This window comes from Eumetopias jubatus, unplaced genomic scaffold, assembly GCF_037043125.1.
Source record: "Eumetopias jubatus isolate StellerSeaLion01/CBP00866 unplaced genomic scaffold, mEumJub1_p1.0 scaffold_5, whole genome shotgun sequence".
Lineage (NCBI taxonomy): Eukaryota > Metazoa > Chordata > Mammalia > Carnivora > Otariidae > Eumetopias > Eumetopias jubatus.
Window position 1 is genome coordinate 21,674,463 of NW_028274811.1, and position 144,179 is coordinate 21,818,641.

Genomic DNA, 144,179 nt, shown 5'->3' on the forward strand with positions numbered 1-144,179 from the left:
CAATGGTGTACAAAACCCTTTGTGCTATGCCCCTGTCTCTTTCTCAGCTGAATTAATTTGAGCTCCCCAAAGTGTGCCTGACCTTCCCTCCCCTCTGGTTCTGCCTGCATGGAACATTCTCTTTCCTCTTGTATCTGCTTTGCGGGCCTCTTTTGCAAATAAGCTGCTGTTTGTTTTTCCGTTGTGTTCATTCTTCCTCTCAAGAACACCAGGTTGGTTTTCTCTAACACCGACCTCTAAACAGCCTTACACCTTTTTCTGTACACCTATGAACAAACCTCTGTAAGATGGCTGGTTTTGTTTCTGTTGAGCAGACAGGGAAACGGAAGCACTAAATATAAGAAATGTATGTCATGATTATTAAATTATAGGCATCTTAATGGCCAGGGACAGAAACTGTGTCTGTATTTGATGTCCAGTTTTTGCACGGTGCCTAGGATAGAGCAGACCTAGCAGACGTTCCATGGCCATTGAGTGAATTATTGAATGAATCTCAGTTTGAGCCTGAGGTGCCTCTCTCTTGAGTCAATGGAGCTTCTGTTTCATCGTTTACCCTCCAGGACAAATGAGGCCAGATTCCTCTGTGAGCCCTCTTCTTCCAGAAGGGAAATATGCCTGGTGAGAGAATCTGGAAGTCTGTGTTGCTCTGAGTTGTTCGGGTAGATTCCTTTAATGTCGGCTGGCCTGGATGAGAAGGGCTTTTGTTGTGGTGGCAATTAATGATGATTTGCACATTTTAGTAATTTACAAAATGGTGATCACCCTGCACAACACAAGAAATACCTCTCTCTTGGACCATGAAATCTGGTGACCCGTCTATTTAAACACATGGCTTGTTATGCGTGGTTCAGCCCTACTGACAACTGGTCCCAAATGGTTGTTGTACTGAAAAGAATTCTGTTTGGGTCATTTTAATGCTTCTCTAATTTGGATTTTTGTTTTCTTGTAGGTTGTTCTTCCGAAAAAAATGGTTATCTCTTTGAACTCATGCCTGAGCTTTATCTGTTTCTCGTTATGCCTCTGGAGCAGAACAGCATCATCCCTGAATCTTGAAGACCCTAATGTGTGCAGCCACTGGGAAAGGTAATCATTTTGAGAGTAGTCTGAAAAGTAGTTTCTGATGGTTTTTTTAATATATTATCATTATCAGCCTGATATATAAAATTAGACTTTGAGAAGAGATTATGAAATTACTTTTATGTAGAAACCAGTGGTTATATTAATAAATTAGTACTCTTCACCTTGGTCTTATAGAATATAAAGTGAAAAAACTCTGGTCTATTGATTCTAACACAGGAGCAATCATATCCTGCAGGGAAAATATTACTAGCTCCATTCATATGATCTCCCAAACATCTTCTCCCTGCTCTCAGTCTATTTTGCAGTAATCTGGGGGAGCTGGACTTGTGCATGGGAACCAATGGGTGAGCGGCGAAGGACAATATGGAATAATGTACTGAAGGGTGGCCAAGTATGGTACAAAAAAATTGGGCTGTATGTGGCCTGAAAAGGGCGATGTGATTTCTGGAGGCACTGGAGAGGGTACATGGACATAGTGTCAGCTGAGATGCTCTCAAAGACCTGAATAAGACGAGTGGATAGCAGTGATTGAGTAGAGTTCTAGGCATGGAAGGTGGCTTGAAACCAGTGCCATGCAGACCGCTGAGGGTCTTGAGCAGCAAAACTAGAGTCAGTACGGTCCTGAAGGAGGGCAAGATTGACTAGATTACACCAAAGCAGAAGATGTATACAGATTAGGGCAATGTACAGTAGGAGATGCAGAGGAAGGGACAACACAACAGGTCATTGTCAGAGAGCTTAGAGTCCTTTTTGGAACACAAAAATAGTACAAACCATCTAGTGCTACAGCGGAATAGTCAAATGTAGTCTACACCACTCTACTGTGCTACTTGCATTTCTACAAAAGCATCTTTAGCTACAAGTCACATTGCGAGTGTCAGCTTTCCAGAGAGAAGGTGACACCCTTCTAGTCCGCTCAAGCACTCCAGAGTAATAGGTCATTTTGATAACTGTAGGCGCTATTTCATTGAACTCTCCGTCGTTTTTCCCTGTTCTCAGCACCCAGCACCATGAGTAGCACATGACGGGGGACACATCCAGCCACGACTGTCAGCACAGGTCAAAATGAGCACAGCTCGAGCCCTTCAGGCACAGCAGCTGTGTTACTGTGGGGGCACCCTGGTCTCTCACTCACAGCATTATTTTTTTCAGTGAGGGCTTCCCCATGTCTATGCGCGGTATTACAATCAGGGTAACAGAAACGTACTGCCCTGGTCAATCCATGGAGTTATGTATCATTATGAAACTTTAAGCTGTAGAGGAAATATGTGTATGTAATCAAGTTCTATGTATCTGTGTTATTAACTGTATTATATAGAATTAAAGGGGAAGGACCTCCTGTTAATTATCTTTATAATCGTCACAGCACCTCCCATAAACGTTTCAGCTACAAAGCGCATAATAAATATCCATTAAAGCCATAAAGATGAATCAGTGAATACAAGAATGGGTACATATCACATCGGAAAGAGGGAGAAGCCACTGGTGGTTGAACTTGTGGGAGCATGAGAGCTTTGGAATGGAAGGAAAAAATCAAATTCGTAAGATACTGTGAAATAAGAATCAACACATCTTGGTCATACATGGATTGTAGGATTTGCAGGAGGCAGCGAAGGTGAGATTTAGAACCTGCTCTGTGAAAGCGTTGGAGGTGTCATTGCACCTATGAAAAAGAAAAGGAAGAGAATTGATTTGAGAGGGAAGAGATTAGTGTGGTTACCCCATCGTGTTCCTAAGATCAGTTTGAGAAATGGGCCTGGTGGTGTTTGGGAGCGCAGAATCAGGAGTCTCCAGCATGACGAGACGTGAAGAGGTGAACTCTCTGAGGGAAAGGCTGTAAAGAGAAAAGAAACCAGCCTTCAGGTAACCCAGCACCCTCTCATACATGTACATTTTGTCCTGATTCTTTCCTTATTATTTGATGAAACTTGGCAACACATAATTGTGTGTTTTGTTCGCTATGGATAATTCCCAGGGTCTAAAACCCTGCCTTGCTTAGGGCATGTGCTGGATAAATGACTGTTGATTGAGTACACTCACCTGACAGGAAATGAAATGGCTAAATACGGACATCAGTGAGGGAGCGGGGAGAGCGGACGGAGGGACAGGCACAGGGCACGTTTGTCTCTAAACCTAATGCAGTTCAGCTGCTGCAGAAGTGATGAGAGCAGGGCGCCTGGGTGGCTCAGTGGTTGAGCGACTGCCTCCGGATACCGGAGTCCTAGGATCGAGTCCCGCCTCGGGCTCCCTGCTCAGCAGGAAGCCTGCTTCTTCCTCTCCCACTCTGCCTGCTGGTGTTCCCTCTCTCGCTGTGTGTCTCTCTGTCAAATGTCTTTAAAAAAATAAATAAAACAGGGCGCCTGGGTGGCTCAGTTGGTTAAGCGACTGCCTTCGGCTCAGGTCATGGTCCTGGCATCCTGGGATCAAGTCCCGCCTTGGGCTTCCTGCTCAGCGGGGGGTCTGCTTCTCCCTCTGGCCCTCTTCTCTCTCTCTCTCTCTCTCTCTCTCTCTCTCTCTCTCATTCTCTCTCTCTCAAATAAACAAATAAACTCTTTAAAAAAAAAGAGAAGTGATTAGAGTAACCTCTAAAAGACTTGCTAATGAGGAGGGAAAAGGAGAGGGAAAGAGAAGGAACATGACGGGGAATTTTTTTCTCCCAACTGTATATTTTTTTTTCCCATGACCTTCTAGAAAGAAGGATTGACAGCCATAATCTTCTTATTGGTACATTCCGAGTTTTAACGCCAGATAATGATTCTTGGAGGAAAGGTAAAAGAAAGTGCAATAGTTGTGACAAGAACAGAGAAAGGAATATAAACTAAAGTGATCCAACAAGGGTGCAGGTGACACGTTCTGTATTTTCAAAACCTGCCTGAATGGAAATGGGGAGAGGAACATGAGTGTCAAGGACAGAATTCCTGGTGGTAAGGCTGAGTAGGGCTCATTGGAGTCTTGCCTTATCTCAACCCCACCTGTACCAAATGGACTCAGCCGGAGCCTTGTGTCTCACAGTGGCAGTCTGTGGGGCTGTGACTTGAGCCCTGGCCTGGGCACCTGCCAGAAATGCAGACTCTCAGGCCCTGCCCCAGGCCTGCTGAATCATTAGTTTTCAAATAAAAGGAGGCCTCATTTTAATGCAGCCATTGTGCTTCTGAGAAGTCATACAGAAAATAAAATTAAGGAAAATGAAATCATTTAAAATACACAAGGGGTGCTTGCTATTAAAGGAATCCCGTGCATCAACCTTTTGGAAAAGGATAATTCCATGAATTATCTGTTCCTTCTTCATATCACCTTTCCCTGGTCTGTGAGTTTACATGTTGGCTTCTGCTGGGAATTCTGCTAAAGAGGACACCAAGGAAGAGAAGCCATTCTTTGCCCATCCCCTTGGGGTGGAACACAGAAGTGGTAGTAATTGAAGCAGCGAGTCCTGAAGTGAGCAGAGATAAGGAATGATGATTATTATCATATCTGATTAAAGTAACAAGATCATTTTGGCAGATAGAATATAATGAACCACTTTGGAATGTGTCCAAGTGATGATGGCTTCCCCACCCCACCCCCCATTCTTTGACCTTAAATTAAATCTTGCTGGGATTTCTCCCTGGATGATATTTAATAGGTTAAAGTCCCGGTGATGATATGTTTTCAGTGTCTTTGAGAAGATTAAACACACAAGCAGGAGGTGAAGAGTTACGCATCTCTGTGGTGAAAATAGTGTAGAATTGAGATCAGATTCCCTTTATACCACAGTTTGGCACCCGTTGTCTGCTTTAGAAGCTTTAGATGTTCTAATGACATCTGAGAGGTGGCATGGGACAGGATGGTGTCTGGGGGCCCCAGGGTTAGTGCTGGCTCTAGGCTGACCCCTAGCACAGGGAGCTCAGTGTTGCTCATTTGTGATAAAAACAGGATTGGACGAGGCAGTCAAGGAGGTTCCTTCCTGCTCTGACTTAAGAGCAGCTGCTGAGGAACATGGAGGTGTGAACAGTTAGCAGAGGCCTGGAAGCGGGGATACAGACCCAGGGGATGGGTTAGCCTGGTGATGGGCATTAAAGAGGGCACATTCTGCGTGGAGCACTGGGTGTTATGCACAAACAATGAATCATGGATCACTGCATCAAAAACTAATGATGTACTGTATGGTGACTAACATAACATAATAAAATAAAATTAAAAAAAAAAAAAAAGACCCAGAGGAGGCTGGCCTGTTCTCAGAGATCTTTCCCTTTGTGATGCAAGCACACAGCCTCCACAAAGTGGGCTCTTGAAAAGTGAACAAGTTATTTCTTCAACCATAGGTGGGTATTGAGCAAATTAGGTATTGTCAGTTACGGAGTATTTGGCTGTCGTAATTTGAAGAATATTCACGATTTACTAACCTGCTTATGATACATTCAAGTTTAAAAGTAATTTTCAGAATTATGTGTGTAGTGTGATTATATTATAAGAAAGCCAAAAAACTAAACTAACACAAAAAGCTAAAAAACCCCTGAGGACTGTAAAAAGTCAGCCAAATGCTATTGGTGGTTGTGTAAGAGTTAGAGAATTCTCATTAATGTTAATGTTTTCCAAATTTTGTCGTGTGATTAGAATACCATTAAAAATGGGGGGGAACATCAGGCTCAGGAAGGAGTCTGGTAAAGTTTCTCTCTCCCTCTCCTTCTGCCCTTCCCCATGCTCTCTCTCTCTCTCAAATTTATAAATAAAACTTTTTTGAAAAAATAAAAAAAATGGGGGGGAGAGAAGAGCAAGATTGTATGGAAAAGAAAAAGAATGTATAAAAACCAACAGAAAGGAAACTTGGTGTGAAGAGGCTTAGAGCCCTTCTCCCATAGACTTCACCAGAAGCCTATTTGTGATCAGTGTGCAAAGTAATTTGTTTTCAGTCACTTCTGAACTGAATTTGAGGCTCTGAATAATTTTAATCAGAAGAGTCAAGGTGGAAGAGGGCATAGTACCTTTTGTGTCCGTGTTTCCCCACAACTGTACATATTTCTCCGTTAGAGCCCTGTTGTGTTATTTCTAGCATCACATGCTGGCCCCTCTTGAGAGCTCTTTGGGGGCAGAAATTGCAGAGATGTTCAAATAACTGTTTGTTGAATTGGAATCCTAAATGGTTTGATTACCAAGAGCCTTTTTTCTATCCGAAAGCCAGAGAAGCGTCCCTCAAATGTGTGCTATTGGCGAACGGCAAGTGGCAAGAGAGAAAATTCATATACTTGAGCACTTTCTCTCATTTAAGCAATCCTCCAGACTGCTAGAAATTAGTGAAAACATTTCTCGTGTTTGCCGATGGAATCTGTTCTCCCATCCACATTAAATGGGATGTGTTTGGCCGGGATCCCTTCATTGATTATCTCTTCTGCTCACCAAGGCAGACAGACCTTAACCATCATAACATGGCCTTTGAAATTTTATGGCAATGATGCATCAAGTTTAGTTCCAACGAACCAATTTAGTTCTGTTAAATTAGTGCTGTAGAGCCTTGTAGAGCATTTTTGTCATCCACAATCGGCCTTGATTTAGAGTGGTTTCTTTTTTACTCCTCTAGCACGTGTGGGCAATAGCTGTGTTTTGCTCATGGGTAATACAGGACTGCACCTATAAGCAGAAGACATTCATTTGCTTTGCTCTGCACTGAAAATGGAATAGAGAAATAATGCTGCAGGCCTCAAGGTTCAGCTATTTACAAGCAGCTGGATAGGCGGGGAAAAAATTGCTGAGGAAGTCTTAGAATTTGCGTTAACCTGAACCTCAGAACAGTGCTAGAGGTCAGAAGACATTAATACCTTATTGTGATATTTCATCCCAAGAATCTTTATATTTTAACAGTGGCCTCTTTTCCCTTAAAGGAGTTATATCACAGACGTGGGGGTTTGCATCCCCTACACTCATCTGAACCTGCTCTTGTGGGTAGCCTCCGGTGGCATACAATAGAGAAGGAAATAGTCACCTAACATGTATGTAAGAAATTCAGAATGCCAAGTGGGAAGGAATCTTCAAGACCATCCATGATTCTTTGGTTTTAAAATGTTATACTCAAAACCGAGGGAAGGAAGATTATCTGCTAATGACCGTCTAGTTTCTCAGCGTCGGATCAGGATAACCCTGTCTTCTGCTAATCAGTGATCTTTTCAGTAGGGCCTATTGCATCTGCCTAAGATTTGTGGAGGATCACTAAAAATACCTAGGAATCAAGTTGCAATGACCCAAAGAATGAGATACACAACAGTGTGAACAGTTTGATTATTTTATAGATTTCCTATTGAAGCCAAGGCACATAATAGCTAATAGAGGCTACTTGGAGAAAGAAATCCCACTGTTGGGGAGCCCAACACCACATAGCTTTTCAAATGAGAAGGTTCTACCCTATTTCTAACCTGAATTCTTCATGCTGACATTTCAGCCTCATTCCTTCTGTACCTTCTCTAGTCGATAGTTCCTAATAATGAAGTTGGTCTATTGATTTGCTGCAAGTGAGTCCATAATTGTGGCCTGTTTTGTTTGCTAGTGTGAATTAAAGATTTTAGTGAAAATCTTTGAGATTGTTAAAGAGAAGAAGATTAACTTGTTCCGCCACGAGGATTCTCCGGGTTTTCCTGTAGGTAGGAACTCTAAGCTCTTGAGCATGTAATGGATGCTTTAAAATGAAGAACTATGACATTGAACATTGAATGCTCTTTATGTTTTATGGATGTTTTCCACCTACATTCTCAGGCCCTTAGGATTGCATACTTTTACTTTAACAAGAAGCTGTTAGTGAAAATGTATTGGAAACCAGGCTAAGCAGCAGCAGGCTCTGGATATGTATATTTCAGGCTAATTGTTTCAGCGATATGTTTAGAGACTTTGTAGTTTTTATTTAGAGCTTGTATATATCCTCCCAGTGCCTGAGAAGTAGGGCAGGCGCACAAAACCAAATTAATTCAAGTTCCAACCTGAGAAATATGTTCTTTCTGATTTTCCAGAATCTGTACCAAAATGTACTGTTATGAATATTCACATGGTCTCTGTACTTATTATTTGCATACAGATTTAGATCGAAAACTTCTTGTGAAAGGTCTGAGTTAACCCTGCACCCCTGAGATGAGGGGATGGAATTAAATACAGAGCAGTATATGGTGATCATGTTTGTAAATTTAGGATTATCAGAATTTATGGTGAATGGTAAAGAGAATTCTTTTATGAAATTCAGAACATGAACTCTTGTCTTTTAAACGTATTATTAATGTTGGTCCTTTTGGTGCTCTGGGTCATATAAAAACATGGAGATTCTCTATTAAAAGTCAGCATGGAGTTGCCAATGAAGATAATTTAGCCTCTGATTTTTTTTATATACGTGGTATATCATGAACGTAAGAATCAGAAATATTGATTCCTTATCCTTCTTCTTTTTCAGCTACTCAGTGACTGTGCAAGAGTCATACCCACATCCCTTTGATCAAATCTACTACACCAGCTGCACTGACATTCTGAACTGGTTTAAATGCACACGGCACAGGTAATCGAAGCTCAGATATATTTATGAGTTTGGCTAACTGGGAAGTCCTTTAATGCAGAGACATTAAACATTTGAGAAGATGCATCCATTCATCTCATGAGTAGTTACTGAGTGCTTGCTATCATCCTAGCCTTGTTCCAAACCATAGGAGATACGGAAGAGCAAAACTGCTGCCTGTGCCCTTGAGGAGCTTACAGAGAAAGGGTCTACTCGTTACCATCATTTGGTTAGCAAGAATTCATGCAACTTGTGTGTGGTGCATAAACTGGGGAGACGCTCTTGAATATGGACATCACTAGGTATCGAGAGACTCATATTCCAGCGTATGTTTCTACTTGAATATCTGACTCAATTTAGACTAACTTAATTTTTTTTTTTTTTTTTAGAGTGAGAGAGCACATACACGCACGTGCACAGGGTCAGAGGGGTGGGGGCAGAGGGAAAAGGGAGAGGGAGAGAGAGAATCTTTTTTTTTATTATTATTTTTTATTTTTTTATTTTTTTAAAAGATTTTATTTATTTATTTATTTGACAGAGACAGCGAGAGAGGGAACACAAGCAGGGGGAGTGGGAGAGGGAGAAACAGGCTTCCCGCTGTGCAGGGAACCCGATGCGGGGCTTGATCCCAGGACCCTTACATATGTAAGGGTCACCAACTGAGCCACCCAGGCGCCCGGGAGAGAGAGAATCTTAAGCAGGCTCCACATCCAGTGCAGAGCCTGATGTGGGGCTTGATCTCATGACCCCGAGATCATGACCTGAGCCAAAATCAAGTATTAATGGAGTTACCCAGGCACCCCTAGACTAACTTAAATTTGACCTCAACTTAAGACACATATTTTTTTTCCTATAAATGTGAAAACAGAAAAGAAAAATATCTTAAATATTAACGTTAATATGGAAGGGAACCTTGATACCTTACTTTTATTTGTAAAATATTTATAGTGGTGTGAGTGATGGGTCTAAATGTGACATCTGTTGATTTATGCTGCACTAAATGTTATGCTCAATATTGTTTCTTCAGACAAGCTTTCATTGTCCACTCCATCTAATCAATAAACTGTCACACTCTCTTCCCTTACTCCGGCCTTATTTTTCATTACAACATATAATCGTTACCAGTAATTATATGACATATTTATTCGTTTAATGTGGATCTGTACTTAAATTCTATAGGTCTGTCTTCCCCAGTAGAATATACATTTCTTGAGGGCAAGGCTTTATATTGTTTTGCTCACTGTGAGTTGTTTTCCCAATGCTTAAAGCGGTGCCTGGAATATAGTAAGTGCTCAGTAAACATGTGTTGTATAAATCAATCAATCAATGAATGAAGCTTTAGTTAAATGAGGGTCATTTGTCTATATATAACCTATTTTATAGTGGGATGAGACTGTATTGTCATAGGTTTTTCAAGGAATTCTCTGAATTCTTCTTTTAAAACATGTAAGTAAATGATAATTAGATCAGTGTCATATCTGAAAACTTTTTAAAAGATTTTATTTATTTGAGAGAGACAGAACGAGAGCATGAGCAGGAGGGGGAGTGGGAGAGGGAGAAGCAGAAGGAGCCCCTCATATCTGAAATTAATTGATACTTCCCGAGGTATCTCAAGATAAGTGAAATAGGAAAGTCATGAAACTTCTGATCCCTTGCAATAAAGTATAGGTTGGCCTAAATGGGCAATTTTAATATATTCTTAAGCAAAGGGGCACCTGGGTGGCTCAGTTGTTAAGCGTCTGTCTTTGGCTCAGGTCATGATCCCAGGGTCCTCAAATCAAGCCCCGCATCGGGCTCCCTGCTCAGCGGGAAGCCTGCTTCTCCCTCTCCCACTCCCCTCTGCTGTGTTCCCTCTCTCACTGTGTTTCTCTCTGTCAAATAAATAAATAAAATCTTTAAAAAAAATAAACTACCCCTTTAAAAAATATACATATATATATATTCTTAAGCAAGAAGATAAGAGTTAGCATAATATTGTTCAAAACTGAAACAAATAATACATTATATATATAAAAAAAGACATATAGTCCATGTTCCTTCTCACCTATTTTAGAGTACTTTGCTTTTCATACCTTTATTAAATATAATAAAGGTATGAAAATAAAATAAATATCAAAATATAAATTCTTTATTTCTGATCAAATTGCCAGTCAAAAGAAGTAACAATGTGACTTTTCCTTCTGTGCAGAATCAGTTATCGGACAGCCTATCGGCATGGGGAGAAGACTATGTATAGGCGCAAATCCCAGTGTTGTCCTGGATTTTATGAAAGCAGGGAAATGTGTGTCCGTAAGTAAGACCTCCATCCCTTTGTGGGCCGCTTGTGTTTCCCAGCGCTGGTTTGCACGTGTGAATGGCAGCCGAGATGGAGGCCCAGGGAGGTGGGGCAGCTTGGACCATTCCCTGTCACCCTGGGCTGCTGCTTTCCTGGTCTGTGGAATGATGGAAGTGTTGCTCTGTCCCTGTGTCCTATCAAAAATCTCCACATGAATGTCACTTGAGGAGAAAACAGATGTTATAGAAGGATAATTTAAGGCCGGATGTGGCAGTGTTAATTACCGTTTTGCAATAAATGTCTCTTTGGAAACTGGTCAAGGAGTCACTAGACCCAGGTCACAGAAGAGAACAGAGGCAGGACTTTTCCGCCGCAGCTGACCAGAGTCCCGAGGCAGCCTCTGAGAGGCCAGTGTGTTCTTTCCTGGTGCACAGAAGGATGAGGCTTGCAAAACGCAAAGGAGTTTTCACACTGAGAAACCACTCTAAGCCTGGGTCACAAAGCACACCTTCTTTGTCACTTTCTGTCTCCCCTCCCCATCTCACCAATTCATTCTGAAATGTCTCAAGGGAAGCTGGATATTTTACAATTCACTTTGGAAAATTTTGGAGTATCATGTGCGATTAAGTTTGCAGTTGAGGTTTCTGACTACTGTGTTGAGGACGTAGAGAAGAGAGATCATTAAAAAGGGGGTGTATTCAACTATTTTGGCTCTACACACAGCTAAGAGGGGCAACATTGCTTTCCGAGCTGAGACACTGGTGTTGAGTAGCATCGAGAGAGACAAGGTTCTGCTCTAAACTGAAGGCATTAGAAATGACTGGACACACGCTGGCTTAAGGATCTGCAGGGCTGGGTAATAGCACTGGGTGACCTCGGAGAAGCCTTATACCTCTTTGAGTCTCCTTTGATCTCAAGTGGAGAAAGGACTTAAATGGATATAATGGATATTGTATGTGTCCTCTTCCAATGACTGGATTCTTTTTTTTTTTTTTTTTAAGATTTATTTATTTTAGAGAGAGCGAGAGAGACCGGGGGGGAGGGGCAGAGGGAGAGAGAATCCTCAAGCAGACTCCCCGCTGAGCGTGGAGCCTAATGCAGGGCTCAACTCTGGGCTTGATCCCAGGACCCTGAGATAATGAGCCCAGCTGAAATCAAGAGTTGGCCCCTTAACTGGCTGAGCCACCCAGGAGCCCCTGGGTTCTATTCTTTATAGGAACAGGGGGCAGTTCCTCGACTTTGATTCAGAACTAGGGCTATATGTAGTAATAAATGTTCGTTGAAAAAATTAGAAAATGTAACAAAAGAAAAGGACACGAAAGAAAAGAAAGGAAAGGAAAGGAAAAGAAAAGAAAAATACAGTGTGAATATCTTTCCTGGTTAGTAAATGTACTTTTGTAACATACTACAAATGTAAGTGTGTTGTTGCATTATAGATATTTAACAAATTTCAGCTGTTGAATATATACGTGATTTCCATGTTTTACCTATTATGAACTGCTGTAGAAGACATCATTGTGGTTAAATCTTTGTTCATCCCCTTAATTAGTAGGTAAGGATAAATTCCTGGAAGTAAAATTGTTGGGTCAGAGGTTTACACGTATTTTTCAGATGTTTGATGTGTTTCCACTTTATGCTCCCACCTGCAGTATGTGGGAATGCTTTTTTGCTTATACCCTGTGCCAATTTTCCCTTTACTAATTTTTTTCTTAATTTGAATGTCTTTGATTAATAAGGATGCCAAATAAGAAAAATTACATGTTTATAATCAAACATCTTAGAGGATAATCACCAACTGATCTCTGTGGCCCAGGCTGATGGGAATTTTCCAAGGAAAGCCCTGAGTGCACACAGGGGCAGAGGGATGGGGGTGGACCCCGGCTGTCTGGGCCAGCCACTTCCCAGAAGCTTCAGGGTAACATTATCTTGGTGACCATGCTAGGGAGGGCTCACACTTACAGGAACAATGGTCAGTACGGTAAGGGAGTGGTGTTATCTCCCAAGGTTCATTTCTATTACCCAAGTGACAGAAATTATATATAAAGTCACGATGCTATTTCATGAGGTGACACAGAGCCTGGAGGGCTATCTTCTGGTCATACCTTCTCTCCTTGAAGGCCTTGCACATGGGAAGCTAGATTTTACTGGCAAGCTGGTGTGAGGACTGTGGATCCAAGCAGGGTCAGTCGGTGTTTAGTTCTTCATGGTCCCAGCCTTCCAGAACCCAGCACCTCTGTCATTTCATTCAGTACTGTGGCCCATCTCAGGATGCTGGGCAATCCCACGACCCCATCATACCTGAATATTATAATGGGAAAAATAACTTTGCCTTGATTTTACACTAGACAGGTTGCAAGTTGTCCCCCTGACTTCTTGGATGGGTATCTCTAGCATTTGCCTCTAAAATTCTCCTTTTTCTAAGCCTTCCATCTGACCAACTGCCCTTAGAGACTGAAACATTTTTCCTTTAGATATGTTAATAGATTTAATCAGCTCTCTGTCTGGTCTCAGAGGCCTGGGAGCTATTTGGTCTCTTTAAGGGTATTTTGCATCTCTCCACTCTGATGTGTTGATTTCATAGCTTAACCCCAGAGAACAATCAAGCTTCCCTTACTTCCTTGTTCTTGGAGATGCCTCCAAGTCAATCTTCTCTGCCCTCCCCAGCCGGCACCAGTGAGGCACCCCTGTGGATAGGGAAGGAAGAGAGAACACGTGATTCTTGGTTCTGCTTTCAGAATCTCTTTTTTCAATTAGGTTTTGCTGCCAGGCACCTAGCATAGTCACCATTGTTAACTGTTTCCAGTTACCAGAAGGAATGGAAACACAGGAATCAGTTATAATTTTAGTTTAATTTTTGGTAGTGAGTTTTCCTAGAAGGCAAAAAAGGGCGATTTCATGCACATACATACCTGTATTTGAAAAAAAGTTCCCTTCAGGTAGCTGGAGTAGCTCCTTCTGGAGAGCAAGCTCCATCCTCCCATCTCCACCTACCCCTGCTTCATCGTGCCAATGATGATGCATTTCTCCTAGACTCAGACTGTGCAGAAGCTGCTGGTCCATAGAGCACAAGCTGAGTGGCCAGGCTCTATGTCCAGAAGACAGATTATGTCATCAGACAGGAAGAACCAAAACGGAAAATACAGGGTATGGCATTGGAATCTGGGTAGGGAAAAAAAGAATGGTTGGAAAATTTTCCATAAGGAAAATATTATTACACCTGAAGATGTCTATGATTTCTTGATGAGGTTTTCACCTGTTCCTAAAAATAATTAAACTTTTACATTTATTCATCTTTCAGGGTTACTATTCTTGCCTAATCTTGTGTCTAATTACTTTTGATTTGGAGAAATTAAAATATTAATGAAGAAACGCCCGGAGGAATGAAATGGATTTAGTGTGTGTGTGTGTGTACATTTGTATGTGTATACATGATTTTTTTTTTTTAGTTATTAACATTTTTTTTTCATTTGAGTATAGTTGACACACAGTGTTATGTTACTTTCAGGGGTGATTCACATAGTGATTCAACTTCTCTATATGTAATGCTCTGCTCACCACAAGCATAGCCACCATCTGTCACCATAGAATGCTATTCTGGTATCATTGGCTACATTTCCTATGCTGCGCCTTTTGTTCCTGTGGCTGATTCATTCCATAACTGGCAGCCTGTGTGTCTCTCTCCCCTTTGCCGCTTTGCCCGTCTTTCCCCCCCACTTCCCTTTGGCAACCATCAGTTTGTTCTCGGTATTTATAGGTCTAATTCTGCTTTTTTGTTGTTTATTCACTCATTTTGTTTTTTAGATACCACACGTGAGTGAAATCACATGGCATTTGTCTTTCTCTGACTTATTTCACTGAGCGTAGTACTCTGGAGGGCCATCCATGTTGTCATAAATGGCAAAATCTCATCCTTTCCTTTGGCTGTATGATATTCCATTGTGTGTGTGTGTGTGTGTGTGTGTGTGTGCATGTGTACACACACATGCACGCGCACATCTTCTTTATCCATTCTTTTTGTTAAGATTTCATTCTTTTTATGGCTCAGTAATATTCCATTGTGTACATATACCACATTTCTTTTATCCACTTATCCATCGGTGGACACTAGGTTGTTTCTGTCTCCTGGCTTTTATAAAATATGCTGCTATATACATAGGGATGTAGATACCTTTACGAGGTAATGTTTTTGTTGCCTTCAGATAAATACCCAGAAGTGGAATTGCTGAATCATATTGGTAGTTCTATTTTTAATTTTGTGAGGAACCTCCATGCTGTTTTTCCCAGTGCCTGTACCAGCTTGCATTCCCACCAACAGTACACTGGCTTCCCTTTTCTCCACATCCTTGCCAACACTTGTTATTTCTTGTCTTTTGCATAATAGCTGTTTTAACAGGTGGAGATGATATCTTTTTGTGGTTTTGATATGTGTTTCCCCACTGATTAGTGATGATGAGCGCTTTTTCGTATACCTATTGGCCATCTGTATGTCTTCTTTGGAAAAATGTCTATTCAGATCCTCTGCCCACTTTTTAATTAGATTTTTTTTTTTTTTTTGCTATTGAGTTGTATGAGTTTTTTATATACTTGGGATATTAACCCCTTATCAGATATGTGATTTGCAATGATTTGCAAATGTTTTCTTTTATATTGGTAGGTTGCTTTTCATTTTCTTGATGATTTCCTTTATAGTGCAGAGGCTTTTTAGTTTGATGGAGTCCCACTTGTTTATTTTAATTTTTGTTGCCTTTGTTTTTGGTGTCATAGCCGTAAACTTATCACTAAGATTGATGTTAAGAAGCTTACTGCCTATGTTTTCCTCTGGGAGTTTTATGCTTTCAGGTCTTGTGGTCAAATCTTTAATCCATTTTGAGTTCGTTTTTGTGTGTGGTAAAAGACAGTTGTCTAGTTTCATTCTTTTGCATGTGACTGTCCAGTGTTCCCAACACTGTTTATTGAAGACAATGTCTTTTCCTCATTGTACATTTGTGGCTCCTTTGTCATAAATTAATTGACCGTGTATGCCTGGGTTTATTTCTGGGCTCTCTATTCTGTTCCATTGATCTCTGTGTCTGTTTTTATGCCAGTGCCCTACTGATTTGATTACTCTAGTTTGAAATCAGGAATCATACTGACTCCAGCTTTGTTCTTATTTCTCAAGCTTGCTTTGGCTGTTTGGGGTTTTTTGTGGTTTCACACAAATTTCAGGATTGTTCTGTTTCCGTGAAAAATGTCATTGGAATTTTGATAGGGATTGTGTTGAATCTGTAGGTGGCATTGGGTGGTATGGGCTTTTTAACAATATTAATTTTTCTAATCCATAGTGTGGGATATCTGATATATTGAAGTTAGGAATATAAAAACCTGGTGTTTCTTATGCCAAATTCAGCTTATAGATGTTTCATTCATCGGTCTAACAAACTCTACTAAACACCTTGAAGGGTTTCTAACTAATGTTTTACAAATTTAAACACCATCAAGTTTTTAAAATGGAATTTATGCTTTTAAAATGGAATAAACATTATAGAGTTTGATTGTCTCGCACATTTCCATATTAAATTCAAAATTTTCACAAGGCTGAAAGATAGTTACCCTGTAAGAAAATAATTATGTCATCTCATGTTTTTGCTTTACTGTAAAAAAAAATTTGGTGTATCTTTTCAGTTTGCTGAAGTTTTTAATTAATTAATTTGTTTCTTTTGATTGTAGTAAAAAAATACATGGCATGAAATTTCCCATCTTCCTAATTTTTAAGTGTATTATTCAGTGGTATTAAGTGTATTCACTTTGTTGTGCAACCGATCCCTAGAACTTTTTCATCTTTTAAAACTGGAACTCTATACTTATTAAATCTTAATTCCCCTTCTTCCCTTACCCCAGCCCTTGGCCATCACCTTTTAACTTCTTCTTTCTGTTTCTGGGGTTTTGCTACTTTAGAGACTTTATGTGAGTGAAATCATATAGTCTTTGTCCTTTTATGACAGACTTATTTCGCTTAGTATCATGTCCTCGAGCTTCATCCACGTTATACCCTTTGCTAGAAATTCTTTTCTTAAGCCTACATAATATTCCTTTGTATTGTTTTCTGATGTTTTTAAAATAGCAGGCAACATGGTCCTTGATTACTACCTTAATGGAAGATACTGAGCCCATTGTCTACTGTAGATGTTGTATTCCATATTCCTGAAATTTGAGACCTATCCTGTCTTAGTCCTATTTTTCAGGTTAGGTTAGAACCATCAACCCGGTTAGTGTCCCTGTTTGATTCAATCTGACATAACTTTTAGTCATTAAAATATATAAATGTATTTTTTTTGCCTAACTTTACTGTGGTAATTGCTACAATTATGATTTCTTTTCATGTAATTCTTATATTTTATGACCCACATCTCTTGTAAATATTAAAATGATATCTGATTGCCTCTTGCAAATCTCACGGCTGTGTTCAAATGTGAAATCATAACCTCTACGGTCATCTTGTTAATGCTCTTCCACCTTGCCTTGATGCTGGTCCCGTGTATTGTCTGAAGCTTGCAAGAGTGACAGGTGTGTGGCTCTTCCTCCAATGTATTAATTTTCTCTATAGGATCAGCAGTCTCCAGATACTTCGCATCTTCCATCTTCTCAAACACCCCACCCCATAAATATATATATTCCATACAGTTCCCTAATTTAGGATTTTGATCTTGTTCCTCAAATGAAAAGATGCGTAACACAAATTGGCCTAAATGTACTGTGTTCCAAGATTATATATTAACATCCATTTCTCCCTCATTGTTTTGCCTCCCTCACTGATCCTTCCTCCCTTCCTTCCTAACAACCTACCTGCCAATTCACTCATCCAATTATTAGACACTTGAATAGTTTAGTGGATGCATGAGCATCATTTTGTATCTCACTTTGTGCATATGAGTGATTCATAAGATAAATTAGATGGGATTCTGGGACGAAGGGCATGCCTGCTGTATCATGAAGGATCAGTTTCAGCTATGAGATAAAAGTTTGTTTCTTTCTCACATTGGAGCCAAGAGTTGGGTAACCCAGTAGGGGACCCAGACAATTTCTACCTTTCGCTCCACCGCCTCTAAGGTGCAGCCTTCATCTTCATATACCATTATGGATCTCCACATATCAATCCTGGTCCCAAGAAATGGTTGGAAGAGGTGGGAGAAAGAGGCAAATGGCAATGCCAGGTGTCTTTTTTTTTATTTATTTAAGATTTTATTTACTTGAGAGAGAGAATGAGTGGGGGGAGGGGCAGAGGGAGAGGGAGAAGCAGATGCCCCTGCTGAGCAGGAAACCGAACGCGGAGCTCAATCCAAGGACCCTGGAATCATGACCTGAGCTGAAGGCAGATGCTTAATGGACTGAGCCACCCACTGCCCCCGGCTGTCTTCTAAAGAAAGTTCTTTTATTTTTTTTAATTTTAATTTTTTTTAAAGATTTTTATTTATTTATTTGACAGAAAGAGAGACAGCAAGAGAGGGAACACAAGCAGGGGGAGAGGGTGAAGGAGAAGCAGGCTTCCTGCTGAGCAGGGAGCCCGATGCAGGGCTCGATCCCAGGACCCTGGGACCATGACCTGAGCTGAAGGCAGACGTTTACCGACTGAGGCACCCAGGCGCCCCTAAAGAAAGTTCTTTTAAATGGAAGTGATCACATTCCATTTCCACTTGGCCTGAACTTAGTCACAGGACTCCCTAACCTGCAAGAGCATCTGAATTCTGAATGGTCAAGGGCCCAGTAAAAATATATTTTTTATGGGAAGGAAATAATGGATATGAGGAGACAGGAGCCCTCTGAGCCACATTTTAAGATTTTTTTGATACAAATTGCCAAATTGCTGTCCAAACAGGTTGTAACAACTTGCTTGTCCACTAAAAGTATATGAGGGTTCCCACTTCTCCATATCTTCACCAACACTAAGTATTACTATTGCTTTCAACCTATGCGGGAAAAGGGTACCTGCCTTACTATGCGTTCCCTTAATTACTAGTGAAGATATTCTCTCCAAAAACATACATTTATTAGCCTTGGTTCCAAGGATGAGGATAGTCTGGGGGGTACAGTGAGACTGCTTTGTTCTTCAGAGAGTCACGGAAATGCTGACTAGGAGGAAGAGGCGACAGTGGAGAAGAAAAGGGAGACAGTCTGGCACTGGGACTTGAATAACAAATGCGAAGGTCAAAGGCCGAAGGCCCAGGCCCTTCAGAGCCTCTGACCTTCAACTGTGTTGCTGGGGTCCGTTCCCTCCTCACTGCAGAGTTTCCCAGGTCCCCCTCTCCCAAGACCTCAAATGTTTGCAGCTCTGGGGATGGTGCGGAGCCAGGGCAGCCTCTTACCTTCTCCCACAGCTTCCTCCATGAGCACTGAGGAGAGAGGAATAGTCTCTGGTCCCCTGGTAGGGAGCGCAGTTTGAAGCCGTTCAAGCTGAAACACAAAGGTGCCCTGGTCCATGGAAAGGAGCTGAGACCATGATCATTATGGCGCTGCAGTTGTGGAGTATATGAGTGTTTGAGGCAGCTCTGAGTGGCCTCACCATTATCTACAAGATCAGAACTTCAGAAAGATGTGTTCAGAGTACACACAGCTGATTTCCAAACACATACTTGAAACCGACTTCTTAGCAAGTAGGAATCTCCTATAGATTTGCATTCACAGGACTAGGAAAAGCTCACAGGAAAAGCAGCTGTGGAGTGGGAAGTTGGCGCCTCTCCCTCTGTGGGAAGGACTGGTTAATCCTGGGACAAGGCTGGCCATATGTTCTCACTCCCATGTCCTAGGTCTCACCTTGGCTGATGGACAGGGACTACAGACGTAAGCCGGGCTGCTTGGGGCAGCATCAGAATGGACAAAAGACGCAGCCGGGGGCTCCTTCTCCAGGCTGGCTCCCATCATTTTGCCCCAGATGCTCAGTCTCCGGCTGGATGCTGCTGCACAGGAAGGGACCATTCTGAGAAATGTTTCCTTTGTGGTGGACTTAACTCTGCCTCCCTGTTTTTGTTAGATGGGGAAGGTCAAGTGCTTATTTCAAATTAAAGCTGTAAGGGGGGGCATTGCAGGCAGTGTGGCTTGCGAGGAAGGTATAGGAAGAGGTTTGGGGTCTGGGTCACCCACTCTATTGCCTTGTAGGGCAGCCGCAATGACGGAAGATCAGTTCCCATGGATGTGCCCTGCCTGTCTTTGGCATTCATTAAGAGAATTCTGGAACTGTAAACAAGAAGTCTTAGCTCCCACACACTGAACAATATATGATTTCCTGTTCTTAGCAGAGACGAGTGTGACAATTGATTACCGTAGCAGTGAATGAATATTCACAGCTGATTTATAACTTGGCCAATTTTTTGAAAAACAGAACTGGTCATAGGGAAATAAGGAGCTAGAACTGGGGTTGCTGTTTATATAAAAAATAATTATTGCACAGGCACTTTATTCTTGTTTGAATGTCATGCTTCGGTAAGCGATGGTTTTTAAACCCAGATATTGGGTTAAGGGCTTAAAGACATCTGTAGCTCACTTACGCAGGACTATTTTTCTTCCAAGAGGCAGATAGACCACATAGATGGCACTTTAAGGGGACACTATTTATTTATCTATCTATCTATCTATCTATCTATTTATTTATTTTGTACTAGAATATTATGTGATGCTAAACTGGAATTAACAAAAAGCTTCTTTTTGGGGAGAGAGAGCACCATCCTTTAGAAGCAGTGACCTGGCACCTTGTGTTTAGAAGGATTCTGAGGGGGGTGCTTGGGTGGCTCAGTCAGTGAAGCATCCAACTCTTGGTTTCAGCTCAGGGCATGATCTCAGAGTTGTGAGATCAAACCCCACGTGGGCTCTGAGCTCAGCAAGGAGTCGGCTTGAGATTCTCTCTCCCTCTGCCCCTCCCCCCCACCTCTCTCTCTAAAATAAATAAATAAATAAATCTTTAAAAAACCAGGAGGAGGGCCGCCTGGGTGGCTCAGTCGTTAGGTGTCTGCCTTCGGCTCAGGTCACGATCCCAGGGTCCTGGGATCAAGCCCCGCATCGGGCTCCCTGCTCAGCTGGGAGCCTGCTTCTCCCTCTCCCACTCCCCCTGCTTATGTTCCCTCTCTCTGTGTGTGTGTCTCTCTCTCTGTCAAATAAATAAATACGATCTTACAAAAAACAAAAAACAACCAGAAGGATTCCGAGGCCATGGGTGTGCTAAGAGAGAGAACAGAGTGACTTATCAGTGATGTCTGTCATTGTCATTGGGGTGGCCTGAGTGCCGTACTTGCCATCCCTGTAGGAGACTCTAGGAGGCGTCCTGTAGCATTTTGGACCTCTTGAGTCAGGGAGATATCATTTGTGGTTCCTGAATCATGCAGCTGGTCAACCCCTGTTATACCCACCTTCCCCCTTTAACCGTGAAGTCATATGCCCTTGTTTCTGCTATTGTCCCCAGGAAAATCGAGCTCTCTCTTCGTGAGCTGGAATATCTGCCAAACTAACTCAGGATTATATTGTCAGCAATTTAATTTAGGGAATTGAAAAAGAGACGTCGTCAACAGCCACATTTTGCCTGGTGTCAGCCGTGGGAGGGTCTGGGAGGAGTGAGAGTGCAGGCTCGGGCAAATTGTCCTAATGGGCAAGCCTTTTGGGAAGAACTGCCCTGCAGATACTCATTTCCTTCACCTGGAGTTTATGGACGAACACAGGAAATTCTTTAGTCAGGTTTCGTGTCATTTTGGTCTTTTGCTGCGGCAAAGTTTTGGGCTCAGATTTTTCAAGATGAGAAGAGCTGGAGCACAGGGCAAAATGCCTCGTTCAGGCTGTGAAGTTTCCACCTTTGGCAGAAGGCTGTTTATTGCTGAGCTGGATGTCTCTGGGGGAACTTAGGGAGGCAGAATGAGACCTTAAGGAGAGAGGAGCATCTCCCTGAAGCTGAAGGCAATCTGAGCCTTCTGCTCTGGATTTGCTTGACTCTCACAGGCTCAGTTAATAATAAAGTTGTGATCTTGTCAAGTATTTCCCAACAACTGTGGCCGGTAGACTCTTTTGAGTCCAGATAAAAGCGAGACAATCCTGTTAGGCTAGCCCAAGAGACCTTGAACTGACAGCAGTCAGATGGTATGTTTCTAAGTATACCTACTCATGATGCCCTTTCTGCCACTGGCAGTGGATTTTTTCATGTTTCCATAGGGACCCTGTATTCCGTTGCTATGGAGCCCGACTTGGTGCAGAGGAACCTATCACTAAATACTGGGAAAGGCCCTTTGTCCCCATACTTCACCAGCAGAAATTCCAATTTTCCCACACATCTATTGGGACCTAAACTTCAGTTTTCCAGTTTTGCTCTTTGGTCTCAGCTAGTAGTAAGATAGCAAACCTGATAAACAATGCCCAGAAATCTTTGTTGATTTACTGATGGTCAGTGTTTGCTCACCAGTTAGGATTTCATAAATAGGTACCATGGATTTAATAATAACAGTAATAGTAATAATAAACCATGAATTCAGGATAGCCTTAGTCCAAACAGATGGAAATCATGTCTACTGCCTGTTTTTTTTTTGCTTAAGAAAGCCTGACTTTAGAGTCCCATGGAGGCAGGGCCAAAGGGAAGCAATGAAAAATCCTTGCCTTATCTCCTGAAAATGAGTTCCTGCAATTTTAGCCTTTGCAGGACAGGTGGAATTCTCACAGGTCTAACAATTTATGCAGTCTCCTTACAGGGATAGATAATAGTTAATAGAAAAAGCTCAGAACTGAGAAGCAATTTTTATTGTACTATGGCTCAGATCTTTTTACAGTGAAGTCATTTTAAAATAATGGGGAAAACACATTTTGATTTTAATGACCAACCACAAAACATTGACCTGGCCAGGTGATGACAGAACTTGCATTTTTTGTCGTCTAGGATGGTGACCATCAGCACTTTCACAGATAATCCAGTGGTAAATCCTAATACATCCCTGTGGGCCACACACAGAGCTGCAAAAGGAGGGGGGAGTCATGTAGTAATATCAGCAGGGTTGCATGGACACTATTCTTCCCATAAGCTGCAGCAATATCCCAAGTTCCAGAGGTGGTTTTTGTCTTGATGAATAATTCTAAAAGGGTTGAAAGAAATCAGCTAGAGCTCCAAGAGAACCACTCTGTAGAGAAGCAGCCTTCTTAGGCAGACCACAGAGGACACCATGATTTGAAGTGGACCTCCCTGGCCACCTGGGCACATTGGAGGGGCAGTGGTTGTGGCGGCAAGTCTAAAAACACAGCCCCCAAACTGATGTTTAAGCTCAAAAACAACTGGGTTGATCTATTGTACTTAGCGTGTAACTGGGGGACAAAAAAGAACTCTGCCACCCCAAATGAAATCTATCTGTTGATCCAAGGAGGAGAGTAGTTTTCTAGAAACTTGGACCCTGGGCATTATCTATAGTTATATGCCCTTCGTGGGAGCTACTGAATACCCATCCTAGGGAATTCACTGTTGCATTATCCAGTGAGATTGGGAAATGCCTTGTGCTTGGTCCCCTTTCTCGAAGATTTATGGCTGTCTTGTAAAGGCTCTGGAAATGCTTGGAGTAAGGGTGTGTCTCAAATTTATTTGGCCCTGAAATTCTGCTCCCACTTTTCTTCCCCAAGAGCATGATAGAACTGATAGTTCTCAGAATCTACTTATTGGGAAACAATGCTGTAAGGGATTTGGTGTTCTTTTATAGAAACTTAAGACTGGTAATTATAAATATTTAACTTATCAGGGACTCTTTGGATCTTTAATTTCTTGGGTTTTCTTCCCAGCTCCCCATAATTGACATATGACATGCAAGTTTAAGGTGTACAACATTTTAATTTGACACATTTACATGTACTGCAAAATGATTATAATAGGGTTAGTTAACACCTCCATCATCTTACAGAATTACCATTTCTTGTTTGTGGTGAGAACATTTTTTTAAATATTTATTAATTTGCGAGAGAGTGAGAGAGTGCAGGGGGAAGAGAGAAAAAGTCCCCAGCAGACGCGGCGCTAAGCACGGAGCTGATGTGGGGCTTGGTCTCACGACCCTGAGATCACAACTTGAGCACATGGTGAGAACATTGAAGACCTACTTTTCTTAGCAAGTTTCTGTGTATAATATAGTATTATTAACTCTAGTTGACATGCTGTACATGAGAGCCCCAGAACTTATTACTGCGAGTTTGTACCCTTTGGATTGTTTGGTTTTTGCTATTGAGTTGTTTGAGTTCTTAAATATTTTGGATATTAACCCCTTATCAGACATAAGATTTGCAAATATTTTCTTTCACACTGTAGGTTGACCTTTCATTTTGTTGGTTGTTTCTTTTGCTGTGCAGAAGCATTTTACTTCAGTATAATCCCACTTACTTATTTTTGCTTTCATTGTTTGTGCTTTTGGCATCCTATCAAAAAAATCACGGCACTCTTTCCCTATGCTTTCTTCTAGGAGTTTTATGGTTTCAGGTTTTATATTTAAGTCTTTAATCCATTTTGAGTTAATTTTTGTAAGTAGTGTAAGAGAGGGGTAATTTCATTCTTCTGCATGTGATTATCTACCTTTCTTAACACCATTTATTTAAGAGACTCTCCTCTCCCCATTGAGTATTCTTGGCTCTCTCATCAAATATTAGTTGATCATTTATGCCCGGGGTTTATTTATAGCTCTCGAATCTGTTGCAATGGTCTATGTGTCAGTGCCATACTGTTTTCATTATGATAGCTATGGAATATATAGGTTGAAATCAGCAAGAATGATGCCTCCAGATTTGTGTTTATTTCTTAAGATTACATTGGCTATTCAGGGGGTGGTTTGTGTTTTTATAAGAATTTTGGGATTGTTGTTTCTATTTCTGTGAAAAATGCTATTAAAATCCCAAAGCTATTGGAAATCTATAGGGATGGCTTTGAATAGGCTTTGGGAACTATGGACATTTTAACAATATTAATCCTTCCAATCCATGAACACGACATCTTTCCATTTACTTGTGTCTTTTTAAATTATTTTCATCAAAGTTTTGTAGTTTTCAGCATACAAAAGTTTCACCTCCTTGGTTAAATTTATTCTTAAGTACTTTATTGTTTTTGATGCTATTGTGAACAAAACTGTTTCATTTCTTTTTCATATATTTTGTCATTACTGTATAGAATTGAAACTGATTTTTGTATGTTGATTTTTGTATCCTGTAGCTTTACCAAATTTGTTGATTAGCTCTAACTGTTTTTGATGGAGTCTTCAGGATTTTCTCTATATAAGGTTATATTATGTACAGAGAAAATTTTACTTCTTCCTTTCTAATACTGATGCCTTTTTTTCTTTTCCTTACCTGATTGCTCTGGATGGGACTTCCAGGACTAAGTTGAATAGAAGTGGTAAGAGTGGGTGCCCTTGTCTCGTTCCAGATCTTAGAGGAAAAGCTTTCACTTTTTACCATTGAGCATGATGCTTAGCCGTGGGCTTTCTTAAGTTGACCTACATTCCTTACATGCCCAATTGTTTGAGAGTTCACATCATGAAAGGATGACTTTATTTTGGCAAATGCTCTTTCTGCACCTATTGAGATGATCATTCAACTTATCTTTGATTAGATTAATGTGGTGTATCACATTTTATGTTGAACCATCTTTGCATCCCAAGGATAAATCCCTCTTGCATAGTGTATGTGATCCTTGTAGTGTGCTCCTGAATTTGTTTGCTAATATTTTGCTGAGAATTTTTATTTCTATATTCATCAAGGATATTGATAGATAATTTACTTTTCTTGGAGTGTCCTTACTGGTTTTGATATCAGGATAATGCTGGCTTTGTAAAATGAGTTTGGGAGTGTTTTCTTCAGTTTTGGGGAAGAGTTTGAGAAAAATTGGCATGAATTCTTCTTTAAAGGTCTTGTAAATTCACCAGGGCAACATTTTGGTCCTGGGTTTTTCTTTGTTGGAAAGTTTTCTATCTCCTTACTCCTTATGGCTTTGTTGAGATTTTCTATTTCTTCATGATTCACTTTTGGTAGGTTTTATGTTTCTAGAAATTTATCCATTTCTTCTCAGTTCTCCAACTGGTTGATCTCTAAGTGTTCATAATAGTGTCCTACAATATTTTTTATTTCAGTGTTACCAGTTGTAACATCTCCTCTTTCATTTCTAACTTTATTTGTTTAGTCCTCTCTCTTTTTTTCCATAGGTAGTCTAGCTAAAGATTTGTCAATTTTGATAATCTTTTCAAAAAACCAGCTCTTAGCTTTGTTGGTCTATTTTACTGTGTTTCAGTCTCTATTTCTTTTATTTCTGCTCTTTGTCATTTCCTTCCTTGTGTTAACTTTGAGCTTAGTTGGTTCTTTTTGTTGTTGTTTTGTTTTGTTTTGTTTTTTCTGGTTCCCTAGTTCCTTGATGTGTAGAGTTAGGTTGTTTTTTGAGATATTCTATTAATGTCTGCGTTTATTACTATGAACTTACCTTTTAGAACACCCTTTGCTATATCCCATAAGTGTTGGTGTGTTTTGTTCCCTCTTTTGTTTGTAATTTTTTAAAATTTCTTTGACCCAGGGGCACCTGGGTGGCTCAGTCGTTAAAATTTCTTTGACCCATTTGTTGTTCAGAACTGTATTGTGATACTTCCATATATTTGTCAATTTTCTACTTTTTCTCCTGTTAGTGATTTCCAGTTTCAACCCACTGTAGTTGGAAAAGATACTTGATATGATCCCAGTCTTCTTAAATTTGCTAAGATTTGTTTTGTAATCCTATCACATGATATCCTGAAGAATGTTCCATATGCAGTTGAGAAGAACATGTATTCTGCTGCTTTTGGACCAAATATGTCTTATATGTCTGTTTGAAGTCCGCTTGCTCTAAAGTAAAGTTCAAGTCCAGCATTTCCTTATTGATTTTCAGGGTGAATGATCTATCCACCAGTGAAAGTAGGATATTAAAGTCCTCTACTATTATGCTATTATTGTCTACTTCTTCCTTCAGATCTGTTGGCATATGATTGATATATTTAATTGCTCCTATTTTGGGTGCATATATACTTAACAATTGTATATTCTCTTGAAGAACTGACCCCTTTGACATTATATAGTAATCTTCTTTCTCTCTTACTACCCTTTTTGGCTTACAGTCTCTTTTCTCAGAGAGAAGTATAGGTAGGTACCCCTATTTTGTTTTGGTTTCCATTTGGCTGGAATATCTTTTTTCATCCCTTCTCTTTGAGCCCGTGTGTATGCATAAAGCTGAAGTGAGTCTGTTCTGGGCAGCATATAGTTTGATCTTGCTTTTTTATGAAATCAATCCAGCTACTCTGTGCCTTTTGATTGGAGAATTCATCCATTACATTTGGAGTACCTTTCCGTAGGTGAGGACTTAATAATGCCATCTTGTTGTTTTCTGACTGTTTGGTAGCTCCGCTTCCCTTTGGCCCTCTGTTGCTGCCTTCCTTTGTGAATTGATGATTTTTCATAGTGGTATCCTTTGATTCTGTCCTCCTTTGTGTATCTACTGTTGGTTTTTGCTCTGTGATTACCATAAGGCTTATATAAAACATATTATAGGTCTAATCATCTTTTTATGTCCTCTTGCATTTTTCATTTCATTCATTGTATTCTTTAGAGTCAGAATTTCTATTTGGTTCTTTTCAATTATTTTTTGTAAAACTCATTTTGTTCGTATATCGTTTTCCTAATCTTAGTGAATTGTTCTTCTTTTTTTGTGGAGCTCATTGAGCTTCCTTTACAGATATTTTGAATTCTTTATTGGGTAAGTCACAGCTCTTCGTGTCTTTGAGGTTGGTTACTGGAAGATTCCTGCATTCCCTTGGTGGCGTCATGTTCCCTTGATATTTAATGTTCCTTGGAGTCTTTTGTTGCTGTTAGATCTTCCCATTTGTAATAACAGACACCTTCTCCAGTCTTTACTCACTGACTTTAGAAGCCAAACACCTTCTGTCAGCTCTGCTAGGGATTCTGAGGCTTTCTCAGATCCTCTGTTGATTTGTTTCTCGCTTCTTGCTCCCTCTTGTGGCAGAATTCTTAAACTTGCATGCCTTCTATTCTGGAACACAGCAGGCCCGGTGCTGTGCTGACAGCCTCCCCTTTGCTTTCCCAAGGGCAGAGCTAAAGCTTGAGCTTGCAGTCTCTCCTTGGCCCACAGATCTGGGCTAACTTCCTGGACATGTTTACTAAGCAGCTGCCAAAGCTCATTCTTACCACCGTTGGGAGCATGCACAGAGAGCTGGACACAGAGTTTGTGTGGGGGGTGGTTTAAGGAACATGAAATACTGGGAGTGTTCATGGGCCAGTTAGGAGAATCCACAGGCTGGACATTCCCAGTGGCTCATGGGTGGACTTCTTGGTGCACTCTGAACCGCAGATAGGATCCACATTCCTTTAATGCCCTCCAAGATTCCTATCTGCCACTCTCCCAGCCTCTTCCCTTTTCCCAGTCATGTAGCTCCCAACTCTATAATCTGGATGTGACAAGAGAGAAATGAGCCTCTCTGACAAAGTTCTACACATTTGGGGGAAATGCGCGCTCACTCCCACACTCTCTCTTTCCCTGGCATGAGAAATCACAGGCAGAGAAGGGCTCTCTTGGCACTGAGCTGTGCTGCCCTGGGGGAGGGAGCATGCGTAAAATACAACTGTTCCTCCTAGCCTCCCCAGTGTGTCTACACTTACATTTTTTTTGCTCCAGTGATGTGCTGGAGCTTCTCCACTGGAAACCTGGTCTCGCACAAAGGCTCTCTCGTCCACGGGTGATTGTTTAAGACAGTTCTTCAGGGGCTCCTGGACCATGGCCAAGATGGACCGGAGGCAGTTCATGGGCCACTGCAGGGTCCGTAGCTGGGGCTGAGGTCTGTGTGTCTACTCCCTGATGCGTGGGTAGGCAAGACTCCTGGGCCATTTGGAGCATGGCGCCGAATCCCACAGCTCCCATAAAGACACTTTTTATGTCCATGGGGAGATGCCGAATGGTTGTTGAGGGGGAGTACAATCATAATATCTGTTTTAACAACTCAAGAAAGGGAAATACTTAGTTGAGTCATGAGAGGATATGGCAGACCTTCTACCCTTCACCATGGCATAGAAGCTGTACCTATTTACTGGCTTTACCACCTGGGCCAGCATTGGTGGCGCCTCTCCTCCAGGCTTTGAAGATTATTAACAGAGATATTTCATGGCAAACAGTTGTTCACCAAACATAAAGTCATCAGTGAGTATGCCTATGAAGCTGATCTTGATATTAAATTCAAAATAGCTATGTAAATGATAGATTTGACTCAAGGGCAAAAACAAAAACTAAGAAAAAAGGACAGTTAAGTTAAAAATGCCATCTCTTAGAGAACTTAAAAGTTGTTTATTCTGAACACTTTTAGGACCAGCACTGATCTTTTCATAAAGCAAGTCAGTAGTCTATGCCAGAGGTGGCAGACTAACAGGCTAGATGACTTGATGTATAATCATGTTTGATTTGGTCCACGGAGTGTTTTACTTTTTTTTTTTTTAATTTAACGTAAAACTTAGGACTTTCCTCTTCCATGGAAAAACCAGGCAATTGGTAACATTGGCTTGATATTATTATGTGGCAGGAGACTAGAGGCATTGAAGGGGAGCTGTCCCTTCTATTTATTTATTTGTAATTGAGATATAATTGACATATAACATTATATTAGTTTCAGGCATACAACACCACAATTCAATATATGTATATGTTGTGAAATGATCCCCACAGTAAGTCTAGTTAACATCCATCACCACACATAGTTGCAAAATATTTTTTTCCTAGTGATGAGAACTTCTAAGATCTACTCTTAGCAACCTTCAAACATGCAATACAGTATTATTAGTATGACCATGCTGTCACTTACTTATTTTATAATGGGAAGTTTGTTCCTTTTGACCTCCTGGAGCTGTCCCTTTTACATGAGCAAATGCTCTCTGCGTTTTCTCAGGCCTTCTTTGACCTGCCTACTCTCCTCATTGATCTCATGTGGCTTCTGGAGGCATTGAGTTCGTGTTCCCTGGTTTGTGTGGCGCATTCTAGTAGCAAAGGTCCGGTTGCTGGTTTTCTCTTGGACCCTTGATTTTCCCCTCTTTGAAGTTCTACCACTTAATTTATATATTTGGCTTAAGTCTTCGATCCTAAAATGCAAGTATGTCCCTGACAAGGAGATAACCTTGGCTGTTATTATTAATCATGGGCCCTTGGCTATGAGGACTCCATTTATTGTCAAGCTGGTGGAGACAGGGCTGTAGAAGGAACATGAGGGCACCAGAGTCCGAAAGGAAGTATCCAGGGACTGCCACCAAGGAGGGAGGAGGGGTGAAGACACTGAATGGGAGAAAGGGTAACCATAACTCAGACACCCACTGCCCTCTTAACTGCCTCGAGCTGGCCTTTACTGGGAATGTGTGATTCGGATGTATGAGCTAGCTGGAAGCAAAGTGTCTGGAACCAAGTGTCATTGAGATGAAATAGGGCAGACTGGGGGAAATGCCATGTGGTGGAAAACATGCTGTGGGAAAGAGTATTTGTGCAAGAATTCCATGGCTCCACAGAGAGCGGTTGAAGCAAGAGGAATGCCTTTCTAAAAACAGAAGAGCCTGGTATGGCACTTCCTGTAGAATCATCTTGCTCTCCTCGCAGACATCAACATGACAGGACCAGGAGGGAAATGATTGATCACAAACGAAGGGGCTTTCCTTCTGGTTTCTTCTCTAAACTGTATGCTGATGATTTTGAAAGCCTTCTCAAACTGAACCAGTTTGGAGTTGTCTCATCAGACTGGTTATAGGCTGGGTTGTGATAAATTCGTGCTTTGGAAAATTAGGGTTTATTCCAGTGCTTATTAACTTTTTGAAAGTATGATCCATTAGGATCATGTTACTTATGCGACTTAAATCTGATTTAACCTAAAGAGACAATGGGAGAGTCCATGGCCAAAATAGATAAGGCCTGTATATGTGTGGAATTAAGCTAAAAACTCTTTCCATTTTCAAACAAATGAATAGGATTATGTGCTCCACAGATGGTGTTTCAGTCCCTTGTGTGGGATCCATTACAATAGTGAATTTCAACACAAACTTTTTTTTTTTTCCTGTAGAAGTTATTCACATTGTAGAGGAACAGTTTAGTAGAATATTACATTATGAGTTTTTAGTATAAGCAGTTCCCCAAATATTTATTTCTTGGGAGCTTCTAAGCCAGTACCTTCATAAGTATTTGCAGACCATAGATTCTTATGGAAATTGCCAAACGTGTACACTATTTTAGTGTTCCTTCAGACTTTTAAAAATCTGTTCTCTTCTAGAGAGGTCTTTTTGTCCTTCTTCGGTAGCTCTCCTCGCTCTCTAGTTTTGTTGTTGTTTTTAACAGCTTTACTGAGGTAAAATTGACAGAAAATAACTACAAGCTGAAGCGTATGTATGATAGATTTCGGCATGCATTTCACGTCTACAACCGTGAAACCATCCATCTCAGTTCTGATAGTGAACATATGCATCACATACAAACATTTCCTCACGTGCCTTGGTAATTCCTTCCATCCACTTCTGCCCATCCCCCACTGCCTTAGGTACCCACTGATCTGCTTTCTGTCACCCGAGATTAGTTTGTATTTTCTAGCGATTTATATAAATAGAATCATACGGTATGTTTTGTCTTATGTCTAGTCTCTTACACTCAGCATAATCACATTGGGACTCATCCATATTGTCTTGTGTATCGTTAGTTCATTCCTTCTTATTGCTGAGTAAGTATTGTACTGTGTGGATGTACCACCATTTATGTATTCTTTCATGTATTTATGGACCATTTTGGGCAATTACAAAGAACACAAGTTCTTGGTATGGGTGGACATAGGCCTTTATTTCTCTTGTCTTAAACCTAGGAGTGGAGTGGGTGCATCATTTTGTTCTTATACACAAGTGTTCAGAGATGCTTTATTTGTAATAGCCGAACACTGCAAACAATCCAAACAGCCATATAAACATTTTAAGGAACTGCCAGACTTTTCCAGAGTGGTTGTCCATTTTACATTCTCACTAGCAATGTAGGCAAGTTGTAGTTCTTCCACCTCTGTGCCATCTGTTAACACAGTCCTCTTAATTTCAGTCATTTGAATAGCTACGCAGTATTATCTTATCATTTTAATTTGCGCTGTTCTGGTGATTAATGATAATGAGCATCTTTTCATGAGCTTATTTGCCATTAGTACATCTTCTGTGAGGAAGTGTTCAAATCTTTTGCCTATTTATTTATTTGTAATTGCACTGATTATTTTCCTAGTACTCTTTGTGTATTCTGGATACAAGTTCTTTATCGGAAAATATTTTTTGGAAAAATTAGTTTCATCCTGTGACTTATCTTTTCATTCTCATAATGCTTTTTTGAAGAGCAAAAATTTTAATTTTGTTGGACAAATTCATGAATCTGTTCTTTTGCAAATTGTGTTTTTGGTGTTGTATCTGAGAACCCTTTGTCCAGCTCAAGGTCACCAAGGTTTTCTCCTCTGTTTCCTTCTATAGGTTTTATACTTTTAGGTTTTAGGTTTAGGTCTATGATTGATTTTGAGTTAATTTTTGTATACGGTGTGCAATTTCCCACATTAATTTATTTGTATATGGATATTCAATTTTTCCAGCGTTGTTTATTTCTTCAATAAGGCCTTTTTTAAAAGGCCTTTGTACCTCTGTAAAAGGATAATTGTCCATACATGTGTAAATTAATTTCTGGACCCTCTTTTCCATTCCACTGATCTATTTGTCTATATTTACACCAACATCACATGTCTTTGTAAGCATTGTAGGTCTTTAAAGCAAGTAGTATTTGTATTTCTTTTTCAAAGTTGTTTTGGCCCTTGTAGGCACTTTGCATTAACATATAAATTTTAAATCAGCTTGTCAATATTTATAGGAAAAACTGCCGGGATTTTGACTGTGTTGAATCTGTGATCTATTTGGAAGAGAACTGATATCTTAACAATATTGAATCATCTGACTTATAAACAAGGTCTATCTCTGTTTGGAGAGGGTATATATGTTCTGCTGTGGCATGGAATGAGTTCTGTACGTGTCAAATAAGTCAAATTGATTGATAGTTTTGTTCAATTCTTTACTTTCAGAGTGATGTTAATTCTTAGTGTATATGTCTTTCACAGTTTTGGTCAGACTCACCCTTTTTTTGATGCTATTGTAGTTGGCTTTTAAAATTTCAGTGTTTGGGGGCGCCTGGGTGGCTCAGTCGTTAAGTGTCTGCCTTCGGCTCAGGTCATGATCCCAGGGTCCTGGGATCGAGCCCCACATCGGGCTTTCTGCTCCACGGGAAGCCTGCTTCTTCCTCTCCCATGCCCCCTGCTTGTGTTCCCTCTCTTGCTGTGTCTCTCTCTGTCAAATAAATAAATAAAATCTTAAAATAAATAAATAAATCAAATCAAATCAAATCAAATTTCAGTGTCTGCTGCACTACTGGGTATTTACCACAAAGATACAAATGTAGGGATCCGAAGGGGTACGTGCACCCCAATGTTTATAGCAGCAATGTCCACAATAGCCAAACTGTGGAAAGAGCCAAGATGTCCATCGACAGATGACTGGATAAAGAAGATGTGGTATATATACACAATCGAGTATTATGCAGCCATCAAAAAGAATGAGATCTTGCCATTTGCAACGACGTGGAAGGAACTGGAGGGTGTTATGCTGCATGAAATAAGTCAGTCAGAGAAAGACATGTATCATATGACCTCACTGATATGAGGAATTCTTAATCTCAGGAAACAAACTGAGGGTTGCTGGAGTGGGGGTGTGGTGGGAGGGATGGGGTGGCTGGGTGATAGACATTGGGGAGGGTATGTGCTATGGTGAGCGCTGTGAATTGTGTACGACTGTTGAATCATAGATCTGTACCTCTGAAACAAATAATGCAACATATGTTAAGAAAAAAAAAAAGAAGAAGAAGATAGGGGAAGAATGAAAGGGAGTAAGTCGGAGGGGGAGACGAACCATTAGAGACGATGGACTCTGAGAAACAAACTGAGGGTTCTAGAGGGGAGGGGGGTGGGGGGATGGGTTAGCCTGGTGATGGGTATTAAAGAGGGTGCATTCTGCGTGGAGCACCGGGTGTTATGCACAAACAATGAATCATGGAACACTACATCAAAAACTAATGATGTAATGTATGGTGATTAACATAACAATAAAAATTATTAAAAAAATAAAATAAAATAAAATTTCAGTGTCTGCTTGTCCATTGCTAGTATATAGAAATGTATTTTTTGTATATTGGTTTTTTTATCTGCAACTTTGTAAAACTCTTATTATTTTTAGTAGCTTTTTTGTAGATTCCATCAAATATTCTATATACATAGATATATTTATGTAATCAATAAATAAAGGCAGATTTACCTCTCTCTTCCCAGTCTGGATATCTTTTATTTCTTTTATTATTGTGTTATTATACTTGCTAGAGTCTCTAGTGTAATGCTGAATAGAAATTGTAAGAGCAGTCTTCCTTGTCTTCTTAATCTTGTGGATGTGTGTGGGGGGTAGAACATTCATTCTTTTACTATTATTTTACTGTATTAGTAGTAGGTTTTTCATATTTGCCTTTTATCAGGTTGAGAAGGCACCTTTTTCGTTCCTAGTTCACAGAAAATTTTTATCAGAAATGGATAGTGGATTTTGCCAAATGCTTTCTCAGCTTTTTTTGAGATAATCATTTTCTTCTCTTATTTTATTTTTTTTAATTGAGGAACTGACTCACTTGACAGATCTCCCAAAAGGGCAGTTTTAGTTAGGGATCATGTTTGGCTACAATAAATAGGTACTTGAAAAACAGAAACATGTACAGGGGTTTATTGTCGTTATGTAACGAGAAGTCTGGAAGTGGTTGATTCGTGGCATGCATTCATCCATATAAGGAATCTGGAGCAAAGGGTTCCATGATTCTCTGGGCCCTTCCTTCAAAGTCATGATAGTATTTGCAGACTCAACCATTTTGTCAACACACCAGACATCAGAACGGAGAAAGAGAAGGGGAATGACTCTAATTAAGTCTGTCCCCTATACTGTCTTCCACCTGGACGCTTCAATCCAGAAAGAGGGCTGGGAAATGTAGTTAATTACTGGTCACATTATTGTCCCTGGTGAAAGTGGGATGGAAGGAAGAATAGACATTAGGTATACAACTTTAGATGTTTGCCAAAGACACTACTAGTAGGCACTCTTTGTCCTTGTCCTTAAGAGCCATGAAAGTGGGAGCCTGGCTGGCTCAGTTGGTTAAGCAACTGCCTTCGGCTTAGGTCATGATCCTGGAGCCCCGGGATCGAGTCCCGCATCAGGCTCCCTGCTCAGCAGGGAGTCTGCTTCTCCCTCTGACTCCCCCCTCTCGTGCTTTCTCTCTATCTCATTCTCTCTCTCAAGTAAATAAATAAAATCTTTAAAAAAAAAAAAAGAGCCATGAAACCTCTATTAGGAATGTAGGGAAAAGGAATTTGAGATAAATATTTTTTTAATGACGTTTATTAAAAGCAGATTTCTAGGCTCCCCATGTTCTCTCACCTTCCATGACTGATCGGCCATCTCTGCAGGTCATCTATGGACCACTGGTGACTGGTGGGGGGCAAGAGCCCTGACCCCAAATGGTGGGTTTTGCAACTTTGGGAATGGGATGGAAGGAGAAAGGAGTATGAAACTCAGCTGTTGGCCACTCTTTCCTGCAACTCTATTACAAACGTGTCCACTTCCTCCGTTCAGATGTTCTTTTCATGAGAACCTCCTTGATCTCACTTCAGTTGCAATTAACTGCTCTTTCCTGCAGCCCTCGCAGTATTTTTTGACAGCTTTATTGAGATATAATTCTCATACCTTACAATTCATCCCTTGAAAGTATACAATTTAGTGGTTCTTAGTATATTCACAGAGTTGTGCAACTATCACACAATCAATTTCTGTTCTAAAGATTTTATTTATTTGAGAGAGAGAATGAGATAGAGAGAAAGCACAAGAGGGGGGAGTTTTTATCCCCTCAGAAAAACCCTGTAACCATTAACCACATCCACACCTAGTCCCTCCAAGTCCTAGATGACTGATGCACTGTCTGTCTTTATAGATTCACCTTTTGGACATTTCATGGGAATGGAATTGTTGAATATGCTCTCACAGTATTTTGTTCATACCCCTGCATTCTGCTCTGGGTCCGTTGAATTTGAGGAGCTTGTATTTGACTTTCTGTGAAGAGGGAGAATTCCTGGTCTGCTGTCTCTGTATCCACAGTAGTGCCTAACAATGTGTCTGCTAACATCAGTAAACGTTACGTTGAAGGAAAGAGAATTCCCTTCCCCTTTCTAAAGAAACACAGTGGGGTAAGCTGCAGTGTAATATAGGTATAGGAAAACAAGATTATTCCTGTCTGCACCTGAACACTGTAATAGCAATTAGAATTTTGTAATGACTATATAGTTGGCCCCAAACAAAAGTATGGTGTGGATACAGTTTATCTTAGAAGTCAACTCTCTGCTTTCTCTCTCTTCCTCGTTTGAATCGTCTAACTTATGACTCCTAGCCATCTAGTTCACCTACCCTAGTATGGGACCCAGCATCACCTCTACCATCCTTTTCACCCTGCCCCCCACCTCTCTTAAAACCCATCGTAAGTTTTGGCCTACTGCGAGTCAGGTGCTAGAGTTTAATCCTACGTTTGCCTCTAACACCAGCTATGAGTGTTGGGAAAACCATCCCATGTACCTACCCTCGGTTTCCTTGTCTGAAAAAAATGTGGCAATTATGTTCAGTAAAGGCACCTTTAACTCTAAAAATAGATATTCCTCTATAGCAACTCAGCATAAAGAGTGAAAACAAGATTTGTGACCTATGCTATTCACTTATAATATCAGAATAAAAGGAATTTCTGAGGAAAGATGGGTTAGCAGGAAGGTTTGTATTTCTTCTGGATAGTTATTTTCAAGAGATACTTGGATCATGGAAACATTTTTCAAATTAAGTGAATTGATTAAAGTATGTCCATTAGAATAACAGTAAGTACTGTATTAGGAGATATAATTGGTTTATAAAGGAATCTTTAGTCTGCCCACTCTCTTTTTTTTTTTTCCCATACCCTAGGTGTAAATCCAAAGTGAAATGTATGTGGCAGAAGAGAAAACTATTGAGTATAGTTAGTGGCTCTTGGTATTAAAGCCAAGTATTTACAAGTGAACGGAATGAGGTCCATGACACTGGTAAATGGGATTTAAATGGATTTAGGAACTAAGGCTGAAATAGGATCCTAATTAGAGAAGATCCTAGGGTCATCATGTCAGTCTTCACCTGTCTGTCGGGCAGACAGACTGTCCACAGCTTTCACTTCAAAGATGTGGCATGTTCTTCTCATCAGTGTCTCTTGCCTGCCAGTTCTTGAGGTGGAAGATGCCTTGGCTGCCCCTCACAAGTCATGAGTCTGCACCAGTGCATTTAGTGGGGTGCAGAGATCCAGCTTACATCTGGTCTCTAAAAAAGACAACTAAAACCTCAGACAATGAAATGTGATGATTTTCTTAAAGGGAGGTGTGAAAAATAAATCATTGAATAGATCATCTTTGCTAGCATTTTCCTGATTGTAATTGCCCTTCTAAAAAAAGAAGAAAGGACCTGAATAGGGAATAAAATGACTGTTTTCCATTGTTGCAAGAGCCACACTTATGGTGGGTCTTTTGTACCTATTCTTTTTTTTTTTTTTTTTTTTGGTACCTATTCTTGAAATCTAAGGGGGACCTCTGTTCCTTTTCTCTTTCTAGTTCACTTTGGGATTTTCTACAGGACAAATCGATGTCTTTATCTTACTTTGGTTTCTCACGTGGAGTTTGTTAGTTATGGAAGCTTGGTTTCCAGAGTAGGTGGCATCTGAAGCTAAATGAGGAAAGATGAGACTAGGGTAGGGATCGAGCTCCGCTGATGTCCTTGGGGGAGGGTCTGTGTTTGTCCATACATATGCCATAGTGAATGTTCCTGCCATTTGGCAAATTGGGACGTTTGAGGACACAGAGTTTTATGGCTTACTCTCTTTTCTTCTGATGTCTCCCTTTGCTCCTGCTGGGCTAGCTGTTACTGTGTGAAGTTTCTTGCTAGATGTGGGGGTCCAAGCTAGTGGGTTAAGGAAGGACATGGAACACACATGGCACTGTGTGACAGAGTCTAATGCTGTGGGAAGATCCTGCACTATGGCTATAGAATTTGTGTTCTTTCCATTTGGAATCTATGCCCAACAATATTTCCCATTACTTAGTTAATTACTTGACTTGAGGCTTCAATGCTCAGAGGCGATTCCATTGGCTTTAGCTTTAATTAAGAAAAAAAAAATCATTAGGAATGCAGAGTCCCCCTTCCAGTTTCTCATTAATTTACAGATGAATTTGTTTGCTGCTAACTATCTATTGACAGTTTGCTCCAGACTTTAGCCAAATGTTAGTTCGAGGCTTCTATAAAAGTGATCTGGATTTTTCAATTACCATCGCAGGATTTTTGTTTTATCTATTCTAACTGACTGGACTTCTTGGTGTTCATTTCATAAAACACCAAGTTTGTCCCATCAGGAATCAAACATGAGAGCATTCGTATGATTACTCAGCGATCTCAAAAATTTGAAATTTGAGGCGATGGGTGACACATTTTTTTCTTCAACTGCCATAGCCAATTTCTGTGTTTTCTTTTCTTTTCTTTTTTTTAAAGATTTTATTTATTTTTGACAGAGAGAGTGTACAAGCAGGGGGAGGGGCAGAGCCAGAGGGAGAAGCAGGCTCCCTGCTCAACAGGGAGCCCGATGTGGGACTCGATCCCAGGACCCCAGGATCGTGACCTGAGCCTAAGGCAGACGCTTAACCGTCTGAGCCACCCAGGCGCCCTGCGTTTTCTTTTAAATGCACAATACCAGACAACGCTTCTTTCATAGTAGAGGTGCCTAGTATCAGATCTTTAAAACTTCTCGAGACTTGCAAACGGAGTTTTAAATAGTTTTAGTACCTTAAATGAGGAGAAATTGGTAAATTTGGGTCTGAAGACTGATGTTTGCAATTATGTTGCGAACAGAGATGTCAAGGGAGACAAAGCACTTTCATATTTACATATTACGGTGGGCTCCAGTGTTCCCGGTAAGGTGGGAGTGTCCTGGGGTGCACGTGCTACCATAGCACATAGTGTGATCCGGAATATGCCCACGGCACGGTTAGACCTGAGCTTTATGTGGCATTTAATTGACCCTTCCATACTCCAATTATGGTAGTTTGCTGGCTTGTATATGCATAGCTACACTTTATTTTTTAATTTTTATTTTTTTAAAGATTTTATTTATTTATTTGACAGAGAGAGAGAGATAGCGAGAGCAGGAACACAAGCAGGGGGAGTGGGAGAGGGAGAAGCAGGCTTCCCGCCGAGCAGGGATCCCGATGTGGGACTCGATCCCAGGACCCTGGGATCATGACCTGAGCTGAAGGCAGACGCTTAACAACTGAGCTACCCAGGCGCCCCACATAGCTACACTTTAAAGAACAGTATGGAGCTATGACCTTACAAAGGAGTGGCACATCTACAATATCAAACATGGGCATGGAAATGGGAAGGGACAGAGGACCCTGAGGTTGGCATCTATTGACTTAACCTGGCAGCATGTGTGTTCATATGTTACAAGCTGATCTTACTTTTACTTACAATCCGATATATGATTGTCTGAATCAAGTGTTGGGGAGTTGCTAAGCATCTCCTTGGAATGCTAGTGTCAATATCTCTACTCTGGCCCAAGGTCCCAAGTTCCCTTGGCCTGGCATCCCTCCCCAGTGGCCTGGGGGCTAAATAATTATTCTGGTGAAGGAAGTGAGCCTTTAGTTCCTTAAGTTTATGGTCACTGTATTCCCTTGTGATATCCTCTACCTGATTGTTTGTTATAATAATTCTGTACATTTCATTAGAGTATTCCCAGTTAATTCTCAGAATAAAGTCCTAACAACACCTTAGTTTGGTTTTCAAAGTCTGTATCTTTCCAAAGCTTTTGCTCCTGACATTGCACCCAAGCAGATCTTCTCATTTCCATTTGACTTCTTTCTACCCCTTCCTTTTGCTTTCTTTTCATCTCAAATGCCTTCCCCTATATCTCCGCATGTCTAAATTTTTTTGATAAATACCTTAGAAGTGGTTGTTTTTGGTCCAGAAAATATAATAAAATAATATATAAAATACACACACACACACACACACACATATATATATACACATGTAAATATATATACAATATATATGTATATATATCATGGTATATACACTATATATACAGTATATATGCACAATATAAATTATCACACAACACTGCTTAAATCACATAAAATAATATTTAATGACGTGGAAAGATTTTTACCATTATATTGAGTGGAAAGGAAAATTGAAAAATATTATGATCCTTTTTTTTTTCCTTGAGGAGAGAAAAATATAGGGAAAATTTCCTGAAAGGATCTACATAAACACAAATGTTATGAGTTGATGGGACCAGAGATAGGTTTATTTTGCTTTTTGGTATTTCACATGTAGACAGTAAATCTGTTTTACTTTTGTAATAAGATATGCATTAATAAAACTTATCTGTAAAGCATAGGATAGCTTATCCCATCCTTACATAAAATTTTAGAATATCTGAACCCCCAACTATGCCATGTGGTTCTCACAATTACTCATATTTCAAGGTACTTTAAAGAATGTTTAATCAAAGTGAGTGGCGCTACCGTTGAAGGCAATGTTAACATTTAGCACAGTATATATTTGATGTTCCTTTCTATGGGGCCATGGGCCTTCGCTTTAGAAATCCTCAGACGACCCATCCACTCATGTTTGCAATGATAACCCTGACTTCCACGGAGTGGGTCACACCTGAGGTATTCACTAATGAAAGAGGAACCGGGATTGACTACTTCCTAAAGACCTGGATGACAGTTTTTGAATATTTTTGTCAATAGAAAAAGAGCGCCTGTTTCTGCTGTGTCATAGTTGTGAATGACATGTGCCCAAAGAAATTTGACTTTTGTTTCCGGTGAAGGTATCATGTGAGGGGAACACCCCTCCCTCTACTCTGCCAGTTCAGAGTCCTCATATCTTGCTTTGGGTTTGGTTTGGTCCCTGTATCCACACATGCTCTTCCTGAAACAAAGAGTTCAGGTAGTCATTGACAATTGACTCTTGGGTAGTCATTGATCTTTTTTTTTTTTTTTTTTTTTTAAATGTGGGCTGGGCAGTTTTCCTTGAAACTTCTTTCCTAATTTGGCATGAAGTAGAATTAAATAGTAGAAATGAAGGAATTTATTTGGAGATCTCAAAATAAGAAGGGGAATTGTTCGGTCACACAGCAGAGCATAAGAGGGCCAAGGAATGGACTGAAGGAAATTATCAAGCACGCATGTTGTTTTTAAGTGATACTTGACACTGGGATGTGAAACAGCTGTGTTGTTGGTTTGTTGTTTGTTTTTTTTTTTTTCTTGTGCCAACTTTCCTTATTTGATTGATTTTCTCTCTGACAGCCCACTGTGCTGATAAATGTGTCCACGGTCGCTGCATTGCTCCAAACACCTGTCAGTGTGAGCCTGGCTGGGGTGGGATCAACTGCTCCAGTGGTAAGTTTCCACCTGCTCTTGTCTGTCTTGGCGTGTTTTTGCTGTATGGGCTCCCTTGTCTGCAGATTATCCTGAACCCCTGGTTTCCCTCTTGTTCTCTATACAGAATATGGTGTGGATTCCCAGTCCAGCTCAGGAATACAGTTTGTTTTAAATCAGTATATGTGTTATATACAGAACTGTTGTTAATTGAGGATAAAGAAAAGTACTTGGAAAGAAGGAGATTTCAATAATCTGATGCTGATACATCTGTAGATATGAATATGATTTCCAGAGTAGGGTCCAGGATTGAGGTTCTTTAGTTCAGTAAAGCAGTTTTCTGGTTACGTAACTATTCTATCCTAACTGCTGTGTTTACAGGTTGATTTATCTCGCATTCTTCCTTGGTGATTAAAATGTATCACCTGTTGGCTTTAAGTCAGAAGTAAAATTGATATTTTCAATGCTTAATATATTTATTTACCTTTGAATTCTGAGATGCAAGTAATGAGTACTCATTCAGAAAACATGGGGGATAAATATTGGTAATAACTGAAAATTTATGAACATTTTGGTATTAAGTCAAATTGTAATATGGTATATAATTTGTCCCCATTATGTTAGAATTTATATAATTCTAACATAATGATATTTTGGACTGTAAACAGCTTGCACTTAAAACCTCGTATTCTTTATTAAGAGGATTAAGCAGTGGAATGTCATGTAATACAGTTGCTTTTCTAAATTTCACAGTTAAAACTTTCAGTTTTCTGGCTAACTTGTTGCTGCACGTGTAATTGTGGATACTTCCTGCTTCTTTGTACTGCTTTTTTGCTTTGAAAAATGTGAGGGGGAGTCCAAGTGCAACTGAATTCTAATGCATGAAATTTTACATTGAGAGAAAGGAAATCATAGTTTTAAAAATCAGCAGGATCTCATGACAACACAAATTCGTCCTCATTTCTACTGCACAATTTTCTGCAACTAGTCCAAAGGGATTTCAAGCCGACTAGATAAACCGGCCTTAAGAATTCTTTCTTGCTTGTATTTGGAATTGGGGAGATTACTGTGTATCTTGTAAAAACTGCTTGTTTTAGGCTTGTGATCTCTTGGCTGTCCCTGAAACAGCATCTCCAGGGGTAGTCCTTGTGCTGCCTGTGCACAGAACATTCTGTGTGAAAGAGCCTTTTTATTGTGTCTTAAACAGGGAGTGTGTGTGTGTGTGTGTGTGTGTGTGTGTGTGTGTGTGTGTGTGTTTCTGCCCCTGAAAAGCTTCCAATTCCAATGGATAACTGTCTTGCAGGGTTTTGTTTTGCTTCTGCTGGAGATCAGGAGGAGAGTGGGCATTTTGTTCACATGCCGCAGAGGCAAAATGTTTGGGATGTGGGATTTGGCTCACAGCCATTTTTCTTGCCCACTGACCTCAAATGCAATGTTGTTTTCATTAACTTTTCCAGCTTAAAAATCAGTTGTGCCTACACATTTTGCAGAAAAATAACATTATTCTATCAAGTAGCAGGAATGAAATGAGTGGATGTATTCTTCTTTTGAAAAGTGAGGTTTGTTCCTAATTCCAGGGCAAGTATGCTATGGGATAGAATAGTTGCAGCCGTATTCAGAGTTAGTGTCCTAAGGAGCCCACAGCCTGCCTCCAGCTGAGAGATCAGACTGATGAGTGTTTGTGTGAAGAAAACAAAAGGCTACATGAGTTTCAGGCTCTCCAGAACTGATTCAGGCCTTCTAGAAAACAAACTGTTGCTTTATTTTGGAGTTTAGGCTTTCTAGAAAATAACTTGTTGCTTGCTTTTGGAGTTTACTGATTTTTGAATGAAGCCTCTAGAATTCTGAGGACACGTATTCTTTCCATCCTAGAATATGATATTGATGCAATCTTTAGTCTCTTCTTTACAACTTCTGTTTTGGCTCTATAATGACCAAAAGCATAAATAAACACTGGTACATAGCTGATGTCTTTAAAGATGCTCTGAGAAAAACATTTCTGACCCTTTGTTTAAACACCTGAGCAAATGCTGTTCTGAGCTGGAGCACTGGGTGTGGTTTACCTGGGCTTTGTCTGCAGCAGTTCCTCCAATATCACTCGTTAGAAAGTGTGTCATTTAATTATTCTAAGCCAAGTAATTCTTGAAACAAAATGCAGGTTTGAGTAATCTACTAGGTAGCACAGTTTAAATGACCTCATTTTGGGGGCCTGGGTGGCTCAGTCCATTAAGCATCTGACTCTTGATTTCGGCTCAGGTCATGATCTCGGGTCTTGGGATCCAGCTGGGCATCAGACTCTACGCTCAGTGGGGAGTCTGCCTGAGATTCTCTCTCTCTCTCTCTCTCCCTCTGCCCCTTGCCCCACTCATGTGCACTCTCTCTCTCTCAAATAAATAAATCTTTTAAAAAAATAAACGACCTCATTTCCAAGGATTCTATTTCCCTGTTCCCTCCCTCTCTGGTTATGGTTATGAATACATTGGATGATGTTTGTTAGGTCCATAGAATGATTGCCTTGATAATCAGACTGGATGCTTGCATCAGTCAGGGTCCCATCAGGAGACAGAAACCACAATAAATTTTTTTAAGGCAAACCTTTTATTTTGGGACCATTTTAGATTTACAGAAGAGTTGCAAGGATAGCAGAGAGTTACCATGTACCTGCATCCAGTTTTCCCCTTGTTAACATCTTACCATTAGTTTGTCAAATTGAGAAACTGACCATTGGTACATTACTATTAATTAAACTTCAGACTTTGGATTTCATTGTTTTTTCTATTAATGTCCTTTATCTGTTCCAGGATCCGATCCAGGGCACCAATTGCATTTCATTCTCATGTCTGCCCGGTCTCCTATGGTCTATGACAATTGCCATCTTTGGCTTTTCCTAACCTTGACTATCTTGAAGAGTGCTGGCCATGTATCCTATGGACTGTCCCCTGGTCTATGTTTATCTAGTGTTTTTTTCTCATGATTAGACTAGGGTTATGGGTTTTGAAAAGAATACCCCAGAGCTGAAATACCCTGCTCATCACATCGTATCAGGGGTATCATAAGGTTCATGTGACATCACTGATGATGTCATCACTTGGTTAAACTTCATCATTTGCTGATGCATAGGGTACACCATGTTTCTCCACATAAAGTTACTATTTTCCCTTTTCCTAGTCTTTGGAAATGAGTCTAAGTCTAGGCTACCCTCAAGGGTGAAGGGCAGGGATTACGTTCATGTCTTTGAGGGGGAGTCCCTATATATGTTCTTTGGAATTCTTCTGTCAGGAAGATTTGTCTTTCTCCCACTTATTCAACCTTTGTGTCAATATGGACTCTAGATATTTATATGGAGTTTTGGTTTATAAGCCAATATTATGTGATTTTGTTGTTCAAATTGTTCCTGCTTTGGAGATTGGGAGTTATTTCAGGTCACTCCCATGTCCTTTTGATGTGCCCCTATCCTTTTTTTGTCTGTTTGGTTTTTGTTTTGTTTGTTGAGCACTTCCTTCCTTACTGGTACTATAGGATACTCCAAGGCCATGTTGTATTTTTCTGCCTCAGCCCTCGACTGCCATTGGAATATGGCATTTGGAAAGGAGAATCTTGCCAGATATGCTCATTGCTTCTGGGACACAGAGTAACTTGGACAGGAAAAGTTGATGAACAATTATTAACTGTACCGGGGATTGGAGTAATGAAGACTTGGGTAGTAGAATTCGTAGCACTTGGAAGAACAGAGGAAGAGCAGATTTAAGGAGCAGGGTACTTCTAGGGCTGAGACAGGATGCCCAAAAGGAATCCCCACTGGGGCTGTGATCCAGACTTCATTAGAGAAGGCACACCACAGCTCACTGAACGGTGAGAGGCTGCATAGTACTATTCTAACAGAACTTGATGGACATCTGCCCTCTGAAACTTGCTAGAAATCTGCCCTATAGGGTGTTTGGGAAATCTCTTCATGGAGAAGTGTCTGATTAGAAGTACTGTGCTACAGAAAAGCCCCAGAGGGTTGCCAGGGGAAGCTGCTGGCTGATGGGTGCTGCTAGGCACTACTGTTCTGCTTTCCTGGTGCTGAGAAGCTTTCCATGCTACAAGAGCCTGGAGCTGGGATGGAGAAGCTGGTTCTGTTGCAGGAATTAGGCACCATGCAAGGTGGAGGTGCTCCGTAGCCAGGTGCTGGAGAGGCCCCTCCCTCTGTGCTTGCAGGGCAGGAAGCTGAGGCTGGAGAAGCCACCTGCCCTGCAGCAGTCACTTCGGCTGGCACTGGAACCATGGAAAACCTTGCTGCAACTTTGTTGTCTGTTGACCTTTATTTCTGGGCATGGAAGTACTTCTTAGAAACCCACAGAGGCTCTTGGCTTTCAGACATAGTTCTCCTTTTTTCTGTTGTGTAGTAGCAGCCCAGTTTCTGCCTGATAATCAGGACCATTCACTCCAGCCAGAAGAGTAACTCCTTTTATTTACATTAAGAACCTAAAATGAGCAGATGGCAATAAATCGTTAACTGTCACACACAGCTATCTCTCTGTTTGTTTGTTTTTCTTCTTTCCTAATATACATGGGAGAAAAATGGACTAACAGGTCCCTTCATGTGTACAGGGTTACAAAGACTTCCCTTGGAGATTTGATCTGACTGTTTGCCTTGTCCATGGAGGGAGGGATTCCTGTGTTTGATATACAGTCAGTCTTCCTGGGTCTCAATGTATTCTCTGTATAAAAAAAACAGGTGTGTGTCAGAGGACTGTACAAAGTTTGTTCCCCTGGAGTGAAATCATGATTTATTTCTCTAAACTCAGACATATTGCTTCTTTTTAAATTTGATTAAATGATTTTTTTAAAAACACACACTCATATTTTACTTTTATTGGCAGCCTAATGCATACCCTAGCCTATATGCCATTAATCTAGCCTACCTCCATCTCTCTCTTCCCTTCTCTTCCCTGCTCTCTCTCTTCCTCCCCCCATCAATCTCTCCGTCCCTCCATCAATCCCCCATTCCTCTTCCTTCTTCAGGGGATGATAAACCACTCGTGGAAGGCAGGAGCTTTGTGTTATTAATCTCGTTAGCCTCCATTGTGGCTGGCATGTGGTTGGAGCAGAATAAATGCTTGCTCCATTTAATTAGATTGAATGAGCTGTATGATTCCGTGAAGGTCATTCACATGTTCATGGTGTGAACTTTCACTGAGTAATGACTGGATGCCAAGAACGGGATTGGATGCTGGCAATAAGGAAACGTGTAAGGAGCCGTGGCTGGCCTCACAGAACTCACAGCTTGGAGACAGGTAGACAGAAGTACAAATGTCTCATCCTGAGGAAGAGAACAGTCTCGGCAGAAGAGGTGGTTGGAGAAAGCCAAAAATGGAGCTGGGCATGGGAGTGAGAATTGGATATAGCAGGAGGAGGAAAGAGTGGCCAGCAGGATGCCAAGAAGTTTCTAGTATCGGGGAGCTAGTGGGCAAAGGCAAGGAGAACTCGAGGAGGTTCATATCTGATGACCTTTCTTCTCTTGGTAAACTGGGAGCAGAGACAGTGTGCTGAGCTGAAGGGGGGCAGGAGTTGGGTCCTGTTGATGATGACGATGACAATAATAGTTCTGCTCAGATGAGCTCTTAGTACGTGCCTAGCATCACTGTAAGAGTTTGATAGAGGTTACATTTAATACTCCCGGCACACAGTGAGATGGTTGTAAATCTTGATCCGATTTTATTGTTGAGGAAAGAGAGGTGCAGAACAATTATATGACTTGCCTGAATTTCAACATCTACTGAATGGTGGAGACACACCCACATCCCCTTCATAGCCAGTCATTTTAACCATGAAGGTATGGTGCCTCCTGCAATAGGAAAGGATGTTTGGTGAAAGGGGCCAGGGTCCATGGTCCTGAGGGGGATAAGAGCAAGAGACAGGGGCTGAGAGCCCCAGACAAATGTTAGAATGACTATCCTGAGAGATATCGAGGACATGCCCTCAGAAATGATGAATTTTAAATGGCACCAATTGGGATGGACTCATTTGTAGTTAATTTCCTCATTTGTACTATGAAGACTGTCGGGCAGATTATATTTGCAATCCCTTTCCACCCTGTGAGTCTATGTGTGGTTTACTCTAGTGGGTACATACATGCAAGCCCTGAGACCTTTCTTTGTGTTGGAAACCCTTTAAATCTTCTGTATGAGTAGCAGTAACACATTTGTTCTCTCAACCTATATAATCCTGTTTATGATTTTCTAAACGTCTATAAAGAAATGTATTCCTCCTCTGGCTATAGGGCACTTGCAGAATGCAAGGGGGAGTCCTGAATCAACCAGAGCCAGCAAATAGCTTTCAATAACATGTCCTGCAGGCTTTTGACTTTAGTACCAAGTAGAGGCAAACATGGAAATTAATTTTGGTTTAAAAAAACTCCAAACTGGGGCTTCTTTAGTCACCAGTAGCATTTCTGGTTAAATGTACTTGGAGGGAGTAAAAATATGCCTGGGAGGCAAGACAAGTTGAAACATTTTCAGGTACAACATTAGGAGCACTGATAACCTTTTATATAAAGCAGGCACGCTGTGCAGCACCAAGTAAGTAATAAGACTTTGCCTGCGGGATATTCCAATCAGGGAATCCATTTGAAGGATATTACAAGCCAGAAATCATAAGACACAAAAAGCTGACTTATTCCCTGGCAAGGTCTGCTGTGAATCTCTATTGACTGGACACAATAGTCGGATCGATGGTGTCTGGCAAGAGAAGACACTCAGAACCCAGTCCTCACAGCGAATCATTAACATACCCGTTGCGCTGTCAGAATTACTTGAGAAATCAGGTTGATGAAGCAGCAAGAATAAGAGTAAAATCATTCGGGGTCCCTGGCGGGGGGGTGGGCAGGGCATTGATAGGTGGGAAGGACTGAGCTGGGGATGGTTCATCACACCTGCCTGAAGGCAATTTCACTGATGGACTGCCCAAATATTTTGATAGAGGTCGCAAACACAAGCTGCTGATGTTGCCTTTCTGAAGGAGTCTGAAATCTGGGCTGTGCTTGGTTTCTCTCTGGAGGGCCAGAGAACCTTCTCCACCTGCTTCCTCCAAAAGCCAGGCTGGAACTGAATTGCAAGGGTCCTGGCTGCAATCCTTTCTGTGCTCTTCTTGGGTCTCATTGTCCTCCTGCTTCAGTAAGGATAAGAGTATCTAACTTCATATGCTCATGAGGATCGTGAAGTGCTCAGCATCGTGCCTGGCTCAGTAAATGGTCCTTCCTCGCAGTTCCTTGTGTGACAAACGTGGCTTCCCCCAGACTTCTTCAAGTCAGTGCGGTGTTTGGACCGGACAGCGGATGGGAAGGTTCATTGTGGACATCTTGTTTAGTCCTGGGGGCCACCCCCTTCTTTAGCAGAAGCCCCCCTCTGTCCACAGTTGCTTGGCAGGAGGTTCCCCAGACAGAGCCCTGGTGTAGTTTTCTGCATTATTCCCAACCTCCGACCCTGGATGTCCTTCCCAGATGGATTCATGTCTGGTTTATGTTGCTTCTGGCACAGCGAGAACACTATCGGCGTTTCGGTTCCTTGCGCCTGTCAGTTCTCGGGCAGTGGCTGCAAACACCAGGCTGGGCTGTCACGTCATTAACTCCGTTCCACATCATTTATTCATTTGTCTGCTTTCCTTTTTCTTCTGTCACTGCGTGTAATATCCGCCTGCATCTATTTATCAGAAAAATCTTGGTTCAACCTCAAAATAGAACAAAATCTAAGCTTTTTTCACCATCTCTGCTGCTCCCTCTCCAAGCCCCATCACAACTCGCTTTTAGTCGGTGATCGCAAGAGTCTCCTTGCTGCTACATCTCACTGGACCGCACTGGGATCCGTTCTCTGCAGTGAGACCAGAGGGACCCTCGAAAACCGTAAACACTGCTCCCTTTTCCAAACGCCCCAGTATTTCCCATGATAGAATAATCTCCAAAGCCCTTTTTGACTTGGCCCGTCCTATCTCCCCGATGCTGTCATCCCACTCCTGTTCCGGGTATCACACTGCCCACCTTCCTCCTTCCTCCTTCCTCCTTCCTCTCATGGGACATGTTGGTTTCATGTCTGTCTTTGCACTTTATCTTTCTGCAGCCTGAAATACTCTTCTCCCTAGATCTTGGCATGGCTGGCTTCTCTAGGTCACTCAAGTCTCAGCTTAACCACCACCACCATGAGAGGTTCTTGCTCTAAGCTTTATATATAAAGAGTATTCTCCATTATTCTGGACAGCATTTCTTTTTTAAGCTCTTTTTGGCACTATATGAAAATATTTTGGTTTTTTTCTTTTGCTTTTGCTCTGTCTTTCCTTCTAGGATGTAGTGCCCATAAAATTTTGTCTGTGCTTTTTTTTTTTTTCACTGCTATCTAGCTAATTTATTCACTTAATGTCCAGCGCGGTGCTGGGCACACCATAATGCTCAATACATACTTGTGGAAGGAAAGAATGAAGACATCAATGTTTCAGGAACAGTTGTGGATATAAAAATGAGACATGAGAGATGAATAAGATTCTGCCTCTTTGGTCAAGGAGCTTTCTTTTGAACAGAGGGGTTGGGAGTATGTGCACAAACATAGAAGGAAAGTGTCCAGAGAAGTGGAGGAAGTAGTCATAGATTTTCTAGAGAAAGGGTATGCCCTAAAGTCTTTCCTTCAGTGGCCTTGAGGTAGCTCAGTCTCATGTGGCTCCCCGATTGACCTTAGCCATGTGTACTGGGGGCCCGTTCTTCCTTGGTGACTTAGCACAAGATTCTTCATCCATAAATGGGCAGCTGCAATGAAATTGTTAGAAGTCAGGTGAGCTATGTTAGATAGGGTTTTCCATGAACTATGAGGAAATGTGGATGTGGCAGCTCCTTACCCTCAAGAGAGGGAAAGTTATAGTAATAAAATACAAGGTTATTGTAGAAGGATGAAGCTTCTGACATGGTGGCCCCAAGACTAAGAAAGGTGTTTGAAAGTCAACCCTCATTTGAATGGGGAATGCTTAATGGTTCTGCCATCTGAACTTCTACATATTCCTTCTCAAGGCGGAAATTTTATATGACAATGTAGAACTTAGCTGTTAAATTTGTATCAGAGAGGAGTATGAGCAGTAAGAAATTAGGCAAAGAAATTCAGACTATAAATTATTCCAAATCACATAGCAACCATTTTCTGACCGCAAAAATGTGTTTCCTGGCTGTTCTGCTTAGAGTGAAATAATGATATATATTAGGTGGTCCTGGAGGCTCATTTGTTATCTGATCTGTAAAATCGGGTAGGCTAATACCTGATTTTAGTAGAGCTACAGACATTTCATCATATGTTGTTAATTGGATGAAATTAAGTGGGATGTTATATTATATAGTCCGGTATCTTTCACAATTATATCTGATTTCTTATGTTTGTGATTGTATCAGAGAATTTTTTAAAACACTTGAAAGTTTCTTCAGGGCACACAAGAGAAAGGGCTAATCACTGTTTTTCCTTCTTTGGTCAAAATATCTTTTAATTTGTTAACAACCTCAGTGATTTTTATTATTATTTTTTTCTTCTTTCAAAGGTTTTATTTATTTGAGAGAGAGAGAGAGTAGGAGCAGGGGGAGGGGCAGAGGAAGAAGCAGGCTCCCCACTGAGCAGAGAGCCTGACGTGGGGTTCATTCCCAGGACCCTGGGATCCTGACCTGAGCTGAAGTCAGACGCTTAACCAACTGAGCCACCCAGGTATCTGAACAACCTCAGTGATTTTTAAAATTTCAAATCCCTATTTGTACCTGTATACTGGAGCGAATTAATCATGTTTGCCATGTATAAAACTAAAAAAATGTAGAAAGTAATAAAATGATAAAGACTATTCCAATAGAATGAGGTTGCAAGAGCCTAGCTCTTGGACCATAAATGAGGGGATCATCTTAAAATTCCATGAAAACCTAACGTTTCAACTCACTACTGTTACACAGAGCTAGTGGAAGTAACTGCCAAAGTTTAAATTTTAACGAAACTGATTTGAACTGGATGTTGGTATATAACTGTGGAGTTTTGTTCATTAAAGAAAAGCAGCCACTTAAAAAAAAAGAACTTTATGTTATAAAATTAATATTATGTAAATCAGATTTATCCATTATTATAAATCAGTGCTTAAAATAATTAGATCACATCAAAGTTAAAAACTTCAAGACAGAAGATATTGTAAGTCAAGTTAAAAGAGAAACAAGAATGGGAAAAGATTTTTGCGATATATAAAACAAATGATTAGTATATAGAATTCATAAAGAATTTCCACAAATCAATAAGAAAAAAAACCTCTCAACTTTAGAATAGGCAAAGGATGCAGTAGGGCAAGGAAACCTGATTGATAAGCATATGAGAAAATACTTCTCTTTGTAATAATCAGTGACATGCATACTGAATGAACAAGATGTCATTTTTTGCCATCACACTGGCAAAAGTTAAGAACTCTGACAATCCCACGTATTGGCAAGGATGTGAAAGGAAGATTCCATACACTGCTCTCATGAGGGTAAATTGGCGGAGTAACATCAGAGAGCAATTTGCCTGTCTCTAGAGTAAAATTTTAATTTGCATACACCATGTGATCCAGTAATTTTTCTCCTACTTCTTTATAATTTGTCCATATACCTTGCAGAAACCTTTGCTTTCAGGTACTGGGGGATATATTGTTTGCATCTTTGTACAAGTGGAAATTTGGCAACAACTGAAGATGGCCAGGAATAAGGGAAAAGATAAATTTATTAGAGACTGTTTAAAATATAGAGGAATGCTGGGTAGCCATTCATTCCTATAAATTGATATATAGCATTCCACTATATTAGCAGATGTAGCAATAGTAATAGATCTCAATATCATAATATTGGGTGGAAAAGCAAGATGCACAGTGATATACACATTTTATATTAAACTAATGAATACGTAAAATGATACACTGGCTAGCAGGATGCACATTAAAATCATGACGGTGGTTACCTCTGAGGAAGGAGTAAGGGAAAGAGCTGGGAGCCAGGCACAAGAAGACAAAGGGGACTTGTCTGTCATGTTTTATTTCTTGCATCAAATGATGAAGCAAAGGTGATGCAGTGTTCACAACATTTAGCTCTAGGTTGTGTGTACATGGGCTTTCGTTATGGTATTACTTGTAGTTTTCTATAGTTAAAAATTTTTTTTTCAAGAAACCTCTATTCAATTTTTCAGACCATCCAAGTAGCATTGAGGGTTTGGGGGCCTAGGTTCTTTACTGTGGGATTTTAAGCAAACATTTAAGGTTTCCGCCCTTTGGCCCCCCAAGTCCAGAATGAAGATAATTAGTTGCACAGTGGTGGTCCCAAGTACTTAGCTTGCGATGCTCACCTGAAGCCACACCTCACCTTCTCCCCATCCCTTCTCTCCTCTGCCCAAAGGTGCAGTGCACTTAACAGAGACCCTCTGTGTTCCTTGAGCATCCTGTGTCTTGCAACACTTAGCATGGTGCTTTGTGATACGTCTCACCATGGAGCAGTCTCTCCTGGGAGAGAAAGAAATCTGGCTGTAGGTCATGTGAGGCAGGAGCAAGTAGTACATGCTCAACAAACTGAACTTAGTAATCATAGAATACTTAATACATTCTTAATGAAAAAATACATGAGCAAAAGAACAAAAACATGACAAGGCTTGATAAAGCAAGACACCCTGCAGTGGCTCCCGGTTCTTATTATTCTTTTGACATCAGTGAATAAATGTAGTCCCCCCAAATCCTTTACTTAATCTCAGCCTACAATGTATATCCTTGAGATTTTCCCGCACTGTGAATAGGGTCATCAATAGGCTCTCATTGAGAGACGTCAACATTTATATTTAGACACATTAAAGAATAAACATTTCACGCCCTTTTTTCTGCTTCATAATTTGAGATAAGCATACACTGAGGTTCTAAAATGACATTTCATGCTTTGAAAATTCATTTAACAAACTTTTTTTAAAAAGAAGAATAAAGGTTTTCTCTCAGCCACTGAATAATATTACTATCAACAGCGCTGGGTGGTTGTCCACAGTGACTGTTGGCACTCTGTCAACTCTCCAGTGGGGTTTTTGACATGTGAAGGACATGAGGTTTTAGTGCTTTCAGAGGATCTGGAAAATACATTTTTATTGTTCTTCTTCATGGATGGAGAAGCTTTACAAAGTTGTTTTATTTTTAAAGCACTTGATGTTTTGAATGAGGATCTTTTCTTCTACATTGACAAAGGGAATGACACACCAACCCCTTGTCAGCCTGAAGCGCAAGGAATGAAATCACAGGGAGATAAAAGACCCCGAGGGCACCAAAGCATAGGAAGAAAGGGTGTATATTTCAAGAAGAACCATGTTTTTCTATCCTTTGAGACTGTGGAAGATTATTTTGGTCCCTTCTGAAAGATACTCATTCTGTAGAGAGATCTTCCTGAAAGTGACTTACTTATGCTTTGTCTGTATTTTAGAATATGAAGGGCTGAATTTTCCTTCCTATTAATTTCTCTCGTGGTCCCAAATTTTCCTATGTTTAAAGCCAATGGCGAACATTACAGCAAAATGGCACATAAAAATCTATTTTCAAGTCAGTGTGGCTGACTGCTGTATCCTAACAGGTACTTGACATTTAAATGTTAAGGACACTTAAAGAGTCTTAGTTACTTTGAACAGCAACCCTGGTGAGGGTAGTTATGTATTATAAGCTGACATCACTTTCCCTCTGATAAAGCTGAGTTCCAAGATTCAGTGCTATCCTGCTGTAAGTGTTTGGTAGACATGTATCCGCAAGCTTCTGGAACCCCATGTAATTCTAGAGTTTGACTCCTCAGATGCTAGAGATATTAAACCAAGACCAACAAAACCAAAATAAAATGACAACCAAACACGGACTGCTCATTTCATCTAGGATTTCTTTAGACCTAACATAAGTACAACAGAATTGGCCACTTTTGTGGTTCTCTGTAATTTAGAGCCAGTTGCTTTAGAAAAGCACCTTAAAGTTCAAAGTGCATTTGAAGGCTGCTTCTGTTGTCTTAGTGGGCATAGATAAGCTGAAGCAAAATCAAATTTGTGGGGTGGGTGCCTACTAATATGGCAAGATACTCCAGATTTTATTTATGACCACCTATTTCTTCATGCTAACGGGAGGATTACTAAAGAGTTCACGTGTTTTTTCCCAAATTCCTCCTTTTACATTTCTGGGCTCCGTGTGCAAGCCTACTCCTCTGGACACATTGATCATCTGCAAGCAGGGGAAATTTCTAAATCCAGTTCTTGGTTGGCAATTAAGAATAGGATGTGACATAACAACTGGGGTTCACTGTGGGCCTGAGCTTTTTCCAGTTGGCTTTATGGAAACGGTTGAAAGGGATGATACCAGAGCTTGTTTTTTACTTTATGGAGTTAGTGGGCAATTTGTTTTTGAAAATCACATTGTGAGAACCAAAGTGTCCTTTTTGTCATGAATGATTCATGCAAGACAAACAAATAATACAAACCAGCAACAGGCCTGTCATTCTTGCTTTATGTACAGCTGAAGGATGTTTTTCTAGGGTGTTCTTTTTTCCTGGGGTGGGATGTTCTACTGTGCCAGAATAAAATTTCTGGTACACCTGATATGTGCTGTGTCACACATACGAACAAGTACTTTTTGTGTGATTAGTATGTTCTACCATTCCTTTGTGGCAAAGAGAAAATTAAGTGTAACCAAGGTTGGGGACTTGCTCAAGGTTCTATGGCTATGAAGTGACAGGTCAGCTAGGGTCCAGGTCTGTCTGATGCCAAATGATTATACCCTTCCTTGAGCCAGCTAGTGATTGATGACTTTTATAACAAGGTGAACTTAATGGTAAACGTTACTCCTTAATCTAAGGGAAAAATGACTTCATCCTTTCCTTTTTGTTGTTGCTGTTGAGGAGTGTTTAGGTTGAGGCAATGTATTAATGTGCCCTTGTTCTTTCCTCCAGAGCATCTCTCAGTTTGGCATTTCTGTTTATCTCTCATTGCGCTCCTTTTCTTATTCTTACTCTACACAAAGACACAAGATTTACTAAACTAACTGCCATTTGTTCAAAGAATGTTCCAATGCCTTGTTTTTGTCAGTGCGTGTGTCTGTGGACATGTGGAGACATTTCATATCAAAACCATTCTGATGACGCTGCTATTAACACTTTAAAGCCTGAGAAATACCACTTTTAGGCAAGAAAAAAATATTTTTCAAACACCTGTGATATTTTTATCTTAGAATGGTCTCCTTTGAAAATCAGGGAGAGGCAGTGAATGTGCACTGATACCGGATTTTGTAATTGAAGGGCATCAGTTGCTTGGGATGGTCTACCATGGTGTGGGGGCAAGATCACAGCTTTAGAGGCATTAACAGGTTTGGGTGATTCACTTGCATTTGCCACTTGAATGATAAGTGACTTAGCAAATTATCAACTGAGTCCATTTTGCACATGAAATGTGGGAATGATTATAGCTATCTCATTGAGTTATTGTGATATTTGAAGAAAATAGCTGCATAATGCTGACACGTGTTTGCAACTTGATGTGTCTTACAACCCCTTCACTCTCTTCCCATCCTTTGAATGGGAAATTGGACTGAGGGTTTAAAGTGGGTCAGGAGAGGAGAATGTTCCTAGAAGTGTTAAAGTGGTTTAACAGGTTTGTTTGCTTGTGAAAGTTAGCTATAGTGCTTTGCATTCATCATCATTTTCATTCATTCACCAAACAGACCTTGAACTCTGGCCATGTGCCATGTGGTTCTAGTGTTCAGTTCGGTGTGCTCCTAAAGCTAATGACATCATTGCTGTTTTCACAGTGAGTTTATTGGCTCTCCTGTTTGCATAGAGTCATTATCAACTCATGGAAGCTCTTCAGATCTGACATCTTAATTTTATTTTCTCTTCAAGAAATGCCCTATGTTCTCACGACTGAGGTAATTTCCTATTTTCAGTGCCCCTAAATATTGAGTCATTGGCTGACCCCATAGGCTTGCTCAGTGAAAGGTCTTATCATTTGCTGCTCTGCCTCAGAGGATCATATCTGATGAAATCATGGGACATTCTGTTTGACCAAAATATATGATTTCATTCCTTTAGGAGCCAGATGGCCACATGAAAAAAGCTTGGACTTCTGTTCATAGAAAGTCTTGGGTTTGAATACTGATGCCACCATTTACCAGCCAGGAGTTTGGGGACATTTTACCTAAATGGTCTCATCCTAAATATCCTCTGCGTGCTGAATGCGATAATGATACCAACCTTGTTGTAATTGCTGTGATGACTAGAAAGAGGTGTATAAAGCATGGATCACAGAACCTGGCACAATAGAAATGCTCAGCAGATCGAACCATTTAAAAAAAAAAAACATTTTTCTGCATGCTCTTCTCTTATTGCCAAAGGATATCCAATGACTGCAAAAAATTTAGAAAAGCTGTTTAATCTAAATGAGCAAAAGAAAAATCGAGCATATTCTTAAGACCCAGAGATTCCCAAGGGTACCATTGACCATAGAGCCTTTCAATATGTCTGTCTGTCTGTCTGCCTCTCTTTCTGTTTTTGTCATGCTCTTTCTTCTCACCTCCTTCCCAGATATTAGGTTCAGCCATATACAATTGCTGATATTTGGCCTCTTTTAAACCTAAATTAATAGCAGTTTCATCTGGTTCATTCTAATATATCACTAAAATTGGATTGTGTTGTGCCTATATTTTTAATCTACACTTTGCAATTAAGATATTGCTAACGTCTTTCAAGTTCATTAAATATTCTTCTCTAATATCACTTTTAGTTGATGCATAATATTCCATTACGTGATTATACCAATTCCTTTTTACCTATCTTCTATTACTAGAAAATTAGATTTTGTCAGTTTTGTTACTATAAACAGTACTGGGATAAACATCATGATAGCTTTGGAGGGAGTAAAATATAGTGGTTTAGAAAACAGACTGAAGACAGGAGGTCTGGCTTCACTGCTTACTGCCCATGTACCTTTAGCAAAAGTCACCTGGATCTCTGTTTCTTCATCCATAAAATAGGGACTACAATAGTACCTACTTCACAGGGCCATTGTGAGAGTTCATCTGTCTCCAGGCTTAGAGGGGTGTCCATGGGCACACTGTAAATATTTTTAATGAGTGAACTATTGTGAATTGTTACTGTGTTTACACCCATATGTTTATTTGTGTTGGAAAAATTTCTGAAGAGGAATTTATGACTAAAGAGCTTTTGATACTCCATTCCAGATTAAGGTCTAACACAGATGTGGTAATCTGCTCTCCCATAGATGTGCATCAAAGTGTTGGTTTTCATGAAAAGAGAGAGGTTATCACTGTCCCTGTAAATATCAGGCTCATCATTGTTAGTACCCTACTTCCTGACTGAGGGTGCACAGTTTTTTCCCAGTTTAATATCCCTGAAATCAGAATGCTTCTAACCATTGGAGTCTACTGGGTGGCTGCCATGACATTGGGTGAAAACTTCTGTCGACAATGATTGAGATCAAGAAAGGCTGTCCGTGTGTCTTAACACCTGTAAATTCAAGTTTATTTGATAGGGAACAAAGCAAACATACATAAAAATTGTGATCTGAGTGCAAGATGAGTTTCATGAAAAATATATACTGATGTCTTTTTCAGAGAGCATCTCAGATTGGGTCTGAAAAAAAATGTACCTGAGGGACAGAGAAGCTCTGAGCTGAGCTTGGAAGACTGTGGAGAACTGATGGAGGGAGAGGGCATCTCTCCATGTCTACTTATTTCTATACTTCCTTCTTTTGTTGAGCACAGGAAGATGACAGTAGCCATGATGCAATAGAAGAAGGCATTCATGGGCATTTGCTATTTCAAAGCCTTGTGACTGTTTTACGTATCATTCTCTCTGAATATAGTACCTCCTGCAGGTTCCCCTCCTTTCCATTTCCCCTCTTTCTATATACAAATCCTCCACCCTTTACCTAAATAGGGCACACTCTGTCTTTAGGTCTCAGCCTAGACATCATTTTTGCTGGAGAGCCTTTCATAATTCAGCAACACTAGTTAGGGGTCATCCCTGTGTTTTCTGTCATACCTTATCCATATCCTTACCCTACAGCTTATCACAGGGTATTTTATTGTCTAATAACTTAAGGCCTCTGCCAATAACTTAGCAGGCATTCTACCATTCTCCTTTGAGCTCTAAGCCTAGTACCATGGTTGGCACATGGTGGGCCCTTGAGAGAGATAAATTGAGTGAATTTCAGTACTCAGCCCATAGATGTAACCTGTGGCTCCTGGTGTCCCTGGAAGTTGTAGCTATAAGGGTCAGCCCATTGTCTTGCGAGGATCCAGTGTTCCAGTAGTTGTCACTGACGATTGTAGCATGGACCCTATACTTCTGATACAATAGTTTAACCTTCCTTTTATTTCCACCTTCTTGTGAGAGCTTATTAGAGCACTCTATCTGTGCTGCCTGAGACCCTCATTAAGCTGCCCCCTGAAAGAGCTGCATGAATCTGGGTACACTGTGTCTAGAGCCCATTTCTAGCTGTTAGCACATCTCAACAAGAAATGAAACCAGAAGCTGAAAATGAGTCGCTTATGAGCATTAGGGTTCTTTTCAGTTTCATCTGAAACAAAAGTTGGTTCATATACCCTTTCCTATTAGAATATTCCAGCTATTGCCATATTAATGTTAATTACTTTTTTTTTTTTTAAGTTGTCAGTGACAGTAACCAACCTACTCACTTTTTCTTCAGGAGTGAACCACTTGCCCCTTGAGATTAGAGTGAGGTATTAAGTAAAAGTTGTGAAATGATTTGACTTCGGAGTCTCCAAACTGTCTTTCCAATCACAGTACTTGAATTCAGGATAACTGGTCAAACTTGGTGTTCAAAAGGAACAAATTCTGCCTCTAGTCTAGACAGTCAACATACCCTTGTGTTTGGAGTAATCAGGCTTTTGTGTGATAAGCTATAAAAATGGATGTGTTGCAGTATTTAAATATGACAAACGAAGAAGGGAAAGGAAGTCCCAGTGATGCCTAAATTGAAGCCAGGCTTCCGTGTCCCACTTGTTCTACTTCCTGCTTATTTGTCTATACACTTTTGTATGTGGATTTTTCCCTCAGCACAACTTACGTTGATGCCCAGTATTCACATTGTGAGGCCCATGTATCAGTGGCCTGTTAGGGGAACACAGCCCCAAGGAGAGAAGCTGTCACTTCAAAGCATGCCACAGTGCTTAGATAGAACCAGGAAATTAACCATGTCGGGCATGATAATATTTCCTTAAAAGCCTGACATGCTTTCTTCGATGCCGAGAGTTATCAATTTCTGCTATGAACTTGTTTGTGTCATGAGGAGGTGTCTTAAGGGTTTTGTTTGTTTTGTGTTTTGTTTTTGTCTTTTGCATTTATCTCACCCCCCAAAAATAGAAGTGGTCTCTGCCTGAATGCTCTTCTGGGAGAGAAATTGTTGAATGGGATGTGGAAATGTGGCACAAAGAAGAAGAGAGACCAGTTCTGTCCCCTCAGTACCTTGATTTCTTCCTACCACTTTCCTGTTGTTGTAAAACATATTCTATAAAATGTATGTGCTCCAGCCCACCCTTATCCCAGTGTCACAGTGGGGAAAAAGAACTCTAATCCATCATGGTTGTTGCTTTCTAAATGCTTCTGACACAATCTGGATGTCCTTATCAAGGTAGTTTTATTAGCTAAGATTGTGTTTTGTGTTGATCAATTAATCTTCCATGATACATTAAGAAAAAAATGAATATTTCATTTAGTATCTGAGGTTCCCAGAAGTTGAGAGGCATATGAAAACTTTAGGGAGGGTTCAGCAAAGAAAACGAGTGAAATTGAACAGACTTTTAAAAATTAAGTAAAAATATTGGGGCGCCTGGGTGGCTCAGTTGTTAAGCGTCTGCCTTCGGCTCAGGTCATGATCCCAGGGTCCTGGGATCGAGCCCCGCATCAGGCTCCCTGTTCGGCGGGAAGCCTGCTTCTCCCTCTCCCACTCCCCCTGCTTGTGTTCCTGCTCTCACTGTGTCTCTCACTGTCGGATAAATAAAATCTTTAAAAAAAAATTAAGTAAAAATATTGAGTGTTGGAATATTTAGCCTGCAAAAAGCAGGGTCAAGAATGCATTCACATTTCAGGAATAAGATCACTTATACTACAGACAATGGTGATGAACCACATCAGATATATCCTGATGAGCACAGGAGAAAAAGGATCAGATTCTAAGATAACGGATTTGGCTTATATGGAATGAAGACTTTCCTTACTCTTAGGCTTGATGAACCAGGGGACATACTTACTTGGGCGTACCTTAAAAACAGGAGAAATTCTTCTCTACCTGGGATACCTGAGGGCATTTAAAGAAGCATACCATGTAAGTTTTTATTTTTAAAGAATAGATCCTAGGGGCACCTGGGTGGCTCAGATGGTTAAACGTCTGCCTTCGGCTCAGGTCATGATCCCAGGGTCCTGGGACGGAGTCCCGCATCGGGCTCCCTGCTCAGTGGAGAGCCTGCTTCTCCCTCTCCCTCTGCCTCTGCCCCCCCCCCTCTTTCTCTCTGACTCTCATGAATAAATAAATAAAACATTTTTTTTTAAAAAAAGAATAGATCCTAGATTGAAAGAGTTGTAATTGAAAAAAAATTCTTTGACCACATCCATAGGCAATAAAGAAGCAACTATATGAATAACAATTAGGCTTAAATCTCAAACTACTACCTAATCTTATTCTGTGAAAGAAGACTGTGAGTTCTTAGGTAATTGTTTTCTTCATCTGCTTTAGGTTTCATAATCCTCTCATTGTTTTTAATGTGTTAAAGTATGTTTATTAAAGTACTAATGAGAACAAAGCCATACTGATTAAAAACAAAATTATTCATTTAACCTTTTGATATCATGAAATGGAAGGTAGGTTCTACTGTTGGAAGATGAATCCTGCATGTCTAATAAGTTGTTTGCTGTGTGCCTGGTTTTGTTTCTTTTTTCTTTTTTTCAATAGTTTATCCTAGATCTGTTGAAGTTACTGAATTTTTATGACGTGAAACTGTTTTTTAAATCATAAAAGCAGTTTATCCTAAGAGCTCCAGGCAGAGCGCATCTTCCCTAGTGATTTTTATAGCATCTAATTAATAAATAAATATGCAGCTGGCTAGGCAATGAATATTAAGAGTTGGTTTTGCTTTTCATCACCCTTTATAATTTTTAGAATGTTTGGGATTGAGGATTTTTCCTTTCCTGCTCCCTTCTTCCTGCTCATCAACTTGAATTACAGCCACTCTTCCTTTTCTTTGGAACTATACTTTTAAATCTGTCTCTCCAATGCTGTTTTCTGTTACTGTCATCATGTACTGGATCATGACCTGAGCCAAAGGCAGACACTTAACGACTGAGCCACCCAGGTGCCCCAATATTTTTACTTAATTTTTAAAAGTCTGTTCATATTACTGGTTTCATATGCCTGTTGTTTTTTTGTTTGTTTGTTTTGTTTTTGTTTTTTTGGGAGAGAGAGTGCTTGAATACCTGCATGTGTGAGCCAGCTAGTGGGAGGGGTGGGGAGGAGCAGGGAGGGAGAGGGAGAGGAAGGGCAGAGCCCCACACAGGGCTGGACCTCACACCCCTGAAATCATGCCTAGTGTCGTTTTTTCTTTGCTGTCCATTTTCAGTTTCATGTTTGTCTTATTTTTGAAGTAAGTCAGTGAATTTCAGGTTCGACTCACTTACTTTCTGTCTTTTCTGATTACCTCCCAATCCATGATCTTTTGACTGATACCTTGAAAGCAGATCAGCACTTTTGCTTTGGACTGCTCTGGCCTAGACCTATAGCAGGGTCAGTCTGCTTAGCAGTAGGTCAACCTGTCAGACCCCTCTTGGTCTTCGCCATCACTGCCCAGAGGCCAGGTCCCTGAATCTCACTCACTTCCTGATCTGCTGCCATTCTTCTTGCCCTGTCCCCCTGCCTTTCATTGTGAGCTCCTTCCTGCCCCTTCCTCAGACTGTAGCCCGCTGACCTTACTAGGATGCAAACCTGCCTTGTCTCTCCCTGTTTAAAATCCTTTACGACCAATTCCTTATTCACAGGATGCAATCCAACTCCTCGGTGTGTCCATTAAAGCCCATGCCTGAGCTGAACCTTCCCTTCTGGGGATCTGGCCTCCCTCTCCCCCTGCACTACTTACATCCTCCCATAGCCACATCAGACTCAACACTCCAGCGGCAGAAAACAGGCTAAGCAAAGGCATGAAGCTGGAAAATGTAGCCCTGCTTCAGCAATGGATTGACTGACAGTGGCCCATTTAGTGCTGATCACGTTTATGAGGCATTGCCCTGGGCTGGTGCCAGAGCCCCCTGTCCAGCTACGGAATGGTGATGAAGGGATCATCAAGCCATTCTTGTCAAGAGCAGAGGAAAGCTGGTTCTGAAGAGCTTGCCATTGCCCACATCCATACTCTGATGTTCTCTGTTGTTTCTCCCCCTTTCAGCCTGTGATGGTGATCACTGGGGGCCCCACTGCAGCAGCCGGTGCCAGTGCAAAAATGGGGCTCTGTGCAACCCCATCACAGGGGCTTGTCACTGCGCAGCAGGCTTCCGGGGCTGGCGTTGTGAGGACCGCTGTGAGCAGGGCACCTACGGTAATGACTGTCACCAGAGATGCCAGTGTCAGAATGGAGCCACCTGCGACCACATCACGGGGGAATGCCGCTGTCCACCAGGCTACACTGGAGCCTTGTAAGTGACATGCTACTGAGCAGCGTGGCAACGTCCGCTCACCTTTCTTCATTCATGTTGCTGCCACCATCATATTCCTGTTCCTATTGCTGCCTGAAGTCACTGAAAGGGCGGGGCTCCGGGCACAGAGCGGGGAGATCAGCAGTGACAGCCCCGAGATGCTCCTGCTGTTTGGCTCTCGAACCTCAGACTCCAGCCAGAGTCTAAGGTCCAGCTTCCATGCTTTCTTTTGAGCAGGGCAGAGATAGAGAGGACCAGACTGTTGCATTGAAGTGCTAATATTGGGGGGTTGTGGGGGCAGATTTGAGGTTCTGCTTCAATTGCCCCACAATTGCATTTATTGTTAATGGTCCATGTTGTTCTGCTCTTGTGTGGTGACTATTTAACCAGATAAAGCTGTGTGGGTTCAGTGCCATACAAAAAAGAAAAAAGGGAAGATGTTAGAGACAGTCCGTGGTAAAAGGTTAACTGGGTTATTTAATGACTGTGGATACATACATTGCTTTGTGACCGTAAAAGAAATGTATCACATCTGTGTAGGATATGTGCACACAGATAGTTTAATTCTTTCTGGATACAACTGAAGCAACTTCTTAACCTCCACTACTTTATTTTGTGCGAAGGACATTCTTCAGTTGGCTTGTATTAGCAAACAGAGTAAGAGGCAGAATTTGCCAAAAAAAAAAAAAAATAGGAAATAGAAAAATCTTGTTCCCTTACTGAGAAAATTACACTTGTAAATCACAGAACTAAAACTTGAAAAAATGCGGCTGATTAAGTAAGTACTTCCTGCCAACAGTATTAACAGCTATAAAGTAGAGCTAAAGAAAAAAACTGCATTAGCCTAGAAAGCCCTCATTTTCAGAAGAATGAATGGTCATCTCAAACTACTTAATTGTTAATATTGCTTTTATGGGTTTTTATCAAGGCCACAATTGAATAGGGCTTTGGAAAACTTGGAGCAGTTTTATGGGAGCGCAAACAAGACAATTAAAGGCTTAGAGAAGAAGGTTCATTCATAGGAAAAGGGTGGGGGCTAAGGGCATGGAAAATGATGAGCGTCAAGAAGAGAATGTTGAAAATGGATTATGAAGAATATGTGTACAAAGCAGGGGATGTGCAAACGTTTCCGTCTCCTCTGAGGCTGGAACAAACCCACAAGCAAAAGCAGACTTCAGATGTAACACAGGAGCTTTATAATAGTTACATGGAAAGTTCCTGTCACCAAGGAACTTGGTGTTTGGCTGAAAAGAGTCATCCTTGGTGCTCTCAGATAGGACACATTCTCTTCAAATTGAAACAGTTTTATTAGAAAATACCCCAAAAGAAAGGAAAGGCCTAGACCACCCCTCAAAGACCTTTCTAGCCAATGTGACTAATGCTTTGATGTTAATGAAATTAAGAATGTTGAGCAGAGAAAGCTGTCTGTTTTAGGGCCCTGGGTGCTACTGTGTCTGTGAACCTGAGGGTCGTGTGGTTGGGTAAATAATGATATCCTTTGTCACACATCAACTCCTCAGCTGTGAGGATCTTTGTCCCCCTGGCAAGCATGGGCCACAGTGCGAGCAGAGATGTCCCTGTCAAAATGGAGGAATCTGTCATCACGTCACTGGAGAATGCTCTTGTCCTGCTGGCTGGCTGGTAAGTTCCCTTCCTCCCCTCCCAAAGTCACCTATTCCAGGATGCTCAAGTGAAAACACACTTGGAAGACTTTAGCACAAAGGAAAGTTACGCTGATGGTTAAAGATTGCAAAATTGGAGATGGCTGACCGTTTTCAAAGCTGGTGTCCTTCAGTCCATCTTCAGGCAGAAGGCAATTAAATCTTGATGTGCACTGAGGGTCCTCATGGAAAACATAGTGGCCATCTGTCCTGCACTTTCCCTCAGGACAAAAAAAGGGAAATATCTCATCACATGTGTGACAGACAATGCTGTCAAATACTGAAAGTATCTAAATATAGGTGTACCTCGGAGATACTTTGGGTTTGGTTCCAGACCTCTGCAATAAAGCGAATATCATAATAAAGTGAGTCAAATGAATTTTTTGGTTTCCTCCTGCACATAAACATTGTTTTATACTGTACTGTAGTCTATGAAGAGTATAATGACATTATGTCTAAAAAACCAGTGTACATACCAAAACAATTACAGGGTTAACATCAGAGATCACAACGAACATAATAATAATGAAAATGCTTTGCACATATCGCAAGGATTACCAAAATACGACTCAGATACACGAAAGGAATAAATGTTGTTAGGAAAATGGCACTAGTGGACATGCTCAATGCAGGATTGTCACAGACCCTCAATTTATTTAAAAAACAATATACCAGTGAAGCAGAATAAAGTGAAATATGTCTATAATTATATTGTTTATATAATTAAGTTCCATGGATCACTGTTGTTCTTTGAGAACATTATTCTCAACAGAGTAAGTGTTATGTGAAAATTATCTAGTCATGTACATCCAGAGACACACTGAGGTGAACCCATTTACCGAGTATTGCAGAGCTTCTCAAAGCCTTTAGTATGAAAATCCAAGAGGAGCTGTAACTCACCACATTTCCCAAACTTTGACCATGTCACACCTTCTTCATGTAGTATGTCACAGGTTTGGTGTTACATGACACACTCAATGTCAAAGCTCGTTCGCCAACCAGATTTCTCCGAAACCTGGGAATGATACTGATCCTTACCTGCATTGGCTTGTACGTACATGTGCTTGAAGGCACAAAAGTGAATGATCAATGTCTGTTTCCTTCATTAACAAATAAAATTTAAGAGAGCAATTTACTTCACTATCACCTGCTATCTCCAGGAGCTGTAGTGAAGCTGAGTTTGTAGGATCATAACAGACTTCCTAATTACCAAATCCAGGGATGACCCTTCTGTTCTCATGCTGCTTGATTTCACCAAAGCATATGACCCTGTTGCTCATCCACCTCCCTCTTTCATAATCTTTTTGTCCATGTCTCTGCTAACCCTCTACCTCTGTTACTGAAGATCTCTTTTCCTAACCCGCTTCTTCTACATTCTGCTTTATTACAGTATTTCCTAGGTTTCAGTCTTACTCGTCTTCTCTTTTCTCACTATAAATCTAGTCTGGAAATCTCATGCAGATCCATGGCTTTAACGGTCATCCTGTGATTTTTCTAAATCTTGACCTTCCCTCACCTGAGTCCAGACATGTATTTGTCACTATCCTATTAGACGCTCATCCTAGATGACCTGTAGACATGAAGCCACCCTCTGATGGGGCTACACCCAAGCTGGAGCCTTAGGAACCAGCTCTGGGATGGAATGGGTCCGCTAATGCCCTTGTTGTAGTCCTGAAACAAAGGAGAACTGGAGTCCACTTCCTAGTGAGAATCATGGGAAGAAAGGGAGAACTCAAGATGTGAAGGCCACGGAGACAAGTAGAAAAGAAATATCAGACCCAAGGTGAGAGTTAGAAAGGTAAGCAAATGAGACAAGATTTGGCTCTAGAGGCAGAACCTGGAGAAACTCCATGAAGCAATGGAGTCAGAGTGAGGGGGCCCTTTATTGAGTGCCTGATGAGGGGGTGAACAAGGGAGCTGTTGAGGAATGCAAGCCCATGAAAGTCAGTGTTAACAGAAGCAAACTTGTCATACACCCAAGCTTCTCTTAAGGTACTCCTTTTTGGATTTTTAAAAATCTTAGTTAAAACCGGCATTTCTTTCTTAGTTACTTGAAATAGTGAATTATCTTTCACTCATTCTCTTCTTCATTTCTTGTGTGCAACCTTTTGCCATGTTGGCCGTTGTTTGGTCCTTGGCAAGGGAAGGATTTTGTTGGGGCAACAGAGTGTCCAGAGTATCCAGAGAGCTCCATGTTGTTTGGATGAAGAGCTGTAGGCATGCTACTCTTGGTACTGTTGTATAGACATTGTTGGTAGAGTTGCCTCATCTTGAGACTGAAGCTTTCTTCTTGATTGGGGTGGTTATGATGTAGGATAGTGGCAATCACAGGCTTGGACCGTGAGTTCCAGCAACTGGGTGGAAGGATCCATCAGCCAAGTGGTGCCTCCCCTCCACCACTTTCTCTATACTCTGGGCCCCCTACCTTGACAGAAGTTTCTTATTGAATGCTTCAGGTCATTTCTCAATCTGCATAGCTTAGCTTCTAATTTATACTTCTTTCTACAACATTCTATTTGTGCTGTCTCTCTAGGTGCTTTTCAAAGATGAATATATATTCCTTTTACACATACACATGTATGTATTCCAACTCATAAGAACAATGTATTATTTAAAGCTATTTGCTCACATTAATCTTCATTCATAAACAATATTTCAACAGCATCTCTGAAGCTGATGTGGGACCATTATAAATGTGGCTAGAGCCAGTCCCTGAGAGAATGCGAATTTTCACCCAAACTCCTGCTTACCACAAATTGACCCTTGGCATACTATTTTTTTCAGGCATCTTGATAGTTATGCTAGAATGGAGGGATCAGAGCTATTTTTGCATCTATTCCCCCCACCACATTGTGAACAAATTAAAGGTTGTGACCTTATCTTTGATTCTCAGAGCTTAGCTCTATGCCTGACACATAGATGATTTTCAGTGAGGCATTGATTTGAATCATCTCTCAAAGGCTTTTTCGGTTCCAAGAGTCTGTGGAAGAACTTTCCCTGTTTGTAGATAGCTAGAAATCACCAGAGGAGACTTAATTAGCACACCAACTGCCTTTGTGGGTAGCCAGGAGTTAGAGGAAATGTATTTTCTTACGCTATCCAGAATAAACATTTACAAAACCATCTGGTGTTCGCTAGCCTCCAATTTCAGAGTGCCCACAGTCTGCCTTTTTTTAGAGAGAAGAAGGACAAAGCAACAGCTTGCAACAGTTAAAAAAAACAGTTTAAAAATCCCTGTTATTTGGGATATGTTGTTTGTGCTAACAATAACTCCAATAAACAGATGATAAGCTACAAGCCCATGTTATATAGCCAAGTGAAGTAGAAAATCATAGAGTATTTCATTGACTTATTGATACTTATAAACATAGGATTGGAATAAATATGACAGCGCCTGACAAGATGGACAGCCTCTAGGGTGAGGAGACATGTCCAAGTTACGCTCTTGATTTTTCTTCCCAAGAAAGAAGCTTTCCTATTGATCTTGGCCCAGCAATGTTTGTTCAACCTGCTGAAAATAAAAGTGTTTTTCTTCTGAAATAAAACATCTAGGTTCATTCTTACAGGACTACTGTCTTAGGCGATGTTACTGTTAATTCAGGTACACAAAATTTCCATCTCATGCTCCATTATGCCTTATAAGAAATAAAAACAGTGATAATGTATATTTTCTTTAGAACATATGGCAAAGCATTTGGATATTCCATTTGCACCAGACGTTGCCCTTTCTGTAATGGATGCTCAATAAGTATTGTTGGCTTATTGTCCATGTAAGGACACACGGAAGAACACTTAGGAGGATTTATAAATTCCTTAGGTTACCATAATAATTTCATGTAACTTTATCTTAAACTTCAGTTTTTTAATACGGGTATTTCTTAAGATTATTCTGCCATCTTTGAACGTATCTTGAGATATAGGCTTTCCAATTAAATAAGTCCATTTAAAATTTCTAACATTTTTAAGATGATGAACGGAGTGCATGTGTTCTAAGACCCCCTTCATCTAATTCTCTTGCAGCCCTGTTCCCCTATACCTTCCTCCCTTTCTGTTTCCTCTCTTCTTTCCCTCCTCCTTTGGCCCTTCCCTGGCTGGAGGCCCATGTAATTTTCCAAGTCTCTTTGAATGCAGGGCACAGTGTGTGGTCAGCCTTGCCCCGAGGGTCGCTTCGGAAAGAACTGTTCACAAGAATGTCAGTGCCATAATGGAGGGACGTGTGATGCTGCCACAGGCCAATGTCATTGCAGTCCAGGATACTCAGGGGAACGGTAAGGGAGAGTCTTGTCTTTCTCTGACTGCTTGTAATGGCGTGGAAGGAAAGCTCAAAGAGCCCAGGGAACACCTTTGCTACCACACGTCTGTGACTGTTCTGTAACATTCCAGAGGTATCTATAAAGTATCAGTGTGTTTGACAGATTATGTTCCAACTCAGTGTGTAGAAAGCGAACCATAGACAGCAAGGATGAATTGAAGATACAGAGAAAGCATTCAAAAAAATAAATAAACTATCAGCTATCCAGAACCCATGATGAATATGTCAGGCTCAACAGTCCAGTGGTTGGACAGCCATTTCAAAGACCAAAACTTTTTATATGTTAAACAATTTTTGATAGATTTCAAAAGTGGATGTGTACCTGGTTATCTTTAGCAAGTATGTGGGGCATAAAGTTACCATCTTATGATTCAGTATTCTATTAAGAGCGCCGTGAATTGTGTAAGACTGTTGAATCACAGACCAGTACCTCTGAAACAAAGAATACATTATATGTTAAAAAAAAGAAGAAGATAATAGGAAGGGTAAAATGAAGGGGGGGAAATCAGAGGGGGAGACGAACCATGAGAGACTATGGACCCTGAGAAACAAACTGAGGGTTCTAGAGGCGAGGGGTGTGGGGGGATGGATTAGCCCGGCGATGGGTATTAAGGAGGGCACGTTCTGCATGGAGCACTGGGTGTTATACGCAAACAATGAATCATGGAACACTACATCAAAAACTAATGTTGTAATGTATGGTCATTAACATAACATAATAAAATTTTAAAAAATTTAAAAAAAAGGGAAGAATATTAGTCATTTTCCCATGCAGTAGTGACCAAAGAAGATCCGATGGGATTTCTGGGGCTCACTGGTCCCACATGAAATAAGAGCGAATGCGTGGCTGTGCTCACGTGACTCTTCCACCCACTATCATTTTTCATATTAGATAGTAAAGTGTTACCACAGACGGCTTTGATCACCTTACACCTTTTAATTTGCTCTTTCATTTCTTACGTCCTGAAAGACCAGATAACCCAGCTTAGTGGCTGTGTGTGTAAAATTAAAGAAAAAAGACTGGAGAGGTAGGGGACTATACTGGCTCAAAACAAAGATTTGTGGAACCTGTGTCCTTAGACACATCCTTATGGGTAATATTCAAATAATAATTTTACTCTCCTTTGGGGTTGTTATCAGGATTGAATACGTACATTAAAGCAGTTATAACTGTGGAAGCTTACAAACATTATTTCTTATTAGACTTCAGTGATTTCCCTGAACTGTATAAATACCAGCAATTATCAATTTGAGTGATGTCTAGGAACTGAATAAAAATTAGTTATCATTAATTTTTAGTGAGATCCATGACCTAAGAATTTCTTCAACCTTCCTCCCACTCCCAGCTTAGAATTTCTTGTTAAATTTATTTCTCAATAATTTGTATTTTTTGGAAAATCTCATTTCTGTTTCTAATTGGCTATTTCAGGATAAAGAAAAACTTGATTGTGAGTGTTTTTTATTTAGCCTCTCTACCAAAATTTTAAATTAATTCTAATGTTATTTTTAGCAAATACCAAAGTTATTGCATCATTTACAAAAAAAAGATATTTGCCTCTACTTTTCAGTATTTATAATGATCATTTCATTTCTTGAAATGATTGCATTAATTTAAATCTTTAAATCAGTGCAGACAGATAGAGGTCAAAGCAGAAATTCCTGTCTTGCTCTTAAATGTATTGAAAATGGTTTCAGTGTAGTTTCATGTTTGTTACTGGTTTTTAGTAAACTTCTTTGTGCTTAAGTGCTTTTTAAAATCCCTGTTTTTATTAGGAACTTCTGTTAGTAGTATCTGTTTAACTTCATTAGGGCTCCTGGGTGGCTCAGTTGGTTAAGTGACTGCCTTCGGCTCAGGTCATGATCCTGGAGTCCCGGGATCGAGTCCCGCATCGGGCTCCCTGCTCGGCAGAGAGTCTCCTTCTCCCTCTGACCCTCCTACCTCTCATGCTCTCTGTCTCTCATTCTTTCTCTCTCAAATAAATAAATAAAATCTTTAAAAAAAAAACTTCATTAAAAGGCGTTTCGTCTTTTGTTAATATAGTTATATATTTTACATTTAATTTTTTGGTGTTACAAATTATCAACACCCTTCAGAGCTTGGTTTTTGTAATATAGGGCTTCTCAGAAAGTTTTTGTGACCTACATCCTGGCTTATGGTTGTGTTTTGGATAGATGTTGTTAGGTGAGTTCTGGACTTACTATCTTATTTAGAAAGATGGGTCGGCAAAGGAGAGGCATGGGACCAAGCAGAATCCCAAATAGTAGCTTTGTCTAATATTTTAGGGCACCAAAAAATTAAATACATTTGACCCTTGAAAAACTCCGGGGTTTGGGGCACTGACCCCCCATGCAGTCAAAAATCACATGTAACTTTGTCTCCCCCAAAACTGTTTAGGAAGCCTTCCTGATAATATAGACAGTCAATTAACACATATTTTGTATGTTATATGTATTATATACTGTATTCTTACAATAAAGTGAGCTGGAGAAAAGAAAATGTTAAGAGAATCATAAGGAAGAGAAAACATATTTACAGTACCGCACACAGAAAATAACCAACATGTAAGGCAAGCTTATGCTCATCGGATTTAGAATGCGGGGAAGGAGAGTAACAGCTGATTTCCAGGTGAATTTTAGATTAAGGCAAGGAGGGCAAGGAGCCAAAGAAAGACACAGGGAAGTGAAGAGGAAACTTCTCCTTGAGTCTTTGTTCTGATAACTATTGTTTTGCTAGTGAACTGACGACATGATTTCTGTTTTCAATTATACCATCCCCATCTGGGTTCTAGACACACCACACACACACACACACACACACACACACACACACACACACACTGACAACATGCACATTCATCACTACGATAGGGAAAAATGAGTAGCTATGGGGCAGTTTGTGGCAGGAGGTGTGGTGAAGGAAGCTTTGAGGGCCTGGGGTCTTGGCATTTCCCTGTTTTGAGAAGTCAGCGGAACTCGATCCCTGAGGTTAGACCAGAGCACTGCTGTATAAATACCAGCAATTATCAATTTGAGTGATGTCTAGGAACTGAATAAAAATTAGTTATCATTAATTTTTAGTGAGATCCATGACCACCACAGGCAGCTACCAGCAAAGCATTCCCAGGATGTGGGGACGGCCCTCCCAGCCAGAGTGAAGACAGGACAAACAAAACAGACACCTTGTAGGCAGTCAGAGTAATTCATGGGATGCCCAAATAACAGTCTTGGGGGTCTGTGGAAAGGTTGAGAGGACATTGTGGTGGGGAAATGTAATGTGGCATGGTCAAGCAAGAGGGAAGAGAGGGTGGTTTCCAGAGCCTCACAGAAATTCCTCTGAAGGGGTTAACAGAGTGTTCTTCATGCTAATAGGTTGCCATGGAATTGCTCAGGCCTTTGGGGTCCAGGCACATAACTGGTGCTCCCTAAGAGTGAGCTGGAGGGAGAGATCTGTGCCTCAGGCATGCTCCCTGTTAAGGTGAAGGCAGGACGGTCTGGCCATTCCTGTGTTCCATAGAACCTGCAGTAAAGAAGGAATGAGTGTCAAAGGAGGTAAAGTCAGACCTGACAGGCAGGAATTGGGGGGATGCAGCATTAGTCTCCAATGGGGGAACTTTCCTGAATCTAGGATTGTGGAAAAGTTGGCTATTTTCCAGCATTCTTTCTGTTTCCCCCAGAGCAGCAGTTCCAGATGCTTGAAAGGCGGGCAGCTGATCCATCGAGCCCAGGTTTAATGAGGAATATGATTCTTTCACACTAAATCATAGTTTGTTTGGCCCAATTATTCCAGGCACTCTGGGGAGGGACATGCTCAAAAGGACCAGGGAGAAAGGAGCTGCTACCCTTTGTATGCTAACTCCCTTTCCTTTCCATCCATTTGTAATAAGATGCAACATAATAATCGAAATGGTATTAAAACAAGCCTGTGACCCTCATTGGTTTGGGAATTGGTGTCATATTTTATTATCTCTACTTAAAGCTTATCCATTTTTTTTCCAATTCCAGAGCATTATTCAAAAACAAAAATAAAAAAATAATAAAAACAAACAAAAATATATGTGTGTGTGTGTGTGTGTGTGTGTGTATATATGTATATTTCCACTGTGGCTGATATTTTTTGCTCTATCTTTATTAGCCTCTCTGCCTTCTCTCGTAAGAAAATCTATTACCTCTTTTACTAATTCCTAGGATAGCTTTTTTGTTGTTGTTCTGCTTGGGACCACATAAACAACATTAAGGGCATAAAATTCACTGAGAAATAATGCTCTTTTGGATAAAGGGGCCAAAAAGGGAGATAAGTCTGTTTGACAAAGACTTTTAACTCTGCTAACCTGAAAGGTATAAGCTACTTTACAATTACTGTTTTTTTTAAACTTTTTCTTTTTATTTATTTGAGAGAGAGAGAGATAGTGCATGTGCAAGAGAGAGAGCATGAGCTCGGGGTGGAGGGCAGAGGAAGAGAGAGGGAGAAGCAGACTCCCCGCTGAGCAGGGAGCCCAACATGGGACTCGATCCCAGGACTCTGAGATCATGACCTGAGTGAAAGGCAGATGCCTAACCAACTGAGCCACCCAGGCACCCCTGCTTTTATTTTCGAGATGGAAAAAGTCTCTTTCTAGAAAGATATCTTCTACCTTGGTAGATGGAAGTAGATGTAACTATTATTAACAGGATTTTCTTACATGCGCAACTCTGGTGAAAAGGAAATGAGAATATGAATCAAGCTTTATGCGCTGGCTACTTTAGTGAGGGAAATTCAAATGGCTTTTTGCCATTTATAATACAATACAAACTAGTAGTATGTTTTATTATAGGTTCAAAAGGTAAATATGGGTCAGGACCAGCTATTATGGATTTTGTTTTCCCAAAGAAAAGGAAGTCTCTGCCAAGATAGGATAAAATAGACACTCTGCTTGCCTGTCATTTGGCAGCAGACGTTTTTCCAGGCTTCCGATCTATACTCGGTTCACCCACTTTTAGAGCTAAGCTTTTTACTAAATTGAAATCATGGATCCCAAAGCTTAATGGTTGGGTTTGTTTTCAAATCCATACAAGAGAGAGAAAGCAATGTTATTTTACCTTGTTTACCTTTTCCTTTTCGGTACTGAATCACGAGAAGATCTGGACAGACAGGCTGCAAAGATCTTACCAGCCTTTAGCAGAGCCATGACCAGGCCCGATGATTGTACCTCAGCATTTCTTTCTCTAAAGTTTACATAATTAAGGAATAAACTAAGTGACTTGGCTTATTAAGACTTCTTACAAGTTAAAAATAGAGTGCCTTTTAAAAATACTCTGGTCTAAAAATAGGTATACTTCTGTGTAATTTTAAAGCACACATCTGATTTTATGCTAAATGGTAGGCAGTTACTATAGAACTTTGCTAATGGCTTGTTGAGCAGTTGACTTGAACATTTTGCCTATTGACAAACACATGTAAAGATGTCTTAAGCATTGGGAGAAACCAAGTTTACAAGAGGCCCCTTTCCTTGTCTATATGCTAGAGCCAGGGTTAACCAGAGAACAGTCAAAGGGATCTCAAGATTCAGCTTCTCCATTTAAATAGAATCCCACCCAAACTTGGTATTGTTACTCATCACACCCTATTATTAAAAATATGCAAAGCCTTCTGGAAAATGTTTGCTTTTTAGCCCCTTTGCTACTGCCTTTAGGTATCCTTGAATTCATTATTATGCACTTGCTGCTTGCATTATACTGATCTGAAAAAATGCAGTGCTGACCTACATTACCGACCATGAGTCTGGCGTGACTCGAGAGCCACATGGGAAGTGTCTGCTGATTCCCATCCACACATTGTATTGTACTAATGGCAGGCGCTCTGCTAGACGAGACCCCGTCTCCCTCTCCCTTGGCAGGAAGTGCTCCTTCTGTTGCAGGAGGCTCCGTGAAGTCACCTTGCCAGGTCAAAAAGAAACTTGGCTGGCCTGACAACTGGTCATGCATTCTATGGAGTGATGATAATTTTCTCTTCTCCATCACAGTTCCTCCCAGCCGCTTAGCTGCCCACCTGATCCAACTTATCCAGAGCCTGTCCTTGCTCTGGGACCAGACTCTAATGTCATTTTTTAAAAGATAAAGTGAATTTTTGAGACCTGATATTTTTTCCTTGCCATTTGTCAGCCCTTCTTATAAAGAGAGGTCAGTATCCCCCTTAATAAAAAATTTTGTGCTAGGAAACTCCACGTGTCCATATACCCCCTGACAAGAGTTCCCCAGGTGGAATCAAAGAAACTTGCTTGCAATAGTTCTGACTTCCCAGATCTAAAGAGGACTTTGTTTATTAAATACATAACTTTCTAAATGAGGAGCAATTTTTGCCATTCAGCTTTGGAAAGAGCAGACACGTGGCTGAGATTAAATATTAAAGTCACCATGAAAGCCAAGAGAATTAACATTGTTGGAAATTTGCTACAAATTTTTCTCTTTGAAACAGGGAAAGCGTCTATTTTAATTTCCTCATTTGGGCCATCACTCTTCTCCCTTTTCTGGTATCCCCCGGTATCTTTCTGGTATGTATATACAAGCATGTATGTATACCCTTAGCAAGCAAAGCACTAGGTGTAAAACATGCTTCCTGTGCCAAGTTCATAATTTTATTTTGGTTTTGTTTTTGTTGTTCCTTTGAACAGGCCGTACTGCCATTACTGCGACCTGTAGCCAGAGTAATTCAGCTTTACTGCTTTTATACCCGTAAATGGGACCCTCACTAAAAAATACAGCCAATGCAAAAAACACTTTCAGTTTATACATCACGAAGCCTATCTGAATGGACTGTGTCTTTGTACATGACATTACCTAATCTATCTTCTGCTCCCGCTCCCTGCTTGGTAGGTGCCAGGACGAGTGTCCCGTTGGCACATATGGAGTTCGCTGTGCTGAGACCTGTCAGTGTGTCAACGGAGGGAAGTGCTATCACGTGAGCGGCTCATGCCTCTGCGAAGCAGGTTTTGTTGGTGAGCACTGTGAGGCACGCCTGTGTCCAGAAGGGCTCTACGGCATCAAATGTGACAAGTGGTGTCCCTGCCACCTGGACAACACTCATAGGTGAGGGTTGGCCACCTTGGAAGGATGTGCCCTGTTAAAGTTTGAACGGCAGTGTCCACTGTTTGGAAGGACGGATTGCCAGAGAGATGCCCACCCTGAGAGCCTTCCTGCCTCTGGGCCATCCTGGGGGAGGAACCACCAAGTCCATGGACAACTTCTTTCTTTAGTGGGTGACAGTCCACATTAGAATTGGTAGATGGTCACGGGTGGATATTAAATTCTGTTCTTGATGAATGGCCATTGCCAAACATTAAATTTGCTAGGGTTAGTAAAACATTGCCCTAAGAGAGGGATCTGTGGCATTCCCTTAGAAGCAAAGATACAACGAGAGACATGAGTTAAGCCCAGTTTAGCGTGTGAAAATATCACAAAAACAATTCTCGCTGCAGCATCTTTGACTTGACAGCACATCTGTGTAGAAAGGAAGTGTACTGGTGGAAGTTTTATATAAGGGTTTCACATGTGGCTGTCACATGTGAAATATGTTTTCAAAATTGATTACTCTGACCTAAAACTCACAGGGGTCTTTTAGCCCAAAAATCTCTCAAAGAATTTAAGAACAGGAAACCATGGTCCCCACCCACCCTACTGTACCTTGTCTGCCCCTGAAAATACCTTTCCACCCCCTTTCTTCCCCTCTCTCCCCCAAGGACCAGATACATATCACTTAGAATTCTGGGCCCCATTTGCAGACTCCAGGAAAAGTTGGGTCTGGCAAAAAGGTAGTGCATTGTATCGCAGTTCACATGTTACAAGAATTACTTAATTGCATTCAGCACAGCTGTTAACTTCATTTATGCTTCTGAAAGATAACTTGTGGCCCCTTCAAATCCTCAAAAGCACAAAAGTTAAATGTAAGCAAAAGCCTGTGGTTGGTCTCTTTTTTAAGCCATTTTTAGGAACAAAAGAACGGACTTTGTACCATGAGAGGGTGTGTGTGTGTGTGTGTGTGTGTGTGTGTGTGTGTCTTTGTGTGCATGCATGCATGCATACTTGGAATACATTTTACTGGAATATATCAAAGAAGTGCATTCTTAATGTATCTCAAGCAACTTTGCAAAGCTGCTTTAATCAACTTTGGTTTTCTTCATTGGAAAATATTGCCACTCTTTACATGACAAGGTTAAGTAAACCTTTGGGGCGTGAAAATGAATCATCTCTGCAGGGTTTTGTTTGTTTTTCAACTCTCCGATGTTTAAGGAGCTGGCAGGATTAGGAACAAGTCACAAGTTTGGCTACTTTTCCTGCAGTGTTTAAGGCTTGTCCCAGCAAAAGGTAAGCCTCGTGTAGTGACAGCTAAAAACTTTTTAATATCAGAGTGCTGTTTCATTGTATGCAGCCTGACATCAAATAGATTAATAAACCTATGCAAAGGAGTTGTGTTACGAGAAGAACTGGAGACGCAGAGAGAATGTTGGTTGGAATTGTGTACCATGTTCGTAATGGCAAGGTCCCCGAGGAGTTTTTTTTTTTTAAGATTTTGTTTATTTATTTGACAGAGAGAGACACAGCGAGAGAGGGAACACAAGCAGGGGGAGTGGGAGAGGGAGAAGCAGGCTTCCTGCCGAGCAGGAGCACGATGTGGGGCTCGATCCCAGGACCCTGGGATCATGACCTGAGCCGAAGGCAGACGCTTAACGACTGAGCCACCCAGGTGCCCCCCGAGGACAGTTATTTGACTGGCATCAATACTATGATAATTTTGACATAGGTCACATGTATGTAAGCATGTATGCTTTACCAAAGAAGTACGGGAAATTGACAATCACATAGATCAAAAGAACACTAAAATCTGTCTAATAATGTATAACAAATAACCAGATTAAAAACAATTGACCTAGGAAGTGCTTCCCTGAAAGTTAGTTTTTAAAAAGTAGCTTTTGCAAATAAATAAATAAATAAATAAAATTTAAAAATTAAAAAATAAAAATTAGCTTTTGCAAATTTCTTTTAAAACCAGATCAGTGTTGATGATACGACTCTGTCTTGTTGAAATCACAATTGGAGCCCCCTGATTCTTGTACCTTAAACTTCAATGTGAAGTTCCTAGAAACACAAGATTCCTTTGAACCAAAAGGCATAGAATCTTTGTATTAATTGAAAAATCTAGCTTGTTCATTTTACCATTTAATCGAGCAAGGAGAGCTTTCTATTATGTAATTCATGATGTGTTTTTCCTAAAACCTTTCATTCTAAAAAAAAAAACACCTTTCATTCTAATTACTGAGATAACTTATGCAATGCAGACTATTAGTTTATATTGTCTTTAGGTAAACGTTGAGTTATATGAATGTACATATTGACATATTTTGCAGCCACATATCTGGGTTATGGGTTTGTATCCATTAGCTTTTGCTGCATTAAAAAAAACCCACTGCAAACAGTGGTATAAAACAATGATTATTTATTAGCAGTTGGTTTTTTGCTTGACTAAGCTTGGTAGTTCTTCTGCTTTCCTCCCTGTATTCAGCTAGTAGATCAGCTAGAGGTAGACGGGTTCTAGAATTCCTCCCTCACTTGTCCAGCATCTGGCCGGTCGATGGGTGCCTGAGCCACATGCCTTTAGCAGCTAGCACATTAGCCTGGGCTTCTTTTCATGATGACTGGCTTCCAAAAGCAGCAAGAAACAGAGAAAACGCCAACATGCAAACAAACCTTTGGTTGTGTCGTGTTTGCTATTGTCCCTGCAGACGAAACAGGTCATACAACCAACTACAGGTGCAAAACACTCCACCTCCTGGTAGGAGTTGCCAAGAATTTGTAGCCATTTTTACTTTTGCAATCTATCATAGGGTTGAAATGAATTTAAATATATTTAAAGGATATTCGTGTATTCGATCATAGTGCTATTTTAGAGCCTGAAGACATTCACTGTGACCTGTACTTTTCAGCCAAAAACTAACTTTTATGGTGGAAATGGTTTTGAGGAGCAAAATAAAATTCGAGATTTATTAAGATTCCACATGGGAGATGTATATTAGCTCTTGTTAACAAGTACATTTAATAGCTGTGGGCAATCAGGATGTGCCTATTTGCAAATGCCACATAATTGTCATTACATTTGAGCATTAATAACACCTAAGGAAATGAATAAAAGGAAGTTCGATGACTCGTTCTATTTTAGCCAATATTGTATTAGACTCATAATAATTTTACTCTTAAATGGAAAAATTTACTAAAATGTTTATATCTAGTTGTATATGTGTATGAAGTGATAGGTATTCCTATGTGGGTATCACCCTATTTTCATATGCACAAAGCAACCTGTTCTTCAGAAAGAAAATGAGTAGGAGTGTGTTACCCTTCAACCTCCAATCTGCTGCTTCTAACATCAACACGTAAATCTCATTACCAATTAAGCTGCCTGCATGAGAACCCATCAAATGCCTCCAAAGTGCTCTGGCTTCCTATATCTAATTACAAATTGCAGAATACTAATTTCGGTGTCAATCAGTCTGAGAACCAGTGTGTTGCACTAATATTCACTGGGGGGCATTGAATATCAATTTCTGTGTCTGCCTGTAGCTCAGTCAATTCCCTGTGCCCGGATTGTCTATTTTGTCTCACATTTGTGTCTTCACCAGGAATATGATTTTCTACTTTTTAATGTAAAGTAATATTTTCTACTAAAAGATGTTCTTTTTTAATAGTATGTCAAAGTAAGGCAAATTACTTTAGCCAATCCATGCTTAAAATATTTCTTTTCCCTTTCTCAAATGTAGGACCTTTCTGAAGTAAATTTAAATTTGTCTCTGCTTTTGCACAATACAGGCTTTTATTGGTCCTGCTGACCAATGCTAAATCCTACATTTTAGCCATTCTTTTTCATATCTAGCCCTCCCAGCAGGCTGTGACCAAGCTTCCTTTTTTTCTTTGGTGTAAAAACAAACAAATAAATCTAAGTTCAGGTTTGATTCCTCTACTACCTGTGTTGGGCTTTGAATAAATTACTCTTTCTCGGTCACTCTTGCCTCATTTATAAAGTGGGACGATACCCAACACTTGGAATGGCTTGTGAGGATTAAATGAAATACTGTGCACGTGGATTCCTGAGCATGACGTTAACACATATTCAGTGCTCGGTAGACGCAACCTGCTATGCGAGCCTGTGGGTTGACTTACAGTTATCACCAGAAACGTCACGTAAGAGAGTATTCCCTGCAATTCACAGTGGTTTCCGTGCAGCCACAACTTTTGACATTTTAAAAACGAATTCTAGGGCACAGCTTGCCTTTCCATGCAGATGTACAGATTATCATTCAGCGCCACTGGATGACTCAGCGATATGGGGCGAAGCAGATCCATGTGGGAAAGCAGGACTTCAGAGACAGATCCCTCTGTACCTTAAATGCCGTTTTCCCTAACTCACTCACTCAGTGTTTGCTGTGCGCCCACTGTGGGCCGGGGACAGGTAACAAAATGTGCCAGATTCTTGCCTTCACAGAGCTCGAGGTCCAGAGGGGAAGGAAGACAAGGGTAAAATGGAGAGGCCCAGAATGGGGAAGCAGTATTCCTGGCGTATGGAATAGCCCATGTGATGCCCTTGTATTGGCAACACTCTGTGCTTTTCCCAGCTAAAAGAAATCCATTGCAGTTGAGCATAGTAACAAAGAGAGACTAACAACTAGAGAAGAGGTTGGGAAGTAGGCAGTGGCCAGGTAACAATGGACTGTGGACTGCATTTAGGGTGACTTTGTGTCTAGGGTCACAGGGACGGTTTGGATTAGGGACAGTGATCCTAATAACTCCCTCTTCATTCTTGAAAATGTCCTGGTTTAGACAGTAAATAACACCGTCCCTGTAGCTGTTTTAGACAGCACAGGTTATAGTCTCAGTGTAGTGGGGAGTTTTTGAAGAGCTTTAAGGAGAATGATAGGCTAGCATCTACTTTTTAGGTGACAAGGCATGAGTGAGTGCAGAGGTTGCAAGACGGAAGGCTATCCCGGTTTTCCGAGTCAGAGGGCCTTGACGTCGGGTAGCGTGGTGACGGTGAGGATGGAGAGATGGGGTGGAGGCAGGATATTTTGGAGGCAGGCTATCAGGTCCTAGCAAGGAAGTAGATATGGGAAATGAGGGAGGCGTTCCCGGGAATAACTCTGAAGTTTCTGGTTTAAACAGCTGAGTGGCTCGTGGTGCTAGTGCTCCAGTGGGGTGATTGAGAGTAAACACTGAAGAATGAAGGCCGGAAAGAACTAAGACTCAGAATTTGACATGCCTAAGTTGGAGATGAAGGTGCCGGGTATTTGCTCAAGGAGAGGGAGCAGATGAGTAGATCTGAGTAGGTCTAAGGAGATCGGAGACTCAAACCCTTGCCTTTTAAATCCAAACCTTTTTTTTTTTTAAGATTTTATTTGAGAGAGAGAGAGAGAGAGCCTGAGAGAGTGAGCACAAGCCTGGGGAAGGGCAGAGGGAGAAGGAGAAAGAGAAGAAGACTCCCCGCTGAGCAGGGAGCCTGACATGGGGCTCCATCCCAGGACCCCGGGGATCATGACCTGAGCCGATGGCAGACACTTAACCGACTGAGCCACCCAGGCGCCCCTCAAATCCAAACCTTCTATACCCAGGAAACCATGTTAAGTGTAGAGTGGTACTTGGGTATGTCTTCATAGCGTGTTCCCTGAGTAATGCTTGTGACATCCGTCACAAGGATGACTAGGCGATTGATTGTGGGTGCTCAGTTGCAGCGAGGGCGCAAATCGTGCCACCCACGGGGGTGTGGCTGAGACCCGCCCGTGACACACTAGGACGTCGGGCCGGAGAGGTTGTGTGCTTTTGCTAAGGTACCCAGGTGGTGGGAGAGCTGCTGTTCCATCTCAGCCTTCCCCTCTCCCAGCAAATCCTTCTTTCCAAGAGTAGAAAATCTGTGGATTGTCTCTGGACAAGAGTCACTTAGCACACGGCTGGGTGAGACAGCAGATTCTGTTGTTGGTCGTAGTTACTGGGAGGGGTTTATCTCCACCAGGGGAGGAAGATGGTCTTTCACAGCCTTCCGACTGTGAACAGAGCTGGTTTGATCGTTGACATGTCCCTGTGGTGAGAAGCACATGTGTTTTGCGTGCCACAGAGTGCCCTATTGGGTCAGACTCCCTAGCGCGTGCCTCGGCGCAGCTGATGTGTCCATTTGCTTGGGAACGACAGCTGGCTGCCTGGCCGGTCCATGCAGCTGCTGCCTCAGGTAGAGACCGTTGCTTGGCCACCAGGTACGGAGATTCGAGAACAGAAACAGGCAAGGAAGGTCCGCTGCTTTTGGAGTGCCTTGGACCTAACCCTGGCTAACTGATTTGGTGTTGTGCACCAGACGGAGTCGTTCTTTAAACCCTCTCATCGAGGTGACCTGTCACTGAATTACAGTGCTTTCGACTTATGAAGACTATAATGAGTTTCAGACAAAAGGAAGCGGTTGTGGTCGTCTTCCGGTTGGAGCATGATGCTGATTTCACACCACATTTCTGTGGTACCTATCGGGTTTCAGCCCATTAATTAAATCATAGCAAGCCTGGGAACGAAGTTTAAATTATTGTGCATGGAATTAGCCACCCATTCATTGCTCATGGCTGAAGCAACATTTGCATGGGCCCTGGGTGTCATGTTCACCCGGGAGTGACTTTCTCCTTTCATCCGTGTCTCTCAGCTGTCACCCCATGTCTGGAGAGTGTGCCTGCAAGCCGGGCTGGTCGGGACTCTACTGCAATGAGACGTGTTCTCCTGGATTCTTCGGGGAAGCTTGCCAACAGATCTGCAGCTGCCAAAACGGGGCTGACTGTGACAGTGTGACCGGGGAGTGCACCTGTGCCCCAGGATTCAAAGTGAGTGGCTCTGGAGGAAGGAGCCGCGGGGTACCGTGTGGAGCACAATATAGGACCCTTCCTGAAGTACAGGGAATGTGCTAAGATCTGTCACATCATTAACAAGAAAGAGAATGAAAAGTACTAATAAGAAACAGAAGGAATTATCTTAGAACGATAACTGGAAGGCTGGTAAAACAATAAATGTAGTGTTCATATTAATTTTTTAATTAATATGTGTCATGGAATATGATGTACTTTCATTATTCCTTACATAATTACTTTTTCCCTACATAATCATTTTGCTACATTCTGTAGGCGACAAAGAAATTACTTTTCCAAGTAATTACTATTAACAGTTTTTGTCTCAACTCCACGCAATTTGAAGGCACACCATGTATCGAGTTCGCACTTACTATATATTTACATGCGATGGTTAGCACTATGGAAGTTTTTCAGTGCCTTTGAGAACCTAGACCTTGCAAATATGCCTGTGCGCCAACCGAGCAGAATTTTGCCTAGTTTCTAGGATTTCTTAGCTATAGATTAGGAATCCTTGTTTTAAAGGAAAACAGATTGGTCCTGATTATTTTTTCTCCTTTGAAAGAGGACAGGATTAACCGAAGAAGATGTTGATGATTATTCCAGAGCGTGTAATGTGGGATGAATAGGTGATAAAGACTCAGAGTTGAGGGAATCTTTACAGGTTTTTCTAACCTATGTCACTATTCTTTGGTGGAGCCCTTGATTTACTCTGTCTCAGGTCTCTTCTGTTTTTATTTTTATTTATTTTTAAAGATTTTCCTTATTTATTTGAGAGGGAGAGAGAGAGCATGAGCATGGGGGAAGGGCAGAAAGAGAAGCAGACTCCCCGCTGATCAGGGAGCCCAAGGCGGGTCGATCCCCATGACCTCAGCCGAAGGCAGATGCTTAACTGACTAAGCCACCCAGACGCCCCAAGTCTCTTCTGTTTTTAAAGGCGATGACCTCCAGCCATCCTTGATAGCCCACTTCTGTGTTTTAGGCTTATTGTCAGATAATAAATTGAATCATGCTGCAGGCAGAGTGTGCGTCCCATTGCTTTGCTTCAGCCACCAATCATATTATATATTATACAAGGAAGGCTAAGAAGCATTACAATTTAATGTATAGTTTATATTTATGTTTATTCATTTATTGACTGTAATTGATAGTTTATTTTTTTATATCTGCTTGTCTGAGCAAGGACAAAAGGGTTTTTTTGTGTGTGTTTTCTAGGAAGGGAAGCTCATGAAGGCAGCAGGCTTTTTTGATTCCCATTTAATACTGAATCCTAAACAGGCAAGCTAACATTGCCCTTGAATCTTTAAAATTTGTATACTGGGGACATTTAGCGACTTTAAAAAATACAAGTGTTAAAATTAGAGAGGGAATATCATTAGCATTGCCAAGATGCATTTTTGTTTGTTTGTGTTGGCTTTATTTCATTCAGTGAAATTGCACGCATTTTCCTATCTGTGCCCGCCTAGGGAATTGACTGCTCTATCCCGTGCCCGCTGGGAACCTATGGAATAAACTGCTCCTCTCTGTGTGGCTGTAAGAACGACGCTGTCTGCTCACCTGTAGATGGGTCTTGTACTTGCAAGGCAGGTAAGTGGGGGAATGAGTGTTTTATCTGCTCTTCATCCTGTTACCTCCTAAAGTCCCAGGGAAGAAACTTTGACTAGGGTTCTAGCTCCATCGGTGCCAAAGTTTAGCATCCAAACTCGGCCAGCCCCTCGTCCAGGGTGGGCTCTCCTGCTTCTGTGAGCCAAGAAAGGGGGCTCACGTAGGATCTCCAAAGTTGCTGCCAGCCACCAAAGTCTGGGAGTCTCTGGGCTTTGGGTAAAAGTGAGCGAGCAGACATACACCCACACCCCTAAATTGGCCTGGAGTTGCAGCAAGAAATGCAGCCAAGCACCGATTTTATGCAAAGGCCAAAATGTGTCTATCTGTAGTTGCTACAACAGGCAGGGTCCTGGAAACTCACTGTTCACGGTTCATTGGGTTTGCTTTAAAGAGGGGGTTACTCTTCCAAACACAAACCTTCCTTTACCCTCCCGTATAAAGATGGTGCTTTCCCGACCGGAGCCACACTCGGCATTTCTGCATTGCCTATCACTGCACACTCGAGGTGCCGCGCTCTATAACTTGTCCCAGTAACCCAGGGGTGTCTCTTGCTGCTGGCATCCTTGTCCGATCATGCGGCACAGACAGATTCTGGGTACTTCGGCCGTCGCTGCTGGAGGCTCCACTCGGCAGCGCCACTGCTCTCTGTGCTGGGGCTGGGGACCCCGCTGTGTACCTCCAAAATGTTTCCAAAGGGCAACGTGGCTTGGGGAGGCTGGCGGAAACTCCATGCTGCTTGTTTCCTGCATGCTCTGGTGTTCTTGTCACGGCAGGCTGGCACGGGGTGGACTGCTCCATCAGCTGCCCCAGCGGCACTTGGGGCTTTAGCTGTAACCTGACCTGCCAGTGCCTCAACGGGGGAGCCTGCAACACCCAAGATGGGACCTGCACGTGCGCACCCGGGTGGCGCGGGGAGAAGTGTGAGCTCCCCTGCCAGGTACGACTGAGCCAGCACCCCAGCTGGGAAGACATGGGTGGGGGGTGCTGGGGGCAGTGTCCGCTCACTGCTGCTGTGTCCCTGGGGTCAGGCATGCGTGTGTGAACCCAACAAAACTATTAGAAGAACTGAGGTTTTTGAAGTCACATCGGAGATAAGATCGGAAAAGGGATAGACATGGAAATGGGTAGGTAGCTCTGCGAGAATCATTCCCTTCTCCTTCATCTCTGCCCAGGCTCCCCACCCCGCCAGCGCCGCCCTCCCCCCCCCCCGCCACCCTTCCTGTTGTCTCCGTTCCTATACACTCCTCTCTCCGTGGCAACCGATGGACAGCATTTGTCAAACACCCAGCCTCTGCCTGTCAACTCTCCAAATATTGTGTCTCCATTATCGCGGAAATCCTCCCATCTCTGGTGGAAAGTGGCAGAGGATTGAAAGGGAGTGGGGACGGGTGTCGCAGAAATGCCCATCGAGGTGGTGAGAGGTTCAGAAATGGCCGTCTGTTAAACATAAGTGTGTCTCAAGTCACAGGAATCTCCAAAGATTTCCCTCGTTCAACACTGGCTCCACTCCCCTGACCTACTTTGGAAGTAGTTGTCCTTACAAATCCCATACTGCGTCCTACTGCAGGCAGAGGTTGCAAATGGGACATGTGTTCTATAGTAAACGTGCTGATTTCCCTTTCTCCCTCTGAAGCCCTTGGCCCATTTCTTGCCCTCTTTTTCATGACCTTTTCTTCCTCTCTCATTTCTTTCCTTCTGAACCATTAAGCATTCTCTCAGGGATGTGCGTTCTCTGCCTCCAGGAGAGATGGCGAGATGACCCTGTGACGCCCTGAACTGGGCCCCTCGCGGTGGGAGCAGTTTTTCCCCTGGGCTTCCTCCTCATCAAGCCACAACCCATTTCCCAACTTTTTTACAGAAATGAACTTCATTTGATTAGTGCTATGATTTTCTTTTAATTGTAGAGCCTCTTTCTTTATGTGAGTCAGGGGCTCCCTTTCCATGAACGAGTAGCATGCCTTGTAAGGAACGCTGAACTACTTTATAAAAATCCTTAGGAACAAAAGAAAATTTCTTTATGAGTGGTGGTTTATGATAAGGTACAAAGGAGTCTCTTAATTAATGAGCATGTATGCATATATTTGCATATATGCATATCAGTTGGTCTTACCATTCATAGGACTGACCATTATGTTAGACATTCCAACTACAGTTTGAGTGATTTTTAAAACACCCCCTCCTGCATTTGGGGGACTAAACAGACATGGGGAGAGGGGATTATCATGTGTGTGGCTGAGAGATGTTTGGGAGGGGAGGGTCCTGCCTGAGGTCCCTGTTGTCTCTCACTGTGGATTTCCATGACCTTGTCACTCTCTTCCCCACAGGATGGCACGTATGGGCTGAACTGTGCGGAGCGCTGTGACTGTAGCCACGCCGATGGCTGTCACCCCACGACGGGCCACTGCCGCTGCCTCCCGGGATGGTCAGGTGAGCCTGGAACCGCTGCTTGAAATGGGAAACATGCCAACTTACACCTAGCCCTGTTCCTTGCTGCTTTAGAGAAATAAACACAGGTCACCTTTTCAGAGAAGAAATGATAAAACCTCCAATAACAACAGTCACATTTTTACCCAAGAGATACTACTGCGAGACCTAATTCATCTGGGGATGACTTCTTGTTGAAGCATTCAGGAGCAGTTGTCTTGAGCCTTGTTGGAAGGTCCAGCTGTCACAATTCAGGCCAGCAAGAGGCGGGGGACGTGTGAATTGCTATGAAGGGTCTAGCAAGACTTCTGTGGCATTTTTGAGCACCGAGGGAGGAATGATGGAAATAAACCATAAGAATATAACTGAGTTCACCTCGGTGAGGCAAAAATATTCAATATTAATATTAATATGGTTAATATGCAAGTATTAAAATATTCATTGCTAGACATGAAAGTTATAAAACTTGCTTTTTCTTACAATAATACTTAAGTCATAAAAATTCATAATACGATTGAGTACCAATTTTGTAGCCGCAAGGTGGAGGTTTCTCCTTATTTATATGGATTCACGGTTCTAGCTAGGAAGTTTATCAGACTACCAGTGGTCTTGGAAAATGAACCCTGTTTTTACTCTTGATAAATGGACTCGGGAGAGAGCACTGAATGCCCAAGCAAATTGGGGTCCTGCTTTTCTGTTTCTTTCATGAGGTCAAACCTATTCTAAAAAAACAAAAACAAAACCTTACAAAATGAATGGAATTTTAAATGCTTATTTAGAAAAATCACAAATGGAAATGTACCAAGAAAGTTATTGAACATTGGGATGAGTGGACTGGGTATATTTATGAGCAATTTCTTCTGAAAGTAAAATAAAAGGTTGACTGCTGATATGCCAATTGAGAGTCAAGTACTGTGGAACTTGGGTATGTGTTAGAGGTGGTTAAATGAACCCAAACTTTCTTTTACAATTCTCATTCATAGTCATTTGTGTATATGTGTGTTTGCGTGTGTATTTGTTTATGTTGTATTTATATCTAAATATATGTGTATCTGTTCTCAGAGAAGAGAAGGAGATTTGTAGGACACAACTGTATCCCTACTGATGATGCTTCACTATCTTCCAAAATGGTTTTTTAGCTTGTCTTCTAAAAGAGAAACTGGTAGTAACAAGCCAAGTGTCCTCTTTAGTGATGGTTCATATTTTGAGAAGGTGGATCTTTCAGAGGAGGCTCTAATACCTCCATGCCAGAGAAGTCACATTTAGGAAATTATGGAGTCAGGGTGGTCTTACCTCTTAGCAAAAATGCGTAAAAAGAAGAACGGAGACATAATAATAAGTAATGCTTATTGAATGCTTATGGCAGGCTCACAGCAACTCTGTGAGGTAGAAACTACCATTTTGTCATTTTTATAGATGAAGAAACTGAGGCACGGACAAGTTGAGTGTCTTGATCAAGGCCCCAGGGTCAGTAAATGTGAGAGACAGGATTTGCACTAATACCCTCCTATTGCGTCTCCAGCTCTCTTCATGACTGCACCCTCTGCCGTACACAGACTTCTTCCAGAATATGCTGGGGGAAGGGGCAGTTGGGCTGAGATTAATTCTGAGCATGGATGAGGACTTCTGAGAATTATATGAGAGGACCGTGGTGATAAATGCTGATAACCAGCAACTTCTTCATATATGTGCACGTGTGTGTGTATGTTTATATGTGTGTGTATACATACCTAGGGAGAGAGAGAGAGAGTATATATGCATATGTTCATACGTATGCATTTATATATAAAGAGACAGAGAGACAGAGGCAGAGAGAGAGACAGGAAGATATACCATAGAATTCACCTCTTTAAATTGTATAATCCAGTGGTTTTTAGTATAGTCAAAGAATTATACAACCATCATCACTACCATTTTTAGAAGATTTTCATCATCATAAAGAAACTGCAGTAGTACTTATTAGCAGTTATTCTCCATTTACCCCCAACTCAACAGTAGGCAAACTCCCCCCCCCCCGCCACCCTAGGCAACCACTAACCTACTTCCTGTCTCTATAGATTTACCTATTCTGATATTGTGTGGATTCATGCAATATGAGGTCTTTGGCTACTGGCTTCCTTCTCTTGGTTTGTTTTCAAGGTTCATTCCTTTTGGAGCATATATCAGTACTTCATTCCTTTTGACTGGTGACAAATATTCCATGGTATGGGTAAACCACATTTTATTTGCACATTCATCAGTTGATGGACATTTGGGTTGTTTCCACTTTTTGGCTATTTTGAAAAATGCTGTTAAGAACATTCATGTACAGGTTTTTGTGTGGATGTGTATGTTTGGTATATAAGTTAGGTGTGGAATTGCTGGGTTGTGTGATAACTCTAAGTTTAACCTTTTAAAGAATTGCTACACTGTTCTCCAAAGCAGTTACACCATTTTCCACTCCCACCAATAATGTGTGAGGTGTCTGCCTCTTCACCAAAAATTTTTACTATCTGTCTTTTTGATTCTAGCCATCCCAGTGGTGTGAAACGTTATTTCATTGAGTTTTTGATTTGCATTCTCCTAATAAATGACAGTGTTAAGTGTCTTTTGTATTTAATTCGGCCATCTGTATATATTTTTCCAACCATCTGTATATCTGATATCTATTCAGATACTTTGCTCATTTTTTAATTGGGTCATTTTGTGTTTTTATAATTGAATTGTAATATTTCTTTATGTATTTTATATCTATGTTCCTTATCAGATATATGATTTGCAAATATTTTCTCCCATTCTGTATGTTACTTTTTCACTCTCTTCACGATGTCTGTTTCTGCAGAAAAGTTTTTATTTTGACGGAGTTCAAAAAGTTTTTTTCTTTTGTTGCTTGTGTTTTTGGTGTCAAATCTATGAAACCATTGGCTAGTCCACAGTCACAAAGATTTGTACCTGTGTATTCTTCTAAGCATTTTATAGTTTTAGATTTTACATGTAGGTCTTTGATCCATTTTGAGTTTGGTTTTATATATGGTGTGAGGTAAGGGTCCAACTTCATTCTTTTGCATGATATGTTCCAGCATCATGTGTTGAAAAGATCATTCATCCCCTCCCCGCCCATCACCTGTATTGTCTTGATACCTTTGCCAAAAATCAACTGACCATAAGTGTGAGAGCATTTATGTCTGGACTTTCACTTCTGTTCCACTGATCTATAACCTTATGCCAGTACCATACTGTTTTGATTACTATAGCTTTGCAGAAAGTTTTGAAATGTGGGAAGTGTGAGTCCTTCAACTTTGGTCTTCTTCTTCAAGATTGTTTGGGCTATCCTGGGTCCCTTGAACTTCTATACAAATTTTAGGGTCAGCATATCAATTCCTGTGAAGAAACAAGGTAGATTTAATGAAGAATGAGTCTATAGATCAATATGGGGAGTACTGCTAACTTGACAATACATGTCTTCATATCCTTGAACAGAAAGTGTCATCAGTGACCTCTTTAGCGGTGTCTCGCGGTCCTTTGGAATTTGTTGAGAGCTGCTTTGGCTTCTGACAGGAGTAAACTGAGATGAACTGTCATGTGCTTGATTTCTAGTGTCTGAGAGCTACCTTGGGAAACAGACCAAGGCTGGGGTAATGGACTTTATTTTCTGTCAATAGGAGTTACCCACAGAACAAGGACTCTCTTGCCCTCTAGTTTCTCCTTGACTTGCAAAAGCTAAGATAACTCTGACCTCATAGTGTGAAACTCCACCTCCCCATGTTTCCATGTGGCTCTCAGTTACTAAATGTTAAAACCACATTACACTAAGAGTAAAACAGATTTTGTGACTTCCTCAGCGTGCTTGGACTCCTCAAATAAAATGACCAGTACCAAGTTCGCCGTGACCACAATGAAGTGAAATAGCATTTTGAACCCCCTGGCAAACTCAGAACTTTTCTAACAGAGAAGCCCTATTGTTTGTTTTGGACCATGCCCCACCAGATCTCCTCTTATTTTCTGAATAAGAGGAAATGTGAGGTGTTCCTGAACACACCAGTCACTGCTCAAGTATCTACCTGCTTTGACGATTTAGAGCCAGACTGTGAAAGACATACTCGTGTCTACACGAGAAAAGCAGGAGATATGATTTGGCCCGAAGCCAGACAGAAAATGTGTTTGTTACATTCCACAGTCTGGGTCATGGGGTAAGACAAATGATCCCATCTGGCCTGAGACCTGTGGAGCTCCTGTGGGAATGCACACAGCATAATCTTGTAACACTCTGTCCATCTGTGACTGGTCTGTTTCTCCAAAGGGGAAGAAGCTCTGCTGCTTCATGCTGCTCTTATTACCGCACTGTCTCTTTGCTTCGTGGCCCCATTGTCTCGTTTCTCTGGGTCTTCTGTGGAGGCTGTTGATCTTTGAGGATCTAAGACTGCTCTGAGACTGTTTTTTTTTTTTTAAGAGAAATCATCCCCTACATTCACAGTACACACTAGGTATATGCAAACGTACATAAAGGAAAGGAAGATTATGAAAGTTCCAAAAAGCACCCTACAATTGGACCAAGAATTGGTTCATTTTTCCAAGAGGAAAGAAGAGTAGACTCTGTGTTATTAATGTAGAGCACCATTTCATTGTCCACATTGGATAGACTCATAATTTTTCATCAACAAACATGTTTTTGAGGAAGTACCTCGTGAGAATCTTTCTCAACATAAAGAAAGCCTTGCTTTTCATTTGGAAACCAGACGCAGGGCCAGATAAATAGCATGAGTCTGGGGAAGTAAAGGATTCTGTTTCCTCTCCTCCCTGTTGCTGAGAGTGCTCTAGGTGAAATGTAAGTATCACTGGACAGGGTAATAGTGTGTGGGGTAACATTGAAGTTTTGGTGCAGTCTAACACAGGGACCTGGGCTCTTCCCTTGACCAAATCAATAAGAAGGCACAAAGTCACCAACAATGCTAGATCATGGAGGACAGTGGGCGGGGGGGTGGGGGGAGATGCTCATCAGGCCTCTGGGTTTAGAGCCAAAGATAAAGGTGGGAGAGCTTTATTCCTCTTTACAAAGAAAATGACACACCTAAATTGAGGAAACCATCTGCTAACCTGATATACCAAGGAAATCAGCTTGCGTTCTTACCATGGGGCTCATCTACCACTCCTCATGGTTTCACCCTTTTTCTAGCATTGGACTGTCTTTTTCTCCTAAAGGAACTGAGACTCTATTGCTATCATTGACCATTCCATTTTACCTGGTTCTAAAACAGGTTTTCAAAAAGTACTGCCATACAGATTACACAAAGCAAAAGTTGCATCTGATATCCTAGATACTATTTCCAAAAGAAATGTTCCATTAAAAAAAAGACATGCACTTTTATTGTATATAGTTATTTAAAACCTTACTATATGGATATTTTTAGCCTGTCGACTACTTTATCAAAAAGAGGCAGATTGCAGTTAAAAAAAAATGGGGGGAATGAAACACCACCCAAAATATAGGCTGCGTCCTGGGCTCCTCCTCCCACACCTCTCCACACGTACACGAGCCCACACGTGTGCACACGCGCACACATGCGCACTGCTATAAAATGAGACTGGCTTTTCAAAATGATTATTCTAAAGTCTCAGATGTCAATGAAATGGAATTAGTTGTGTCTGGGGCGGGGGGCGGGGTGTATTTCCAGAGCAGTGAAGTAATATGCTTTATAAAGTATTTTCCCGAAACAGTAGAAATATGCTGACTTTCTTTCTTCCTTTCTGCCCTGACTTCAGCCAGACAGAACACCTCTTCACTGAGCGTTAGAGCTGAGCAAGATCTCATTCCAGCTGTATGGGAACAGACGCCGTCTTCAGCCCGGTTCCCAGCGCTGGCTAAGATCACTGTCACCTGGGAACTTTTTTAACTTGTGTATTCCCCGTCCCCACTTTCCACCTACTGAATGATAATCTGGAGGGTGAGTGAGGAGAGGGATGCAGCCAGTACCAGCCCATAAAGCACCTTTTGTGCAAATTTGAAGAAGGTTTGGAAATCCTTTAGGTTGCACTTCTTGGCAGGTCGAGAGCAAGCTGGATTTCTGCCCTCCCTCAGCCCTGCGGCCTGGGGCTCTTGTGCAGTAATACAACCTGCACAGCCTTACGTGGTGTCCTCATTTGTCTTTTCAAAAGTTGCACCGGTGGCCCATGCAGTTACCAGTCTGTAGGTTGGCCTCTGCTATGCCTTTTTACTCTGGTTATTGAAGAGGTGGGGGTTCCCAGGGAGCATTTCTATGACAGAAGCCTTGTGACTGTGTCAGAAGGCTTAGGGTTGCACTCATAGAAAGAAAAAAAATGTTAAATGTTAAACTAAGAGAAAAGAGATTAGGAAACCAAATCAACCTCTAGGAGTGTGGGAAAGAGAGAGGAGCTAGCAACCACGGATGAGGGTAAGCAGGGGCAAGAATAGGGAGAGCTGTGGGGTGCTTCTCTGAGTCCAGCCAGGAGGGAGGACATTAGAAGGAGGAAAGCCTGCAGGCAAGTTTCTGAGAGGAGCCCAGCTTTTCTGCTCTTCCCAGCAAGCACAGCTAGGCCTGCAGTGGTCCCAGCCCCTCTCCCAAGGGACAGCCCCCTCTGTGCATTTTCCCCAACAGTCCAAGTTGGACCAGGTGAGCAAGTGAACTACTGTAGGTACTCATCTGTCCTAAAGTGATCTCTCATGTGGTTTAGTGATGCCTGAATTGTTATAGTAAGGGAGGACCGACCTTTCTTCGTGCAGTGACATAAAAGTACAAATTCAAGTGCAAATGAGCTTTAATTAACATGCGTGCACCCAATCGACCAGGGTATTGGAGGGTGGACAGCATTCATGCAGGAGCCCATGTGGGTCTGTCTATGAGATTTTGTGGGGAGGGAGTTCTGCAAAAGCAGAATGTGGGGTCCATGAGGTGAGGGTGGAGGAAGGGGCTTGTGTTCCGAAAAGAAAGCCTGCAGAAACAACCAGAGTTCCCCGAGTTCTCCATCTGCCTAGCAGTCTGTTCTGTTTGCTTTTATCCAGGTCCGACTGAGGCAGGCCATGCTCTCTGGCGCTTTTGTCTTGCAGCTGCAAATGCAAACGTTGATGATTTGTATGACTTATCAAGATTTTTTTTTTTTCCAACTTGGTCATCACTAGAAAGCAGATCCGCTTTTTACTTCATCTTTAAAATTCATAGCATCCAAATAGAACGATTTAGCAACCATTTGTTGAGTGTCTCCCAAGTTGTGTGCAGCCACAGTGCTGGGTGGTGCCAGGAACACGGGTGAAGCGTGGCCAGCCCCTGGCCTGCAGAAGCTCATGTCCTCTCAGGGCAGACCCTGCATGGGCACAGGGGGATACGCCAGTGAATACCATCTCTACGCCAGCAGTGAGCGGCTGCTTTGTTAGCAAGAGGATTAGAAAAGCAGAAAAAGTATTATGATTCTATACTGTGGTTCTTCTCTTCTATAATCATCAAGCCCAATTATTATTAACAAATCTCTCTCTTCGCTCTAATGTATGTTTAATAGCTTGTTGCTCAGGAACCAGACATTGAATTGAAATCATGTCCTCTGTTCACTAATGCCCCCAAAGATTTCAGAAGGAATATGAACAATTAGCAAGATGAGGAGTTTGGGTTCTATCTCGGAGAGGGAGAAGTAATGACACCCCAGATGATTTATTTTACCGTATTCATGCAATCACAAATGCCTAGTGAATGCTGGTTTCACATTGAGGCTGCTGGCATAATGCATCAGGCATGAAATGCACGAACATTTCTTTAGAGCTGCTTAGCTGAAGTTTATCACGATCATTCAGCCATTGCCTAGCAACTTGGGAAGGCTATCAAAGAACTCTTTGTCCTCAGTCCTGGCAAAAACAGTCCCTCACAGATCGCCTTATCAGCGTTAGAATGTTTATCAGGAAAAAATGCTTCCATTGAACCAGAGATCCCCTCAAATTTAAAGATACCCCCTTCCCATTTTGCCCCTCTTCCAAATGTGTTAGGGAGTTGCTTCCTGAAGTAATTCCGATTAGAACCTTTATCTGTTCTTTGGTAAACATTCCAAAAGAATTTCTTCAAGATGCCTCCATAATTCTTCTATTGCTTTATAATCTGGGCTAGCGTTAAAAAACACAGACCTGAGCTCACGAAGGTATATCTTCTCCAAAATCTGTAAGGCAGACATTTCCACCCCCTTAGATGGGAAGGGTCACCATTTTAGGCACACAAAATAGAAATATGCTGGGTTCCCGGGTTTGCATGTGCTTCTCGTCCCTTCTTTCGGGAAAGAGAGAATTATATGGTTGCTCCATCCAGTTGGGAAATGGTTCTGAATATCATGTTGGAAAGAGAGACTGTCCTTATTGATGCATTCAACAAATCTTTAACACCCTCCATGTGCTAGGCACTGTGGTGAGCAAAACCCCCATGTCTCTTTCAGGGAGCTGACAGAATTCATTCATCAATGAATGCGTGGAATATGGGGGGGGGGAGCAGGTATAGATCTTTCATGTCCATTCTCTCTTGCATTACTCTGGAATTTATCCTCCTTGCATTCCAACTGCCAATGACTTAGTTTAAGACTATCATGTTTATCTTTTTTTTTTTTTACCCGCAATAACCTACAGCAGCCACCTAACACAGGTCTCTCTTCCAGGCTCATCCTCCTCATACTGTCTTCTGCCCTCCTGCCAACCGCAAATTTAATTATGTGCTTTTCCTACTTAATTGTCCATTTGGTCCCTGTCACCCCCAAGGGAGAAGCTCACACCCCACAGCATGGCGTTCTTGGCTTTCTTTACGTACCACGCCCCGGCTGTCCAAACATCTGTCCTGTCCTTCCCAACCTCAGTTTTAGCTGCCCTCAACTTGCCTGTATTTCTTTGGACATCTGAGTCTCACAGCCACCATTACATTAGCTTGGAACCCTTGTCCACCTTCACAAGCTATTTCCTTTTCTGACTCTGATCCCCAGACAGAGTTAGGGGTGCTTATTCCTGGGCCATTACCATTCTACAGTTGGAGGTCTTTCTTAGAGAACCTGTCACCAGGAAGCCAATAGCCGCTGGACTTCTTGAATGTTGATTAAGTTGAATTCTTTTTTCTGTCTTTGATTAAAAAAGGAAACAGCAAAATGTCTTGTAGGCCTCCAGCCGAGTTTGCAAAGATTGGGGTGACATCAGTGGAAATAATTTAAGAATAACACACACACACTAAAAAAAAAATGGTTAAAGCAAACTTACAATTCCCTATCCTGAAAAAAATTGTTCTGCAGGGTTAGCCTTACAACAGAGGTCACATCCGTAGCCATATACCTAGTGTAACCCGGAGAAGTGATTACTCAGTTACCCACTCTGTGAGCCTCACTGCCTGGTATTTCACAATTAGAGATTTATTTCTTAGGCTCCTCACATGCTTATTCCCTTAAAATATAAGTACTCTCTGGAGAAGGTAACAACTCAATAATAATCAATTTATCTCATCTTTTCTTGACTCTAAGAGGAGGGGAAAGATAACAGCTTCCCCCACAGCGCTCTGAAGGGGGGGAGTAGCAATAGGAGAAAATGGGACAGCAAGAGGAAAAAATGAAGCTTCATACTTTATGTTTGTCTACAAATCGACTAAGCATTAATATCTGAAAAATGATGACTCGTTTTAACTGATGGTAGAGAAAAAGAAGAGGGATTGAATTTTTAGGGGAAGTTGGTAATAGAATTATTATAATTTACTCTTTAAGGAAAGACTTATTTGCAATCCTGAAATAAAAGATTTTTAAAAGTAAGCTTAGTTCAGCTGAAATATGCTTATACGATTGGAGACAGAAGATTTGATAGATGATCTCTAGAATTCCTTGTGATTCTCTGGAAATGAAATCATGGGTAAATCATGTGAAACAAGCATATCATTGTAATGGATCTCTTTGCTATATCATGGGTCCTGTTACTCTATGAAAATTACCTCGATAAAGTTGATTATGACAGATGGTTATGTTATCCAGCTGGACAAACCTATTAGGGAAGACGAGTCAGATACGAAATAAAAGATCACTTTATTCAGATTTGCCAATCTGCCCTGGAGTCATTTTTCTTAACACGCTCTGATTGAGAATGTGCTAAGTCATATATAAATTATGATAATCTATAATGTAAAAAAGCAGCAGAGAATTTTGACCTAAAGTGTGCTCCATTCCAACTTCCCTGCATTTATTTAATGCGAAGGAGAGATTTGGCAAGAAGCTAATAACCAAATCACCATGAATGGCTAAATCCCCCCTTCCTCAAGCTCCCACCCCACAAAAATGTGCCAAAAATGAGGACTAATTTTCAGGATGATTTTCAGATTAACTCAGCTTCCACATCTCCAAAATCCTAACTGGGATTTGCATGAATGGCTCCAAACCCAAATGGCCAGGGCTGTGTGAGTATCTGTGAAGCGGGTGTCCCCATCTTAGCTGCCTTTAAATAGGAGTCCTGGCTCGTGGTCAGAGCTCAGGACCTGAATTTGAACAGAGTGAAGCCTGTCACAGGTTACCCTTGTTGATACTTCCTTCAGACTCACAAAACAAAATTTAGGTTTGCAGCCTCCTTTGGAAGCAGTTTATTCCTCAATATGTTTGATGCTCTGCCTTGTATAGGTGCTAGCCAAAACACCGGACACAGCTCTATAGCTGGCGAATCACATTTGGTGAGCATAGCATTTGAATGCCATTCCACTTAGCTTTTCAAAAGAGGTTTTTTTTTTTTTTAAAAAAAGATCATATATTTGTGAACTCAAGAAAAAAAAAATCGTGGTAGGCCATAATTCTGTATTTTATTCTGTAGGGAATCCTTAAACCCAGGTCAATTTGTAACAGGTCTGATCTCCTCCTTCAGCCAGCAGTGCAAGCTCAAATAATTGTCTATTGTTGGCTCCAGCTAGACACAATGAGGTCTGTGCGCTTTCATGCCTACTTAACAGCCTTTACCAAGTGGGAGACTTTCGGGAGGAGAAAACCGGGAACCATCAAAAGCAGAGTTACAGCTCAGCAGAAATGACACCGTACCAATCAGCCATGTTCACGTTACAGTTTGGGCCTGCTCCTGTTTTAAGGTTTGCGCCATAGAAGCAAAAACTAATACAAAACATGCCTTTCTCAGCTTCCTTGGTGCTGGGTGGTGACAGCGTTCTGGAATCCCTGAGTGTGTGCGTGCTTGTTCTTCCTGTGTTTTCCCCTGATCTGAAGCCAGCCATCGCCAGTTCACTACCAGTTACAACTCATTGCTTCTCAATGTAGAGAGCATGTCTTTGAGTTGCGGAGAATTCTGACTTACAAGAAAGAGGTGGTGCCTGTTGTATTTCAAAAGCAAACTTACCAAAGAGACTTCTGTTGACCTCAAAAAAAACCTGGTTTTATTTTTATTTTTGTGACTTTGTTTTTTTTTTCCTTTCCCTTATGTTTTCTTTAGGCATTTGTTCATTCACAACCAGCTCTAGAGTTTCTGTTCCCGGGGTGAGAGTTAAAAACCTACATATAGTATGCTAATAATCAATAACTTAGACAACAGCTATAAATAACATCAGTTGTGATATTCTGCCTTTATCTGCCCAGTGTCAGATGAAATTTTTAAAGAGGAATTTAGTGGCACCAAGGAGTATATCTTCCCATGCTATACAATGTATCATCAAAATGTTATACGATGGCGTCTGCTCCAGGGGGAAGGTTCTCTTTATGTAAAACAATTTAACCACTTTTTACTTCTCTGTATCTTTTTATGCTTTGTTCATTTCTCTGTAAAGATAAAGGATGGTGGGGGGGGGAGAAGGAAGTTGCTGAGGGCTCAATGATAAAATATGTTTTGATAAATTTTGCCTTTAATAGAAAGAGCCTTTGGGCTTCCCATTTGCTCCCTCCTTCTAAAAAAAGGACAATCAGTATAATAAAAGTGTTTTATTCCTGCTCTTTTGTGACTCCATAGAAAACCATTCTGGGATTATTTTAATGTTATGATGACACAATACATGACTACACCATATATGATGATGTACTGACATCTGTAAGTGAATTTTAAACCTTATGCCACCTCTGCTCACTGTTGCCTGGGATCACTCAGCTTGGGGACCATGACTGTGGTCCTCGTCTGGGACTTCGCACCCCAGAGGCGCTGCCTCTCACTCAGCCTTGCTCGTATGCATTGTTTCAGGTGTCCACTGTGACAGCGTGTGTGCTGAGGGGCGCTGGGGCCCCAACTGCTCTCTGCCCTGCTACTGTAAAAACGGAGCTTCGTGCTCCCCGGACGACGGCATCTGTGAGTGTGCACCCGGGTTCCGAGGCACCACTTGTCAGAGAAGTAAGTATCTCATGAGAGGGAGATGTCTGCCTTCCCTTCTCAGGCACGGTCCACCCCTCGGCGCATGGTGCTGTTCTGTTGCAGTCGAGGGCGGAGGATACTAGGTCTCCCTGTCCCTTGCAGAGCTGTCCTTGATAGCACTGCCCCAAGAGCTTTACTCGTTCCAACCTGCAGGACGAACCTAACAGATGGGGCTGTAGCCATTCCTCCTCAGGAATGATTTCAATGCCTCCCTGGCATCATCATCAGGCTATGTCTCTTGATCCTGCCTTAAATCTTACAAATGGTGTTCCAGAAATCCATTGACCTGTAAATATTTGATTCAGCAATTTTGGCATTGGCCTTACCTCAATTACCAGAAGTCAACATCAGCCAAACCTTGCGGCAAATCATACATCCTGCTAGTAGTCTTACAGCCAGTGCTGTGGGGAAAATAGCCCTGCAGAGGTAAACATGGGGGCTGTTGACATGGGTCAATAGGACTTTGAAGTTAGGAAGGGATCCATAAGATTTTACTAAAATGTTCAGTAAACGTAATCAAGGAAAGAGTACATGACTATAAGGTATCTTATCCTAATTTTTAAATGACTTTTTTTTCATTAAAAGTTCTATGCATTCATCCTGTATTTAAATCTGAGGAATGGCTTGAGAAGGACCTAATTATGTAGGCTTTGTTGCTTGCTCCCTTTCCAATCACCATGATTTATCTGGACCACGTTGAGGAGGAACAATCCTTTAAATGCAGACCGGAGATCTATTTACAGCCAGTAATGACTCTTAAAGAATAAAGGATCGATACATGGCTTGAGAGTTATTTATTTGGGATTTTAGAATTTTATTTCCTTTCATTTGTTTCTTCAACAAAAATTCCTCAAGCCGCCATTCTGTGTCATGCCTCAAGTTAACTAGGACCATAACTGAGAAAATTGAGAGGACCGAGACATTTGCCTGCCCTCGAGCAATCCAGGCTAGCGGTTTCTTTTCATTATTAAAGAGTATCCTTCTTCCTTCCATGGTGGTCGTTTTATACTTGGAAAATTCTCAATATTGTTAAATTTTTCTTTTTGCCCCAAACTGGAACTAGATGCTGATGTGGAATTTGAGAGGCACATATCCCAGGAACGATAACGGTTGATTTCCATTCTATTTTCAGTCTGCTCCCCTGGTTTCTATGGGCATCGCTGCAGCCAGACATGCCCACAATGTGTGCACAGCAGTGGGCCCTGCCACCACATCACGGGCCTGTGTGACTGCCTACCTGGCTTCACAGGTGCCCTCTGCAATGAAGGTGAGGCATGCAAGTGTTTTGGAGAGATGTGCAGTGATGTGCGAACCTCACGCAGTCTGTCCTTGGGCTTCCCTGGGGATATGTTTTCCACTCTCAGCTCTCGGGGCCTGCTGGTGCACTGTGTCTTCGAGTTCTGCAGATACGATTCGGAGCTTCCGAAAAGCTAGCTTGCTGCTCCGGCAGAATCTCTTCATTCGGTATTAATTGGAAACAGCCTCCCATGAAAAATCCATAGAGGGAAGAAGGGTTTTGACTCCCTGAGCGAGCGGCCATGAAGTCAGATTTCTAGAAATGTGATGATGTCTCCTGGTTTGGGATACCTTCGTGAGAATCTTTGGCTTCATGTGTCTGCAAAAATGAGCCCACTCAAGATGAGGGATACTGTTGAGTGGAGACAGTCAGTGAACGGGCTGCTGGGAGGATGGCTTTCAAAGTCGTTTCCTGCCCCAAGACTAGAGTTCCGTGAGCTGAGATGTAATTGTGCGTTACTGACCGATATAACTTATTCACAGTGTGTCCCAGTGGCAGATTTGGGAAAAACTGTGCAGGAGTTTGTACCTGTACCAACAACGGAACCTGTAACCCCATTGACCGATCTTGTCAGTGTTACCCGGGCTGGATCGGCAGTGACTGCTCTCAACGTGAGTCTTGTTTTGAGAACAGCTGTGTACATTTGTTTGTTTTCATATTCCTTAGGATGGAAGTATGAGTGTTTCTATAATCAGGAAATAATATAGGAATAATTATAATATACATTATTTTAATTTTAAGCGGCTTTTTTCCCCATTAAGAACTCTATGCAATGTTCCTATGTTAAATCCAAGTATGTCTTAGAAAGAACCTAGATAGGTAGCATTTTGCTTATTCACTTTTCAGTGCTTCTTTGTCTGTAAAATGAGGGTATAGTATAAGGGAAGTCCATTCTCAGTTTTATTTCAGACCTCAAGTGTCAGCTATTAATTTTCCCTTGTTCTTGGGCAAAAATGGTGCACACACTCATGGGAGAATTTTTTTTTCCATTTTTTAAAATTCCTTCAGATGTATTATCTTTATGGGGCCATATTCCCTACTGGGTAACCAAATAGAAAATTCTAGATGGTCCTCCTTTTTTTCCCCTCTGGTTTTATTGAGAAGTAATTGACATACATCACTGTATAAGCTTAAAGCGTACAGCATGATGATTTGATGTGGATATATCGTGAAATGATCACCACAGTAGGTTCAGCTAACATCCGTTGTCTCATGTAGATCCAATGGTGGTCCTCACTTAAAGCAATGATATTCTTAAAGCATTAGTATAAATAAATAGGTTTTTTGTATTTGTTTGTTTGTTTGTTTGCTTTTGGTAAATCAGATCATTTTACCCCATAATGTTATACAATTTCACAGACACTTTATCTGAAGTTATTGCTCTTCATTGGGCAGTGACCCCCAATGATTCTGTTTTCTTATTTTCTGCATCATCCAATTAAGAGTTTTTATGAGTAAACCGATTCTTACATATAATTGAAACCTTAAAATTTAAACAAGTCTCCAGTAACAGCTCTGGAATAAAGTATGACTTTATGTGACACTGGTCCCTTAGTTTCTCTCGAGTCCCATCATTAGCCCATCTGATCTCTGCTTAAACGCCCTCTCTTCAGAGAAGCCTTCCCTGAAGGATTAGCTCTGGTCATTCTTCCCCCATTACCCTGTTTTATTTTTTCTCATAGTACTTGTTGCCACTATGTTCTCTGTTGACTGGCTGGCTGGTTGGTTGGCTGGTTTGCCTGCCTGCCTCCCCTACTAAAATATAAGGTTTCAGAGAGTGGTCTGGACCTTGTCTTGTCCTCTGCTATCCCTTCTGTGTCTAGAACGGTGCTGCACAAAGGACCTCAATGTACAGTTGTTAAGGAGCTAGATCGATACACTTGAGTTGGTTGTTGCTCTGAGCACCTTACTCTGCAGTCTGTCAATGAACACAATGTCTGTAATGATGGTTGCTGTTGCAGTCAGCCTTGCCATCTGGGGATCAGATTCGGAGCCCCATGTTTCTTAGTCCTGATGCACACTGCTAACCTCTCACGTGCTAGGAGATGCGGCAGGAGGACGGAGCTCTCTCTGCTGGGTGCTGACCTCCAGGCTCTAACAGAACTCTCCATGCGTGCTGTGATTTCAGCTTGTCCACCTGCTCACTGGGGCCCAAACTGCATCCACACGTGCAACTGCCACAATGGGGCTTTCTGCAGCGCCTACGACGGGGAATGTAAATGCACTCCTGGCTGGACGGGGCTCTACTGCACTCAGAGTAAGCGACCAGCCTTCTGAGGCTCACCAAGGGGAGCCACCGCCAAGAAGGATGCAACCTCACCCTTTGCATGCCCGAGCAGAGCTCAGCCAGGACTCCTGGCATTGGAACCTTTCCTCTCCCTGATGACCGCTAGACGTTTAAATGTCTCTGTATGGTTACGAGCTGTCACGTTCCAAGTTTTCTGTCTGTATGTCATATCAGGACACTGAGGTGGAGCAGTGCTAGATGTGATGGTGTGCGGCTTCTCTCCTAACTCTTTTTTTAACCAGACCCCGTTTATATGCACCCAACTCCCTATCATTTATATGTACATGTTTATGTGTGTGCATATATATGTATTACACATACATACTGTTTTTAGTATGTGATTCCTTTTATATGAAGATCAAAAACAAATCGATCTGTTAAGATTATTGATTGGGAAGGTGCATGGAGAATGATGAAAATGTTCTATATATTTTTTCAAATTGGGGTGGTGGTGACGTGGATGTACACCCTGTCATTTATTCTAACAGCACAAAGGTTAGGGTAAGTGACAGTGACTAGAAGGCAGTGAAGATGACAAGCCTCACTCCCTAACATAATGCGTGCTCTTAGAGAAGAGTGCATTCTGTGGTCCTCAAACTTGAGCGAGCTTCGGGATCACCAGGTGGCTCGATACACACAGTCAGCTGGCCCCACTCCCAGAGTGATTCACTGGGGCTGGGGTGGGACCTGAGATTTCACATTTCTGACAACTTTCCACATGGTGATGCCAGCCTGGGATCATGCCCTAAGAACCACTAGTTCTTTTTTCCATTTTATTTCCCATAATGTCCTAATCGTTTCTTCTTCTATGAGGTTTTTACCATCATAGCATATAATGTGCAAAGTACTCCACAGCTCAGCACTGTTGGGAGGAAAAAAGATTCTTCTCTGTCCTCTTGTCTTCAAATGAATAAAGGAGACAAGACAAGAAAGCACAAATTATGGTTATTACTAATGAAAATTTATAATTTATTCTTTAAAAAAATTTTTAATAATAACATAATTTTAAGTCACAGAAATGAGCTGAGAAGGAAAGATGGATCAGGAATTAGACAATTCTTGTTGAATACCAATTAGAGAACATAATTAGAGAAGAGGTTGTACAAGAATTTTGGAACTTTCTGGAAGGGGGTGTAGACCTTGAACCATGATTCGAAAGGGAGAGTTGGCTAAGAGAGAGCTTGTCTCGAGCATATTCTGCCAAGATTGTACATGCAGAAAGGTTTTCGAGCTCGTTAGAGAAAAGTGCTTATAAGTTATTATTTATCATCCCAAAATTTGGGTCTACCTCAATCAGAGGACCTTTATAAGTGGACGTAGCAGAAGACGGTGGGAAGAACGCAGGGTCTGGAGCCAGACTTGCCCGCGTTTTTATCATGGCCAGCCTGCCACTTGCTGGCTCTGTGACTGAGGGGGCCCTCGGGGCTTAGTTCCCGTCTACAGGTAGGACTACTGTGCAGATTCAGTAAAAGGACGCATGGAAAGCACCTGGCACGGAGTAGGTGCTGGATAAAAACATGGCGATGGCAGTTGTCCATGCATGCTGATCTCTGTGCTGTACGTCTATTTCTTGAGAGTTGAACTTTCATTAAAAGCTCTCCAAGAAAAAGGGAAAGTAAAAATCCCATGTGATACTTAGAAATGGCCCTAGACGCAGGCCGTACTGAAGCTTGCATTAGTCCAGGGAGCCCTGGAACACCCTTGCTGGGCAACTGCTGGTCCGTGACAGCCCACAGGCCCCATGCACGTCCTCAGCCCAAAGGCCCCAGAGGTCTGTCTGGGTTTTGGAAATCATGCAGTGGTGTAAGGTTTGTTGCTTTTTTACAAAGCACCTGTGAAGTGCAGGGGTTTTTTGTTTTTTGTTTTGTAAGTTTAGCATCCTACTACACACCTTTGGTGAAGGAGCCAATATTATCTAAGTTAGCGACAGATACAGGGACAGAGCTATAGTGAACTTAGAGACGCTCTGTACTATAGTAAAAGCATACATGTGATTTTAATATAAAGCACTCATTTCGGTCCACGGCACTTGAGTCCTGGAGTCTAGTAGTTGAGTCAAAGAATACAAGGAAACGCCCCCATACTTCTATGGGGTCGAAGGCATGCTATGCTAGAAGATATTCGTCTTGTCTCTGGGAGCACCAGCAAGGGTTAAACTGTCAGGTGTAGAACTGCTCTGCTTCCCGCTCATGAATTATGACCTCCTTGCAGGAGCCCCATCCTGGGACTTCAAAGAAGCCTTTGTGACAAGCTGAGATCTGCGTTGTTGTCTTTATTCACTCTCCAGTGGCTCAGCGTCCTTCAGGTTTAAACACAAACAGTTGGAAGCAAGAGCGTTTTTCTTGTTCCCTCGGCAGCCTCCTGACTCTGCTGTCCTTCCCTCCCCAACACAGGATGTCCTCTGGGGTTTTATGGAAAGGACTGTGCGTTGATATGTCAGTGTCAAAATGGAGCTGACTGTGACCACATCTCGGGGCAGTGCACCTGCCGCACTGGCTTCATGGGGAAGCACTGCGAACAGAGTGAGTATGTGAGCGTGACACATCGAGGTGGTATTTTCCCCTAGAACCCGTTTTCCTACATGCCTGAAAAATATGAAGACAGGACCTGCAACTTTTAAGTTGTTTGAACTGATGGCCGGTCACTTCCCGGCACAGCTGACCCATTCCCCTCCCAGAGACCTGGCCACCTGGGTGTCCTTGCTGACAGTCTTTTCCCTCAAACTTCTTCTGGGTAAGTAATCAGCGCTCTGGGTGGAGGGGGTGTGGCTCCAAGGATGAAGACAGAATTCAAGTTTTCCATCTGTTCACCCTGGCTCTCTCTAACTCTCCTGCTTATTTTTGGAATGGGGCTGCTCAGAGCTTTACGAGCCAGGCAGGTTTTCTTCGTGGCAGAGACAGAGCCCCGAGTGCACCCTGGACGAAAGTGCATTCTCTGGGGCCAGGCTGAGTGCATGGGGGTGGGGGCAAGCGGGCTCCCAGCCCCACTGTGGGTGTAGAACCAGGTCCATGCAAACTTTGCCCCCCTTCTGACAACTTTCTCTAGATAGTACTTTTATACTGTTTCCCCTAGCAACTTCACATCTTAATCTTTACAACTTTCAAGACAATATATTGCCTTAAGTTTTTTTGTTGTAAGAATTGCACTCCTGAAGAATATGCTCTGTTGCAATTATGCATCTTTGTCTTGCCATTTTATCCCCTACAGCCATGCATCTGTAGGGTTATGAGAAAATTAGTTTCGACTGAGTATTTCAAAGTAGTCTATTGTTCCTTTCCTCTGTGACTTTCATTCAATATTCAGAATAAATAAGTAGGGTCTTAGAGCTGTATGGGGTTCACCCTCTTATCACAGATGGCAGGAAAGGGGCAGGACCTTTCTTGCTTATCAGAGGGGGCGCTCCTGGGAAGGATGCAGCAAAGATTATATGGCTGTAGGAGCAATGTGGCCTGGAAAGGTGAATCAGCAGAGCAGGACCTTGGCAATAAACGATCACCCTCTTCTCCACCCCAGCAGCACCTCACAGCACCTCTAGACAGCTAGGTGGTCTTGGTTTTGTGTGCTGAGCTCTCGAAATATTTTTGCATACGTTCCTATCTAGTACACAACAGGACTGACCTCCAGGAATCCGCCTGGACGGAGATGACCCAATTTGAGTTTTGTACTGGTATTCATTTCATCCTGAAACCCATACTGAGTCATACAATTGCCTGCACATCCCTTGTGTATGTAAATATTGTGCATCTGTGTATATAAATGTCTAAACATATGTGCACATACATGTATGCATAGAAACCAGAACAAACTCTAAACTGACTTTCCCTTGGAGGCCAGACCGGTTATGGTCTTATTAAATAAAAGCTGCTTAAGTCCTTCCCTGATTACTTTGAACATCAAATCAAAATGCTCCTATTTTTGTAGACCCCTCCTGATGCTCATTTGTAAACAGAAACACTGGGTTTGACAGAGAACTCCAATAATAATAGCACACTGCCCCCTGCTGCCCACTTTGCAGAAAACATCAGTATTTGGGGATGATTTTTGGATTTGACATGCCTATGCTCTTCTTTGAAACCCACACCCAGCTCTTATGAAGAGTGCATCATAAAAATCTCTCCATTTTAGTCTCTCAGGCTTCAACCTGCTCCTCCCAATTTTGAGCCATTCTATGGTAAATGAAGTTCTCACCTAGAACATTAACAAAACATGCACCTCCCTTGTCCCCTGCTCCCAGCTAATCCAAGTCAGAATGTGCCGGTAGGAGGATCACTGAGCCTTCAGTACAATGCTCATGTTCTCAAGGATGCGGCTCTGGTTTATACTTTTCAGTCTTCTGTCCCACCGTTTTGCCTGGTGGGCTCATCTCAGATTGCCCTTGCCGATGATCCTCATCCGTCCCATTGGGTTCTACAGACTCTCTACTTACCCCTCAGGGAAGTGGGTGCATAAAAGCTGAAGGAGTCAGGAGCTGTGGCCAGGAGCTCAGTCTCTGGCCCTGTGCCTGGGAGCCCACCAACGAGTCGGGGAATTCTGGCCAGCTCTAGGACTCCCTGAATGCTTCTGCCTGCACAAGGATGCCGTGGAAGGCCTGCCCTCTAGACACACCGGGTCAAATAGTAAGAGACGGCCTCGCCCAGCTACCCAAGGCTGGCGAGCTTACATTGGACTTTCATCTCCTTCACAGAGTGCCCTGCAGGAACGTATGGCTATGGCTGTCGCCAGATATGTGACTGTCTGAACAACTCCACCTGTGACCACATCACCGGCACCTGTTACTGCAGCCCAGGCTGGAAGGGGGCACGATGTGATCAAGGTAAGGACACGAATGCCTCGCACTGTGTAACCGCCACGTACCAGCCAACATTAAGTATTTGCACCTACAGTATCTGATGTAATCCTCCTCAGGACACTGCAAGGTACAGCTGGTTATTTAATTGCCAGAAGGATGCCTTCTCATTGCTGTCCTTTGGGTGAGGAAATGAAAGCTCAGAGAGGCTGAGTGATTTGCCCAAGGTTGCACAGCTAATATGGAGTACATAGCTGTGTGTAGGTCAGGGCTTAGATGCCAGGTTTGTCCGATTCCAAAGCTCATGAGCTCTCCAATGTGCCTAAACATGTTTTCACCTTTATTGAGGTATAACTAACCTATAAAAAGCAACACGTGTATGCTGGTGTGCTACAGATAGACACACACACACACACACACACACACACACACATACATATATATACAACACGTACAACGTAAAGTGTACAACCTGATAAAATGTGACATTTATACCCATGAAACCCCAACCACAATAAAGATAGGGAATGCAGCCATCACTCCCAAATGGTACCTCATACCCTTCCCTGCCACCACTGCCCCCTAGGCCCCAGGCAACCACTGATCTAGTTTCTGTCAATCCGGATGAGTTTGTATTGCTTAGGATTTCATGTAAATAGAATCACACTGTGCTCTCTTTGGTCTGGTTTTGTTTGCTCAGCATAATCATTTTGAGACTGAACCGTATTGTTGTATATATCAATGGTTCAGTTCTTTTTATTGCTGGGTAGTATTCCATTGCATGGGTATATCATAATTTGTTTACTTATTTACCTCTAGATGGACATTTGGATTGTTTCCAGTTTGGGGCTATTATAGATAAAGCTCATATGAAGAATAGTGTATCAAGTCTTTATATGGAGATATACTGCCATCTGTCTTGGGTAAATTTATAGGTGTAGAATGATTGGCTCGTCTGGTTAGGTATATGCTTAACTTTTTAAAAAACTTGTGCCCATGGTTTTTAACTAGGGTGTGCATCAAAATAACCTGAGAATAGTTGTCTTATACATAATCCTACATGGGCAATTCTGATTCTGGGGTGGATGGGGCCTTTGAGAAAGTTCTTCTGATGGTTCTGGAGCATGGCTCCCAGAGAGCTCCTGGTGTGTGGGGCTTTCCTCAGGAGGTAACACTCACACAGGCTCTAGGGGCTTTAGAAAATTCATATAATGTTGTAGGTGCCATCACCTTAAAGTGTGCACTATAGAGGCATACCTAGTTCATTTCCTTTCGTTAAGTAACTTCTACATTCTCGTGATTTGTATTTGTCCTGACAATAGGATGTTATATTCCACAATCACATCATTATGACACACGCCTTGTGATCACACAGCACTGGGCTCCATGCTCTGTGTTTCGGAGCAGGCTGTCTAATAAGGAAGTCTAACCCTCAGAATCATAAAGTCACAGGGACGTTTGAGCTGGAAGCACCTGGTTGGAGGCCAGTTTCCTCCCTTATAGATAGATGGTGAAACTCCAGGCTAAGTGCTTAAAGGAAAATTCAGGATCTCTGGGTCAATTTTTTTAGGCACCCAGTTTCTTGACTCACAGTTCATATCTTTCCTGTCCTCATTGGATGGAATGCGAGAAAGAATTATGTAAAGCTACAGTTTAAATGTTAATGAGTAAGCTTTTTGGGTGATCTTGTCAGGTGTTGCTAGGACAGACCTTTCTGTCATAGAAAATAACTGCATAGAGCAATATCTCCCAGGGTAAAAAGCCCACTAAAATTAGGATAAGGCAGCCCCATCTCATCTTGGACCAGATTTACAATGGAGTTATCCTTGCTTGGAAGGACAATTACTCTTAGAAATGCTAAAGATAGACATAAAATTAAGTTAAGCAGTTGAGGCATTTAGAAGTTAGCCCTTCATAAGCTTACTACTGCTTAATAAATAAAGCATGGTAAAAACTAGATAAATCATTACCTCCGATGAATTCCTGGTCTGGTCTAAGTGTTTATTTAGTGTTTTCATGCGAGAAGCTCCCAAACCCTACCATGAAGTCTTTGGGTTCAGGAAATCCAGTCCCATTTTTGAGGCTTGGAGCAGCCTTTTTCTGGACACAGATGAGCCAACAACATCCGCAAATGAAGAATGTTTGTTTTTCCTTCCTGCAGTTTCTAAAAGTTTCCAAATTAACCTTTCATGAACTGAAAATATCCCAGCAGGAACCCAGTGGGAGAATTTCGTAAATAGAGTTCAGACGTTTACCCGGCACCCTGTTGTCCTTACTCAGATCTCTTCTCCCTTTGCTAGCCGGTGTCATCATAGTTGGAAATCTCAACAGCTTGAGCAGGACCAGTACGGCCCTCCCGGCTGATTCCTACCAGATCGGCGCGATCGTGGGCATCATCATTCTTGTGCTGGTGGTTCTCTTCCTGCTGGCCTTGTTCATTATTTATAGACAAAAGCAGAAGGGAAAGGAATCGAGCATGCCAGCAGTAACATACACCCCTGCTCTGAGGGTCATGAATGCAGACTATGCCATTTCAGGTAAGACTGCTCCCTAGAGCCATCTTACTCCTAGAGAAGGAAGGTTTCATCCTGGTTCTTTGAAACTGGGGCTTGTGGCTGGGCTGTCCGTTGTTGCTATCCATTAGCCTTGAGGAAAATTTTATGTTTGGAAAAGATACATTGTTATGGATGTGCTTTATAGGTCAATGGTAGCAAAATCATCACTGTTGTCTTCCATGAGGGTTTTTTTCTTTTTTAAAGATTTTTATTTTTCAACACACAGAGAGAGAGAGAGCGAGAGAGAGGGAACACAAGCAGGGGGAGTGGGAGAGGGAGAAGCAGACTCCCCACTGAGCAGGGAGCCCGATGTGGGACTCGATCCCAGGACGCTGGGATCATGACCTGAGCCGAAGGCAGACGCTTAACCACTGAGCCACCCAGGCGCTGCTTCCATGAGGGTTTTTAAATTGGATTCATTATGAGGTTGCTTTAGACTTGGGGAATTTCAGCCTGGGGGAAGATTTGCTGGGCACCGAAGCTTTTGTCATATGTCGGGGACTGGGAGCGGGGAGGAGGAGGCACCCATAAGTGTGGTAAGGTCATGGTGCAGATCAGGGACGAGAACCAGGTCTTCTGTCTCTGGCCTTGGGCTCTTAACAGAGTGCCTTCTAACCTGCCCCTGGGCCCATACAAATCATTAAGCGCAAAGTTATGGAAGAAGCAGTTTTGTCGTATTAGCAAGAACCAAAGCTGTTCTTTAAGAAAACTCTTTAAAATCTTTCTGTCACATGTCCCCAGAAATGTAAATTTTTAAGCGACATGCTCCTTCATCAGAGGAAGTAACCATTTAGGGGGGCTTGGGTGGCTCAGTCGGTTTAAGCGTCCGACTCCTGATTTCGGCTCAGGTTGTGATCTCAGGGTTTTGAGATCGAGCCCCACATCAGGTTCTACATTGGAGCATGGAGTCTGCTTAAGATTCTCTCTGCGCCTCCCCACCCCCCCCCCCACACACACACATGCTCACTCCCTCCAAAAGAAGAAGAAGAAGGAGTAGAAGAAGAAGAAACTACTTAAACTAAGGAATTTGTACACAGTGTTTATTATTTTGGGCAATTACTGGAGGATTTCAGATGGGTTACATGTTTATAAATACACAGATTCTAGGGGAATACTTAAAGCAGCTGATTTGCTTAATAATGTGTTTCTAGCACAGAATATTATGGTGAGAGCTTAAGTGTCTAAAAAAAAAAAAAGAGGCAGGTTATGGCAGAAGTAGCTTCAAAGTGATGGCTTCCCAGGTGTATGAGCCCCAGAGCAAAGAGGACACTTGCAGTTTTCTAGGAGGCAGGTAGGGAGGCAGACACCTGCTGCTCCTAGAAGCTTTGTTGAGTATGCTGGGCAGGAGCGGACTCTGCCCAGCCTGTGATATGGAAGCGGTACAGACATTTGTTCTGGTTATTTGGCTTCCCTTTTATCCATGCAGACTTAGGGGAGCCTGTCGCCTTCACCGTTTCCTTCTTTTCTTTACAGAAACCCTTCCCCACAGCAACGGGGGAAGTGCGAACAGCCATTACTTCACCAACCCCAGTTATCACACGCTCACCCAGTGTGCCACATCCCCTCATGTCAACAACAGGGGCAGGATGACCATCGCCAAGGTGAGAGGAAGCGACTCCCAGGCCCTGCAGGTGCGCAGGGGAGAGAGCCAACAGGAAGGAGCATGCAGGGAGAGCTGCTGTGGGCCGGATGCGGCTCTCGGCCCTTTATATCTCTTATCTTGCTGACTGCGTATTAGAATCTCAAGTTCACTGGTGAAAAACCCGCGCAATGGGGAGCGTCATTCACTTCAAAACAGAGCTGCCCAGTTCGTGAGGGAGGCGGTTGCGGTCCGAGTCACAGTCTCCTTGTCTCCAATTTGCACTGGTGCCGGCGTAGTTCTTTGGAAAAATGTTTCTAATTACTGCCTGAGGTTTTTTAAAATGATGTCTCAGAGCCAACCTTAGCAGACTCCATCCCGGGTCTTTTCCTTTGTCTTTTCTGACCACCTGACTTCTAGTGCCCTCTTGGGCCCACCTGTCCTTTCCTCCCAAAAACAAACTCCATGTGAGGTTTAGGTTGAACTACACTTTGTGTAGGTCAAAAGTGATCAAACAGAACCTATGTGCCAAGCATTTCTAACCAGTCTGCAAATATAAATTCATCTAACCTTCACACTGATCCTGTGACTCAAGAGTGATTGTTATCCTCGTTTTATAGGCACCCAGAGAGGGTGGGCACCCAGGGATACTCCTCCCATACCACTCACCTTACCCCCCCGTCTCCTCGAGAATCCTCGGAAATCCCAAGCATTTCTTCCGATGGTCCCAAATTATATATTTCCAATCTCCATTGTCTCATTCTAGCTCTCTGCTAGAAGAAGACCAAGCTAATCAAATTAATTCCATTGCAATTAAGCTAATGCAGCTGGATTTTAATTATAGTGCCTAATAGTTAAATAGCACTTCCCATGCCCTAAAGACTTTCGTGTCCATCATTGCGTTTGTTCTCCTACATATTCAGGGAAGGAGGCAAAGTACATAATCTTACCCTCACGTTTATTGCTAAGAAAACTGCTCAGAGTCACTGGTGACTCATAAAAAAATCATACAGTGTTTGACAGGAGAGCTCAAACCAAGAGTTTAACTTTTTTTAATTCAAAGTTCCACGTACGTTAACTCAAGTAAAGTTGAATGGGCACAGAGCAACTAAGCAAAATGAAGAATTTGAGGCAGTAGGGGAATCGTTGGGGCCAAGGGACATGTATTCCTGCTGCCCTTTAAGGCCCATCCGATAGTCACCTCTGCCCCCCCCCCCCCCCGCATGGCCTCGTTGAAGAACCAGCCCTTGATCCATGCTACGGACAAGCTTTCCCACATCTGTAACACTGTGTTCTCTTTTTACATCTTTGACGGTTTATATTCTTAACAGTCGAAGAACAATCAGCTGTTTGCGAATCTGAAAAATGTGAATCCTGGGAAGAGAGGCCCAGTGGCAGACTGCACAGGCACACTGCCGGCGGACTGGAAACATGGTGGCTACCTCAACGAGCTTGGCAAGTTCTTTCCCAACATCCGTCTTCAACAAGCTCCCTTATCTTGTAGCCCCCTCAGATAGTCATAGATTTATGATGTGCCAAAGCGATCTATTGGAAATATGCATGAAAAAAACCAGAATGATAGAATTATACCTAATGTCTATATGGGGCTTATTACTGTCCTACTTGCTTTATTCATCCAACAAACATTTATTAAGGTCCTAGGGTGTGCCAGGAATTGATAAAAAGAGACGAGAATCTCTGCCTGCTTGTAGCTCCCATTCTAACTCTACAAATATTAATTTACACGATTCTCACAAGTACTCTGATAAGTAGGTACTGTAATTATCATCATCATGATGTCCATGTAACAGTTGAGAAACTGAGTCACAAAGAGGGTAAGTCTCTTGAGAAAAGTCTCAAAGCCTATTAAATGGTAGAGCCGGGATCTGAATCCTGTCAGGGTGGTACCAGGGTGTGCATTCCCCTTTGCTCTCTTTTAATACGGGCACCCATACTTGAGGGCCCCTTCCCTGAAGATATTAACAGGAAGATAGTAAGTCGGGGCTTCTCGAACATTTTGGAATCAGGACCCCTTCACACTCTTGAAAGTTATCAGGAATCCTGAAGAGCTTCTTTCATTATGTGTTATACCTATTGATACCATGTTACAAATTAAAACCGAGACCATTTGAAATAGTTATCTATTGCTTTGTTTATAATAACAGTAATCTAGTATCATGATAACGTAAAACACATTTTTATGAAAAAAATAACTACATTTTCTAAAACAAAAACAAATTAGTGAAAAGAGTGGCACTGTTTTACATTTGTTGGATCTCTTTAACATCTGGCTTCAGAGAAGATGGATTCTCATATCTGCTTCTCCATTCAGTCATTGGTGATCCCACACTTGGTGCAGCTCTGAGACAACCACCATGCACTTGAGCGAGAACAAGAGTGAAAGAGACAAGTAATGTCATTGTATTATTAGGAGAATAATTTTGATCTCGTGGCCCTCCTGAAAAGGGGGCAGGACCTCCTGGACCAGCCTTAAAGAGCTGCTGTGGTACCCCACTAAGTGAACTGTGCCATCACCACGCAGTTGCCCCTGATTTCAGGGAGGCACTTGATGATGCCGTAACTGATATGTGCATTACCTTATGGGTAGCAAACCCTTTCATTTGCATTTATTTGATGGTAGGGTGGCTGGGAAACCCATTTAAATTTGAATTTCAGATAAGCAACAAATATTTTTAGTATAAATATATCCCAAAGTTGCATGGGGCATACTTACCCTAAAAATTATTTGTTGTTTCTCTGAAATTCAAATTGAAATTTCCTTCCTTTGTTTTTATTTGGTGAATCTGACAACCCTACTGGGTGGACCCTTCCATGAATCTTGGTTTTTTAAAGTAATAAACTGGGAAGCACAGAGAGGTTGCCCAGGATTTCATGGAAGGAATAGGGTAAAATCGGGTCTCAAAGTTTGTCTTCCAACTACTCCTCCCCTGATCTTTCTGGGAATACCATATATGCCGAATCACCCGAGCCAGATGTAGGAACTAATCCTTATGGGCTCTGGAATCCCCTATTACTATAGAAATGCAAATGTTAAAGTAGGAAAATGAATACAAATTCTTAACTTCTATCTGCATTCTATATCCACATTATCAAATAGCTGTGCACTTCTGAACACAGTCAAATTATTTAGATACCAGATTCACAGTATACTTATAGGTCAAATCATTTAACATCAGAGATTTTTTTTTTAAGTCTACATTACATTAGTAATGTAGCTCCAAGAAATACATGAATTGATATTAGTAAAGCACTACCTGGGGTGCCTGGGTGGCTCAGTTGGTTGGGCGACTGCCTTCGGCTCAGGTCATGATCCTGGGGTCCCGGGATTGAGTCCCGCTTCGGGCTCCCTGCTGAGCAGGGAGTCTGCTTCTCCCTCTGACCCTCCCCCCTCTCATGTACTCTCTCTGTCTCATTCTCTCTCTCAAATAAATAAATAAATTATTTAAAAAAAAAAAAAAGCACTACCTGGCACTAATGAGAACAAAGTTCTCCTCTTCCACCTTCACCTGCTACACTTGGTCGAGACTCTAGAACACAGTCATGGCAGTGGTCACATATAAACTTCTCTGCTTTTTGTCTCAGTAAGAACCACCAGACTGATTGTTGAGAATGTAAAATCTTCATTGGAAATTCTGGGTCTCCTTCATGTGTTTCCATCCAAGAGCAATTCTGCATGTAATGTCCCCTTACATTTGTTGCCCAGAAAGTCTTCCTTTACAAAGGACACACTATGGATGTCTAAGTCCTTGGAATATCCCAGCCAGTAAGAGTGTTTCTGTCTACCACACTATGGATAAGGCACACTATGGATGCTGAAATGTGTAGGTGTTTGACATGATGGCAAAGTTGTTGGGATGTTCTGAAAGAGCTCTGAACCTGACACAAAAGCCCTAAGGTTGATTTCTGGTTCTGTTCTATGACACCGGGCTCATCAACCCGGTGTCATAGAAAGAGCTCTGAACCTGACACAAAAGCCCTAAGGTTGATTTCTGGTTCTGTTCTATGACACCGGGCTCATCAACCCCACGAAGTGGATCAGTTCATTTGTGAAACAGAGACAGTGATCATGTTGTGACTCATTGTACGAATTAGATTAAGCCAAGCATTTGAAAGCATCTACCCAGGGACTGGAACATATGGGAGTTTATATGAGGAAAACCGCCTGCTCCCTCATTAAAACAGCCCACAGAGAAAACCTGGCAGGGGTACTGGTATGACAGTGCCACTCTTGTTCCCTAATTTACTCTCCACCTCAGGCTGCTCCTCTCCTTAGCCTCTTGGGGAATGCTAGCCGTTGCACAGTTAAGACCAAGACAGACAATTAACAAGATTTTGCTACAGTTTGGAGACAGCTGAGTGAATCTGGCAGAGTAGCAAAGACAGAGTTCCCTGATAGGGAGCTCTCAGAGCCCCCAGGTCCTACCCACCTTCATGTGGTCCCTTTACAAAGTCTGGGAATCCCTAAGACTACCCTCAGGATCCAAAATTCCACAGAAAGACTCATAGAACTCACTGCAAGCTGTCATACTCATGGTTAGAGTTTATCACAGCCAAAGGATGCAGAGGAAAATCAGCCAAGGGAAGAGACACAGTGGGCAGAGTCAAGGGAAGTTCCAAGCCAGAAACTTCCAGTTGTCCTTTTCCAGTAGAATCATGGAAAGTGCTACCTTTTACTGGTTATAGTATATGACAAGACGCATGAAGTATTACCAGCCAAGGAAGCTGGCTTCAGCCTTGGTGTCTAGAGTTTTTATGAGAGTTTGGTTAGGTCAACATGGTTGACCACCCGAGTGGTTGACCTTTCAACCGGCCCATCTGGAGATGGAGCTGACACTAAGTGGCCCAAACCCCCTCTCATAAATCACTTTGTTACATTATCCAATGTAACCCTAGGCCCCAGGTAAACAAAAACACTCTTACTGGGTGGGATATTCCAAGGACTTAGAGATCACCTCCCAGGAACTAAGGGCAAGGGCCAGACCGCACTTTGATTAGGTTAATTCACTATTTATCCTTATCATGCCTCCCTGCATAACAGGGCACCTTTCCCACCAGCTGGGAGCTTGGCTAGACTTCACAGTGCAGACCCAAGACAGGAAAACATTCTCAGAGAAAGGAGGACATTCCTATTTCCTGTCCCACGATATTAGACACACCCTCTCCCTTTAAGGGATGCTCCCTCTTCCTTCACAAAAGTGTGTCCCCCAGGACATCCTAACTTGAGTCTACTATCACTCTAAGGGGCACATGCACAGTGGCAGGTGATCGTCTCCTTACCATTCTCCTACTTATTGAATCAAATATTCAATATTTTACAATAAAGTCATTACTTTACTCTCTGTTTCTAATGTAAGTCTATAACATTCCATTTAAAAGATCATGGAAGAGGCCTTGGAATGCTTGCATGTAGACTGGAGCTGGGGTCGTAGGACACATTTAGTGTTACAGTCACTGAAACACCATTCATTTATACAGCACCTCAAAGTTTACCATGCCTTTTCGTGCGCTCTAGTTCACTTAAGGATCACACCAGCCCTGTAAAGTTTGGAAGGCAGGTTTTGTCTTCTTCATTTTAGAGATAAGAAAATTGACCCAGAGAGAGTTGAACATCTTGCCCAAAGTCATGTGCTGAGCGAGTGATGAAATCGAAGTCCTTTGTCTCAGTTCTAGTCCTGGCTATGTCCTTTCCACAGTGGGACCTTGAATCAAGTGTACCAATTCATCCATGCCTTGTTTTCTACCTGTACTGATCAGCCTTTCCCAAAGTCACTGTAAATGAGCAGGAGGATGATCAGAATGATATATATATGTACTTTAAATTCTAAGTGCTGAAGACATCAAGCATGAGCGACCTGGTGCAAAGGTTTGAAAAGCAACAGGCTTGGTTATTCCCTGCAGTGGGGAGATAGTGGGTGCCCAAACCATCCTCCTCCATGACCTTGGAATATTAGATGGGTTTTCTCTTGTTTCCAGATCTCACTAGGGATTTTTTTCTTCTTTATCACAGGAGCTTTTGGACTTGACAGAAGTTATATGGGAAAATCCTTGAAAGGTATGGTGTAAATTTAAGGAAGAAATACATCTATCAGAACCATAATTTTAAAAACAATTTATTCAGAAATAATTGGCTAAACAAGCAAGAGTGGCAGTGTAGAGAAAATGTACAGTTGTTCGTGTGGTTAATTACCCCACCAAACACACAAACATGTTTGACTGAGGTCAAGAGCGTGACCATAGGTGCATGGTGTTAGAGCATAAGTCTAGGGGAACAAAGATTTCTGTTTGCTGGGGAAACACTCATATTTCTTTGAAAAGATGTAGGACTTACGGAGAGAGAGAAATATACACACACACAAAAGGAAATAGCAGGAGAACAAGAGCTCAGCATGGTTACATGAATAACTTCACGTGCCCAGTCCTGAGGTTTTACAAGGAAATCTCACATCACAAAAGCCTCCCTCAGCACCATGATAGAACTTTCTTGTGCTCCCAGGGGTATCCACAGGTGGTTTCTTGACTGAAACCTCTGAGAATTCAGAGACTATTAGTAAATTGGAATGGAATTAATTTTGTGTGTGAAACGAAATCAAAATGAAATCAAATCCACAATGTTCACATTGATACTCACCTGAGAGGGGAGCTAAAATTACTTTAAGATGGGTAATTTTATAGCAGATTCTCTCCAAAATAAGTGGAAATGTATGGTGTTGTTGTCGGTATATGTAATTATAGAAATCTAGCTACAAAGAGAAAGAAGTAACCTGTCCGAGTAAATTACCCCCAAGAAAAAAATTAATGTCCATAAAATAGCATTTGCTTTTCTCCCCCATCTCTCTTTACAGATTTGGGCAAGAATTCCGAATATAATTCAAGTAACTGTTCCCTAAGCAGTTCTGAAAACCCATATGCCACTATTAAAGACCCACCTGTACTTATCCCGAAAAACTCAGAGTGTGGCTATGTGGAGATGAAGTCGCCAGCACGGAGAGATTCCCCCTATGCAGAGATCAATAACTCAACTTTAGCCAACAAGAATGTCTATGAAGTTGGTGAGTTCCCCTAACCAAAGGAAGAACCTAATATAGGAATTTTTTTAAACAGTTTTAAAAGTCCTTGAGTATACGATAACAGTTTGTATAAACATTATTGAAGACACAGGTCCATATTTTCAGTGCGACCTGTGTTTTCAGTGACCCTATTAATTGGTGTCAAATAAATTTTTAAGGGAAAATGGCATTTAGAAAATTTAAAGTAAATTTTCCTTATCTCTCACCTGGCCGTTCACCTTTTGTTTTGTAACCATAGTGACTATTTGAGCACACCTGTGGAATAGCATATGTCTCACATTAGCTCTTGTGTTGAGTTAGCCTAAACAAATGGTTCAAGGGCATGAAACAGGTGGTTCCATTTCCTGGTTGCATATTCATTACGTTAATATAATGCTTTTACAGGATTGAAACATTTTATTTTTAAATTTGTATGGTATGTTGCTCATATTCTTGGATGTGAATGGGATGGCAATTAATAAGAATTCAATTTAAAATTAGAATTGTTTTGATTGCCCCTTACAAATACCATTTGGGGCTGTCACTGGGTAGGTAGAGTAGGGCTACGTATTTTAATTTATTTTTCCTCTCTTCCTCAAATTTATGATTTAAACTTTAAAAAGTTCTCTATTACTTGTAAATGAAGTGGCTAATTTAACTCTAGTCACTAGTAATTAATTTATGCCACAGACATGTCACTGAAAAGATGAATAACTATTCTTAAAGAATTAAGACAGCTTTTAAAAAAAAATGGAAGGTATAGTGACCTAAGTTTATTTTTAAAAGTCAGTCACGATCCCCCTTTGAGCCATCTGGTAAACCCAACACTTTAACGTGGGCACGCAACTGCAAGCCTGGGTCCTGAGTCCTACAGTGAACTTGTTAAGTGTTTCCATGAATTGAGTTACCCTGCAAGGACCTCAGTCTTCTCACCTACGGGATAAAGGATTTGGACTAGATTACCTACAAGGTGCTTTTCAGACAATGATTCTCATCCAGGGTTTCTGTCTGGTCCCTGGATGTCTTCATCCCAACCCTACAGTCACCTTGTTGTTCAGAACGCCGTTGTGTGCATCAGCTGGTCTAACAGCCATAGAGTAGCCACCTCCATGTGATTATAAAACCATCCTTTGTTTCTTAAAATAGTGTTTCTTTACATTTTTGGAAGTGCTCCTCTTATATGTTTGAGATTCGCAAGAAATGCCATATTCTATTCTGTTTAAAATATTCCATTGCTGATAAATTAATGTGTCCCTGGTTGTCACAGAACCTACAGTGAGTGTTGTCCAAGGAATATTCAGCAATAATGGGCATCTCACCCAGGATCCATACGACCTCCCAAAGAACAGTCACATCCCTTGCCATTATGACCTGCTGCCAGTCCGAGACAGTTCCTCCTCCCCCAAGCGAGAGGACGGTGGCAGCAGCAGCAGCATCAGCAGCGAATGACACCAAAGGACGGCTCGGTAGCCGCTGGAACAGTTTCCAGAACTGCACTTCGGTTCTTCTCCATCCTCAAGTTTGCCACCTTAGGTGAATGTTAATCTACTTGGTAGGCAACTGTTGGACATGAACCAGAAAGCTCAAAGCTGAGGCTGACTGACCGTAGGTCCTCCTTATACAGGTGGCTCGGAAGGAGATATCAATGTGACTTCCTCTTCTTCTTAGTTTTAGAACTGCACTCGTGAAGCGCGACTTCCTATAAAATCTGGGCTAAAAGCATGAACATGCGGAAGTCCTTGGGAGGGAGTAATGGGGTGCGGTGGCTGTTGACAGTATGGCTTGAACGAATGCAATTTCAATATTTTCTTTCTCATTTGCATTGCAGAGCTGTACTGAGGATTGTGCAGTTTGTCATAAAATCTAGTGTGAATCACCAAGCGTGTAGAAGAGAAGGGGCATATTATCGAGTACTTATGTTTATTTTTTTTCAGCTGGACTCGGAATTATAGGGATAATATGAACCCAGGAAGAAATGTTCTGTGGAGTGGCATACCTGGAGAGACTTGGAGTAAACTCTAGAATTGGTTAGCACATTTAAATATGAAAACTTTAGACCTTTTTTAGGATGAAGAAATGAAAAATTAGAATTATTTTAGAAATAGTAGAATTATTTCAGGAATCAGTATACAGGTGTGGCCGGCAGAGGGTTGTCTTCTTCGACCCTTGGCCCACTTTTGATCCATGAGGTCATTCGGATCACTGTCCCCATCGTACATATTCACCACTTAAGGTCCATAACATATCAATAATTATTTCATAAATATGGAAATGAAATAGTTTTATTTTTGAGAGACTGGATTGAACAAGTGTATAATGATTGGAAAAGGTTGTAAATTTTAAGTGTAAGAATATGCTTCGGTTTTGTAAACCATTAGTAACACATGCTGTAATATAGAATTAGAAAGTTTTGATTAATTTTTCCCTAGAAGTGACCAGAATATTTTTGTGCATATTTGAGAAAAGGGCACTTTCCTTTTATTAATTGTTGATTTAGAGAAACTATGCTTAAGCTGGTCTTTTGCATTGCTAATATGACGTGTACCCCATTTTTCATTAATTTGTATTTCCATTTTTAAGTTGTATATTCTATGTTTTGTAGTGCTTGGATTGTTAATGAAAAAAATTATATTATATGTCCATTGTTTCTTGTATTATTGCCACTTATCTTTTTGCCTGATAAAAATGCATTGTTCTTTTTTCCTTTTGGAGGGAGGAGACATAAGTATATAAATCAAATCTATTAAAAATCGGTCATTACTTAAATAGTAAAGTAACCGTAGGTGAATGGCTTATAATTGAACTAGAGAAGCTTTTTAATATTCCAAAATGGAGCTCCTTTTGATCTGTGGGTTCTGAGTCTTGGCTAAGCCAGGGGGTTAGGGGAGTGAGGAGCTGTTGGTTATTAGCAAGTACCACAGATTGGTCTTACTGAAGACCTTCATTGGGATGATCCCACAACTGATCATCCAAACTGGGACACTTTTGAGTGTAAATGAGGGCATTATTAATATTTAACCTGCCATGGGCTTAAATCTGGACTGTCCCAAGCAAACCAGAATGGATACTCAACCTGTGCACACCTGTCACGCACTAACGTTTTTCACTTCAAGGTGGTTGTCTCGAGAATGCCAACCTGATGCAAAAAAGCCAGTTTCTCTTTGACTTACCTGAGCAAGCGGAAGGGCTGAAATGCTGCATGAGGAAGCAACTTCATGAGAGAAAACTGTGGCTGTGAATCTTTAAAGACAGGAAACCCTATGTGGTGTCTCAGTGAATCAGCTGACATATATGTATTGTGCACCCGTTCCACCGGTAGTATATATACATAAGGCATTGTCCCTGCCAGTTATCAAGTTGGGGTATCCAGTGAGTTCACATCACACACCTGCCCCCATGGTGGTGATTTGGTCAGGGAGATGATAGAACAAACCCACCTCGAACATTCACTCCTTTGGTGGTTGTTTCTTGTTGAGAACCCCATAGTTAATTCAAGGACATATGGAATTACTTGGAACACACCTTAGAAACAATTGATTCATTCCAACAGTTACCCTTTTGCTGACCCTTGGCTTAAGGGGGTGGGTAGGCATCTAATTGAGACACTTGTGGGTCACTAGCCACGAAAAGTCCTTTCTGGTAAGAAAAAAAGTCTTTTTCCTCTTCTCGTTTAAGCATCATCTCTTTACTGTTCCATGATACATTTGAGTCTCCCCATAACATCCTCGATAGAGTTAAAAAAATTTTTTTTTTCTCATTACACTACAAAAAAAACAAAACAAAACACCGAAACCCTGAAAGCTTCCTGTGCAAAGACAAGAGCATCTCAAGCAGAAAGCCTGAGCAGCAGATGTGGATTCCGAAGGGGCACTGACATCCCTCCCTGTGCATTCTCTCTGGTAGACCAGTTGCTCAGGATTCATGCTGTTCTGACACCACATTTGTATCAGAGGCGATACAGAGTTCGGCGATACAGTTGCTCACCAGAGTTCACTCAAGATTTTTCAAACACGAGAACACATATAACATTTTGGATATTGTAAAAATGACATAGTATATTTGGAGAGGTATAGTTGAGAAGCCAAAGCTTCCTAGATATTTTGATCCAGGTTTGGGTAAAGAGAGAAATTCATCTGTTGGAATTAAAAGACAAAAGGACCTGGCAAGTTTGTTTTCCGCCCCCTGAAATTTCCACCTTTGGATCCTTCCAGATATGTCTAATGTAATTTAATGGTGATGTAATTCTTTATACACCGTGACTCTATTCTCTTGACCTTTGAGCTCATTCATTGGGACGCTAAAATTAATTTCTTCCTCATATCCTACAGTGGTCAGAGCAGTGAATGAGCTTGGCAATACCAAGGAAAAGCCATTCACGTAGGAATGTCAGCCAAACTCTTCTTTCCCTAGAGGATGATATGTCAGGAAATTTATAAACTATTTGTATTTATATATAAATACATCAAAAGTGGCCCAGCTAATAGCTTATGTACTTGCTGTAATATGGAGAATATGTTATTTATAGTGAATTATATGATAAGGAATATTTCATAATTATTTACAATGCTTGCTATAATTTCCTCTCACATGCTACAGTCGTTATACCAAGAGAGCATGCAATGTGTTTAGCATTATCTCTATGGTAAATTATATTCACCAATTTTAGGAAAGCCAATGTAGAATTTTGTAAGATAGTTATAACCTATCCCAACCAGTTCTATTAGCACAACCACTGTGTGCTGTGAGAAATGCAAACCACTTTATGAAAATGTGGTCATTCCAAAGAGCTACAGCAGTACTTCACAATTATTGGGGGGTTTTAAACCATAAATATTGAAAAAGTTGCATGGGAGTATTACACTGCTAACTCATGTCAACATTAGAAGTCCAGTTACCACTTAGAATAAGATGAAGTCAAAAAAATTGCATTTTAAGGTTATGTTTTTTAAAATAACAAATCTCCTATCTTCGGTAATGTCTTTATTATTCCAACTCAGTATTTAATAGATATTTTGATCTTAAAGGCTTTACGTCGTTGAAGTGTATACAAATGTGCCCGTGTGAGTCACATAGTGTGGATGAGTGCTTATTTCTTCACTAAAGATGTACAGCGAACGACCCTTTTAGGGTCTTCTGACCAGTGGTGACCTAACACTGGGTCTGCTTGTTTTCATTCAGTATTTAATCCAGGCTTCCTTTTGATATGAACAAATTGCAACATATATTTTTAAAAGGAAAAAAAATCAAAATACGTAAGAGTTTTCCTGATTGTAGCAAACACAAAAATGCTTTCAGTGTGAAAATATCTCTATTTTCCAAAGATGGTAAACTTTGGTCAGTATTAGCTCACGTTGTCATTTATTATCACCAAAGGAGGATAGATTAATGCAATAAACTTTCTAATAAAAAAACCTTTAAAGTAGTGTTTATTTGTATGTCTGATTCAATTGTTAATGAGAAGTGAAAACCTTATGATCTTACTGGAAAAATTAATATTTTTTTCACGTGTAACACCGTAGCACTTTATATAGGCACGTAAAAACAATTGCATTTTATTATATTTAACTGTTCACATATCTGCTTTCCCTTCAGACTGCTTGTTCTTTAAGGACAGAGGCAATATTTTGTATATATTTGGATTCCAGCAACCCCGGTTAGTGGCCGAGAGTCAAGTCTTCTGTATAAATAACTTTAGGTCATCTTACTTGAATTTGTTTCTTAAATCTTGGTAGCTTGTTAATTCCTTATTTTATAATTAAAACATTTCTGGAGCATCCACTTTATAGCACTGTGTTCCAGAGATCAAGTATGAATAAAACATTGCTTCTTCTCTCAGTTATTGTTTATTTACTGAGGGCCTGCGTGCCAAGCACAGTTGGGGATGCAAGAAAATATGATACATGAGCTATTTTAAAGTAGCTCATTATTTAATTAAGGAAATAAATCATTTTACTAGCCGTGTGACTTTGGTAAGTTACTTAACTTCCCAGAGCCTTTGTTCCTATATTATAATATGTTGGAAAGAATGGTACCTATTTCATAGGGGGTTCGTGAGAATTTAATAACTTCATGCATACACCACACCTACTTCAGGGCCTGACACATAGTAGATAGCTGGTAAATGTTAGCTATCAATGCTATTATGAAAAATTAGCTAATAACTGGAGCCATTTTATAGTAACCAGATGAGTGATGAGGCTGGTAAATCAAAAGTGAGCATTTAACGAATATTATAAAAGCTACATATTTGTGTGACCTTATCCCGATCTATTTTTGTACTACCACACAATTCCATATATATTTTATTTCTAGAGTGGTGATTTAGGAAAGCAATAATAATATGATTTCATATTCCAGCAGCGTGTTATCTTCCTAAGAACTGAGAATGCTTTTAAAATGTGTGGATGTGGGTTTCCGGAAAGATGGTGACCTGGCTTCACATTGCCATCCTGGAGAATACAGCCATCCAGAAAAGATCAGGGGCTGACCTTGGCAAACCAATGAGGTTCCACATACAGTGAGATATCAAGTTCCTGAAAGAAGGTGCAAATGGGGGGCAAAATGTAAATGGGAGTCGCTGGATTTGATGGGAGAGGACTATGGAGGGGGTGCATGGGAAGGGCCGGCTGACCTGGGGGAAGGAAAGAACATCTCTTCTGTTTGCAGGATGCATCGGTGAGAGGCTGTCCCTTGCCTGACAGCATCTTAGGAGGGGTAGTTTCCATGTTGAGCTAAGGTCAGCCTATCCCTCCTTGGATTTGCGAACTGAGAGGCTTTCACAAAGTGACCATGGGGATCACTGGTAACCACCGAAGGAAAAATCCCTCCCCTGGCTGTCAGTATGCAGGAAAGAACCAGAGTGACGCACCGGTGTTAAAAGCCGGCATGCTATCACGTGAAGAGACAGAGGAACGTCACAACCACGTCATGGGAACATTGCAGCTCAGATGGAAGCAAAAGAGGCTGACATGGTGGAAAACTACAATAAACCTCTGTTATGGAGGCAGAGCCAACATGGAAAATGGAGGAAAACCTGGATAGAATACGATTTAAACTCTTGTAGGAATATTATTAGAGGACCAGAGAGTTTCCTAGAACTGAAAACAGTGGTTCCCCAATTTAAAAATTCGATAGAGGAACATGAGATTCAGCTGAGGCTGAATTTGGGTTTTGGAGAATGAACTACAACCATGAGGAAAACAGGAAAACTCATCCAGGAGACCCAGCGTTGGAGCGGTTGCTAATACAGAAGGGGAAAAAGGCGCCATGGCGGAGTAGTAATCAAAGAAATAATCAAAGAAAACTTCCAGAAACTATGCCCTTCCATAATGTGAATCTTTCAGATCTTTAGATCTTTCTTTCAGTTGTTAAAGGACCTACTGGGCTAATGAAACGGAATTGATGAAAAACAATATGGAGGGAGAGAAGTCCTGGTGACCTTCCCAAAAACTCTGAGGCTAGAAAAACAAACTTAAAATGGCACGAGCAGAAGTGGTAGATTGGTTACAAGGGAAAGAAAATGCTTTTGAACGGAGGAAGTGTCCGGTGGGGACAGAAAAGAGCAGGGAAAGGGTTGTGTAGCTCCCTGCTATTCTCTGGCTGCAGCATCCGCTGCCCATCCGTCCTCCTAGGACAACATGGCTACCCGCCAGCAGATTGTTTAATAGCCTGCCTTCCCTTCTGCTTGAAACCTCTGCCCCGACTAGCATGGGCCAGGAAGAGACAGGGCCACAGGATTTGGGAAAGGAGCTTGTGTGATAGACTGGCACAGGATTCGCTGGAAATACTGAAGCACCAGTTTCCCACCCTTCATTGAATTTGCTGTGAAGGAATTGCCAAAGTGTGATCAGAAAGAAAATCAGAAGCCTTGCATGGCTGTAGGCTTATGAAAGACTGCTCTTCCTCCTATATTGGTGGCCTGGACTTCTTTAATGGTGACAAAGCAATAGAAAAATCCACATATGCCACAAAGTGGTCAACCTGCCCTGGTCTACTTGATTATTAGCAGAGGATTGAGACACTTCTGGAACAAGTGATCTTGAAATACCTAAAAGCAGATTTCTTGTAACCTCTCCTAAATACAACACAGAGCAGAGAATATATTGCTTAACTAACATTTGAACCTTTTATTTTAGTGGCAGCTTGGACACGGGGACACTTAGAACAGACAGGAACAGTGTCCTCTCTGCAGTTCTAGCCATGATCAGGGATTTGAGACATAGCTTCCCAAGTGTTTACAGTAGAACCTACCCTGAAATTAAGGTGAAGAATTTAGTGATTGTAGACCAAAGCCAAAGTAGATCATCATAGTAGGACTATTACCTATCACAGGCAGGTTTGGAGGCTTTGTGCTTGACTTCTACGAAGTATGACATGCTACAGAGGATTACGAAGAAAGCAGAGCTAGTATTTGTCATCATGTTCCAATGATTGGAGTCATGTTATAAAATTGATTTTTATAATTAATGGGAAAGAGATCATCTTTCTTATTCTGTATTTCATATAGGTGGCTGGTAAACCTGGCTTGACAATAATATAATATTTTTATATGATACAATAATTGAATCACTATGTCAAAGCCAAAATGATGAATTATTTTGCTTCAGAATAAATATATAAATCCTGTGTGTAACAAAAATGAAGAGGGTTTTAGTTCTTTCTGGGCCTCTCATATTTTGTATATGAACTACCTTATCAACCTTATTATCCAAAATCAGATAGAATTTAATAACTCAAGATAGTAATGCTTAAATTGTAGAAACCTAAATGTGCAAGAACTTTTTTATTTTGCACATTTTGTATCTTGAGAGAAAATAAAAGGAGTAACTGTTGTTTTTAAAGAAAAAAAGTAAAAAATTTTAAAAATCCCCGTGGTCTTGCTTATATTCATAGGATTCTAGTTATCAATATTTTTAAAAATTTACTATTTTCCCCAAAAATATTGCAGAGATTTTTTTTTAATAACAATTGCCCTTGGAACAAAGAAACTAGCATAGACTATTCTGCTTCAATGTATTTATCTGTAATCTGTTAGCTCTTGAGCAGGTGGTAGATAGAGAATGAGGTCAATATCAAGTGGACGTTGTGTTAGTTTTGACATGCAATTATTCTGAGCCAGGAGGAACTAGAATAGCTGGAGTCAAATTATACTCTTCATCAGGAAAGGGGAACACTCTAATCATGGCTATTGCTCAATCATTACTTCTTGAGAAAGACCTTTCCTAACCACTTGTGTGGAATGAAATCATCATCCCGTATCCCATGACCCTGCTTGATTGCCTTCATCAAGTGTCGGTCTCTGAAGTTACATATTATTCAATCTCTTTGTTTATTCCTTTATTGTTTGTCTGTTCAACTGGAACGTAAGCTCCATGAGGGCAAGATCTTTTCTGAATGGTTCACTGCTGTATCACTAGAACACTAATGTCTAGCTGATGACAGTTGATGACAATAAAGATTGATTGATTGAGGGGCGCCTGAGTGGCTCAGTAGGTTGAGTGTCTGACTCTTCGTTTCGGCTCAGGTCATGATCTCTTGATCATGAGATCAAGTCCCATGTCAGGCTCTGCACTCAATGGGAGTCTGCTTCTCTCTCTCTCCCTCTGCTCTGAGCCCCCCCGCCCCCGTTCTCTCTCTCTTTCATAAATAAATAAATCTTTTAAAAAATGATTGATTGAATAAATGAATAAATGGCTTCTGCTTACTTGGACAATGTGGATTTGACTTTGCTCTTCCTCAGCATTCTTCTTGGGTGACTTGGAAATGTTGCTCCTTCCATCCCATCCTACCATTGCACTCATTCATGATGACAGCTGCAAGTTCAGGAAGCTGGTAACCTGAAGGGATGTAGGAGAAGAGCTTGTCTATCTAGCAAAATATTTTCTTTTATATTTCACCCGCAAAGCTGAGAGTACCAGCTCCAGAGATTTTGGATGTCAAGAGCATATCCATTGTATTTTTGAATAGATGTTTCGAAGGAGTGGATTTTAATTAAACCTGTGATAATCAGCATCACCCACCCTTTGCTTCTATTGAACCCTGTATCACAACCGCGTTATTTCTGTTTGCTGGCCTCCGGTCTCCTCCTCAGCTCCCACCATTTTTTTTCCCTGCACTTGCCCATCTCTCTCTTTGTCCCCATGCCTACCTCTACGATATCGGCCCAAGGCCATGCTTCCAATAGGCTGCTCTCACACAGGGATTAAGTGTAGGAGGGCAGTTAAAGAAAGCTTTTTTTCCTGTGACATGAGGGATTCCTTTGGTAGGTGATTTTGGCTCAAAGAATCCCTACTGGCCTGACCTAAACTTTGTTAGAATTGTGCTTGCATTGTAGATTCTCCCTTCTCTCTCCTTCACAGGACCAGACTCATTATCACACAATCATATAGTATTTCCACAGTACAAGCACAATAGATGTCAATGACCTCAAGATCGTAACTAATAGTAAAAGGTAGTGAAATAATTAAAATTGTTGAGTTTTGAGTATTTAGTGCTTATAAAATAGAAATTATTGAATTGTAAGCTTATATACTTCAATTTTAATAATGGCTGGGTTTGGGGTGCCTGGGTGGCTCAGTCAGTTAAGCATCTGCCTTCAGCTCAGGTCATGATCCCAGGGTCCTGGGATCGAGCCCCACATCAGGCTCCTTGCTCATTGGGGAGTTTGCTTCTCCCTCTGCCCCTCCCCTGTTTGTGCTCTCTCTGTCTCTCTCTCTCTCTCTCTGAAATGAATAAATAAAATCTTTTAAAAAAATAATGGCTGGGTTTAACAGCTGGCTCACAAAATTCTGGAAAATCTAATAACTGGCTCTTACAAGCCTGTATGAAATGCTTTAGCACTGCATTACCACAACCCCAACTTCCAATTGTCCAAGCAAGGGGTCCACAAGCTCTAGACAAAACACTGACACTGGTGTATACAATGTAGGAGCTGGAAGGGAGTCGCTCAGAACACATTTCTCTCCCCCGTTTTCATTTCACATCTGGAAAAACCAAAGTCCAGCAAGTTTATACGTTCAGGTAAGCACTGTGTACTAAAAATACAATAAGCTGGGTCTCCTCCAACACACATATTTCTGTTGTACTCATTTTACCAGAAAAAGACAATAGGAACTGGATTCCCTCTTCCTTAGGAGATTTTCAGGCTAATTATTTGGCTGTGAAGGAGTCCTCTCAGGTTTTGTGAGAAGCACTGAATTGGCAGGTGACCTTACTCAAGGGTCCTAGGCTCCATGTAATATATGAACTCTAAACATGAGGATCTATCTATGAATTGCCATTTAGGAAAAATGCACTGATGCACAAAGCTATTTCATTACTATTGTTTATAGCTCTATACACACAGGCTTCCTTACCCCGGTATGTGGGTAGCAGAGCCCACGTGAGGCTTCTGGATGCACGCCCAACTCACTGAGGCCATTAGAAAGGGACAACTATGTTATAAGAACTGGTTTGACTGATTTCTTCATATAGAACTAGTTTTAAAAAGAAATGCTTTAATATTGCTGCTCACTAAGTAGCTGGGGGACAGATACATAGCAATTGCTGGACTTTATGCTTGAATTGTGGCTGCAAATTAAGTTAAAAAAAAAAAAGTCCCCGAATATTTTATTTGTACTGCAGGTAGATTTTATTTCTGGCAGAAAACAAACTAGAGTTGAGACGCTTGACAAAGGTAATTTTAAAAGAGCAGGATGAAAGGCAGGGTTTTCCGTGCTTGCCTGAGATATTGAAAGAGAACCTTGACAGGCTACGCTGAAATGTTGATCTCTGGGAGAATGTATTATTTAAAGAGTAGAGAAAAGAAGGGAAAGGCTAGGAAAAAAAGATGCAGAGGCTCAAAATATTGCTATTTCCCCGCATAGAGAAAAGTATAAGGTGACAGGCAGGGAATGCCATTAAACCTGGAATGGGGAACCATGTGGCCAAATTAATTGCTAAAAAATGTCTTTTTGGTTATTAAAAGAGTGCCCTTTCTCTTAGGAAGGCATCTGATTCTTCGATGAGCTCAGCACCTAGTATATATAAAACTGGCTATTTCCATTAAATGGTTTCCATTAAATGATTTTGATTAAATGAACAAATACAAGAACATTGTGTTCTTCATTAAAAGCTTTAGACACTTTCAAAGCAAAAGTCAGTTTTAAATGGCACACCTAATACAAAGCCACAGTGCCGTTAAACAAAAGCTCAATGCCTAAGCATAATGTACTAAAACATTGTCATGTCACTCTGTATATTACATAATACAAGACAATAATAATACACTTCCTTTTTGGCTTTTACTGGTTCTATAGACAGACTGACTTAATCCAAGACAGCCTCTCTTAAAATAATCTTGTCACCACCCAAGCTGATGACTTCAAGGAAAACATTTGCTTGGATGTTTACATCCTGAATTAGTCAATTTTTTAGAAACTAGACTCACCACTTAATAGAGCTTTTAGATTGTTACAAATTGGTTTAGAGGCTAAGGGAAAAGAAGTTCTCCAAGGAAAACCTCAAAGGAATCTGGGAAAACCACCAAGTGTCCTGCGAGGGGGTGAGGGCATGGACCCTTTATCCAATGACAGAGCTGGCTGTGACCTCAGCTCTTACGGGTGTGATCAGCCAGCACCCAAATCCTCTGGTCGTGGTGGATTTCTTCTCGACATTTTGACTCACAGCTGTTCACAGCATCTTGTTACTTAAAGCCCGCCAAAGTGGAGAGACCATTGCTTGTGAACAGCCATTGCTTTGTTCATGAGGAAAGAAGGCCCGTAGCTCTCCTAATAGAACGTGAAGGCATTGATTTGATTTCTCTCTGCTGGTCTGTGGGGGTCATCCCACCGTTTCCTTGAACTCCCCCACTTTCCCCACATCCTACCATGTGCAGACCACACCATCTCTTCCAAGTAATATTGCTTTATGAGGCAAAGAAGATTTTGCTATTTTTTTAAAAAAGATTTTATTTATTTGTCTGAGAAAGCGTGCAAGTGGGAGGAGGGGCAGAGGGAGAGGGAGAGAGCGAATCTCAAGCAAACCGCGCTGAACACGAAGCCCCGATGCAGGGCGTGATCCCACAAGCCCAGGACCATGACCCGAGTCGAAACCAGGAGTTGGATGCTCAACCGACTGAGCCACCCAGGTACACCGTTTTGCTATTATTTTTAAGGAATTCTGATCTCAGTTTAATGGTGAGTCACAGTTATTATTTGTCTCCATAGTTATTTATTTTACCTCCTCTCTTTCTACCTTACTATCTTCATTGTTTATTTTTGCAGTGCTGTAGAAGTGGTTATTATTATGACCATAAATTCTGTGTAGGATTGAGAGGAACATCCTTTAAATCAATATCATTTGAGAATGATAGAAACAAGAGGAAATATGGAGTTGGCAGGATGGGTGACGGATTTCCAGTTTTGTCGCCTTGTGTGATCTTGGTCAAGGTAATTCATTTCACTTGACTCTAGTTTATTCAACCAAAAAGAAAACATATTGACACATATCGACACTGTTCTTTCCCATAGAATTGGCATAACATGTAATGTGTATAGCATTTGAAAAGTCCAAATATTGGAAAATAATATAAAACAGCTTTAAGAGTTATTGAAATATTTTGCCAAAGCTTGAATTTACCAAAATTATCATTGTAGAAGGATCCAGAAGGAAGAGACATAGATGCAATTTCTACAATTAGCAGAATGACATAAAATACATGGCTGGGCCATTCAGTAGATTCTTACAGGATAGGGTCATGGGTGTAACCATGGAAAGGGTAAATTAGTCATTTCAAATCCTGATTTAACCTGCTCGGCTGATGAAGCTTCTGGGCAGCCCTGTTTAAATCACTTTACCTTCTTCTGTATGAGTAACATCTGGAGTTTCCAGCAGATGACCGCACCAGAGAAATAACGATGGGAAAAAAATGTTCATGAGATAATTTCCAGAAAAGCTCTTTTTTGGAATAATGTTGCTATAAAAATGGCAAATATTTTTTAATACAGGAATAATCTCATGGAAGTAAAATATTATTTTTAATAAATAATGAACTTTATTTCTTAGAGCAATTTTATGTTGACAGCAAAACTGAGCAGAAAGTACAGAGAGTTCCCATATACTCCCTGCCCCCCAACACGCACAATCCCAATATCGACATCCCACACCAAAGTGATTTATTTGTTACAATCGACAAACTTACAATGACACATCGGTATGACCTAAAGTCCGTAGAGTACATTAGGGTCCACTCTCGGTGCTGTACATTCTATGGGTTTTGACTAGTGTTTAATGACACGTATCCATCATTGTAGTATCGTACAGAATAGTTTTACTGCCCTAAAAATCCTCTGTGCTCTGCCTAGTCATCCTCCTTCACCTCTAACCCCTGGAAACCACTGATCCTTTTAATGTCTATCATTTTGCCCTTTCCCTAATATCATATAGCTGGAACGATACTGCGTGTAGCTTTCTCAGATTGGCTTCTTTCACTTAGTAATATGAATTTAAGATTTCTTTTCATGACTTGATAGCTCATTTCCTTTTAGTGCGGAATCATAGTCCATTGTCTGGTTGTACCACAGTTTATCCACTCTCTGGCTGAAGAACATCTTGGTTGCTTCCAAGTTTTGTCAGTTATGAATAAATATCCGTGGTGCAGGTTGTTGTGTGGAAATAAGTTCCTGATTCATCTGGGTAAAAGCCAAGGAGTGCAATCGCAGGATTGTATGGCAAATATGTTTCGGTTTGTAAGAAACCGCCAAACTATCTTCGAAAGTGGCTGTGCCATTTGGCATTGTCACCAACAGTGAATGAACGTCCCTGTTACTCCACATCCTCACTGGTATTTGATGTTGTCAGTGTTCCAGATTTGGGCCGTTCTAATAGGTGGGAAGAAGTTATCTGGTTGTTGCTTTAATCTGTAATTAAACATTGGAACATCTTTTCATCCACGTATTTGCCATCTGCATATCTTCTTTGGTGAGGTGTCTGTTAAGATCTTTGGTCCAGGGGCGCCTGGGTGGCTCAGTCATTAAGCGTCTACCTTCCAGGATCGCAGGGTCCTGGGATCGAGCCCCGCATTGGGCTCCCTGCTCAGCGGGAAGCCTGCTTCTCCCTCTCCCGCTCCCCCTGCTTGTGTTCCCTCTCTTGCGGTCTCTCTCTCTGTCAAATAAAAAATTAAAATCTTTAAAAAAATAAAAGATCTTTGGTCCATTTTTTAATCATTTGTTTTCTTACTGTTTAGTTTTAAGAGTTCTTTGTATGTTTTGAGGGACAGTTCTTTGCCCGCTGTGTGTTTTATCAGTGATCGCTTTCACAGATTAGACGGTGATGATGTAGGTAAGAAGTCTTCACCACATCCATGGTCATGCAGGGTTTGTCCTATGTTCTCTTCTAGGAGTTTTATAGTCTTGCATTCTGTATTTGGGTCTGTGATCCATTTTGGATTAATGTTGGTGAAGAGCATATGGTCTGTGTCTAGATTTGTTTATTCTCTTTACATGACTGTCTAGTTTTTCCAGTAGAATTTGTTGAAGACTCTTTTTGCTCCATTATATTGCCCTTTGTTCCTTCGTCAAAGATCAGTTGACTATTTATGTGGGGTATTTCTGGTATCTCTATTCTGTTCCAATTGACTTGTCTATTGTCCCATTAACTTTTTCTGTTTTATCTGTGGTTTAGTGTGTGACATTAATTTGGGGGAAATTCTCAGTCATTATTGCTTGACTATTGTTTTGTTCCCTTTTCTCCTTTCCTTGTCTTCCGCTGTTCCCATTGTGAGTATTTACAACTTTCACAGTTCCCCCACAGTTCTTGGATATCCTGTTGTGGCTTTTATCTCTTTTTTCTCTTTGCTTTTCAGTTTTAGGATTTTCTATAGTCCAGTCCTCAAGCTCAGAGATTCTCTTCTAGCTTTCTCCAGTCTACCATGAGCCCATCAAATGCATATTTCATTTCTTTTATAGTGTTCTTGGTCTTTGCCACCTCTTTTCTGTTCTTTCTTAGAATTTCCATCTCTCGGCTTAACATTCTCCCCCTGTTCTTGCATCTTGTCTACTGTTCTGTTAAATCCCTTAGCATGTTAATCATAGCTTTTTCATTTCTGGTCCGGTAATTCCAAAATGTGTGCCCTGACTCTAGTTCCGATGTTTGCTCAGTCTTTTCAAACTTGGTTGTTGCTCCCTACTGTGCCCTATGTTTTTTTTTTGTTGAAAGGTGCAAGTGATGCATTAGGTAAAAGGAACTAGGGTAAATAGGCCGTCAGTAATGTAGTGGTAAGTGTGGGGGAGGGAAGCGTTCTGTGGTCCTGTGATTGGTCTCAGCTTTTCATGAGCCTGTGTCCTTGGTCTGTGCACTTCACAGGTGCTTCTCAGTGTCCTTGCCCCTCCTTTTAGGTGGGATAGGATGGCTAGAAGGGGGTGGAGTTGGGTATGTCCCTTCCCCCAAGTCAGTTAGTCTCTGATAAAAGCCCAGCCGGTTAGACTCTGGTTAACTAGAGTTACCCCTGAGGTCAGGTCTTGTTAAGAAGAAGCGTTCTGGCACGTTTCAAAATGGCTCCTTTTCCCCTCATTTGCTATAAATAGGAGAGGATTTGCCTCTGAGGCTCCCTGAGAGAAACTGGTTTGAGCTCCTGGAGGCAAAACTCACCAAAGCTTGGGGACTGTGTGTGCCTGGATCCCCTGGAGTTTTTAACTCTCAGACTTGGCCACACCGAGCCTGCAGCAATTCCCTCATTGCCATCCAGGTGTGTTTACCTTGGCACGGGTTCCTGCACAGGTGTCTGCGCTGGGAAGTTGTGATTATATATTTATCCACCCGTCTTGTCGGCTTGGGGAGCAGTGCTTTGCCCTGTCACCTCCCTCCTCTGATGGATCTCAGAAGAGTTGATCCGAGTGTGTCCGCTTTTCAGTGGTCGTTAGGGTGGAGTGGGGATGTCTCACCTCTTTACACGCTGGACTCAAAACTGTAAGTCTGAACTATCATTTTTATTTCAAGTAAATGATGACTTCTGAAAATTAGGAGTGCAAAATTGCGCTGTAGAATCCATACCAAATTCTTGCTTTCTTCTTGATTAAGCAAAAGATGTTGACCTCCTGGTTCAAAACTGCACTTAGATGGCCTTACTTTGTATTACTGGAAATAGTCAACGATGAGCATGTCAGCTGTTTTCTTGTAATAATAGAAGACATGCGCATTTTGAGAGTTCCATTTTTCTTCCTATCATGCTTTTTCCTATAGAGGGCGCAGTGTGGACTATTGTGTGGTAAAAATCCACTGTTACCCTTTGGGAGCCTCCAGTCCAAACTGAACTCTCTTCCTTGTATGTACCAACTCTTCTCATGATTGATGGCAAAGCCAGGAGGAGAAGTATGAAGAGCTTTCGTCAGTACTTGCCAGTCTTAGAATCCATGAAAAGTTCTAAAATATTAAAATGCAACTATGCATCCTAAGAACAAGTTTCATGATATTAAAATAGTCTTTAAAGTCAGTGTAAGCAGGCATTTCTGCGCTGTTCGTGTCTGATTGCTGCCTATTTGCTCAAAAGCATCTAAAATTCATTCAAACTGCCCAATTCTATGTTGTTGTTGTTTTTCCTTCTGCTTTTCTCATCCAAACATGTATGGATTAATGGCTGAATCCTTTCCTGTCAAGACCTTGCTAGGCAATAAATCACTTTCTATTTTAAGCAATAAGTGATTTCATTTATCTCTCATCAAGGCACCCAAATAGTTGCATAAATTGCTAAGACAAACCTAAAAGAAATAAGGGTTGGGTCCTGCGGTTAACCTTTTATTTCTTTGCAATTATTTTCAGATCCCTTGTTCAGTGGTCTCATTACTTTTCAATACTTGTTACGTCTCTGTTCCTGCTATCAGAAAATGTTTTGTCCCGATTCCACATCATATGTGATCTATCCTAAGTTTTTTTTTTTTTTAAAGTATGTCCATGGCTTAAATGAAAGTGGAGTACGGCCATTTATCACTTTTGAAAGCTAAAGATTTGTTCATAACCCTTCAGCACATCTGTGCAATGGGGCTCGGCTTTGAAACGAGCAGTCCACATCTCAGAACTTACCCTTGGAGTGTGATGCATTATCACATCTGCACAGCTAGAACACCCCATGGCTTTGCTATCTGTTTTTTCTTAGCTTCATAAAATTTCTGTGAGGCAGCCCATACAAAATGCAGAGAGTCCAAGTGCTTGATAACTTGACATTTTCCATAGAGGGCTTTGAGTTCTCCTAGATCAAAGCTTTAGTCAGAAACCAAATGAGTTCCACAGGAAGCGGAGTCTGCCTCAGTACAAACTCAGGAAGGAGCAGGAATTCTTCCAAGTTTGCAATGAAGCACCTGAGCTCCTGCACAGACTTGCGTTCAAAGGGGAAACTCCACATGGATAAGTAACCCAGTTTGCTGAGGTAGCCTGTGAAACTCTAAAGCGTGTTCTGTAACCCAGCAAACATTCACATGTGTGGATGTCCCTGTCAGGGATGTGTCAGAGAGGGAAAAGGCAGTTTGCCCTGAGCCTCTGCTCAGGCCAATTCTGGCTTAGCTACAAGCATGTACGGTTGAACTGGAATGGATTGTAAAGAGACGTTTCCATCTGAAGAGTTTCTTAGATGTCTGGCTTTGTGAAAATATCAGTAATGAATGGTTTATTCTCTTAGTGCCCCGAATGCTAATATAACTAAAAATGCATCATTTTTTTATTGCATACAATACATCGGGATTAATTTCCAATTTCATTATAATGTTTCATCAGGTATACACAGATATACTTTTGACAGCTTTTATAGGTTACAGGCTTAACTATGAAAAAATAATTTGGGTATACTGATAATCATTTTTCCTCCCAGATTCCTTTCATTGAGGTATAATTGACATATAACATTTTATTAGTTTCAGGTATACAACATAATGACTCAGTGTATATGTTGTGAAATGATCACTATAACGAGTCTAGTTAACATCCATCACACTTTTTACAATAACTTTTAAGATCTACTCTCTTAACTGTCACATACACAATACAGTGTTCACCAATACTCTAGTTCACCGTGCTGTACATTAGATCCTCATGACTCATTTATTTTATAACTGGGAGTTTGTACCTTTTGACCCCGTTTTGGCAATCCCCAATCTAGTGTCTGTATTTATGAGCTTGTTTTTTTTTTGTGGTGATGGTGGAGGGTTAGATTCCACATATAAGTGAGATCATGTGGTTTTTATTTTTCTCTTTCTGGTTTATTTCACTTAGTATAATGCCCTCGATGCAATTTGTTACACATGACAAGACTTATTCTTTTAATGGCTGAGTAATAATCCATTGTGAATATATACCACATTTTAAAAGTCATTCATCCATCAATTGACACTTAGATTGTTTCCATGTTCTGGCTTTGGTAAACAATGCTGCATTGAATATGGGGTGCACATTTCTATTTTTAATTTTTTGGGCAAGCTCCCCACTCTTTTCATAGTGGCTGCACCCATTTACATTCCCACCAACAATGCACAAGGGCTCCCTTTTCTCCACATCCTTGCCTACCCTTACTTCTTATCTTTTGGATAATAGCCATTCTGACAGATGGGAGGTGATATCTCATTGTAGTTTTGATTTGCATTTTCTTGATGATTAGTGATGTCGAGCAACTTTTTGTGCATCTGTCGACCATTTAAAAGTCATCTTTGGAAAAATATTTGTTGAGATCCTCTGCCCATTTTTTTAAATCAAGTTTTGTTTTTGTTTTTTTTGCTATTGAGTTGTATGGGTTCTTGATATACTTTGGATATTAACATCTTATCAAATATATGATTTAAAAATTTTTATTCTGCTTGGTAAGTTGCCTTTTCATTTTCTTAGGGTGTCCTTGCTTTATGGAGGCATAGTAGTTTGATGGAGTTCCACTTGTTTATTTTTGTTTTTGTTGCCTTTGTTTTTGGTGTCAAATCCAAAGAATTATTGCCAAGACCGGTGTCAAGAGCAGCTTATTGCCTGTGTTTTCTTCTAGGAGTTTTATGGTTTCAGGTCTAACATTCAAGTCTTTAATCCGTTTTGAGTTAATTTTTGTGTATGGTGTAAGAAAATAGTCCAGTTTCATTGTTTTGCATGTGGCTGTCCAGTGTTCCTGAAACCATGTGTTGAAGAGGCTGTCCTTTCCCCATTGTATACGCTTGGCTCCTTTGTTGTAAATTAATTGGCCATACGTGTGTGTTTCTTTCTGGCCTCTCTTTTCTATTATATTAATCTGTCTGTTGTTTTTATGCTAATACCACACTGTTTTGATGATGATAGCTTTGTAATATAGTTTGAAATCAGCCAGTGTGATGCCTCTAGCTTTGTTCTTTTTTCTCAGGATGGCTTTGGCTATTCAGTCTTTTGTAGTTGCATACAAATTTTAGGACTGTTTGTTCTATTTCTGTGAAAATGCCATTGGTATTATGATAGGGATTGCATTAAATCTGTAGATAATTGAGTGTGAAGAGTTTCTCAGATATGTGGCCTTGTGATATTTGGAATTAAAGTCTTTGGATAGAATATAAATGTTATAAACCACAACAACGTAGAAGTAGTGATCTAACAGATACCAGTTGGTAGCATGAGAAGGAAAAGAGGAGACATAATAACTTTAAGTATATTGATTGACACATCTTTCACAGTGAGGGATGTGTTAAAAAGATACTGTCTCTAGGTGATAGCTCAAGAAAAGAATATTATAATATGTTGAAGATAAAAGGGAGAAGAACTGAAAGTAACATAATGAGCAAAAATCAGATGGTGCAGTTGGGGGAATGTCTCATCTCAGTGGAGGTTGAGAATAGAATATCTGTTCTTCATTTTCATAGTGGAAAGTTAGCAGATGCTGCCTGAAGGGGACAAATCAAGAAATAAAGACTTAAGTAAATTATATCCAATTATAAAAGTTATGATTCAATGGAGAAAAAAGCAAATTCTCAATTATTAGAAGGGAAATAAAGACCCACAAAAGTAAACAAAACACATTCTATAGAGCAAAAGACTAAAATCTAAAGAACTATTAAAAATAAGACATGTAAAACAAAATGGCAGAAAAAAAGATTGAATATATATGTCATATACAAATGTAAACAGTCTAAAATATTTGTTAAACATAAAACTTTAGGACCAAATAAAAAATAAAATCCAGCTGTGTTTGATATGCATAATGCATATTAACCATAAGTAACTCCAAAATGTTCAAAGTAAAAGGATGAGCAAAATACGCATCAAGAAAAATTATAAAAATCAGGAATTTTGATGTTAATATCAGAAAATGCTTATTTTAGGGTAGTAGGCATTAAATGAGATAAGAAAGACAATTTATATCAATAACTGCTTCCACAAACTATCAAAACATATATACAATCAAAATTCATAAGTCAAAATGATAAGAAATAAAAGAAGAAAAAGGAAGAAACCACAATATTAGTAGGAGACTACTCTTCAAGTCAGTCTGTGACAGACCAAATAGACAAATATGTAAGGAGAGAAAGGACCGAAAGAACTTAATGAATAAGAAGACACGTTGAACTCTGTACTCTAAAAGCGGAGAACATACCTTAAATTCTACCCCTGTAATATTTTACAAAATTATTTGCTATTCTACAAAATGCCTTATAAAATACAAGTGGATTATATATATATACATATGTATATATGCTGTGGTGTGAGTGTTTGTGTCCCACCAAAACTCATATGTTGAAGCCCTAATTCCCAAAATGATAGTACTTGGAGGTGGGGCCTTTGGGGGTGATTAAGTCATTGAGAGTAGAGCCCTCTTGAACAGCTTGAGTGCCTTTATAAGAAGAGAGATGAGAGATGTGGGTGATCTCTCTCTCCACCACATAAGGACATACCAAGAAGTTGACGGTCTGCTAACTGGGAAAGCGGCTCTCCCCCAGGTACCATACCAGTGGGCACCCTGATCTTGGACTTCTCAGCCTACAGAACCGTGAGAAATAAATGTATGTGGTTAAAGCCACCCTGTCCATGTTATTTCTGTGATAGCAGCCCAGGCTGACTGAGACAACATAGTTTTAAATGGTCAAATTTATCCATAGTTTTTAAAAACACAAATTTATTTTTAAAGGATTTTATTTATTTATTAGAGAGAAAGAGAGAGCGAGAGAAAGTATGAGCATGAGCGGGGGGAGAGGCAGATGGAGAGGGAGAAGCAGGCTCCCCACTGAGCAGGGAGCCCAACACGGGGCTCCATCCCAGGACCCTGAGATCATGACCTGAGCGGAAGGCACACTGAGCCACCCAGGCGCCCCCAAAAAACACAGATTTAGACAAGATGCTGTGTTTCATTTATCAGATTGGAAAAGGTCATCATGTATAGCGGTATACAGCACTAAGATGGGGGAAAAGTATTATGCACTGTTGATGGATTTTGGAAATTTAACATATAGGTAAACTCAAATATATGCTCAAAGGAACAAGTAGGATGTTTATTGAGGTTTTGTTTATAACAAAAACAGAAACAATGTAAATGTCTGTTCCTAAGATATCAGTGAAATAAATATGTCCTATCTAGAAAAAGGAATGTCATGCTGTTATTCAGAAGGAGGAGGTTAATCATAGGGTCATGTGGAAAACTTTGTTGAAAATACTGTTCAAGGGAAATAAATAATGCTCAGAATAAGTTTTGTAACAGTGCCACCTTATTACAAACGTGTGTGTGCACAGAAAATCTCTTGAAGGACGTGCATATAAAAACCAATCACGGTTGCTTCCAGTGAACAGACAGAGTTGTTCTGGAGTAGGGAGGAAAGTTGTTTTTCATTATATATACTTCTACTCTGATTTTTTTTTTAACCATGTCCAAATATTAGGTTTGCAAATTTTAAAAGAATAGAAAAAAAGAAACAAGAGGGACCTCATAGTGCCCATGAGGAGCTTATAGGCTACTGAAGGAGACAAGACATTGGCTTTAAAATTACAACGCAGTGTGAACAGTGATAAAATAGATTCGCAGATGGAGCAGAGAGGAAGCGCCTAACTGCAGTAGCTACTTTCTTAAAAAAAAAAAAAATAGGAGAAAGTATTGCATAATGGTACCCCCCTTTTTTTCCTTCTTCGATTGTTTGCATCCAACTTCTTTGCAAAAGAGGCCTCATTTGCCAGTCTGAAACATGGAATTCTGTTGTGCCAGATTCTCATGAACAAAGGAAGCAAATGCAAACAAAACCCAAGAGGAATTATCTCTGAATAGAATATGCCATTCTCACCATGGGGAAGGATCATTCTTCGATAACGTCTTCTCTGATTATTTTTCCCCATTCCTGCCTTTTACTTCTAGCCATCTTGCAGGCAGGGTTGAGAATCATGTTCATGGTTTGCTGCTATCAGTAAGTAAAGTTTGTCCCAAGAGTTGGGTCATGGACTGCGTTTGTATGGGAAGTGAATTCTCCCATCCAGGGCAGCGGCCCCGCCCAATGGCTCTCTGTCCCCTGTGGCAATGGCTTTGCTGGCATGTGACACAGTGGTGACCGTGCTGTGGCCGTTGGCACAATGTGACCTGCCTCCTTGCTCTGTGCATTTCCTGGGGCTTTGATGATGTGGCCCATTGTTAGAAACAAGGGACCACTTCATCTTGACATGGACAAAAGGAGTGAATTACTGAAAAGCTTGAAGGAGTTAAGTTTCGCATGATAAACAAATAGTCTGGGAAGCAAAGGCAGCAATATAATCCTTTAGAGACACACTGATCTTTGCGTTTCTGTTCATTGTCTGCTGGAGTTCAGAATCCCATGCTTGGGGCAGAAAAAAAGGAATGTTTAAATGTGTGAAACAGAATAACTTACGTAAGGGTAGAAGCACTGTGTGTGCAGGCCCCCATTTGACAGATAACCCTCAAAAGTTTTGGAAATGTCATGTTGAGCTTCAAGGCCTTTAATTCTGAAATGTACTAGCAATTCCAAAGTCAATGCATTTTTGCATCCTCGCAAAAAGATGCTTGATTGGTTTTTGTCTCTGCATGCCTCTTTCTTTCCTGCTTCCTTAGAAATGTTTGAGAGTGATTTTATTTTCTGTCCCTGGAGCTTTTCTCAATTGTTACTAAGAAAAATAATTTTGTGAATTGATCTAGTCAGTGAATAGGGAAACTATCCCACTGTCTGATAAATGGATTCTCCCACGACCCCTTTACGCTTTATAGGTGGTAAAAGTGGCAAAACCTTAGAGCGGGCAATTCATAATGTTTCAGTATTATTGAGCAACCGGTTCGCAACAGAAGACAAAAGAGAAAGGGAAACAAAGTAAACAGGGACTTCGAAATCTTCTGAATGAAGCTTCGAATTTATCAGCAGTGTATTCCACACTTCCAAAGACGTGTGTCACTTAAAATGAAGGTTGTAAAAATGACAATTAAACTCAACTGAGAATTATTCATTATTCCACACTTTATTTTTGTTTCTGATCTTTCTAATATTAGAAAGCTTCCTTTTCAACATGAAACTATAGCTCCTTGCTCCTTCTGTGTTCCACTGTGGGTTAGAGTTTAGATGGTGTTAAAAAACCAAGTTACTGTAACATCGTTTTATCATTGCAACTACCTTCTGAGAAGGCGAATTCCAACAATACAAAGAATATAACCAAACCTGTGTGTGTTAAAAATAAATTTTAACTTCATGTACATTAAAAATTTAGTTTAGGGGCGCCTGGTTGGCTCATTCAGTTAAGCGTCTGCCTTTGGCTCAGGTCATGATCTCAGGGTCCTGGGATCCAGCCCTGCGTTGGGCTCCCGGCTCAGCAGGGAGTCTGCTTCTCCCTCTGCTTCTGCCCTCCCACCCCCCTCCTGCCAGCTCGTTCGCTCTCTCTCTCTTTCAAAATAAATAAAAATAAAATCTTAAAAAAAAAAGAATTTAGGTTTCATGTAATAGTAGAACAGGCTCTTAGATTTAACCCCTCCCTCTATAAAAATGATTTTACACTGATGTTGAATTCGTTTCATTTGAGAACATTCACTGATGCTGATATTCCTCCCTCTGCTTTACATACTTGGTGAATTCTCTATGACCAAGTGATCCAGATTGGCTTTCCCTTACCAAGCTATGTACTGATTCTATGATAGACTGTTGTCTTCATAAAATGAAAGATCGTTTTAATGCTGACTTCAGTAAGCTACCCTAAGACAAACTGACCACCTACAGATAACATGATGCTCTTTAAAGCCAAATGGAAGGGCGCCTGGGTGGCTCAGTTGGTTCAGCGACTGCCTTCGGCTCAGGTCATGATCCCGGAATCCCGG

General features: G+C 41.2%; 1 protein-coding gene across 1 annotated transcript; it reads left to right on the forward strand.

The window, feature by feature from the left end:
• The first annotated feature begins 955 nt into the window (after positions 1 to 955).
• MEGF10 (multiple EGF like domains 10) lies at positions 956 to 120,379 on the forward strand. Its single transcript, XM_028103669.2, has 24 exons — positions 956 to 1,083; positions 8,483 to 8,584; positions 10,770 to 10,870; positions 41,375 to 41,467; positions 62,912 to 63,158; positions 64,679 to 64,799; positions 68,951 to 69,087; positions 75,981 to 76,193; positions 82,825 to 82,999; positions 84,487 to 84,607; positions 85,399 to 85,562; positions 86,950 to 87,052; positions 99,192 to 99,338; positions 100,492 to 100,626; positions 101,139 to 101,267; positions 102,785 to 102,913; positions 105,337 to 105,465; positions 107,628 to 107,756; positions 110,030 to 110,266; positions 111,758 to 111,885; positions 113,195 to 113,318; positions 117,892 to 117,936; positions 118,727 to 118,933; positions 120,198 to 120,379. Exons 1-24 carry the CDS (start codon positions 968 to 970, stop codon positions 120,377 to 120,379), a joined length of 3,414 nt encoding a protein of 1,137 aa, XP_027959470.2. The 5' UTR covers positions 956 to 967.
• The last annotated feature ends 23,800 nt before the right edge of the window (positions 120,380 to 144,179 follow it).

Bases quoted from the DNA above. Each gene is read 5' to 3' on its own strand.
- MEGF10 (XM_028103669.2), top strand. From the start codon at position 968: ATGGTTATCTCTTTGAACTCATGCCTGAGCTTTATCTGTTTCTCGTTA. The intron at 107,757-110,029 runs GTAAGGACACGA...TCCCTTTGCTAG, and splicing joins GGGGGCACGATGTGATCAAG to CCGGTGTCATCATAGTTGGA. The intron at 110,267-111,757 runs GTAAGACTGCTC...TTTTCTTTACAG, and splicing joins TGCAGACTATGCCATTTCAG to AAACCCTTCCCCACAGCAAC.